This window comes from Clavelina lepadiformis, chromosome 2 (assembly GCF_947623445.1).
Source record: "Clavelina lepadiformis chromosome 2, kaClaLepa1.1, whole genome shotgun sequence".
Taxonomy (NCBI): domain Eukaryota; kingdom Metazoa; phylum Chordata; class Ascidiacea; order Aplousobranchia; family Clavelinidae; genus Clavelina; species Clavelina lepadiformis.
Genome location: NC_135241.1, coordinates 20,951,636 through 21,088,442, shown reverse-complemented (window position 1 = coordinate 21,088,442; position 136,807 = coordinate 20,951,636). Strand labels below are relative to the sequence as shown.

At 37.1% G+C, this 136,807-nt stretch overlaps 18 protein-coding genes across 33 annotated transcripts in view; 7 read left to right on the top strand and 11 right to left on the bottom strand.

Moving 5' to 3' along the window:
* The window catches only part of LOC143446890 (solute carrier family 23 member 1-like), a 5,613-nt gene extending 5,259 nt beyond the window's left edge, over window positions 1–354 (bottom strand). Inside the window, exon 1 of one of the 2 annotated variants that reach the window (XR_013113986.1) lies at window positions 82–354. Coding sequence is in view for 1 of the 2 variants with exons in the window: in XM_076946744.1 (XP_076802859.1) it covers window positions 82–282 (201 nt within the window). In the remaining variant the exon portion in view is untranslated. The remainder of the gene's footprint in view (window positions 1–81) is intronic. The other variant, XM_076946744.1, reaches the window with a different exon arrangement.
* An 8,035-nt stretch (window positions 355–8,389) lies between these two features.
* Window positions 8,390–12,844, bottom strand: LOC143446891 (solute carrier family 23 member 1-like). The gene is made up of 13 exons (XM_076946745.1): window positions 12,390–12,844; window positions 11,517–11,674; window positions 11,128–11,284; window positions 10,868–11,049; window positions 10,601–10,721; window positions 10,365–10,521; window positions 10,104–10,251; window positions 9,901–10,006; window positions 9,669–9,774; window positions 9,412–9,579; window positions 9,229–9,324; window positions 8,931–9,029; window positions 8,390–8,848 (listed from the first exon to the last, which is right to left on the bottom strand). Exons 1-13 carry the CDS (start codon window positions 12,588–12,590, stop codon window positions 8,700–8,702), a joined length of 1,848 nt encoding a protein of 615 aa, XP_076802860.1. The 5' UTR covers window positions 12,591–12,844; the 3' UTR covers window positions 8,390–8,699.
* A 3,508-nt stretch (window positions 12,845–16,352) lies between these two features.
* On the bottom strand, window positions 16,353–19,349 carry LOC143446935 (lipopolysaccharide-induced tumor necrosis factor-alpha factor homolog). Its single transcript, XM_076946802.1, has one exon. The coding sequence runs from the start codon at window positions 17,265–17,267 to the stop codon at window positions 16,782–16,784; it is 486 nt and encodes a 161-aa protein (XP_076802917.1). The 5' UTR covers window positions 17,268–19,349; the 3' UTR covers window positions 16,353–16,781.
* Window positions 19,350–21,798: 2,449 nt separating this feature from the next.
* LOC143445851 (calmodulin-binding transcription activator 2-like) lies at window positions 21,799–33,616 on the top strand. 4 transcript variants are annotated; one of them, XM_076945198.1, is made up of 29 exons: window positions 21,799–22,058; window positions 22,210–22,330; window positions 23,708–23,794; window positions 24,332–24,479; window positions 24,632–24,672; window positions 24,809–24,900; window positions 25,050–25,861; window positions 26,029–26,189; window positions 26,411–26,471; window positions 26,869–27,044; window positions 27,494–27,617; window positions 27,846–27,977; window positions 28,291–28,437; window positions 28,571–28,695; window positions 28,776–28,876; window positions 29,032–29,107; window positions 29,222–29,364; window positions 29,490–29,572; window positions 29,677–29,855; window positions 30,908–31,013; window positions 31,090–31,182; window positions 31,251–31,330; window positions 31,398–31,598; window positions 31,725–31,796; window positions 31,907–31,927; window positions 32,101–32,297; window positions 32,504–32,578; window positions 32,943–33,042; window positions 33,269–33,616. In XM_076945198.1, exons 1-28 carry the CDS (start codon window positions 21,889–21,891, stop codon window positions 33,013–33,015), a joined length of 3,897 nt encoding a protein of 1,298 aa, XP_076801313.1. In that variant the 5' UTR covers window positions 21,799–21,888; the 3' UTR covers window positions 33,016–33,042; window positions 33,269–33,616. The 4 variants fall into 4 exon arrangements, with proteins under 4 accessions (XP_076801313.1, XP_076801312.1, XP_076801314.1 ...); XM_076945197.1 differs by having other exon boundaries at window positions 28,288–28,437; XM_076945199.1 differs by lacking the exon at window positions 31,907–31,927 and having other exon boundaries at window positions 28,288–28,437.
* Window positions 33,617–35,344: 1,728 nt separating this feature from the next.
* Window positions 35,345–43,805, bottom strand: LOC143446931 (RNA polymerase-associated protein CTR9 homolog). 2 transcript variants are annotated; one of them, XM_076946798.1, is made up of 25 exons: window positions 43,457–43,805; window positions 42,802–42,900; window positions 42,589–42,690; window positions 42,372–42,509; window positions 41,940–42,147; window positions 41,437–41,585; window positions 41,207–41,314; window positions 40,972–41,079; window positions 40,719–40,847; window positions 40,515–40,646; window positions 39,944–40,180; window positions 39,479–39,662; window positions 39,281–39,369; window positions 38,903–39,088; window positions 38,514–38,657; window positions 38,204–38,413; window positions 37,969–38,114; window positions 37,707–37,778; window positions 37,428–37,563; window positions 37,192–37,332; window positions 36,816–36,875; window positions 36,500–36,658; window positions 36,255–36,424; window positions 36,050–36,183; window positions 35,345–35,753 (listed from the first exon to the last, which is right to left on the bottom strand). In XM_076946798.1, exons 1-25 carry the CDS (start codon window positions 43,496–43,498, stop codon window positions 35,602–35,604), a joined length of 3,435 nt encoding a protein of 1,144 aa, XP_076802913.1. In that variant the 5' UTR covers window positions 43,499–43,805; the 3' UTR covers window positions 35,345–35,601. The 2 variants fall into 2 exon arrangements, with proteins under 2 accessions (XP_076802913.1, XP_076802914.1); XM_076946799.1 differs by lacking the exon at window positions 36,816–36,875 and having other exon boundaries at window positions 43,457–43,803.
* Window positions 43,806–47,730: 3,925 nt separating this feature from the next.
* Window positions 47,731–55,768, top strand: LOC143446932 (inter alpha-trypsin inhibitor, heavy chain 4-like). Its single transcript, XM_076946800.1, has 18 exons — window positions 47,731–47,839; window positions 48,000–48,202; window positions 48,317–48,398; window positions 48,521–48,688; window positions 48,861–49,030; window positions 49,572–49,841; window positions 50,031–50,152; window positions 50,233–50,358; window positions 50,630–50,774; window positions 50,866–50,994; window positions 51,133–51,215; window positions 52,378–52,550; window positions 52,797–53,025; window positions 53,259–53,309; window positions 53,397–53,483; window positions 54,955–55,071; window positions 55,234–55,345; window positions 55,431–55,768. The coding sequence occupies exons 1-18, from the start codon at window positions 47,732–47,734 to the stop codon at window positions 55,639–55,641; spliced, it is 2,586 nt and encodes an 861-aa protein (XP_076802915.1). The 5' UTR covers window position 47,731; the 3' UTR covers window positions 55,642–55,768.
* Window positions 55,769–56,011: 243 nt separating this feature from the next.
* LOC143446933 (importin subunit alpha-1-like) lies at window positions 56,012–60,240 on the bottom strand. The gene is made up of 11 exons (XM_076946801.1): window positions 60,080–60,240; window positions 58,932–59,063; window positions 58,652–58,845; window positions 58,362–58,506; window positions 58,151–58,261; window positions 57,935–58,066; window positions 57,624–57,815; window positions 57,329–57,505; window positions 57,063–57,212; window positions 56,561–56,743; window positions 56,012–56,436 (listed from the first exon to the last, which is right to left on the bottom strand). The coding sequence occupies exons 1-11, from the start codon at window positions 60,140–60,142 to the stop codon at window positions 56,332–56,334; spliced, it is 1,584 nt and encodes a 527-aa protein (XP_076802916.1). The 5' UTR covers window positions 60,143–60,240; the 3' UTR covers window positions 56,012–56,331.
* A 2,167-nt stretch (window positions 60,241–62,407) lies between these two features.
* Window positions 62,408–71,523, bottom strand: LOC143447298 (uncharacterized). The gene is made up of 13 exons (XM_076947333.1): window positions 71,273–71,523; window positions 68,132–68,289; window positions 67,934–68,011; window positions 67,669–67,824; window positions 65,551–65,709; window positions 65,173–65,359; window positions 64,829–64,968; window positions 64,532–64,672; window positions 64,164–64,361; window positions 63,845–64,004; window positions 63,420–63,650; window positions 63,207–63,338; window positions 62,408–63,055 (listed from the first exon to the last, which is right to left on the bottom strand). The coding sequence occupies exons 1-13, from the start codon at window positions 71,376–71,378 to the stop codon at window positions 62,889–62,891; spliced, it is 2,013 nt and encodes a 670-aa protein (XP_076803448.1). The 5' UTR covers window positions 71,379–71,523; the 3' UTR covers window positions 62,408–62,888.
* A 3,744-nt stretch (window positions 71,524–75,267) lies between these two features.
* On the bottom strand, window positions 75,268–77,354 carry LOC143445913 (uncharacterized). Of its 3 annotated transcripts, XM_076945310.1 has the most exons (5): window positions 77,149–77,354; window positions 76,761–76,951; window positions 76,405–76,563; window positions 75,879–75,995; window positions 75,268–75,713 (listed from the first exon to the last, which is right to left on the bottom strand). In XM_076945310.1, exons 2-5 carry the CDS (start codon window positions 76,920–76,922, stop codon window positions 75,675–75,677), a joined length of 477 nt encoding a protein of 158 aa, XP_076801425.1. In that variant the 5' UTR covers window positions 76,923–76,951; window positions 77,149–77,354; the 3' UTR covers window positions 75,268–75,674. The 3 variants fall into 3 exon arrangements, with proteins under 3 accessions (XP_076801425.1, XP_076801423.1, XP_076801424.1); XM_076945308.1 differs by having other exon boundaries at window positions 75,268–75,995; XM_076945309.1 differs by lacking the exon at window positions 77,149–77,354 and having other exon boundaries at window positions 75,268–75,995; window positions 76,761–76,995.
* A 2,786-nt stretch (window positions 77,355–80,140) lies between these two features.
* LOC143446659 (uncharacterized) lies at window positions 80,141–81,788 on the bottom strand. The gene is made up of 2 exons (XM_076946403.1): window positions 81,601–81,788; window positions 80,141–80,578 (listed from the first exon to the last, which is right to left on the bottom strand). Exons 1-2 carry the CDS (start codon window positions 81,760–81,762, stop codon window positions 80,390–80,392), a joined length of 351 nt encoding a protein of 116 aa, XP_076802518.1. The 5' UTR covers window positions 81,763–81,788; the 3' UTR covers window positions 80,141–80,389.
* A 1,155-nt stretch (window positions 81,789–82,943) lies between these two features.
* Window positions 82,944–86,040, top strand: LOC143446022 (solute carrier family 35 member G1-like). Of its 4 annotated transcripts, XR_013113880.1 has the most exons (4): window positions 82,944–83,119; window positions 83,407–83,861; window positions 84,009–85,469; window positions 85,665–86,039. XR_013113880.1 is itself a non-coding variant. In XM_076945465.1 (3 exons), the coding sequence occupies exons 2-3, from the start codon at window positions 83,441–83,443 to the stop codon at window positions 84,596–84,598; spliced, it is 963 nt and encodes a 320-aa protein (XP_076801580.1). In that variant the 5' UTR covers window positions 82,944–83,119; window positions 83,407–83,440; the 3' UTR covers window positions 84,599–86,040. The 4 variants fall into 4 exon arrangements, 3 of the variants coding, with proteins under 3 accessions (XP_076801580.1, XP_076801577.1, XP_076801578.1); XM_076945465.1 differs by having other exon boundaries at window positions 84,057–86,040; XM_076945462.1 differs by having other exon boundaries at window positions 84,009–86,039.
* Window positions 86,041–87,921: 1,881 nt separating this feature from the next.
* Window positions 87,922–89,474, bottom strand: LOC143446584 (uncharacterized). Its single transcript, XM_076946286.1, has 4 exons — window positions 89,412–89,474; window positions 88,763–89,318; window positions 88,555–88,667; window positions 87,922–88,441 (listed from the first exon to the last, which is right to left on the bottom strand). The coding sequence occupies exons 2-4, from the start codon at window positions 89,310–89,312 to the stop codon at window positions 88,028–88,030; spliced, it is 1,077 nt and encodes a 358-aa protein (XP_076802401.1). The 5' UTR covers window positions 89,313–89,318; window positions 89,412–89,474; the 3' UTR covers window positions 87,922–88,027.
* A 9,929-nt stretch (window positions 89,475–99,403) lies between these two features.
* LOC143445416 (uncharacterized) lies at window positions 99,404–102,973 on the top strand. 3 transcript variants are annotated; one of them, XM_076944500.1, is made up of 5 exons: window positions 99,404–100,034; window positions 100,800–100,958; window positions 101,215–101,336; window positions 101,525–101,670; window positions 101,766–102,973. In XM_076944500.1, the coding sequence occupies exons 1-5, from the start codon at window positions 99,873–99,875 to the stop codon at window positions 101,789–101,791; spliced, it is 615 nt and encodes a 204-aa protein (XP_076800615.1). In that variant the 5' UTR covers window positions 99,404–99,872; the 3' UTR covers window positions 101,792–102,973. The 3 variants fall into 3 exon arrangements, with proteins under 3 accessions (XP_076800615.1, XP_076800614.1, XP_076800617.1); XM_076944499.1 differs by having other exon boundaries at window positions 99,404–99,607; window positions 99,821–100,034; window positions 101,525–102,970; XM_076944502.1 differs by having other exon boundaries at window positions 99,899–100,034; window positions 100,765–100,958; window positions 101,525–102,966.
* A 19-nt stretch (window positions 102,974–102,992) lies between these two features.
* Window positions 102,993–108,988, bottom strand: LOC143445415 (tuberin-like). Its single transcript, XM_076944498.1, has 3 exons — window positions 108,463–108,988; window positions 107,782–107,970; window positions 102,993–107,645 (listed from the first exon to the last, which is right to left on the bottom strand). Exons 1-3 carry the CDS (start codon window positions 108,949–108,951, stop codon window positions 103,773–103,775), a joined length of 4,551 nt encoding a protein of 1,516 aa, XP_076800613.1. The 5' UTR covers window positions 108,952–108,988; the 3' UTR covers window positions 102,993–103,772.
* Window positions 108,989–111,038: 2,050 nt separating this feature from the next.
* On the top strand, window positions 111,039–113,002 carry LOC143445939 (NF-kappa-B inhibitor-interacting Ras-like protein 2). Its single transcript, XM_076945353.1, has one exon. It carries the CDS (start codon window positions 111,727–111,729, stop codon window positions 112,294–112,296), a length of 570 nt encoding a protein of 189 aa, XP_076801468.1. The 5' UTR covers window positions 111,039–111,726; the 3' UTR covers window positions 112,297–113,002.
* A 4-nt stretch (window positions 113,003–113,006) lies between these two features.
* Window positions 113,007–116,710, top strand: LOC143445938 (ubiquitin carboxyl-terminal hydrolase MINDY-2-like). Its single transcript, XM_076945352.1, has 8 exons — window positions 113,007–113,286; window positions 113,467–113,524; window positions 113,598–113,821; window positions 114,079–114,181; window positions 114,269–114,411; window positions 114,785–114,967; window positions 115,083–115,180; window positions 115,466–116,710. Exons 1-8 carry the CDS (start codon window positions 113,065–113,067, stop codon window positions 115,611–115,613), a joined length of 1,179 nt encoding a protein of 392 aa, XP_076801467.1. The 5' UTR covers window positions 113,007–113,064; the 3' UTR covers window positions 115,614–116,710.
* Window positions 116,711–121,505: 4,795 nt separating this feature from the next.
* LOC143445937 (retinol dehydrogenase 12-like) lies at window positions 121,506–124,848 on the top strand. 4 transcript variants are annotated; one of them, XM_076945350.1, is made up of 7 exons: window positions 121,506–121,528; window positions 121,934–122,243; window positions 122,696–122,785; window positions 122,945–123,097; window positions 123,274–123,379; window positions 123,509–123,720; window positions 124,275–124,848. In XM_076945350.1, the coding sequence occupies exons 2-7, from the start codon at window positions 121,979–121,981 to the stop codon at window positions 124,565–124,567; spliced, it is 1,119 nt and encodes a 372-aa protein (XP_076801465.1). In that variant the 5' UTR covers window positions 121,506–121,528; window positions 121,934–121,978; the 3' UTR covers window positions 124,568–124,848. The 4 variants fall into 4 exon arrangements, with proteins under 4 accessions (XP_076801465.1, XP_076801464.1, XP_076801466.1 ...); XM_076945349.1 differs by lacking the exon at window positions 121,506–121,528 and adding an exon at window positions 121,645–121,696; XM_076945351.1 differs by lacking the exon at window positions 121,506–121,528 and having other exon boundaries at window positions 121,651–122,243; window positions 123,512–123,720.
* A 423-nt stretch (window positions 124,849–125,271) lies between these two features.
* On the bottom strand, window positions 125,272–136,388 carry LOC143445936 (uncharacterized). Its single transcript, XM_076945347.1, has 14 exons — window positions 134,466–136,388; window positions 134,168–134,201; window positions 133,551–133,657; window positions 132,960–133,115; window positions 132,769–132,846; window positions 132,332–132,537; window positions 131,914–132,113; window positions 131,744–131,798; window positions 131,479–131,632; window positions 131,230–131,371; window positions 130,762–130,962; window positions 130,538–130,608; window positions 129,977–130,171; window positions 125,272–129,270 (listed from the first exon to the last, which is right to left on the bottom strand). Exons 1-14 carry the CDS (start codon window positions 136,266–136,268, stop codon window positions 128,917–128,919), a joined length of 3,756 nt encoding a protein of 1,251 aa, XP_076801462.1. The 5' UTR covers window positions 136,269–136,388; the 3' UTR covers window positions 125,272–128,916.
* Window positions 136,389–136,807: the final 419 nt, after the last annotated feature.

The following is a 136,807-nucleotide window of genomic DNA, read 5'->3' as shown; positions in this document are numbered from 1 at the left end:
TGTACACAAACCGATCGTTACATACCCTGCTCAATATCGTACAAATACGATAAGTTTAAAAAAACAACGCAATGAACATACCTGGAACCCCAGCAAAATACACATGTACCATGGCGGTACATCTTCCAAGCCGTACAACAACTTTTTGTCTTCGTTGTCAAACGATGAATTTTCACTGGTGGAAATAATAACGTGATTAGTTCCAGACCCCTCCTCGGTTGAGCTTTCTCTAGCTGATTGTGGTTTTAGTGTAGCTTCTACATCAATTACATTTTCATCCATTTTTAGATAGGTTTACTTTTTACGCGTGAAATAATAAAACTGAAAAATTGAAAAAAGCTGCTTAAAATCTTTCGTTTATAGTCTTGCTCTTTCAACCTTTTGTGTTCTTTATTTTGGTTTATACAAAAATGCCAAGTACGAAAATGACATACGCCTGTCCTACGTCACAGTTCCTTGCTTATAGCCTCGCCTTATATTGATTATTATTAAAGACTTTTGCGTTAGGATCAGCAAACGCGAAAGTCTTCAAGGCTTAAAACATGTAAAACAGGAAGAAAACTCAATGCCATATGTTAACAGCTAGCGAGACCGACCAGTCGACAGGGATAAAACTAACTGTAGTTATGCGCTATTGTCCTCACCATAACGATGCTCAGCGGGTAAACAAAAAAATTTGTTCTGTGTCAATGAACGAGATTACGCACTTCTTTTGCGTACGTGCGTTTCGGTTACAGGAGACGGAAATTTACTATGGGGTCGTCTGCAAACAACTTGCTCTACATGACAAAACAAACTGCTGTAAAATTTGTTCCAGCCAACTGCATGGCACAGGTTCTAAAAGTCCGTACGTATCTTAGAGAGGTTTCCACTGCAGACATCAACGTTGCAAACGCCAAGTTTCAAGCTGCTCTCTGCCCGCTTGTGCACTTTAAAATGGGTAATGAGAATGACAGTCCTTTAGAAAGAGTTAGAGGCAAATTTCGTTTTGATATGATTTTGATCGAGCGTGATAAGGAAGTCGTTGCCAATACGTGGCAGAGGTTTTGTCGACCAAGCGGCAACTTATATTGGATGCAACGTAGGGTAAAGGTTTCAACTAAAATGTTGGCTTAACTCACAAAGCCAGCCAACAATAGCTCGTTGTCGTATGACGTCTTTCGCCAAGCGTAATACAACGTGAGACCATGCATAACGTGTTTTTTTCATCGAAGAAAAGGCAACTAGGCTATATACGCAAAAAGAAAACTTTTAGTGTATAGCAATGCGGAAATGAGGGATCAGATTAAGCTACTTCATTACTTTCTTATGCACCTGAGCTAAAAAAGAAATTTCCCTTTTTTCCGTCGAACCGTTTTATTTTGAGGACATTTGGAAAAGTAAATGTCACCATATAATTGTTGTCGTCACATGTTTTCCTGAACTAAGCAAATTGTTTTGGATTGTACAGTACTTGCAAAATTTTTAATGCGATCGTATGATAAAAATCAACGGCGTAATCAAAGCTATTTCGACCAGATCGAAAAGTGCTCAAATACGTTGTCAATTACTTGTTATTGGATCAGTTATATTGCTGCAGCCAGCAGCAAGTTCTGCCAAATTTTTAAATACGAAGTCTTGAAAAGAAACCGACCCGAAGACCTTTTTATGGCGATTGCTTCAGGAAGTCATATATATTTTGCTGTGTTCCACTTCCAAGTGTCCTTTATGTATAGTTATATAATATACAGTGGGACCTCGTTAATCCGTACCCCGATGAACCGGAATCCCCGCTATCCGACACAAAACTGCCGGGAACGGATTTCTTCCTATGCATTTTACCCCTTTAATCCGGAAACCCCGCTGTCCGACTCCGACACAAAAGTTTTGGAACAAATGTGCTAAATCAATAGCAATAAAATCCGATAAACCGGATTATTAACAGTTAAGCGAAAATGATTCACGATTGTCCTAATACAGTATGTTAGTTTGTTGACGAAACAATTGCCGATTATTATCTACGCATAATTACGTTGCGTTGCATAATGACGTTATAGCAGCGGTGACGGTCCTATTCGTTGTGGCAAGCCACTTTGTCAGTTACAGCTGCGTAAGTCGCACAGCTTTTTAGTCGTACTATGAAATACTGTACAGTATTTCAGAAACGAAAAAATAAATTGTTCATCAACACTAACAAACAACGCTTCCGCGGTCGCAAAAAAATACGTACATTACGTAGGTTGAGTGCGGCAATCTATTGAAGACATACTGCTGCGACTCAATCGTGCTATCAGCTTTTGATATCGCATTGCGCAAAAATTGGAAACAGGCCTAAGAAAGTTCTAGACTGCTGGTCCCGCCGGAATGCTTCGCCATGCAAGAGCGGTTGTCAAACCGATTTGCGGCCGCATGTTCGTCACTTCTGGCTTAGAGCATTCGTGTTTAATACGGTGGTTCTGGGGTTCGACACTGGGTCGGATCATACAAAAAATATAATTTTATTTTAGTTGCTGTCCAGCCAGAAACTCGGTACTTAGAATTGGAGTAAGGTGCATACTGCGTTTTGAACACGGTGCTGCATTTGCAAGATTGATTGATTTTTTACTTTCCAATAATCCGGATACCCCGCTAAACCGACATTTTTTGACGAAACGAAGTGGTCCGGATTAACGAGGTCTCACTGTATATCATCAAAGTGCAATCACGATCACGGTGGGTAGTTAGTAGGCTACGTGCGTAAACACTCCGGTGAAATATTGAAACAATATAGCAGTGACCGTCTGTTTCACCAAACAAAACAACAGCCAAAACATTGTGAACTTTTTTCGCTTAAACTTTATGGTAACCTGAATGTGGCCGCACACGAATGTAGCGAACCTTATATCAGCGTCTAAGATAACTCAGGCTGATATGCCAAAGATCTCGAGATTCGCAAAAACTTAGCCCAAGCGGCTGTGACAACAACGAAATTCTGACGATCTCAAAACTACTTTTGCTAATAGGCCGGAAATAATTGAAACTTAAACGAGCACGTATATACTCTCAGCGCACTTGCTGTAGTTTTGAGGAAGCGGAAATAAAAATCAGATAAAATTAAAGGTGCTTCCCTGACACGTTTTTGACAGGGATGAGCCAACTGGTAAATAATTTTAACTGCAATGAAGTGAGTGAACTATTCCTAAAGTTTGAAAAAATACAACTTTAAAATAAAATCGGCAAGAAAGTTTGAAGCATGAGTTGGATTGGACCTCACTGTGATCTGTTAAAAATCAAAAAGCAACTAAAACATTAGCATGGTCGAAAAAACAAACAATCAATAGATCGCTGGAAGATCTTTTAAAACTGTGTAAAGCCAATTCGTTCATGGCCCCTTACGTTTATCCCCAGAGAACTGATTAAGATTGCTCAAAACATACTCCAATCTCGTCATTTGTTGTCATATCATAATGATAGCGCTTGTATGGCAGTAGACCAAAACGAAACTTAATTTTGCACCAGTTGTGGCTTTAAGTGGTTATCGCGGTCTCCTGTTTGGGGCACTTCTTCCAACCAGTGAATAATACTTAACTTGTCCTAATGTTAGATAAATTTAAGCTTACTTTTAATTTTTAGGTTAATTTGTTTCTGACAACTACATCGTTTTCAATAATGAATAATTAATAATAAAATATTAATAAGCGGTTTAATGGTCTTCCAAAAAAAAAACCCGGTATAATTAAACCCCAGAACAAGCCACTCCCAGCAAATACGAACCTCCTGGCATTAACGTAAAGAGCACCATCCAGATTTTGATTAGTAATGACCTATTTTAGTCAGCAGGTATACGTATTTTATAACCTTTCAGCCTACTATTTGTTAACCTTCTAACCCATATTATTCGGAGTTTAATATATATATATATAGGTGGCTTACATTCTGCTGGCATCCTTGAAATTAAGCGACGTAATAATTTGCGTAGGTACCTACCTGTACTAACCGTAAAACTTATCTTCTTCACAGTGTTGCAATCAAAAACTATCTATAGGTTCTTGTCTATGGACGTTATGCTGTCTTATATTTCAATATAATTATTTTTATGCACATTCAACACTTTATATGTTACCGGCCTTTTTCTAGTGCTGGTTCGAAGAGACATGTAGTTAACTATAGGATTGTATTTCAAAAACGGTCAAACTAGGCACGTCTACACCGCAGTACAGGCATCGGTAGAATGTTATCATCACTCGTAACAACAAACAAAGGGCAACCGAATCGACAAGCGCTTCCGCCTGGAGGCAGACAAGACTGCGGAATTACAAGTCAAGCGTAAAACAAGATAATACATATTCTGGCTCCATTTGCTTTCTGATCGGCATTTGTAAGAGTATGTCAATTGTAACCGTTTTAAACTAAAATATATGCAAACGCAACGCGACTGGAAGCAATTAGATAGATATTTTGAAGTTTACTAAAAGGTTGACCCAATTCTTTTCCTCCCTTCTATCACTATCATTGTTTAGCCGCACACATAGCTATGCGCTAGACTGCGCATACTTTGTGCATGTGAAGTAAATAAATCTGCATCACTTGTCTTAATTATATATGTAGATAGTAGTGTAGAATACTCCCACAACATTTCTAACAATGTGAAAACAGATTGTGTTATCGCAATGTTAACATGTGTATTGTCTTGCTGTTGTACTCGCTCATATCAAGCAAATGGACTTCGACCAGGTCCATCGCCTACCGCGCCTTACGGTTCTAATGGGTTAGGCCTTTAGGGTAAAGTTTGATCATTGGCTTGTTTAGAGTTCTCAACAACTCTACATTACGCCAATTCGAAAAAGGCCACATATTTTGGCGAAGATTCATGATACTTACAGGAATGTCGTTTCACATTGTGTTTGCAGTCTTTTTTGTAAATAAATCTTAAGTGTTCAATTTAATAGAAAAGAATTTACGAATGATGTCAAAAGAAAAAATAATCTAAGTTATATTAGGCAAAGCTTTACAAATAAAACAACTAATTTCCCAGTTAAAATTTATTTTTTATTACTGTTAAAACCAACATTGTGAAAAAAAACATTTTTTCTATAAAAAACGTAGTTTGAGTTATGGATTGTGGAGTGGTCTTTCGTGTAGCATTGCGATGCAATTGCGAAAACGTCCGAAATTGCCTTTCGCCCATTGCTCAAGGTAAAAATAAAATGCTTAGGGTTTATTGCAAATAATCAAAAAAAGACGCGCACCGAAAAGTTTAGAAAATCAAAGAAACATCAAAACAACCCAGGAAGTCATATATAGATTGCTGTGTTCCACTTCCTAGTGTCCTTTATGTATAGTTATATAATAATTAATATATATCATCAAAGTGCAATCACGATCACGGTGGATAGGTAGTAGGCTACGTGCGTAAACACTCCGGTAAAATATTGAAACAATATAGCAGTGTCCGTCTGTTTCATCAATTAAAATAACAGCCAATACATTGTGAACTTTTTTTGCTTATACTTCAAGGTAACCTGAATGTGGCCGCACACTAATATAGCAAACCTTATATCAGCGTCTAAGATAACTCAGGCTGATATGCCAAAGACCTCGAGATTCGCAAAAACTTAGCCCAAGCGGCTGTGACAACAAGGAAAATCTGACGATCTCAAAACTACTTTTGCTAAAAGGCCGGAAATAATTGAAACTTAAACGAGTACGTATATACTCTCAGAGCACTTGCTGTAGTTTTGAGGAAGCGGAAATAAAAACAGATAAAATTAAAGGTGCTACCCTGACACTTTTTGACAGGGATGAGCCAACTGGTAAATAATTTTAACTGCAATGAAGTGAGTGAACTATTTCTAAAGTTTGAAAAATACAACTTTAAAATAAAATCGGCAAGAAAGTTTGAAGCATGATTTGGATTGGACCTCACTTTGATCTGTTAAAAATCAAAAAGCAACTAAAACATTAGCATGGTCGAAAAAACAAACAACAAAAGATCGCTGGAAGATCTTTTAAAACTGTGTAAAGCCAATTCGTTCATGGCCCCTTACGTTTATCCCCAAAGAACTGATTAAGATTGCTCAAAACACACTCCAATCTAGTCATTTGTTGTCATGTCATGATGATGGCGCTTATGTGGCAGAAGACCAAAAACCAAACTTAGTTTTGCGCCACTTGTGGCTCTAAGTGGTCATCGCGGTCTCCTGTTTGGGGCACTTCATATCCAACCAGTGAATAATATTTAACTTGCCCTAATGTTAGATAAATTTAAGCTTACTTTTAATTTTTAGGTTAATTTGTTTCTCACAACTATATCGTCTTCAATAATGAATAATTAATAATAAATCATTAATAAGGGGTTTAATGGTCTTCCAAAAATACAAAACCCGGTATACATAAACACCAGACCAAGCCTCTCCCAGAAAATATGAACCTTCTGGCGTTAACGTAAAGAGCACCACCCAGATTTTGATTAGTAATGAGTAATGACCTATTTTAGTCAGCAGATATTCGTATTTTATAACCTTTCAGCGTATACTTTTAGTTAACCTTCTAACCTATATCATTCGGCGATGAATATATATATAGGCGGCTTACATTCTGCTGGCATCCTTGAAATTAAGCGACATAATAATTTGCGTAGGTACCTACCTGTACTAACCGTAAAGCTTTTCTTCTTCACAGTGTTGCAAACAAAAACTATCCATAGGTTCTTGTCTATGGAAGTTATGCTGTCTTATATTTCAATATAATCATTTTATGTACTGTATTTCCAACTGTTTATATGCTGGCTCCAATTGCTTTCTGATCGGTATTTTGAAAAGAATGTCAATTGTAACCGTTTTAAACTAAAACATATGCAAACGCAACGCGACTGAAAGCAATTAGATAGATATTTTGAAGTTTACTGAAAGGTTGACCCAATTCTTTTCCTTCCTTCCAGCGCTCTCACTTTTAGGGATTTAGTTCCAAATTGGAACTTTTAGCCCCTTTTAGGGACAAGTTTAGGGATTTTGATGATTTAGGGATTTTTTGGGGATTTTTGAAATTGTTGATACGTATAAAGTACTTATTAAGACTTCAATGTTAGTCATGCTTCCGCCATGTGCTTCCTTGCCAAGGAATCCTTGGTGTGCATTCTGCATTGCGATTAGAGTGTAGAGCAATGTTCCCTCTAAGCTGCGCGCATGCGCAAATGCGCACTACTGACACGGTCTTCACGCACGGAAAATCTGTGCTGCGCCTGCGCACAAGAAAAAAATCCAACCTGAATTGAAAATAAAATAAATGCAAAATAATGGCCACAGTAAGCACATCTGATGTTGCTCACAGTGGTCCAAGGGACCGCTCAGGGAGTTAGTGTGTTTGCTCAGATTCGTAAAAAATTAGAGGGAACATAGGTGTAGACTGTAGAGTAGAGGATTACGGTTCTACGACAATTAACCGTAGTTAATTACCTACGTAGTCAATTACCTACTTGAGTTCTTCATACGTGAAAATTTGTCAAAAAAAAGTTTTTTAATGTGACAATTTGTCAAAATTTTCAATGTTTAGGTCAAAAACTTTCGTTTTTAGGTCAAAAAATAATCGCCCTAGTGATAAAATAATAGTATAACGCGCTAATTATGGTTTAAGGATTTTTCATACCATCTAGGGATTTTTTGGCATAGCTTTAGGGATTTTCTTGTTTGCATTTGTGAGAGCCCTGCAGTCCCTTCTAGCATTATCAGTGTTTAGCAGCACACAGATAGCTACGTGCTAGACTGCGCATATTTTGTGGATGCTAAGTAATTAAATCTGCATCACTTGTCTTAATTATATATGTAGATAGTTGTGTGAAATACTCCCACAACAATTTTAACAATGTGATAACAGATTGTGCTATCGCAATGTTAACATGTATATTGTCTTGCTGTTGTGCCCGCTCCTATCAAGTAAATGGACTTCGACCAGATTCGTCGCACACCGCGCCTTACAGTTCTAATGGGTTAGGATAAAGTTTTGGTCAATGGCTTGGTTAGAGTTGTCTACAACTCTATATTACGTCAATTCGAAAAACAGCACATATTTTGGCGAAGATTCATGATACTTATAGGAATGTCGTTTCATATTGTGTTTGCAGTCTTTTTTGTAAATAAGTCTTAACTGTTAAATTTAATAAAAAAGAATTTAAGAATTATGTCAGAAGAAAAAATAACCTATAGTAAGCAAAGCTTTACAAATAAAACAACTAATTTCCTCGGTTAAAATTTATTTTTTATTACCAGTAAATCCAACATTGTAAAAAAAACAATTTTTCTATAAAAAATGTAGTTTGAGTTATGGATTGTGGAGTGGTCTTCCGTGTAGCATTGCGATACAATTGCGAAAACGTTCGAAATTGTCTTTCCCGAACCCACTGCTCAAGGTCAAAATAATATGCTTAGTGTTTATTGCAAATAATCAAAAAAGACGCGCACCGAAAAGTTTAGAAAAGCATAAAAACAATCCACCGAAAAAATTAACTTGATGAATTGAAAAACGTCCGAAAGTTATATTTCCTACAGCAACAAACGTTGTCACTCTTCTAAGTTGTAACACAGGGAATTGATGGAAAGTCATGAAACATAACAAATCAGTGGCCATACAAAGAACTATAACCACGATTAAATGCGGCCCGGTTGCTCAATACCGCAAGCTAATTCTACCAGTTTCAGGTTGAATTAAAAAAAGTTGGTGTTAACATTACTCTTTGGCAGCTGTTTTTACATCGGAATGTTTTCTGACACGGTTTGTTTCTTTGCTTTGTCTCGCCCTCTCCTGACAAGTTTTCCAATATTTCGTCCATGGAAGGTTGGGCAGATAGGAATGTATTTGAAAAAGTTTACTTTGTCAATGCCATTTTGCATCGATTCTGGAAGCGTTGAACAAATTAATGTGTAAAAGAAGAGCGCTTATAATTGATAATTGTAACATTTAACAGAGAGCTTGCGTACTTGGAAACATGTAGTGTTTATTCTGCTCGTTTTCACCGTTACCATCTGAAGCAAACTTGCTCCTTCTCCATGCAATTAAACCACGTTCTTCGGGTGTGCCTGCAATTAAAAATAACCAATACTAGTAAACGTTGTCAGCTGCAAAAACGACGTGATAAAAATTACAGATTGGGCTATACTTAGGAGTTTGAAAAAGCTTTAATCATATTACTATCTATATGTAAAATATATAGTATATACAAGCTTTCATTTTTACATAAACTTCGTAAAGTTAAAAACCAGAAGTACTGTAAATTACCTGGGATTGTGTTGTCCAACATGAAGCCCAACACACCAGAAATAAACATTCCGGTTTGCAAGAGAACCAATATTATCTGATCCACTTCAACAGAACCTATGAAAATTGACAAATTGCATTTTCTAAACCAAATCAATGAAAAGTTTTCTTTAAACCTAACTGCGTTGAAATACCACCAAATACCTGTCGAAATTAAACTTTTGTTTGCGCTTATCCAATTAGGAACCGTGATTCCCATGAAGGTTGAAAATCCCATGATCAGAAGATTTCTTGATGAATTTAAATCCACAAACTGCAGACTTGAAATTCCAACAGCGGTTATCATTCCAAACATTACACAGAATAATCCACCTACATAGTATCAAAGTTTCAGCGCTAACAAACCAATTATTCTTTACGTACCGCCTTATAGTAACATAGCACACAAAAGTTTCACTCACCAACCACAGGATCAGGAATTGTAGTAAAAAGAGCACCGAATTTTCCAATAACCGCTAGAATCAACATGATGCATGCGCCTGTCTGAATTACTCGTCGACTACCAACCTATTAGATAGAAATAACTTGAATTAAAACAACTTTCCTGCGCAAATCATGCCACAATCTTGTTTATGAAAAGTTAAAATCTATAGCTATAGCCTATGCCTCCAATTGAAACATAAAAATCTGTACCTTGGTGATCCCAATGGCGCCAATATTTTCGCTGTATGAAGTTGTACCGTTTCCTGAACCTAGCGAGCCCGCTATTAGAGTACCAATGCCTTCCGTGAAAATGCCCCTGAGCAGACGCATTGTTTATGACGTAAATTAATTTAAAACAACTATAAGTACATAGCTATAAACCATGAACAGTGCTGTCAAAGATTTACACACACCTGTTCATAGCGTGGCTTGGAGGCGACGGTATATAGCACAACCTTGCGCATGCGTAGTAATCACCAACTGATTCTATGATAGAAGCCAGAACACCGCTGATCATTCCAAGAACCCCAGATAAAGTGACAACCGGCACGCCCCACTGTCCTGTAAAACAAGATTCCAAGATTTCACAACAATTTCGTTTGCATTTGGTTCACAAGGAATGAAGCCTCCGCCTATCATAGCGCACCAGATCGTGTAGCTTATACAGGTTATACCTGGATAAGGCACTCGGAACCACGGAGATTGGTTTAAAACTCCTAATCTGATGTCAGTTCTGGCCAAATAACCATAAACATTGCGGTCTGATGGGAAAACTCCGGCCGCGGTAAGAATGGCACAGAAAGACCAGGCAAGCAGCATCGCGAATATTACCTGTACGTCATTTAAAGCAACAATTATTTACGAGATAAAACACATTAACAAACAACCAGGATTTGACGACGTCACTTGCCGGGAAAAGGCTGAAGAGTTTAATTTTTAAAGCCCCTCGTTCGCCTTTCTTGCAACAGAGAGGTATGGGAATTTCCACGTTCCTCAGGTGTTGAGAAAATAAGATGATTAGGAACATTGTCCTGTGAAAACTGACGTGTTTACTGTTTGTTATACATTATTTGTTTTGAACATATCATCCAACTTAAACAGGCATAATTGAGCAGTTTGTTTTTATTTACTGATATCAGTCTTAACTCATAAATTTGATGCTTCTAGTTTTTCTTACAAGCTTGAAATTCCCCAATGACGTCCAGCAAAATCTCCAGCCACACCAAACAGACCAAATCCTACCATGGCGACTGTGGGTGCAATAGTGAGTGGTCCTATGTGTGCCATCATGATTCCAATCAAACCAGTGGCACCTAGCAGTACTTGAGTGCATGAAGCAACCATGATTGCTCCTTGCACCTAGAACGAAAATAATAACTTTATAGGTAAAAGTTTTAGGCATCATAAACGAAGCCATGAATGAAATGTCTTTCTCACCTGCAGCATTCTGACTTTCCAAAAGTCGCTTTGAACGTTGGGCGACGTAGTTCCATTCGTAGAATTTCCAACACTTATTGGAGGGTTGGGAATGGACGTCATAATAGCTATAGCTGGGGTCAGAAAAGCAGCTGCTCCACCTTGAACAATCGGAAGCCTGTTGAAACGATTTTACGTGTAAGACCGAAAGGAAAATGCTAACTTGTCACAACAATGCATAATATTTTCATAATATTCATAATATTCAGGCATCTTTGTACAGAATTCGCTCCCAAATGTTTATGGGAATTTCTAGTTTAGTGCACGAGCACGTTAGAAAGTGTTTTTGTTCTTGTGTTTTTTTCATGAATAAGTTGAACATCGTTACTTTGGCCTTCATCATAATCTACCTGTTTCCGAGCGTTGTTTGAAGGAGTGTGCAAATACCGGAAGCGAAGAAAATTGTGCTGATTATCTGGCCTTTTGCAAGATTGTCGTTTTCTATTCCGAGAGGTCCAGCTAGAATCAACGGGATTGCTACTGTCGACCCGAACATTGTCAAGTAGTGCTGTAACAGACACAAGCTCATAATCTGATATAGATGTGGGTTACGAGGCTAAGTGTTAGTGCATATGCAACTCGGTGGGCATCCAGTTCGTTTCTATAAATATATTTTAATGTTCTCGAGAGGATGTTAATTCACAGTTGAAAAAAGGATGTTACCGGATCTGTGAAGCACGCTTGCATATTGCGATAAGCCTATACTTGCTGGAAATTGCATTACCAATGTACATCTTCCGAAGTGATGATTTGTTATAATTTCATTACAAATCGTGGCATGTAACGTAGATTTAGTAAATGAATTAACAATTGGCAAAGTGGTCACTTTTCGTTTCAAGTAGTAAAGCACAGGGATCAAGAACAGGCAATCCCGCTAATATTCCATAAAATTAAGTAGGCCTACACGCTTTTTTATTTTATTGTTTTTATACGCTTTATATAAACGACTTCCTGAAAATCATTTGCCACTTTTTGAGAGGGCAGTTTTCAACGAGTAGGAAAATACACAAAACATGCTTGAAAAAAACTGTAGCGTATTTTGCGCATTTAGCTCTATCGTCTACTATTAAAATATGCATCATGCTGCCAAAACTTGTAATTCGACGCTCGCAAGACATGGATTTTCAACACAGCCTATAAATGCCACTATACTACACTACAGCTTGAAAAGTACAAATTTAAATTCATAACGTATAGGCTACATTTACATTACGGTATCATACCTGAAATCCCAGGAATATACACATGTACCAGGGCGGAATATCATCTATGCCGTAGAGCAAGTTTTTGCTGTTACGAAATGATTCTTTATTGGAGCCGGAAATTAAGTTTATTGTTCCAACCTGTTCACTTGAGCTAACTTCGGAAGAGGATGACTTTTGGGTCACGTCATTATCTTTTACATTGATGTCCATGTTTAGCATAGGCTAGGTCGTAGCTACACTGAGATAAATAAAGCACTCTCCGCCCTAAGTTTCGTGGAATTCAGGCACAAAATATTTTTAGTGCTTAAGACTACATTTAACAACATGTTTATTACTTAACCGGGACCGTACCGAACTAGACATATTTGCCTCGATTAAAATTTTACTCTGGCTACGGACTTGGTATGCGCATAAACTGTTCTGGTAATTTTAAAGAATTAAAAACCTTGGTTAAATTATCTGCTTAAGATCTTGTTTTTTACCTTAATCATTCAACTCTACTGTGGGACTGAGAAGCGGGTAAACAAGAGGTATATTTGCCTTCCAGTGAACTGTAACACCAACGCGTGAATCGTTATTGCTATAATGACTGTGTGATTCTACTGCGGACTTCAAAAGTTGATAGAGCTATATCGCTTGGCAATACATAGTACAATAATTCTTTAACATATTTTTAAAAGTTAGTGACAACACGCCGTTATATAAAACATCTCGCCATTCTAGTAACACTGACAGATGAGGTGCAGCCTATATACGATAGGTATACAGGCCTAACATATTGAACAAGGATGTTAGTTAAAACGAAAAAGAAGTCTTATCCCTTCGATCGTGACTAAAATGAAGGCTGCAATGCATAAGTACAACAAACGATGAAAGCAGGGGTTTAAAAAATTTCAAAACTTAACAACTTGAGTTTCAACAATTTCTTTAATCGCGATAGATAGGCTCCGCAGATAGACTTTCCATGCGTTCCGATTGGTTGCTACTTGTTAATCTGGTTTATAGTGTTACAGGTCACGTGCCGATGCCAATAGCCTAGGTAGCCAATAACGAGTTATATTCGTTTCTTCATTTATGCTTTGGCCAAAAACAAAAACTATAGGCTTATTGGTTTAGCCATACGGAGGCGATGCAACATAGTCTCTCCTATCCTTTTGTCCATCCTTTCGTCGCTTTGCCTCATTGAGCAATGCCCTAAACGTAGATCGTTTCGGTTTGATGCTGCCAAAGAAATGTGCTGGGTCAGAACCGTTTCAGAGTAGCGTGCAAAAGCGCTGTAACTAGATAGGGGTATAGCTCATTTCTGCGTTCACTAATAGGTTGGTTTCCAATAATAATTCCCTCTTTTATTTAACCTTCAGCAACATGTTTGGCATATTTGCGCGCGAAACCTATGTAGACATGTTGCTTGCTAAATGATTGACTTTCAAAATTGAAGTAAACGCATTCTTGCAGAAAACTTTCAAAGCAGTTTTGCCGGTTGTACACTTTAACTAAATTTCTATGTTTGCAACGAATTTGATTATTATTACAAATCAATTTACTTTACAGCACTTTGGTTTATATTGTGGCCGCTACGCTTCACGTGGCTTTTGATCTTCTTTTTGTGTAATGTCAAATATTTGACGCTACAGCGATTTCAGTGTTTTGTGTTTCGACTGCGCTTTCATGCAGCGTTCATTTGTGATTCAATCATAGCTCCGCTTGACAAGCGTACGAGCTGCTTTCATTTCAGCTTCACTTTCACTATTGCTTGTCTGACTTATAAGTTAAATTGAGTAGCCACGTCTATCGTTATAAAGGTGTTTGGTAAATACAAAATTTTATATAATTAATTAACCGCCTGTGATGCAGGGGAATAACCCTTCAAGAAGTCAGGTAAATGGAAGTAATTGAAGATACATCGTCGGGAAGTTTTTACCAAAAAAAATATCTGTAGAAATGGGCTATTGCACAAAGATTAAAGATGTTATAAATCTTATTTAGAAAACATACGGCAACAAGCATTACAACCATTAACAGTGTTACACATTCAAATAATAATCAAAAAAAATATGTCGAAAAGCCCATAAGATATTTGGTAATATAAAGCAGTCCTTCCTAACTTGACAACAAAATCATTGCATGAAATTACTTAGAAGTGTAAATGGTGCGCTTGGAAGCATCATGGTTGCACCAGCACCAACACTACCACCAGATGTGGTTCACGTATTTCCAACCATTGCTGCAGAACGGGATCAAATACAGGCAACAAATCATGCTTCCTAATAAAAATACCACTGCACAGCAAAGCCACGTCTTGACACCCGATTCATAAAAGATTTACGTCCTCACTTCCTTATGACGGTGAGGGCAAGTACAGAAAGTCGGCGATCGCTAAAACTGCATTGGTTGATAGACTGTCACTGTCGTCTGCTTTGGCATGTTAGTTGTCATTAGACTTTTCCTGTTAACTGATCAATATTTTCTATTCAGTTATGCAGACTAGGTTTGAAATATTTATCTAAGCAAGGTAAAAATGCATGGTTAGAAATGTAAGAAGATCAAGGCTAGGCACACATATAACAAGCAATTGAACCAAGTTGCTTGTCTAATTCTAGTTGATAAAACAATTTATTTCCAATCATCAGTTTTAAGTTACATCTTGCCTGTACATGCGCTGAGTAACAACATTACCGAAGTCGCGAAGGGTTAAAAAATCGGGTAAAAGAATGACGATGCAAACCTCTGGTCTCCAAGGTCAAAAATAGGTAACATAGTGACACTAACAATAATTGCATCATTGGCATTTCATCTGAGAGTTTTAATAACTGCGTGGTTCAAAACGTGGTTTCAAAACTTCAAAAACTGGATTGACAATATGATGGTGTAGCCTACGTGTGAAGACCATACGACGATGCTGATGACAGCTGCGTGGTAAAGGTAAAAGATAAAGTGGGTTTACTGTGTACATGTACAAGTCAAGTTTAGTTGATTACGGTATTATCTTGGAGTAAAGTTTTTGCTGTTTTTACTGTGTTTTGTCAAAATGTTACTTAATTTGAGACATTAAAAGGTTAAAAATTGTGCTTCAACACGCTGTTTGAGGTTTTGGTCGCGAGAGTTCACCAAAATCAAGATTTGGGTCACGTTCAAAAAAAGTATTGGAAGTAGGCTACTTCCTTAATGAGTTCTAACTACTAACAGCGACTCAGCATTTTGTATAGATTGCAGTCTTGTTCGATACTGAGTACAAGTAATATGATTGAAATATATGTCAAAGCAAGATTTTAACTTAGGCCTTAATTATCACCAATTATGCCATCACCAGTGGTATACTGTACCTGCTACTCACTTAACTTTATCACGGGCGGGATGCGTACTTCAAGCCGGTACCAGATTGGTAGATCAAATTCAGGAACTATACACATGTCATGGAATAACAAGACTTTCATTGGATGACAAAAAGTAGCTTATTTTTGTTTTGTAAAAAATTTAATTTTAATAACCGTGGAACATTTACTTTGTTTGAAAACTTTTCCAATGCTTTTGATCATATATTAAGTTGCATTGCCACCCTCCACTGTGGCAAGATTCATGCTCCTTTGATTCCAAAAAATTACAAGCGATAATATGTTTTTTACTAAAAAGGAAAAGCTTTATAGAAAGTACCGCTTAATTGCAGAAATATTGCAAAAACGCGTGAATGCTCGATACCCGTTGGCGCTACCGCGGTAATGCCCTTAGGCAGCAAGGCGTAAATGGCCTTTGCTTCTGTTCAGTGGACCTGGTAAAAACTTCCGAATTCGGGCAATGCAATATAAAACACTCACAACTCAAATCGGAACTTGCACAACGGCTAGCTCGGTAGCCGCGCCTGAAGCGATGAGATATCGTCGACAGGTAGTCGTGCAAAGACTTTTCTCAGGCCGAGAATTAAGATTACCTTTCCACACTACTCTGATAAATATATTATTGAAACGGTTACTTTGCCATTAAAACTAACCTAAATGATAATGTATTTTACTATGAAAAACTAGTAGCGTACATTCCTACAATAGAGACAAGTAATTACAATAAAACCAACACCTCAAAATATACAAAAACAAAGGGCAATGATATGCGTCGAAAAGAGAAGTATCCTTCTGCAGAGCACAAGGCAAAACAAAACAGAAATACATATTACATACCATGACTTAACAAATGTAACCTTTTGTCTCAATTAATAGCGGAGAATTTGCAAACGGATCATATGTGGAGTGTATACGCAACTAAAAAATCTACATCTATATCTAGCAAGTACAGAGCATAACAAACAATCTTCTAGCTTAAAATGTCAATCAAATCACCAAAGAAAGTTCAGTACTACAAATCTGAAGTCGCCAAATATCTTTCAATGAAGGGTGATAACTGATAACTGATAATAATTAATCAGTTGAGCGCTTTAGAGAGGTGAATGTTGTACTTGCAATTTGGACAGATATGACGTACATCTTTGAGGTCGTTGATGCAAAATGGGATCAGGCAAAGACAGAAGATCCACCCTCCGAATAATACGATCGCTCCACAAATGAGCCATGTCATGAGGCCTACGTCATACATGGTTTGCGTCACCACCGCCTGATGACAGTTGGGGCAGGTACAGGTGGCAGGGATACGTCCGAGGCGTTGCTGATGCACAATCACCGTCGTCTGTGGAGGCATAACAACGCCCACGCCAGGCGGAGGGGGCGGTGGGGCTTGCATCCCGACGGGGTACGGCTGGGCTGGAGGGGGTGGACCCTGTTGGTAATACGGGTACGGGGCGGGAGGTTGCCCATAATTTCCGGGGGCTACGCTTTCTACGTATGGCGGGGGTGCGGTAGCCAACACATCCGGGGGTGGAGCATTCCCAGAAAGCGGTTGTTTTTCTGCCATGTCGTGCGAAAGTTTAACGCAAAAAACAAATCTTTAGTAATGTTCCGTAAACAATTTACATTTCAAATTTCGATCTAAACAAAGCAAAAGAGTGATTGAAAAAACACATGTACACAGTAACAGCATAGTTTGAATATAATAAGCATTTCATCGTGTAACTAACAGGATCAGCACAAAGCGATACGACTGTAACAAGTCGATATTACTAACAGGGCGACCAAATATAAATTGTGTCAAATTAATACGTTAGGTCAGAATTTACTGAGTTATTATTAAATTCATTAACCAGAAAAACAATTTATACGATTTTATAAACTAATCTGCCTCGCAAAATGTATCCATAATTGTAAAAAGAACATTTGGTCGCAGCTTTTGCCTCCACGACGTTTGAAGAACTTTGTTATCACTGCGCTGCTGTAATATGCCAAATTGACCTTACTGGCCAGTTGTTTTGCCGTTTCCAGTAAAAACTATTTCAATCTAAAGTTATTTTGTTAACTAGCTCTTGATTATTTAATGCTTAATAGCAGTTTTTTAAAGGTTTATGTTTGGTGACCGCTGTAATAAATTTTAAGCGACCGCGGTTTTTAAAGACTAATCATATGCTTATTTCCTGTTGTGCTGCAGAAGTACTGTATAAATTTTAAGAGACCGTGTAGGTCCCAAAAAACACTGCTTAGTAACATATACTGAAACACTGACTGGCTTTTTATAAAATTTTTGCAAGTTAAAATAATTATTATAGCTTAAGGTCAAAAATAGTTGACTGACTGATCATATTTAGCACAAATACCGGTAACGAACTCAGTATGGTTGTCATTACCTTTGTCGTGCCAAATAGACTTGCCCTGCTTGGAAGCTACATATATAATAAATACGCATGAAAATGAGGAAGCGACTACAGGAAAATAACGGTTTGAAATATGAGCTCATACACGTACTGTGATGGTATAATAAAATAACGCACAACACCGTAAGCACATAATGCAATACAGTCATCCACGCAAATACGTGAACAACTGTATATGTGCGTCGTTATGTCACCTCCTACACGAAATAGAATATGCCTTGCATAAAATGAGTAGACAGCTAAGGAGAGACCACAAATGAATAAACGTGTTATACACTGTAGCAAAGTTATTGCTACATTGCTATTTTGAAAGTTATTGCTACTCACCAAGGGTGCCCGGAGTTTTAAGTGTATGGTTAACACTACACTATTCTTGTGACTTGGCTGGCCGCAAACAGTAATTCTCAATTTTTCATTTTATAATTTCTGATTAAAAACCTCTGCTTATCAAACCTGTTATATCATTTTTTTTCACTTTTCAACAGTTCAAACTGGGAAACCTGGTTGAACTAACTGCCCACCGTTTCACACAATTAAATTCCATTACATCAACTTTAATTGCAATTGACGTCTTTCCAGCTATATCCCAAAGGGCTGAAAAAAATCTATTGAGTACGCATATAATGAAACCGTTATATTCCAGCTTAAACACGGCCGCTGCTTACAACTCATGATCGTATCAATCAACTCTGGCGGTCATGCGTATCCCGCTACGACAATTACTGTGCATAATGCATTCTTTGTCTTACGTCAAGTTCTGTTGTAAAAATCACGAGCTCCCACCTTTTAGTTAGCAACTTTTTGCATTCTAAAAAGTATGACTTACAAAAAAGATCATGACATTGTAAACTTTAAACCAAACTTTAAAGTAAAGTAGTTAAACGTCATAGAATTATCTAGCACAAATTCAACCAATTCCCGACTGAACCACTACAGGTACTGGTAGTGCTAGTTGCAATATCACTACTACTACTACAAGCCGACCCTACTATCAAGCAGTCGAATCTATTTATGCTGACTGAGCTTAACATGTATCTGTAAAGCAATTTCCTAACTTGCTCGCAACAGACGAACGTGCAGCTGGTACGCCGGTGAGCGAGATGTCAACAACATATTATTTAGATAAATGGGTAATATACCGTAATTCGTAAACGAGCGTTAACATTAAAATTTTACACTGTTTTCTTTTCCGCTGTAAAATCCTCTACAGGCCCACAACATACAGAACATCATCGTCAGCAGCAGTATTGACGTTATGACAAAAACTGATGTAATTATCATATTCAATGCTGGTCTTTAACATCAGACATCACATGTTCGCACGTGATACATAACTTGTGTTCTTTCTGAAGTCACGTATAAGCCAAAACATATACGCTTTCGCAGAAGAGAATGTCCCTCGATTTAGAAAGTGCAGTCGACAGTGTCTGACAGCTAAACAGACTTACTTCGTTTCTGTCTACAATTATAGCCAGATAGTCTTTGTTTGTGCAGGGTGTAATTTTTCTCTTTATCGTAACAGAAGTTAATGATTGAAAGAACTCGGAGCGGTTGTTGCGAAAAACATCATATCAACAGCTGGCAATCCTAAACTTCCAAACGATAAACAATTTCCTATCGTTTTGAATTAAAACAACAATCTTCACGATGTCCGACTACGACACGTTATTCACCTATCGGCAATCTAACACTGAAACTATTCAACGTTAACGCCATTGGGCAAAACGTCAACAACTATGACGCAATGTACAAATTACAACTAAAAACCAGGCAACCGTATAGCCAGAAAGATGTGACCAAGTCGGTCAAGCTGAAACGTGCCGCAGCGTATAGGTAAGTGTTCGTAAGAGCTGTTGAATAACAGCAGGTTTGTAATCTTTTCAAGAAAACGATTTCAGTTGCACTGCACTGATAAATGGGCCCGTGGTGGATGACGTATGGGGGCTTCTGCATTTTTGTATTCCAAAGGGAAGGAAAAGATAATTATCCGTAGAGTACAATTATAATGGACTTGAATGGAAAATATACTATGGATATGCCTGGTTTAATTAGGACCCTTGAAGGCCTAAAGCGCTACAAAATTTGGTGCTCCTTTACAATTAGGCTATAATGGAAAAACAAACAATATTAAACCTGAAAATAACATTAATTTTATCAAATATTCAAAATTAGATGAACCTCTTTAAATGTAAGTACAAAATACTTATACCTGGTGATACTTCAGTTTTTTTCTATTTTTTTTAAGCAAAGTACTACAAAACTTAATTCTCTAGCTTCTGATAAAACTTACGGGCATATCAATTTTAATTTATACTTGCTGTTGGGTTGTTTTACAATTGCTTGCAGCCCTGAACCTTTTTTTCAGACACTTTAAAATTTAAACTAAACTAAACGTATGGAAAGGTCACCCATGATGGGACACCTTTAGGAAAACTACTATCATACAACATAGCGACAAACCAAACATCTGAGGGCTTTTGGTTAACTAGAGTCCTAGAGAGGCGTATAGTTGCCCGTCATATCAGTAGGTTATAGTAAACGACATCTGATGAAACGGTTTTGACTCTTTTTCAGAAGGAAGGTGTCTTTTCTAGGCAGCACTATTTTGTTGCCTAAATAATAGCATATAAAAATGTTGACTCAGAAATAAAAACCTGCATTTGCACGAGTTTTCTCAAAATAAACATAGTCGTCTGTGACAGTGTCACAAGTAAAATGCGCAGAACCAGAATGTGGTGACCTTCCTGTCGAACAATTTTTAGTTAAGGCAGCCAATAAAATGACGCACAATAACTATGAATTTAAAAATCGCAGTGGTGTTTTAACATTTCTGTGTGGGGTTTTGGTGTGTGGCATCCACTAACGACAGACAAGTTAAGTTAAAACAGCAATGAAGTCATCCATAGTCAACAACATCGGCTTTCTCTCCTAATTTTCTCATCAACATTTTTTTCAATCAAATTAAGTGCTATAGACAGCATAAGACAACCGGTGGTAAATAGGAACTAAAATTGTTTTTACAATGATTGTAAAACTTAGCATCATAGCAAAGCAATCATACTACACAGAAAAAGTAACCCACCGCAAGGTGGGGAAAGAGTGAGATGACATAATTTGTACACAAACATTTATGTTTTCTTACAATTAACTTGAACATTTTTGAGCGATCAGGTACAGCTTACAGCAGGCTATGGCAGTAGTCTTCGCTGCAGTTGCTCAAATTTAAGGCTACACACTCAAGTAAAGTAAAGTAAAGTAAAGCAAAGCTAGACCTAGACCTACCTACCTAAGGGTTCAATATACCTATGCTATCCAAATTAACGCGTTTACAAGCGTATAGACCTAACGGCGTCCCGGTGTACCACCGGACCATAGCCTAGCTTATACGCAGTTAATGCCCTTGATTAAGAACAAGTTGCTAACGATGCTTGCTTCTGGTCAGTGAACTTGGTAAATAATTTCAAATTTAAATATAACTTGTACCATGTATATGACTATATATAAGCTATAACCTATTGGATAAATTATAATAAACATAGGCCTAGCTTATACTACACCGATGGGAAAATTGCTCAAAGTGTTTAGCTTAGTAACCTAAGAAGCAAGTGCAGGTCTAAGAGTTACATTCGAGCACTTTAAGAATTACACAGATTTAAGTTAGCTTCTGATAACCAATTAAAGCTTGGTAAGTTGGATATTTTTTAGTGAAATGTTAGGACTTTAAAATTGCTCATGAGATTAGTTTTGTAACTTATTGAAACACATAACAAAATGGTGATGACTGGGGATGTTATGCTACCAGTCCACCTAAAGAAGATTCAACCTTGGATAGCAGACTTTCCACAAAGAAGATATACATGGCTTTCCAATGAAGAAATTGCTTCAATCCTAGTAAATTTTCCAAAGCATGCAGGGTGGATGACATCAACCAGGATGCATAGGTAAGTTAATACATGCCAATTTCTTTAAATTTTCAGTGTGCTTCCGGCATTTGGCAGTGTCTAATTAGCAAATGCCTGACGCCTATGGATACCTGATTGGCTAGTGTAAAATTTTAATGGCTAGTTGTAAGATTTTATTTTCATTTTTCAGACCAGAAAATGGCCGATTGTTGATGTTTAACAGGAAAAAGGTTAAGTATAGACAGGACATGTACATTTGGAAGACTAAAAGGAAAAGCAAATGGCCAAGGGAAGACCATGTTAAACTTAAGGTAGCCTATTAAATGTGACTAGTTGACGTTATGAAATTGAGCTAATGAATTAGTGTTAAACTGTACTGCTGTGATTTTTGGAATTCAATTAGTTTCATGTTACTGCCATAGTATGGCATTTCATTACTTTTAACTTGTTATTTAAAGAGTTATTTTGTTTTTCTGTTTATATCAGGCATGTTAATCTCGAGCTGCACTAGCTAGCATAAGCAGTGGTGGGATTCAGCCGGTTCGTGCAAATCGGTTCTTGGAAGTTTAATGATCTCCACGAACCGGTCGTTAACAAGCGTATGTATAGGCCTATGTTATATGAGCCCCGGGTCAATATGGCATGCTGCTAGTGAGAGAACCAGATGTTAAAATATTCGAATCCCACCACTAGCTGAAAGGCAAACTGCAGTGTGTTTTGATAGCAGTGCATGTGGCTTTATCTCACTTGTATAACCTTATTGAAGCTCTTTCATCATTTACTTATTTATTTCACTAAGCAACTGACACAATATTTAGAATTAGAAGACATATTCATTTACTAATAATAATGATTTGCCACACAGACCTGGACTGCTATGAGAAATCACTCAAGCGAACACCATCATTATATAATTTTTCAAAGGTTTAGTTTCAGCCTTGTTATCCAGTATAAAATAGCATTAGTTTTTATAGTCTTAAAATGTATATCCTATACGTGAATGTTATGTCTGGATATTTCACTGGTTTGTTGATCAAATGTGTCTGAAAAATGCCAAAACAACCAATACCTTGTAACAATATAACTGCACTGTAAATTATGACAAGTGATGCAACCCTTGTTTCATCAGGTTGGTGGTTAAACATGCAACCCACAGCTGCAAGTGTTGGGCACTTTTGCCTGCCTGCTTTGTATAATTTGTTTTGCATTATGGTTAGCATATATTTAATGTCTATAGGTAGTAAAATTTTCCTTTGGGAATTCGTTGAGATTAATTACAAGCTATAAATAATCACCATTAATAAAATTCTTAGGATGAGTGATTTTAATTTAGCCCTGCCAAGATTTCAGAGACAATCACAGGATAATCTGATAGGCTTACTGATACTTTAAGCAAAGTCGAGTTAGCATCATGAGCTCCATGTGAATTAGGAAATGTTTCAACAGTGTCATTCTGACATGCCGTTAGTTCGCTAAGAATATAGCTGTGTGAATAAAAAAGCAAAGAATCATACAAATTTTCAACTGTAGGGTTGGTGAATGTGAAATACCTTGTATTGTGCCTGTAGCCGTGTGAAATGGACGAGATTGCCAATCAATATTTATTGCTCTCAATCAATATTTATATGCTGGAAATTGAATGATATTTACTCAAGGTTTCCTATTCACATTTACACTTTCCTTTATAGGTTGAAAGCATCCCATGTATAGCTGCAATTTACGTTCATTCAGATGTGTTACCTACATTTCATCGTAGATGTTATTGGTTTATTCAGGTAAAAACTGTATATAGTTATCTTCTCTAACCTTCAGAACACAATATCCAATCTGAGGTTGTGAAAAAACAATAAATAAATAATTTTCATTTTTTTTCAAAATTTCAAATATATATGCCTAATTTAATAAATTAAAAACAAGTCCAGTGAAACAGTTTCATTGCAAATGTTCATATATCTTTATTGTTCCCCCAGTGTCCAATACTATAACTGACACTTACTTCACTTAATAAACAGCAATGTCCCTGCTGTGTGTAAATTATTTAAACAGCCGATTTGTTATTATGTGCAGCAATATTGTATTGCTTTCTGTACCGGAAGTGAATTGTTTCAAAAACAGCAAAATAAAAGTCTCGTAGTGCAATTTATGTTTAAAGCTGTCAGCTTTAAAACAAACCCAGTAAAACACAGTCTTGATTCCAAATCAAGTTCATTGCTAACTCGTAAATTTAAGTTCAACACAGGATGAAAGCATTTTTTGTCAAGCTTCTGAAGTCACCCATTTCTCCTTAACAATTGTAATTTGATTTTTCAAAGAATCCTGACGTAGTCCTTGTACATTATCTCAACTATCCCTACTTGGATGATGATGTCCATTTGAATAAAGACTTCTCACTCAATCAGCAATGTCAGCAATGGCAGGACTTAACCAAACAAGATATATTGCAGCAAATTCAACCAATGTGTAAGTCCAGTTTAAAAGCATTTATGTTTAAAAGTTAACACAACGGTTAGTTAGTTAAACTACTCCTACATCATGTAATCATATGCACATAGCAACATACTTCTAAAATATTCTTTAGTTTGTGACTTTAATTTGTCAATTTTTTTGAGCAGTTTCTAAAATGCCTTGGCCAAGAATCTCTGATCCCCCATTGGTAAGTTGGCAGATTTCATTTTTTGGTGGATTTGATAGTTAGCTGGTATATTGTCATTTGCGGCCTAGAGTCTACTAACTTAAATCTTTGCATTGTTTTTCTCAATTATCTAAAACAAACTTGTGGAAACTTTCAGACTGACAGATCCATGGAAATCATAACAAACAAATTGGTAGAAAAGCATTTTGAAACACTACGAAGTCAGGTTTACAAGAAATTGACCGACAGGTATCAATTACATTGAAAAGATTTTGAAATTTATGAATAAATGTCGTGAAGGGCTTTAGTTTTTTGTAGGTGTATTTGTACCAGGAACTACTGTAGTCATTATGCTTATGGTTTTGTGTATATGTAACAATAGGAGTTGTTATTTCTAGATGTAATGGACAGTTGAGAACGATTCAGCCAAAACCAACCGACATAAGCACATCAACGTTTTCCATTTATCCATCAAGACATATCAGCACTGAATCTACAGCGGATAACTATCCACAATTAAGCAATACAAACAACACCGATGCAAACTACACAGGGGTTAACTCTCCACTGCAAACTCACTTGTTACACAGCGGGAATACGTTAATCTTTTTAAGTCAGCCAACCAGGCAAAATGAGGATTTCAAACAACCCACAGTGGCTGCTGCCTGCCCTGGTAATGCACTTGTTTCAGAGCCATCAGAAGTTTCCACCCCGGTTGCAATTTCATTTCACCAGGACGTACCAGCAATACAGTTGGAGCATATGTCAAGCGGTGGAAGTGCAATGAATGAAAATGCATCCAATTTCTTTTTACCCTCTTTTACAACAGATGCTAGTTTGCAAAGCAACAGCACTTACTCAGAATCAGCAGCAAATCAAAATGCAAATGACTCCTCAATATCTAAAACTGAACCTAATGCTCACCAGTACCAGCAAATTATTGATCAAGCAAGTTTGAATCAGATACAGAGTACCAAGTGCCAGCCCAGCCAAGACATCACCTCTGGCTCATTAATCGAAAGCAAATCTCACAATGAGATGCAGAATATGTTGAAAATTTTTAACAAAAACGACAACGTTTCCAAGTTGCCGATGATGAGCTCTCTGCTGCCACATGTATCAAACGATGTAGGAAATATTAAAGGGAACACATCCGCCAATTTTCACAATGATCCTATTCTGACTCATAGCAATCTTTATTACAATTATGGTGAGTTTCATTGTATGTAATCAGTATATATACAGTTTGTAATGACTATTGGTGATTCCATTCCTGAATCATTTTGTTTACCCATCTCTGTATTTGAACATCTATTGTTATGTAATTTATGGTTATGGTATTGTCTTTTTGCTTTAAAATCATCTCTCGGAACAAAGAAATGAAAGATGTGATGGTCCCAAACTGCAGAAATTCTCTTCAGCCAGAGTTATCACCTTTTGTTGATCCAACGGCCAGTTCCCCATCAGTCTTATTTGATGATTTTGACGTTGATTGCCTTTTTAATACCAGCACATCCGTAGATTCCACATCAGATCAAGTAAGACGCACATAAATTGTTTTTGATGGATTACGATTATATTTTCGATCAAAATCTAATGAACTAATGCCACAAGTGACATTTTCGTTAAATATTGACAATGATGCTAACTGTTGGGTATGTTTTGTTAAGTTGATAATATCTTGCTTAAAGTGTCAATGTTCGCTTGGCTGTTTTGAAAACTTTGTGGTTGTTCGGCCTAACAGAATATCTATTGCTAGGCAACTTCTTCAACTGAAAGTGCTGTGGATGATTTTTTCCCTAATCAACTGTTTGAAACTGGTTAGTTCTGTGATATATGCATAACTTGCCATCGTGCATTACTGACTGTAAAGTTTGGTACTTTGAATTGTGGATAGTTTCATACATTATAGATCAGTGGAAACCATGTCTATGGTCATGGCACATAGACTATGTAATAGTTCTCTGTTAAATGTATGTAAACATAGCAGTACTGTGTAATATGGCGGTTGAAAAGCTTTAAAGTTGTGTTGTTCATCTGTTTACTGTAATCATCCGTAAATTCTACATACAATAAATAATTATGTGTTTTGAAAGTCATTATCAGCCAAGACTAAACTACTGAGTATACACAGTGTATGCTTAGTAAATAGAAAGTCTTACTTAAAAAATTTAACAAAAGCTTGGGCAATTGGCATTGTTTGGTTTTCAAACACAGGTTCTTCGGTCTTTCGAGTACCACAGCAGTTGGGACTTCAGTCTGCAAATAGTTGTCTTGACAACGATTTGACTGAGACGGCAGACGTTTGTCCTGCATTGCCATGTGCACCCTCTGACCAGATGACCCCTCTAGACTCAATAACTGACTACTCGCCAGATTGGTCATACACAGAGGTTAGCCTTACCTTGCTTTACGGTGCAGTGTACCATGAATAAGGTAGCATGGATTGCTAGGAATTTTACTGGTATTATTGGTATGACTGGTAAATGTCATCTAGAAATATTTTACTCCCAGGGGCAAAAATTGTGGTATTTGCAATTTTTGAGCTGTGAGAATCATTTTACAATAGTTACAGCTGCTTTACATAAATTGTGAAACGAAATTGTTTTTTTCTTTGAACTTTTCAAAGTAAAGATAACAAACATTAAATCTACTGAATATCAGTTTTTGCTTGAGGCAATGAATTTGCAGCGAAATCATGCATTTAATGAACTCCTTAATAGGAGATTGTTCTGTTTTACTCTAGCTTTTGTACTTGCTTCATCAAGATGAAACATTCTAGTATCAAATTGGTTCCATGTTATGTCAAAGATTAATGCCAGCTACATTTAATCATGCTTAGGGTGGTGTAAAGGTTTTGCTGACCGGAACTTGGACAGCGCATGGCGAATACACCTGTTTGTTTAATGATATCTCTGTTCCAGCCACACCCTTGCAGTCTGGTGTCCTTCGCTGTTACTGTCCAGGTAGATGGCGATATGAACTGAACATTAAAGTTTTTGTAAGGTTTCAATACAGTTTATTTTGTAACAATTGTTTTGTGGTTGTATAAACATGTAATTAAATATTAATGTTAGCAATTGAACTATTTACTTCCTGTAGGATATTATAGGCCATAACCTGCAAAGGCTGTAATCGCGTAATACCTTTCATTATTAACAACTTTTTATGATGAAATTTGTTATCTCTTGCAGCGCATAGTGCTGGGCATGTCAATTTGTTCATTAAACGAGACCGAAGAATTGTCTCTCATTCTGTGAAGTTTGAGTATAAGCCTGTGCCTGGCCCATATCATGATTTCAAGACACGTTGGCTACAGCTTAAAGGTAACTTTCCTCACTTAAATTATTTAATGGTGTCTTTCATTTATTATTAATGAATTTGTGCCAACAAAGTTTTAGAAGTATAATTTTCGGGTATTGGTTTTTTCTTTTGTAAAATATCCTGGGTAAATTCATTTTCTTGCCAGGAAATGTCATGGTTAAATGTCAGATGTCAAGTTTTAATTTTTAATGCACACTTCCTGACAGCGTGATGTTTCGTTTTCTTTTTTGTGTACCTGCATTATAGCTTATCTATATGCTTTGAAGCTTGATATACTCTTCTTTTTTAAAAACGGTCACTTATTATTGACAGAAGATGAATTTAAAATGTCGATTTTGGAACGCTTGGAACGAATGGAAGAAAGATTAAATTCAATGGGTTCGAACAGTGGAAGCACCTGCTATTCTGGTGGAAAAACTCTCTCTGGAGGGCTGCATAATGGTCACCAGGCTTTGTATCAAAGTAAACTTAATACCACTCAATATTAAAACTTCAATTTTATTGGGTAAAATCTGCTTGGTTATTATCATCATTGTTTGTTAAATCGTAACCCCATCTTGCCCCCGTAACCTTACACACAGCAAATTTTGCATAGGCGTAACTGACAAAGAAAAACCATCCACGTCGAAAGCTGGACTGGACTATGAAGAACGTGTCTCAATCTTATGTTCTCAAATAAGTTTGGCATTCAGTCAGCACACGGCAGACTGCAAAATACTTGTATGTCTTGAGAGAATTATTGTACAATGCGATCTTTATTGTCGTAGATAGATCTTAAGGTGAACTTTTTAAATATTCAGGAAAATGGCAATGAACAGGACAATTTTAACAGCTTAACAATTCTTCATTATGCGACTGCTCTCGGGTATTCTCGGCTGATTGGAAAGCTTCGCTACTTAAGGTTAGACCTCATTTACACCAAAAACCATTTATCTTTTCTCGCTGTGGCTGTATTGTAGTCAGGATTTTTAGTTTTGATCTATATTTAGATAGATTTTTATGTAGCATGCCGTAACAGGCATCACTACTGTTGTTTAACATTGTTCTATGACACAGTAATGCATCTGAGAATCAATTCCTTCTTGCCGAATGCAATCCATGTAATACTGATAGATTCGGCTGCACTCCCCTGGTGAGCATGTCCAATTGTTTGTAGTATCTTTTGTGTCACAACTCCCATGAAATGCAGTTGCTTGCATCGGGAAGCTGAGAACTACAAGTCAACAAGCAATATGTATATTTTTAGACGTGGGCCTGTGCTATAGGGCAATCGACCTGCGTAGATATTTTGGTAGAATGGAATCCACTTGTCCTCCAGTCACTAGATGTGCTTGGGCGTTCCCCTGTTGCAGTGGCGCAACTTAACGGGCATTTAGATATTTTTAACAGGTATTATCTGACAACAGGAAGTGCACTGTAACAGCATCCATGACCTGATATGACGCATGACACACTTAGTTTTGACATTTTTTAAATTATGCTGAACTATATACATGACATTACCTGTACCTCAGGCTTGAAAGATCCAGGGCAAACTCAACAAACAACGTTCAGCTACTGCAAGATGAAATTGAGGACCTTGAATCCAGTTCAATTGGTAAATATTTGTGTTAATGCCAACATTGAATATGTCATGCTTTCAAGTATGCCACTAATGCTTGTAGCACTTCCCATTTTTTTATAATAATTTTCTTCCCGAAGGAGATACGACGATATCAAGTGTGGTGGATACTGCAGACTCCGGTGAAGATTCCATGGAAACAGATGATAATTTATCATTTGAATCAGAGTTTCTGCCTTTTGCTCCAAATCGAGCTCCTAGCAGCCGCTTCTCAGTCGCTCCGAGTAACTTCGATAATGAACTGGATAACTCACAAGGGGTACGTGGAAGAGCATGTTCATTGTTTGATACAGGGTGACACAAAAAGCCTTCATCAATAAAAATCGAATAAGTTCTAAAATTTTATTTAGATTAACACAAAAATTCAGCTACATTAGGTTAAGTCTATGTAGCAGATATTTCCAAAGTTTCAAGTCTGTACCACAAAAACTCTTTGTTTAATTGGCGCCCAAAAACGTGCTCTAAATGAGCCCCCCCCGTTGCTGCAAGCACATTTGAATCCGGCGGGCAAAGTTCTCGATTGCCTTCCCACATTCTTCCCTTGGGATCGCTTTTATTGCTGCTGTGATTACTGCCTTCAGATCAGTGATAGTCTGGGGGTTGTTGCCATACACCCTGTCCTTAAGGTATCCCCACAGATAAAAATCTGGGGCGTTCAAGTCAGGTGAATGCAGTGACCATTCCGGGTCACACCTGCGGCTGATCAGTCGGTCAGAGAAACGCTGCTGTAGCCATGCCAATGATTCGTTTGAGGTGTGGGGGGTGGCACCATCCTGCTGGAATTGCTAGAAGTCCCTGACCTTCCTTTTCGTCGACCAAGTGCTGTCCAGAATTTGCCAAGCACTTGAACATATCGCTCGGTGTTGATTGTCACAGACCGCTCGTTGTCGTCCTCCAACCAGAATGGTCCAATGATGCCATGTTTGGAGATGGCGACCCATGCAGTGCACTTGACAGAGTGCAATGGCCTTTGCAGACAGTATACTCAGTGGGTGTGCTACCCCAGAAGATGTTGTTGTTAGAGTTCACATGACCTGACAGCAGAAAATGTGCCTCATCGGAAAACCAGACATGCCGCGTGGATAGAATTCAGCCGAAAATAGGCCTCAAATATAAATGTCTTTTGTTCAGTAGTCCATGGCATCTTTAAGTTGAAATTTCCTAAATTTTTAGAACATTAATTCTTCTTGGTAAATTTGAAAAATAAAAAGAATTGATTAATTATTTCAAAAGCTATTCAAGTTAGGTGATGAACGCTTTTTTGTGTCATTTAGCTAGTTTTGTTGTGCAATCTTGGCTTCGGTTTTACAGGCCGGAAGTGGCTCTTCTATTAGTCTGCCTCCATTTCGTCCAAATTGGTGCAGAAAAGAAAACTCACTCCCTCAACTGTTTATAAGTGATGGCTTTCTTCAAGGAGGTGAGGACGATTAAATCAATACTAGTCGAAAGATTTGTCTGGTTACTCGTTGTCCGAATAAGTCCCATTTTTCCAGATGAACCAGATAGCTTGGCAATGCTGGCAGAGCAGATTATAGAGGCTGTTCCGGATCACATCAAAGAGGAAGGAGAACGTCACGAAGAAGAAGGTAAAAATAGCAATCTTGCAGATAAAAGAAAGGTGCTCTGAACTTAATGAACATTTATCATTTCCTAGATCTGACTTTACGTTCTCTTCCATTTTATGTAAATTCTCGTTGTGGTGCCACCAGCTTTCAGCCGTACAGCATAGGCGAGGTAAGCTAGCCGTTCAAACCACTGTTCACAGTTTTTTCCACTTTTTGAAACCTTTTTTTATCTCCAGAATCTCTTTCATCGAGACGTCCCGGTGGTATCGAGGATGAATTGGAGGGACTTTCTTCAGCTTCCACCACGCCAGGTCACCGACGCCAGGTATCAGAGTCCGAGCGATTTTGAGTTCGACTCCCTTCGTTTGACCGAGCTTGAGCAGCGTGAGCTTTATCGAGCTGGTAGGACGATCTTGAACTCGTATTATCACCACGAGGTAATGGTCATGTATCACTGTATGTTGCTTCAGTATATCTTTCTTCTAAACTGTCTTGGCAATTATATGTTTATTTCCACTGCTTTGTCGGTACTGTAACGAAAACTAAATATCCTTTTCCGACAGGATTTACCACTTCCTGGAGATGTCGTCAAGGCGTCCATGTTCATTCAAAGATGTTACCGAAAATACAGAAAGGTATAATTTTCTATTGAAAATTTTCTTTCGTAGGAACTGTTGAAGTATTAGCTACAGTATTACGCTTTGTATGCCAGGCAAGTAACTTCAGCAATTGTGTTTATTTTAAGCGTACTATGGACTCAGACTGGGTAACGAACTCTATGTATATTTCTTGTTTACTTTAATCGACGTGTCACCTTCGATTTTAGCTGCATGGTAGTAATTTGTAATCAACAATCTGTCGACCACAGTGCACTGTCGATTCGCTATCCACCACGGGCAAAAGAGCCACAGATAATTATAAGAAATTTTTTATTGAAAGTTCGCCCTCAGTAAGAAGATGAACGAAGCGGCTGTTTTGATCCAAAGCAAGTTTCGTTCTTATCAAGAACAGAAACGTTTCCAGAAGAGTCGTCACGCGGCAATTCTCATTCAGTCGTTCTATCGGAGCTACAAGTACACTCGCGCCGGCGAACGAACGTCCAAGCGAGCAGTGAGACTCATAGAAGATGCCTTGAGGTACTAGGATATATACGCGTATGTCACTATTGTGACAGTTTGGATAACATTCAGTAACCAGGGACACAGCAATGGGTACATGTCCTCGCTCCAGGCTTTCAGGATGAGTCTAGCAATTCGTTACTTTTAAAGAATTACACGAACCTATTTGGTTGAGTGATATTCGAGTCGTTTCAATCAACTGAACTTCAAATCAACCTTTTCAGAGGTCATATGAGTAAAAAGACTCAACACCAAGCAGCAAGAAAAATTCAGCGATTCCTAAGACGTTGTCAGCACAGGTACAGCACAGGAATTGCATTTTGCTTTGGGCCATGGCCAAAATGTTTTTGCTGCTTAAAATCTAAAATCTAACCTTTGCATGTTGATATCATCTACACCAACATAGTCCCACTGACAGCTCAAATTTCAGTCACGTACGGGACTTAACCTAATAACTTAGCTGCCATCGTGCAAGCGGACTGTATGCAGAGCTGGGCAACCGCTCTTTTAAAAAGAGCGTCGATCTTACTCGTCAATAAGAAAAGAGCGTCGTTCATGTTTTCGCTCTTCTATAAAAAAGAGCCCGACCCAGCTCTGGCTGTATGACATCACACTCTTGATACATTCATTACCGCATTGTGCAAAAATTGCATGTGCATGCAGGCTACGTCGGCAAGATTTGTCACCCGGAACTGGCAAACATTTGCCCTGCATGACAGGATTCTACGCTTGCTAACTGAAGCACAGCCATTTATTTAACGAGGTGGATATTCCAATAACATAGTGGGTGTGATTAAAAAAGCTGGCTTTTTTGCTAACAGTGACCTAGTGCAGATTAACCTGGCGTCTATGGTAAGGCCAAGCCAATCAACGACGACTTTTACTCAACAATTTACCGACTTAGTCCGAAGCAGAGTACTTAATGTGATAACACTTATTCATGTGATTACTCTTACGGCTTTGTTCTTAACAATATGTTTTCTTAACAGATCAAAAGTTCCCAACCAATCTGCGTAAAAGGAACCCGGATGCGGAGATTTTTTGCGGAAGGTGTGGTAACTTTTCCCTCGACTTGCACTTGATGTAATTTCTGTAGTTGCACACTTCGTACTATAGTTTCATACGTTAAAGCAGTATTTACCCGAATAATCGTCTTCACCAGACGAACGCGAAACACTCTTTCGTCGATACAATTGGTGGTAAGACTGTATTAATTGCAAACTCGTCTTGCTACCAATCACTTCTTACGCGTACAACTGGTATTCCTGTGTTTGTTTTTTGTGTCAAAATTCTAATGCAGTTGTGAGTACAGAAAAAATAAATGTTCCTAGTTTTAAGCTGACTGCAACAGAGATCCGCTGCAATTAGAACTGAACCTTTAATTTCTGTATAATGTGTATCACTCGGATCATTCAAGGCAAATTCTTCTTTATGTCGTGTTTACAAGAAGGTATGGAATTCAGCAAGGACAGAGATCTAAAAAAGTTTGACTAGGTATTACGTTTCTCTCGCCACGTAACTTCGATTTAGATTATAGAAAAATCCAATGATATTTAAGCATGTTTCCGAAATAGGTTCGGTACAAAATCAAGTGTCCAATTTTGTTGGCAGGAAATAAACGACGAGATGAATAAGATGAAAGGGAGTAGGGGCTGTTGATGCTTGTGTACCCAACTTTGCTTAAAAAAACATTTTTGATGATATGAGATAGTTTATGGGCTCCCTTCAATTTCAAGTTAAATAGCTTCCAGTGTTCTTTGAAGCAATGAAATTCCATATTGCGATCAAAATTTAGACTCGTATTCGGGCTGGTTAAGCATTCTGTTAGATGGGAAACTTTATCTGGCTTGCCTGGTATCGAAAGACAACATGCGCCGAAGCACAGATATAACTTGATGTGGAGAGACGTCTCTGAAGAGTGTGTGCGCCTCCGAATCTACAAAGCAACTGTTGCTGAATATGATCTGGGAACAATACGTGACTATTTTCGGCAATGATCATGGCGCTCTACCGTTATTTAGCGGTTGGCAAAGACTTCACAATGTCTTTTGTGTGAAATTTCATTATTTTGTGTTTCAAGTATTTTTAAAGAATGTTTGGCGAAAATTACTACATTGAAGATGGAAATACAATCAACATTGAATTTGCTGTATTTTTGTCTAGTAGGCCTACAGTAGTTGCAATAAAAAATAAACCTATTATTGAAATAATAACAAAATATAAAATCTTAATTATGTTTCGGATCAGGTTGCGGTACAATAGCGCACTGCCTGTTAAGGGTTTAAAGCTAGAGCTGGAAAAATATATCCGGCTAGCGACTAAACGTTAGCTGGAATTGACATATAAAAACGAATTTGGAGCAAAATGTTTGGCAAACCATCGATTCTTGGAAATGCTACTTTGATTTTTTCGCCCCACCGCGCTTTTAACGAAAAATAAAATAATTGCTTAATCATTTTAGTGTTTGAACAGTTTGTTTCCTTTATAAATTTTGGAGTGTAGCATGACATACGTTGCTAACGCAACACTTTTCACCACGTTTCTTAAGAATGAACATTACTGTACTTCACTTTTGCCTGCATTTAACTATGTTACTTGTCGCTTTTCTTCAGTGGCAGCTAACGGCTAAAGAAAATCGGCCAAATTCCCATCCTAATTGATATCCCACGAAAAACGTTTGTTGAACTGCGTTAACTTTAGGTTTATGGTACACTACCATTCAGATTTGTAGTCAAATGTAATTGTTTTTCTTTTGGTGAGGTTTTACCTTTACAACCCATGAGTATATCTTCCAGGCTTCTGTACATTTTAACTGACATATTGATAGTCCCATGTGTTACCTTTTTGTGCCTATCCTCGTCTAGTTTTTGATTATATTATATTAACTTTCTAGTTCCAACATTAACGTGTTTGTAAATTTTGTGGCAATGCTAACCTTTCATCAACTTTTATATCACACCACCTTAGTTAGAATTTTGTGAGTTGTAAGCCTTCGGGGCCATACTTCTCGCTCTTCTCAGTCAATGGCAACAAAATATAGAGAACAAACAACAGAACCTCATACATTCAGATTTGCCCACTTGGTATTTATTGGTAGGAATTCACAGCTCTATCTTTACTTTCTCAGAAGTGTCCTATATATCAAACTGCAGCTTAATCATTAATCGAAGGCTATCTGTAGTCATTAACAATGGCAGAATACAAATTGTTCTTTTACTGGCACAAATAACCCCAGATGATTCCCTCAACGATAAAGGACTTTGATTGAAACTTGCAGAAGATGTGATTGAGATCAACCGTATTCGATATTTTGTGCAAATTTTCATTCCAAGTCTGAAGCAGCGTCACTGCTTGAATCCGGACGTGGTTCTTCCTTATCAGAGTGAGCATCATCAGATGCAACAGCCTCTTGCTCCTCGGATTCAGCATCTGATCCTGAATTGGATTGTGCATCACTTTCTTCTTCACTTCCACCTAAAGACATATGAATAGATTTACATCACTCCATAATGTCTACTTTAGAATTTATCTTGAGATCTTGCCAAGTAGTCTTTGCTTCAAGGGTGACAAAAACTGATTCAAATTGATACAACATAATAAAAGTCAGAAAAAAAATTGAAGATAAACTGTTGCTATGAATCATGCAAACCCCCAAAAAATAAAAAGCCTGCACCATTATTAATGATAATAATTAATTAGTTTTAATGTGACCGATTTCATCCGTGCAATTCACTTCAAGACATGCACTAAGCCATTTATCTGCACTGTACCTTGTTGGGTTTCTGGTTCTGGCTTCTCATCATCAGATGAAGCTCCTTCTGCTGCTGGTTCCTCCTCCACTCGCATATCATCTTCTGATGATGAAGATGCGATTCTGGTCTGGTTATGACTCGGGGCATCGTCACTGCAACATAAACAAAAAAATTTAGAAGCTGGTTTTGAAAATGAAAATTGTTGAGTGAAATGGTTATTTACGCTTCCGCAAGTTGTTCATTGTCTGAGGAAAGAGATGAATCGGAGTCAGAGATATATGCTCTCGATTTTATCTTCATCTTTTGCTTTGCGCTTAGATTCTCTTGCTTCTTAGCGGCTGATTTCTTTGGACGCTTTGATGAACTGGCATCATTTTCAGAATCACTTTCGTCCTGTCACGACATCAAAAATGCTTTTTGAGAATCCAGCCAATAAGGGTGAAGTTTTGAAGTTTGTAAACTACGTACGTTGGAAAGTGATCTGTCTCCGCCCCGCTCTTTCTTGCTCTTCAATTTTTTCTTCTTTTTGTTTTGGGAGCCGTCAAGCTTCTTCTTTTTGGCTGACGTTACAGCATCACTGCTGCTGCCATCGTTGACAAAACCATCGATGACTTTTGGTTGTTTCCTCTGAATAAGAGATAACATTCAGTAAAAAAATATGAATACCTGTATCTGCAAATGATGAAAGCTATAAAAACATAAATATGATAAAAATAACGTCAGACTTTAGGGCAGATGCTAGTTGACAGATGTCTATGCAACTAGAAATCTGACAGCTGCTCACTTTTCTGTTTTTGTTCTTTCCTTTCCCCTTTTTCGTTCCTTTCCTGCGTGACTGACGTTTCTGTGTTGCGTAAAATATGACAGATCAACTGCCCTTTAAAGCAAACTGTGACTAAATGCTATCTGGTTAAAACTCTGCAATTTTACTGGGTATAAATTCATGTGAAAAGTATGACTGAAAACTGACTTGGGACTAAATCTGGACAAACTGACTAAAAATAGTGAAGTCAATTCATGCTCAAAATATTTTCTCAAGGTCGACTTTTTTTGACTTTGTTTTTTTTGCGTGAGGAATACATACTCGTATTATTCATGTTTTAACATCACACTACGGAAACAATAAACATCTTATGAAGTTATTCCGTCTGTCAATTTACCTTTCCGCTTGACTTCTTCTTTGGAGTTTCCTCTTCCATTTGTTCAGCCATCTGCATGAGAGCTTTATTCTTGTCTTGGATCTGTGCTCTCTGCTCTATGAGCGCTCGCATCTTCTCTTCTTGAGCACGGATGCGATTGCGCTGAAAAAGAATTACATTTATGAAGCTCCACAATTGCGTCCTATGCGTTTAGAAAAATAAGTTTTTAACACGAGCTGTGTGCGTAATGATAATACTTCTTCCTCCAGTTGTTTTTCACGGAGCAGAGCCTTTTCTCTATCTTGCTCTTCTTTCATTTTTCTTTCCTCCTCATCTTGGCGACGGGCTCTCGACACATGATACTGAGCTTGTGACAGAAGATCCCGACACTTGCTAGATTGTAAATGCAGCTTATATAAGGCCAACATATACTTATTACTTATACACACCAACAGAGAATAAAACACATCTGGACAACAGCAATGTTGTGTTCATGTGCAAACAAAAATTCTTCCTCGTGATAAGTTTGAACTAACCTGGCTTCTTTTGCTGCTTGATTAAGATCAAATCTCATCCGGTCTCCATTCTTACTCAAGTATTGAAAATACCTTAAGAAAAAAAGGAGTTCAGCTACAGATATGCTCTTCTTGGGCAAAGCAGACTTTTGACCAAATGACATTAACATTTAAATCATTTCAACAAATATAATTATCACAGCTGATGAACCATGAATAAATATGGCAATAAAAATATTTTCATGGTTTAAATATCAACCCTCAACAAATATTCAAACATCACCCCTGAGCGAGCTCCAGCTCAGCAACTGCCCTTAGCACGGTTCTCAGATCACTCTTCTCATCCTGAAGAGCAGAAGTGGCAAGTTGTTGCAAGACAATCGACGTGTTGTAAAGAACAGCTGTATCATGAGGAGCTACGTGCCGCGCCTGTATCATATCAAGGGGTAATTTAAATGAAGGTTAGCTCTCATCAAATATGAACGTAGCTCTAATCTATAATCTCCTTCTTTATTTACCCGAAGAAGTGTTTTTCGACATTCCTGTAACTTGCCGCATTTGAAATAAGCCCGTGCGAGGTAAAGCAGGAGCTCCGGGTCACGTCTTCTTTTGAATTTTCTCGCGCAGTTCTCGTACATTTGCACAGCGCTAATGTACTGCCGTTGTTCGATGTACACATGCGCGAGGTTTAGCCAAACGTCGGAAACATCTGCCGTAGCTTCACGAACCTAAATACACAAATTAATTAATTATCAGCAGCTTTATAAGCAGACAAGAATGAGATTGATGCCATAACTGCATGAATGACGTCTACCTTTCAAATTCTACCTGGGCAAATATATCCCTAGCTTCACGAATATATCCCTTATGTGCTAGAACAGATCCTATTCCGTTAGCAGCGTAAATGTTCTTGGGGTCGTTTCTTAACACTTGCTTGTACATTGCGAGTGCCCTGTCCTGGTGTCTCTTTTCCTGTCAATGTGAATATAAAAACGACTTAAAATTAAGCGTCTACTTAACAAATATGTGCTTAATATCATCTCATTAACAAGACTTGTATAGCCAAGAAAGTCAGTTTCGTAAGATATCCCTAAAAACATTACCGATGCAAAATATTTATACTTCATAAAATTTAGCATAATTCATATTTACAAAGCTATGTCAGACTGGTGCTAGTATTTTCAGCTTGACTAAATACATTGACGTTTTAGCCAAACCTTTTCTTTGTCTCTGGTTGGGTTGTGAAGTGTTTGTAACCAGACGTTTCCCAGGGCAAGCATGGAATAAGCATCATTTTGTGTCTGCTCGTGCTTCAAAATTCGTTCGAACTTTTTCTGCCCCGGCCCCCATTCCTGTTTTGCGAGATGCAGATTTCCAATCAAGGACCAAGCGTCAGGATGTTCCTGAGGAACAAGCACGGTGGTAAGGATTTTTTTCAGTTTTGGATTTTTGAAATTTATTTTGTGGATTTTGAGTATTATGCCTTATTTCAAATGAATACTAATCTAGTTAAACGTTTTGGTCAATTATGATATAAAACCAAAGTAAGCCTACAAAATATTTCAAAAAATTTTGATAGTTTTCCAACAAGCAACCTGATTAATCTGTAACGCTTCTTTAAACCACTCCGAGGCCTCGTATATTTGGCCACGATCCCTGGCCATACACCCGAGTCTCAGATAACCTAAAGATAAGAAAAACTATGAAAACTAGAACTTTGGGTTTGCAGTGTTGCATGATACTGTGACAAAGCAAAGAAGGTCCGTGAAACATATGAAACCAAAAAGATTTACAGTCAATGTAGTTTGGATGCTGCCTGAGGATGTTTTTGTAAAAGCCAACAGCATCTTCAAACTGGTACATTTCCTCACTCAGCCTTCCCAGGTTGTACTGCATCGTGACCATGATGGATCGATAGTAAAGAGCATCGTGGTTTGACTCCTCCTCGCAACGCTTTAACGCCACTTCATAATATTTCTATGAAACAAGTTAACAGCCACTTTGTTAAAATAGTTGGTCTTTAGTTAGACATTTAGTTACTATAAAGCTAGATGATAGCTGGTATAAATTGTTAGAGATTACGATAAAAATGGATTTTCTTAATAAATTTTATTTGAATTTTGATAAATATTTTTGAAACTATTGACAAGAAATGTTGGTTTAGGGTAAAAAGTTTACTTAATAAAATAGGTTAAGAATTACATCAATAGTTAAACTACAGTACTTCAAAAAAAGAAAATAATCCAAGAAGTACAAACCTTGGCTTCATTGAGATTCCCGAGCCTAAAATGAAGAGCGGCGATGTTGTTGAGGATCTCAGGAGGAACGTCTGCTTGCACTCGATCTCGGACAAGAGATGTCGCCGTGCCGTATGCAGAGAGTGCTCCCTGAACCCCATCTGATGATGAAGTGGTTGCTGAGGAAATCTGTTGACGTTCCAGCAACTGAGCCAACTCTATCCAGGCCTCCACATCGTCTGGATACTGATCCGTAACCTGCGTAAAGAATTTTGAAAATTTTGCAATCTGGTGCAAACCACAAATGCAATTTGGTTTAAACCAGGGATGTCCAACCTTTTATTATAGTGGGCCGCATTGTCACTTGAAATAATTGAATGGGCCGCAAAACCTATTAAATTTCAAGAAAAATGGGTACATGAAGTACATACTTTTGGAGTGAAAATGACTAGCGGGCCGCACAAAAATCTCAGGCGGGCCGCAGATTGGACATCTCTGGTTTAAACCTTCCCTGATAATCATTGTTTGAAGAACTTTGTTGGTGTTCTACTAACTTTTGGATCTTATGGCAATAGAGTGACAAAAATCTTACCCTTTTTAAATGCTTTTTCGCAAGATCCTGTTTATCTGGATGATCTGACTGGGCATAAAGGGATCCCAAAATCTTCATCGTCTCGTAGTTATTAGGATAAGCTTTCAGGACCTTCTCGAAACATTCGGCAGCCTAAAGAGCAAAGTGACACAAGCTCAAACTATTGAGAAATGAATTCTGTAATGAAACCAAACGATATGATACCCGTTCTCTATCCTGTTCATCTCCTTTATAAATGTACATCTGCCCAAGTCCATAATACGGCAACACAAAGGTGGCTGAGGCAAATTGCGTTGACTGATAGTAATACTGGAATGCTTGGTCAAAATCACCCTGAAATGCATAACACTTAATGAAACACCACCGCTTTTGTTTCCTGTCACACAGGTAGTATATAAAGGAATAGAAGATTTCAACTAAACAAATGTCTGTTGATGTCAAAAAAGAGATTTCCCACCTGGATATGAAAGCTTCTTGCAAGCTGATAACAGCTCTCTGCTTGTATGGCTTCATTCTCCGTGTTGTGGAATGCATGTAATGCAAGATGTTGAACTTTTTCATAATCCTTTACAAAATACAGTTATCATGTTTTGTAACAGTAAAAAGATTCTACTTAGAGCAAATGCGAGTTACTTGGCCATGAAGTTTAAATTTATCTCAGAAACGTATGTTAAGAAAACTTCATCACAAACCTTTTTAAAGAAAAAATGATTGGCAAGGTGGTTTAAAACCATCGGATTACTTGGATCAATTTGATAACCTTTTGATAATAGTTTTATTCCGTTCCGAATGGAGTCAACCTGACAAGAAAAATAATAGCTAGAAGCTACTACATACTGAAATGTAACACGGACACAAAATTAACAACATGTCAATGATATTTAGGTTGTGTACATCAGCCAAAATGTCAACTGTATCTTACGTCCTTGTTATTCAAATCAAGCAGCGCAATTCCAACTAATGCTCCAACAGAAGATGGGTTAAGATCCAACGTTCTTTGAAAAGCTTGTCTGGCACGCTCAGGTTTGTTGAGTTTGTAAAAACAATGAGCCATTCCAAGTCTAACATCGGCTAATAAAGGGAACATAACAAGAACCAGGATTATTTAACAATGTAACAAGTTTTGAATCAGGGATTCGAAACCTTTTTCACCAGCAACATTTTTGAAATTACCTATTTTTAACAGCAACTTAATCTACACAAAAAAATATATATCATATATATATATATATGTACTATAGCCTAGTAAGTCTGCCCATTGTTTCAAGAATATCATACATAACTTCCAAGTGATAAATTCAATAAAATGCAAGCCATTTAATAAATAAAAGCTTTTAACAGGAGAGCAATAAGAAAACTGCAACTCTATATACCAATAATTGCAATGCTATAAACAAAAGTCATGCATATAGTTTTAATTAGCACCTGGGCAATTAGGATTGGTTCGCAAAGCTTTCTTGTAGTAAGCTAGGGCCCCTTTGTAATCCTTTTTGTTGAACGAAATACAAGCTTTCCCCAAAAGCGACGGAATGTTATCAGGAGACTGATTCATCACAAAATTAAACTGGGCATCTGCTTGGTCCATCTTGTCTCCTTCCAGCAAGCAAAAGCAAGCACGGCCCAATAGATGGTTCTAAAAAAGACAAAAAATTGATTACTTTTATTTACAAACCATCAGATAATATATTTCCAACCAACTTGCTGGAACAATCTTTAACCAGACAATGATTCCCAATGAAATTGCTATAAACATAAAATTGAATGAGCTAGCCAGTGACACCTCAATGACGTAGTCTGCTTTACATCTATGCATAGACAACACAGTGATGTAATGTAATGTTTTAATGTGCGATTTACCTGGTCATACATAATGATTTTATCGGCCATTGTATAAAGTTGAGTTGCTTGCATAAATAATTCCGTTCTACGATCTTTATTTTTCTCTGAGCGAGCTTGCTGCACATAGTAGGCGGCTAAAGTGTCCAAACATGTCATCTGAAAACAGCACAGAATGTCAGTTTAGCACCAACTTCAAAGCACCACCCCTTTTCAAGGTGCACTACCATTACGGTACCTGATCTTTTTCATGATTTTTGTAGTCCAAATTTGCGCCTGTTCGAGCGGCTTCAAGTATTTGGACAAAATCTGGGACTTTGCCTTGCTTGTAATATTCCAGCTGCAATTACGAAAACAAGTCAAACAAAGTATAGAAATTATGTACACTTTGTTATTCCATCTGTGCTTGTTATTTGCTAGAATGTTTTACATTAAAATCCTATTAACTTACGGCTAAAGTAAGCCAGATGTTTAAGGTTGTGTTTTCCTGCTTTAAAATTCCCAGAACTTCATCACCTTCAGGAAGTTGTGTGAGATCGAGCTCAATAACCTGTTGTAAAAGAAATAAATAAATCTCATAAAAGTAAATGATTACGGCGAATAGTTGGTGTCTCTTGAGCAAAAAACAAATGAAAAATACTGTTATGGAAACTGAATTTCGGCTTTTGGTGATACAAAATTTTCTCTTGTACTTTAAGTAAAATTTTTTCTTTTAGGTTTAATTGAGCAGAAAATGTTTGGCAAATTTGCGCTGATTACATTGGACCCGTTAAAATAATCTATGTTATTCAAGCAAGCATTCTTGCGGCAACAGTTAACAAACAGTTTTCTGTTAGGTTTGCATTTTTCTATTAAACAAAATTATATAAAGCATTATATATAGTTGAAGGCTTGGTTTAACATGTGCATAATTTCAAAAGATATTTTCAACATAAATTATGTTATTAATATAATGATATTAAGCTGTCATAATGACAACACAAGCCTCAACCTGTTTCATAAAGGAGTGGACGTAAAACAGCATCAAAAGACTACTATATTAATTATTAATTACATATATATTAATAAAATGATTTTGTACAGTAGGATGCTAAGTTAAACATCACCTCATCTGTATCCCGAAGTGGAATTTCAACAGAAGTAGCCATGATTGACCGGCACAAACACTTGTCTCAGGTTACTGAAAATATTATACTGGCTTATTGCTCCCACTTTGAAGTTTTTACTTTGTTTTTCTTCGAGGGATCATAGATATATCTTCGCTCGTTATATAAATGCAATCCGATAGTCAATACGATAAGAGTGCCTGTTAAACCATAACCAATCTTCTTAAGAGTTGGCAGTTCTTTCCACCAGTCTCTTACTTCACCCATTTCGCCATTCCAAGCTCAACACACATTGATCATGAGATTAAACTTATTTGAGAGCTTAAATAATTCAATTAAAAAAAATAGTTGATAAGGATTTATCTAAATACAGTATTATATATGCAATATACTAATATCTATTTAGCTTAGGGTAGTCAGGCAATGTTAATTGTGCAATAGAATGCCACACAACCAACTGGTAGTGCAACAGACTAAAACTATCGCTCTGGCAGTTTTCACGAGAAAAAAAGAATTCAATGCACCGAAGCGTGAATCTTGAGGGTGTTTCAGTTTTCACTATAGAATCATGACTATGAACGCTGAGGTACTGCTACCGTATTCATTGCAAGCGACTATAGTGGAAAGTGCAGCACACAAAAAATTAAAGCTTCAGTGCACATCATCACACAAAAAAATTGTATCTTTGCACACACACACACACATGAGGAGTACATCGACATCGTCGTACGTCAGTGCACACTTTTGCCTTTTGTCAGTGTAACTGTATTAAAGGCCTGTTAGCACGGAATAGCTCATATGGAAAAAAAAGCGTTGTGCACTGGAAATGTCACCGGAAATCTGGTGCACAAAATGGGTGAAAAAAGCTTCTTTGTAAGCTAAGTAATTTTCAAACAGTGATATTTGGTACATACTTTTTTGCCACTGGCAGACTGGTGTACACCCAGACTGCATTCTTTGCATACTGAGCGGCAGACATAATTTTCGCACTTCTGTAACGCATGATTGATTAATTTCCTTATCAGTGTCGGAACAAAACTGTGTGGTTACGACTTAGTCTACTTCCAACATATTTTTAATAGGCTTACTTTTATGTGGTATTTTCTCAAATTCCAGTTGAGTAACATCAGAGAAAACTAAACAGAAGCACAAAACCTCGACGGCACATACGACGTGTGAGACCAAGACGCTCATTAGTTTGACTGGCTGAGATTTCAGCGTGGTTTTGCGCGGATACGGCTGAAATCCAAACGTTTTGCGCGGGGAATATATTTCCCAATATCAACGAAATGCAATCTGGGTGCACACCAGTCTATGAAAATGACACGACAATTTTTGTCCGGTGCACAAAAATTTACATTCCATATACTGGTGGAATAGTTATCTATAATAATAACTCGCATTTTTAAGAAAAAGCAGCACACTTTTTAGGTTTTCCATAGGATATACAAGTCTACCATGCATGTGGACTGTGTGCACCGGCACAGTGATCTGGTGGTGAAACAGCGAAATTGCTTTCTTAGTGCAGTAGTAGTACAATATCGTATACAACTATCATTATCTTATTTACAATTAGTACTACAGTATTATAAAGCAAAATAAAATCTTTACTTTCGATGCCAAGCACGCTGTTTTCAAATTTATAATTGCATTTCGTTCCACAAGCTGAAACTACCAACCAAGAACCAACAACCATGACTTAATAAAAGCTTACATCTATTGTTCCTAACGTACCCTGAACATAGCGTTGTCGTTTTGCCATGAGGATGGGTTTATTAGGAAATTATTTGTTACTTAAAAGCCAAATGTTCATACAGGTGAATGATGCAGGTACTTCGAGCGGAATGGTTAGATTTAATCAATCCGATACTTTTGTGTTTTCTGCGTTGGCCTTATACTTTTAATAAGCGCTGGCCTCGCAACACATGCGACTCAGGCTCCGTGTTCGATACCCAGTAGCGCCATACCGTAGTAATATAGCGCAACAAAGAACATTACGCCATATACATGCTGTTGAGCTGTTCCTGATTCACGACTGCGTCTAACTTTATATTTTTTTATTGTATGCAAATATCATGTGTCAAAGCACAGGCATAACTTGACGCTGAGAGTCGTCTCCAAAAGCGTCTGTGTGCCTTCTTGCCTTAAAGTCAAGTTAGTCAACTGACTCGAAAAGCGAATAGTGAATAAAGAAAAAAACACAATAACTCTTTCGGTAATTTGACGTGTTGTCCTGCCGTTAGCTAGCGGACAGGGCGGCAAGCGTTACAGTAACGCCCTTGACAAAGCATTAACGACACCTGTTCTTGTTCAGTGGACCTGGTGAACAGTGCAAAATTCGGGCAATATTATAAAAAAATAAAAAAACAAAATAAAAAATGTATGGCAATCGGAACTTACACAAACGCTAGCACGATAACCGGGACTCGACCGATGAGGAACCATCGCCAGGTTTAAGTCGTGCGAAGACTTTCCTCAGTCCGAGGATAAACATAATCATATCATACCATACCATAAAGAATGAAATTAATATGGGCTGCAGTGTTTTTAAAAGAACCTACCTTTTTGGGCTAGGCTATGTAAATCGCGAACCCAGATTTTTATGGAAACTGAAGGCTACAGGAAAGTCTACAATAAGCTGGTTATAGGCTACAACGTTTTAACGTTTTACACTACACTGTGGGCTACAGTAAATTGCCGAAGCTATTGTATTGCTGCCATATTGTATAAGTATGAAAATAGGCTAAATGGAATGTGCAAGTGGAAAATCAGAAAAGTTTTTATTGATTTTACTTTGCCTATTGTCTTTCAGACTACATTTTATTACTTCTCCACAGATTTTTAACAGAGAGTGACTATTTTACCAAAAGTAGGTCACATGGTTAGGTTAGGAAAATAGATATGCAAATTCGATTTAAGCTATTTTAAGTTTTATTGGAGTGAGTTTTAGATTAGAAGATAGACTTAGGTTAGGTTTAGGTTATTATGTTATAACATTTAAGTTTGGTTAACAAGAAACTCTAAAAAAGAAAACTCTTAGGCACAGACCCCACTCGTATTCCCATATACAAACGAAGAGAAAGATAGAGCTAACAAATTTCACTGATATAAATTTGTAATTCTACAGTCAACATAAGTATTTCAGTTTGCGGACAAATTATTTAATCGATTTTTGGATATGTAATTTTGGCCTAACCCTAGTTTTGAGCCGAAAATGTTTAGTCCCTTTATATTCAAAGAACCGGTTGCTAATTTTTTTTAATCCAAACATTGCATATGAGCTTATACGCCGTATAATTTAGTTGGCAATATCAGCTGCCATACTGAAAACCTTGAAATTTAACTTCAAGGTTGTACGCTATTGGTAGCACGTATAACCATATATAGGCTAAGTAAAGCAAATGTGGTTGGTTTTGCAACGACAAACAATCCTCGGAAAACGTCGAGAGTAAAGATACGCTTGCGGCGCGTAATACTTTATCGACACAGAATTCTTACTTTTTTCTATTTTTGTTTAACTGGTAATTTAATTTTACCGCCTAATTGTTAAACTTTCCCTTTCGATGAAAGAACGTACTTAAATCTTTTTGTTTTTTTTCTGTGATTTATAGCGCAAGACCTCAAATGCTTACCCAAAGGCCGTATGGCTATATATAGTGCTACGTATACAGCATACCGTGTGGGCATGAATATGCTTGTGGTTGTTTTACCGTAAAGTTAGATCCAAATAAGTAGGCGTCCAAGTATATGGGTGCCAGAATGTATATCTGATATCAATATTAATATATCAATATCAATGTATATCTGAAAAGGCGCATGAAACTACAAAGAAGGATTGCAGATTGATTGACAGCGGCGTAGGCAATTGATGATTATGAAAGATAGTGTGCCTTCATTTCATAGGAGACAACAAAAAGATCTGCTTAAGTTTAATTCTTGCTAAAGTGGTGCTTCAGGGTATATTTGCTTGAAGACAAAATAAACCATTTCAAGAATACTTCGAATCGGCCTGGAGCGCATTTGCGAAATTAATTTAGTCCTCACTCCTGCGCGACACACAGCCAAAGGCGACATAACGCAATGTTATATATAAAAGATTAGCTGTTTGATAGAAGTTAGAGCTGAAATCAATCAAGTGACAGTTTCAGCGTAACTGCATAGGTTTATTGTTGTTCAAAACTGTTCGGTCACTGCTTTGGGTGAAGCAAAAATTTTGAAAAATCGCTTTGTTTCGCTTTTGTTATAAATTATTTTACATGTATTTTCTTAGATAAAATGGCACGACTAGGTTTTGTCTGCATTTTACTGACCCTGTTGCAAACGACAGGAATTTGTTTCGGCGATACCCGGGACATGTCGTTCGTCATGGCAAGATCAAAGCAGGTATACAAGCTATCATTATTCTCCGTTAAATAATTTCTACGGCATTTGTTGGTAAAATTGTATATAGAGCTATATAGGTCTATAATAATAGAAATCAATTCTTAACTTTCTTGTAAGAAATTACAACTTCTTAAACAACAATTTTACTTTACGTTTCCAGGGAAACGCAATGCCCTTTCGTCGTTTCCGTCGCACGACATCTTCCGAAGCAACTATCGAAAAGTTTCATGTTTTATCCTTCGTTACCTCTCGTTACAGCAAAGCCGTGGTGGTGAGCGTTGTGAGAAATAACGCTCCCATCGCTCAAGAAGTCTCTGTTGTCCTCAGGCTCCCGAAATCCGCATTTATATCCAACTTTTCTATGTAACAGTTTTGTTTAAAATGATGCATATTTGTCCATATCTTTTGATTTAGGCCGATTGTTTAATTAGGCCGAATGCATATTTTGTAGATTTCAATATTACCTTTTTCGTTTAGGGAGATTGATTTAGTCACTTACGTGGGAATCGTAGACGAAAAAAACAAAGCCAGAAAACGATACAACCAGGCGGTTGCCCAGGTGAGATAAGGAAATAAATATCATTCACATGTGAAACTTTGATTTTTTATTTTTGTAACTACCTGTGCTTTATTTATTGCATTTTGCGTCACGAATAACGTCTTTCTGCTCTTACCTTATAGGGACAATCAGCTGGTTTGGTGACGGCTGACGAAAGAGACTCACAAACGTTTGATGTTTCAGTCAACGTTGAATCGGGCGGAGTGGTGACGTTTAAACTTGATTACCAGGAACTACTCAAACGGACACTGGGTGTGTACAATCACGAGATCTACGTCAACCCGGGACAGGTATTAACTATATAATGTCAACAACAATCAAACTGATTTGAAAATAACAAATGAACAGATACTCCAATTCTATAATTCTGTTGCAGTATATATTATCTCATTGTTACAATCAATTAATCAACAGAAGATCTGCTACTGTTTGCAAACCTGTAACGTATTTTTTCCAAAAAAGATTGTTGAAGACTTGAAAATAGAAGTCCACATCAGCGAACCATCCGGTATTGAGTCAATAGAAGCTCACCCGCCAATGCCCGATGGAAAAGGCAGAGGACGCTACAAACCGCGAATTCCAGATAATGAGGGTTTGATAGTTCGGCGAAGTGGAAGTCAAGCTTACGTGATGTGGGTAATTCAGTCACAGTGATAGGTTATAGCCTATAGCCCACAGGCTTCGTTTAAGACGAACACTTTTAATGATTTATTTTTGAAATTAGTGTAACGACATATAAGAAGGTGTTTACGAAAACTTTTAACAATGTTTAAATATTGCGTTGTGTTTCTTAAAGAGGGAATTTTTACGGTCATGGGCTATTGATGAATAATGACAACAGATGATGTAATTTGTTATGCGACTACCTCCGACTCGCATTTCTCGTATTTTTTACTTAAAACGTTATAATTGTTCATTATAAATTTTTGGAAAATATGATTTAAATAAAAAACATAAAAAAATAATAAGCAGACAACTTTTTAGCTTTTAACCACGCCCTGACAAGCATTTTTGTGTGGCTTAACGTAAATTTTTTTGCACAAATATTTCCGTTTATGCCTTTCGTAGCGATATATCGGTTATGACCATTAAGTTTATGACTCCTCATAGCCAATTATATCTAATCTGTTAACGTAGTAAGCAAACAATTCTTTACAACTTACATTTTTCCAGATACGAACCATCAGTTGAAAAACAACGATCCCTTCATCGTAGTGACGTCACCTTCACTGTCACCTATGACGTCACTCGGGAAGAGTTGGGCGGAGAGATCCTTATAAAGGACGGATACTTTGTCCACTTTTTCGCTCCGACCGATCTTCCTGTCATCCCGAAGAACGTCGTTTTTGTCATCGACCAGAGCGGTTCTATGTCCGGGAGGAAGATCCGACAAACCAAAGAAGCTCTCGACGTGATCCTCGACGATCTTGCAGATCACGATAAGTAAGTAAATCGTCATAGAGCAAGGTTGGAATCGACATAGAGATCGTATAATAAGATTTTCATAGAAATCATATAGTGTCCGTGTGTTAGTGTTATTGTTATTCCGTGAGATCGTATAAAATTCCATTTGTATCGACATTACAGTAATAAATTTGGGGATTTTTCATGATTTTTATCTACCATTTTCAGGTTCAATTTAATCACGTTCAATTCTCGAGCGCACACCTGGCAAAACAATGAAATGCTTGACGTCAACCCTGACAACATACGCAATGCGAAAAATTTCGTTTCAAGGATTTATGCCAATGGCGGTAGGCCGAATAACCATAAATTTACAGCATACCAAGTTCCCATTTTTAGTTCGTAAATCTTCATGGGACTTTGTTCTTAGGGACAAACTTGTTCGATGCGACCATGCAAGCAGTATCTCTGCTGGAATTGATCACTCGCAACCAGACCAATACATTGAAGGAAGCTTCCATGATAATTTTGCTGACCGATGGCCAACCTACGTCAGGTGAAGATATTTGATTTCTATTGAAATTCATCTAAAGATTTCCGTTATTTATTGATTCTTGGCGTTTCATACAACGTAATTATAAAAGAAAGCCGTCGTTCTATGTTCTTGTTTCGTATAAAACGTATTTATTTTCTGACTTTTTAAAGATTATGTTTAGAGTTCTGATATAACTTCTATGTCATTAATGTCACGATGTTAAACGTCGTCATCTTAAAACTGTATTTTGTTTTATCGATGCTTAATCAAGTTATTTAATTGCGAACAAAAGGTCCTGTTACAAATACGGAGCAAATACGGAGCATAGTTAAGAAACGCATCGCCGGAAAATATTCGCTTTTCTGCTTGGGATTCGGAAATGACGTGGATCACACCTTTTTGGAAAAACTGGCGCTAGAAAACAAAGGTTTATCTCGGTAACCTGAACCAAGCAGTGAGATTTCGTTCTTGAAAACGTAGCACTCCCCGCGATGATTGGTTTAATTGCTTTTATTTTATCACTCGCAGCCGGATTTACGTGGACGCCGACTCCTCGTTACAACTGAAGAATTTCTATGACGAAGTTGCATCTCCTTTACTTGCACACGTCATCGTCAGATATGGAGGGGCAACGGTCGGCAACTTGACCAAGACCCAGTAAATTTTTATTTTCTTTTATTTTGCGTCGATGTGGTCACGCTTGTACTTTTTATCAAAAAAGCAAAAAGCATACCACTATGACACAAAAAGCTTGAACTGCTATAAACGTGCGTTTTCTATTCGTTATTCATTTAGGTTTGACAACTTTTTTGACGGAGCGGAGTTCTTGATTGCTGGACAGATTGACACTGTCGGGATACCGGATAGTCGGGAGCCAGGTAAAAAAGATTTTGCTCTAGATTCCATGTATTGCATATGAGTCCGTCACATACATATGAATGATATGATAACTAGGGCCATTTTTATTTTGACCTGAAAAAAAAATTTTTTGACTTTATTTTTATCAAATTTTGACTTTATTTTGACCTAACGAAATTGCTTATTTGTAGAGGCCACAGTTCTTCCTCCATTCAGTTACCCAAACATAATATTTTGTCGATTTCAGACCCAAACGTAATATTTTGTCGAAAAGTCAAGGTGTTTTATGGATTATAAAAAGTGCGTCGTGTTTTTTGGCGATAGATTTAGGTAGCTTGTGTTATTTTGTCCTTGTGAAAAGGGCACTTTGCCTCGATTTTCTCCGCATGGTAAATTCTAATAAACAGCAAATTAAACAGGGAATGCTTGTTGTTGCTCTAATCCAGCTTGATGGCGTTTACTTTTCCTGTAGCTTTCAACAAAATACTTTTTATTGCACTTCACTGTAACCTCGCAAAAATTTCACCTTAAATCACTCTCGGGAGTTGCATTAAATTCATCAGAAAAATCTCGACAAATCTGTCTAACTTTTGCTGAAGACGATTTAGCTTGCTTAGGCATTTTTGTATTACAGAATGTCAGTAGGCTATTCCTAAAATCCAAACTGTTGATCTTCGAAAATACCACGTTTATGAAGAGGAACTGTTTTATAAGAATTATTTAAATACGTAACTATGAATAAACAATGGACAATTTGCGATAAAAGTTACTGCTGATCCAAGTGGGCATTGTGACTTATTTCCTGCTTTTATGGGTTAATATGGTTTAATTGTGTCGCAGTTCCTGATTTACAATGCTTCCACGAGGATTTTTACAAGAATTACTCTCAAGAAACACAAAAACTTTGTAAAAAGCCATATTTTGACAAATTTTGACTTTATTGAAAATTTTGACTTTATTGTAAATTTTGACTTTATTTTGACCTATAAACTTCTTAGAAACAATCCCCTAGGTGCTGAAAACAACTTTATTCTTTGATTCGTGGTCAGACGAGGTCCTTAAAAATTTTTGACTTTATTGACTTTTGCGGGCCCTAAATTGATAACTAACGGACTTGTATTTCTTGGATTCGAGCATACAATGTTATGATAAGTTATGTTAAATATAATTTCATTGTTTTAGGATTAATCGGTGTGGTGGAAGGAGAATCTGTCGGAGGAAAATTGATGCTCACATCCAGGGGCAAGAAGTTTGAGAGAACATTTTCCAAAGATGGATTTGACATGGAGAAACTGTGGGCTTACCTGACCATCAAAGATTTGCTTAAGAATAAGACAGAAACAGCTGGTAATAAGGTAACAATTGGCTTTGATGCAAACTTTACATCATTTACACTGTAAAGCACCCACTTCATGGAGCGCAAAAGTCTTCTTTTTATAATTCTATTTTTCTTTTCTTTTAACGTATTTTGTCCCAAACGATAGATTTTGTCTTATTAAAAGATTGTACCAGATATGGTAACGAGTGCTGGAAAGTGTAACGCAAAAAAATCTTGTAATTAAATCCTCTTTCCCTTGACGTACGGTAAAATTTTTTCGTAGGATGTTGTTTCTGAAATTGATTCCAAAGTACTTCAGCTGTCGCTAAAATACAACTTCGTCACTCCGCTAACGTCATTGGTAGTTACGAAACCGGATGGTGACGCAATACCACCACCACCAAAACCGACACCGACATATCCTATTCCGTTCCCTCGGCCTCCGTTACCCTATGGAACTTATGGTAACGTTCAAGCACGTAGATTATTACAACCACAGTCACCTGGAAGAAGTAAGTAAAAACATCTCAATATATTTTTTCAAGTTACCATTATTTTCATCACTTTTCTAACATCAAATAAACCAAGTTGAACGTTTGCACAGAACCGCTTCATATTATACAAATTGCATACCTACAATACGTTATAATTCATTTTTTTAAAGTAACTTGTAGGCTACTTGTTGCGATTATATGCAACAGACATGGAAGCATCTATATTCTATACTATATGTTTTATTTCGCAGGTCTCTCGCTGCAGTCTTTACCGGCTTCTAGTTACTTCGGTTATGGCGGGGGTACGGTAATTGTTTGCTAACAATGAAAACGCATTTAGAATATTTTGCGAACAAAATATTGTTGTAAACTTTGGATTTTCATTCCAGGAAGAATCGTGGGTGGCAGAGCAATAGCAGCGGCCACAACGCCACCAGTTTATACAACGACCACCAGGTGGCAGCCGCCACCAACAGGTTGGTTACAAAAACCATTGTGTATAAATATAAAGGAAGATTTAATACACTAAATAATGAGCTGCATGCAACCTATTTATATGAAAGGTGTTTAAGCTATAAATCTAAGACGTCTAAAGCTTACATTTCGCATATGGTTGATGATTTTGTGAACGAATGATAGTTGTCTGCAGCTCAGCCACAACTACCCCATGTGTAGCTTATTTTCTTGAAAATTACTAAATTCGAGAAGTTGATGGTGGCAGAATCGTGTTAACCCAGTATATAAAAATAATAATTCTTAGTACGCCTGAGGAAGCAAGATTATGTTTGTAAAAGTTCGTGCAGAAAAATCAAAAATAAAGTTAACCTTCAGAGTGCCAACCTATATCTCGTTTTTATTCTATACTAAATTAGAGAAGTAATTTTTGTTTTTCAAAGATTGTTATGTTAAAGTGAAGGGCAAGCAGTGGTGAGATTCAAATATTTTAACATCCTGTTCTCTCACGACCTATGCATATGCTTGTTAACAACCGGTTCGCGAAAGTCATTAAAATTCCAAGAACCGGTGCGAACCGGCTGAATCCCTCCACTGGGGGGAAGTTCAAAAACAGGTTGGCCTGAACTCAAAGAGTAGTGGTGAATAAATATACTGAAGAATATTCTAACATGTAGTTTATAGTGGTCAAGCAGTTATTGCCATAGATACGTGGTAAAAAACGTAAATTCATGGCTTATTTATGACGTAAATTACCGCTCTTTTTACGTCACCATAGAAGAAACAATAAGGATGACTCAGGTACAGTATTTGGATCAAGTATGAATAGAACGTTTTGTGTGGCCGAAAAATAACTATTAATAGGTATAATAAAAGCGTACTTAAGTGTACAACAACATTTTGCGTTAAATAAGCAGAATCTTGTTTACCGTTTGTGTATTTATACTGGTCAACGTATACGCTAACCTACTGTACAGTCTCGGCTGCTGGCTGCAGCCAGCATCTGGTAGGCCTACTGGAAAATGTGGGAAAAACAAGAATACTTTACCACTTCATGTGTTGATATTTGTGACATTCCTATGTGGAAAACAAACGTCATCTGCCACTATTCACCTGCCTGTGGAGACGTATTCCATCAAAACGCGTTAGCTAGCCTGCCACTACTATCATATCTCATACATACCCCAGTCAACAAGCTTATTGTTTTTACATGGTGACGTCTTTGTAACCGCCCTCTTCGTCCTATTAGGATAACTGTGGCAATAATTGCTTAACCACTGCATATTATTAAAAATCCTTTCACCAGTATGTTTACTGGAAACTGTTATTTTGTTGAAGGCCACCTTGTTTTTGGAATTGACTTTCAATTTAAACAGTAGGCCTATGTCCTCGGAATTATAATCTGTACACATTCAAATCAGTCGGCTACAGTAGTACGTATGAATGCGGCAATAAAAATCGTAAACATACAAAGTTAACTCTGCCATTGTATAGAAACTGCGGCACCTAGCAAAAAACCAATACCAGCTGATCCATTTGAACTTAAAACATCTTGTGGTGAAAATATAATTTTGCAGTCCGCAAAAAACATCTCGTCGCCAAGATTTCCAGGTTAGTTTGTCTGACAACGTTTTTAATGGTTATTCTTGCATAGACATTCATTCAACTAAGAATTTGCAATTATTTTCGGTCATACATTTGCAACTTAATGGCAACTATTTTAAATCCTACGCTATTGTTTTTATTCATGGCATTTATGTTCTATGGTCATAGGTTTATATCCAGAAAACAGTCAATGCATATGGCAAATTACATTGTTGGATGAATTTGGAAGCGGTGGCGAAATCGAGAGAACCGATCCGAAAATGAGAATGACATTTTCCAAGTAATGTACAACGGAAGTTGTATAGAGCCTATACATAATACTTATGATTCGGCTGGTCTTAAAATCGTTTTTCTTCGCTATAAAGGTTGGATTTAGAGGACGCATGCTTCCGAGACCGAATCCTGATTTACAGCGATTTCGACAAAAAGAACATGACGTCAAGTGACGTGGTAGAGTTGTGCGGTTACGAAACGCTCACGTCATCGTTTGAGGCAAAGAAGAATTTTGTGCTGCTCTTCCAATCGGATGACGTGGTGCAAGGACGCGGGTTTTTGGCTCATCTTCAAGTTGTCTGATTTGTAATGGTAAAAAGCTTCGAGAAATTATCTCGTAAACCTTTCCAACGGAGTTTGCTGATTTAAGTTACAGTAACATTTATCTGTCTGTATTAAATTACTCAAAATAAAACCGATGTTTGAAACACGGGCTGGTCCAAAAATGTCTCGACTCAGATCGTAAGGCAACTAGTAGAAAATCTAAATGCGATTCTGCTTTTCCAAGGCTCGCTGTTTATCATACATTCTAAGTAATCTTGAAGAAATAGGGTTCGATCAATTTTGTCTTCAAGTAAATGCACAGAACACGACTGTTGGACAGGAATAACGCAGCGCTGTTTTGTCCATCTAGGGTTTAATAAGCTGAAGTACAGTACCATTGAAACGAAGATCTTATCACAAGCCACTATACTGTATTGCGTTTCAAACCGATTTTTAGAGCAACAATGGAAGTAAACTATTCAAGTAAAGCAAGTCACTTCCTTACCAGGCAGTCAGCATGGAAAGCGACAGAAGCAAAGCAAAAACTTTTGGCAGAGGAAGTGATCTTACAAAAATCGAATTCATTTACCACAGAAAGTCATACAGACAGTCAAATGGAAGAAACATAATTCAGCAAAAACAAGTAATTGCCAAAATAACCGACGCAGCTGAAAAAACATCGTAATAACGAAAAATATTATTTGTGGTTCAAGGCAGTGCGTAACATGTTCAAAGGTGAAAACCTCCGTCTGGTGCTTTGCTCTTGGATTGGTTGAACTGGAAGTAATCTCCATCCTCGGTTGTCTCCGGAGCAACATTCTCAATATCATCATCCTAAAAAGTCAACCAATGCAATCGATGAGCATATTCACAGTGAGCGGAGATGTACAATTATTTAGAGCAATGCTGCGTCCGAGATAAGTAAATGATTTGCATGCTTCTTTATATTAAGTTATACCTCATCGTTGAAGAAATTATCAATGATGTGCAAAGACATGTTGTAGACGGTTTCATTGTCATGCTTCTGAAGGTCCTCAAGGGCATCAACACCTCCACAAGCCTCGACGACACAACACATCGCATTTAGTTGTCCGAGTTTCTTAGCAGTGACCAGCATATTGGATAGCCCGTCCATACAAACCTGTGCAGTTTCATGAAATTAATCAAACCGGATAACATAACTTTAACGTTATATTGGTGCAACCACAACTTCAGATAACATTCAGCAATATTCAATATGCTGCAGCTTTGAGCTAATGAGCATCCACTGTATATCTAGTTACACCTGAAGTATTACTCATGGCCTGGTATCCACAAAATAGAACCAGCACTTACAAATTTAAGTTTCAGTTTGAACAAACAACTAAACTCTGCAAAGTTAAAGCTTAGACTGCATTTTATGTGGTGAGGGTCTGGTAGTGCAAGATCTTGTTTGCGCAACTGAAGATCTTAACACCGACCTGTAAAATCTTTGGATCCTTAATAGTAAGCATTTTGCACAAGCCCTCGATCACTCTATTCTGAGCCAAGAAAACCATCTGTTCCAAAGAAGCGCCGGAAGTGAAGTTGGTGACAGCCCAACAAGCTTCTTTTTGTGTTTTGAAGTCTCCCTGCAAGAAAAATTATTTCATTCAACTCCTATTCTTCTAACCTCTATTCAATCACTACACATTTACTTGTAATTATGTGCACACAAATATTTCTAAAGAAAATTTTGATAGTCTACATTTGTAAGAAGGTGAATGAGAATCGGGACAATGTCGGCGTCAATGACGGCCTGAATCTGGCTTTGTGTGCCTGCCGTGATGTTGCTGATTGTCCAGGCCGCTTCTTTTTGAATGGTAGCTTTATCGTTTATTAGCAACTTCTTGAAAGCGACCAGAGCACCAAGATCAATTACCCTCTGAAAGATTAATACAACTAATATGAAACCTTACATGTTCATTCCACAAATAACAAAATAAACTGTTAGTTATCTAGAGTTTCATGAGAGGACTGCGTAGGACTTTAAATGGTTATACCTGTGTTTGAAGGTCAGTGCCAGTTACTACATTCCCAATAACTCGCAACACTGGTGTGAGCAACATGCCTTCAGATTCTGTGCTTAGAAGTCGAACAAGTGTTTCTAGAACACCTGTATTTAAAACGAGTTCAATGCGATCATTAGGACCATCTGTGATGTAACTCAGGGCCCAGCAAACATCAGTTTTCACCTGTATACCAACAGCAACAATCTTTAACAATGTTATTCTAGATGTATAATGTGATGAAAATTCGCACTATAAAATAGGTTGAAAAGCTAAAACACATAAATGCCGGTATTAATTTTCACCTGAGTGTCATCCACGTTGACCAACTTGACAATGGTGGGGAGCAGTTGCACAATGTATGGAAGAGAAGTGTGTGGGTTCTTATTTCGACACAGATTAGAGATTGTCCAGGTAAGATTTTGCAAAAACGAGCCCTAAAACAGGAGATACCAAAACAATTCTATTAAGAATCAATTTGTGAGTAAAACAAGGAAAACTGTATTTATGCCAACACTTACACCAGCTTGGTCAGTAGTGAGCGCCACAAGTGGTTTTACAATGCCCTTTTCTAGGACATAGTCTCTCATTGATGCCCCATCACCTGCAATGTTTCCCAGTGCCCACATTGCCTAAAAACAGGACAGATCTTAAGTGTACATACTATATAATATGGACAAACCCAAGTCGGACATTTTGAAGCACCCGTCTTCATCATACACCCCATTTTACCTGTTCAACAACGTTTTTGTTGGCATTAGATAGAAGCTTGATGAGGCTGGGCACAGCACCAGCATGAACAACAGCCAAAGTTTGTTCGTTGGTGCCGGAAGCAATGTTGGTTAAAGCCCAAGCAGCTTCAAATTGCATTAATGAACTGAAAATAACATTAATTTTATAGCAACTGCCCAAATGTACATATTTCAAACTAATAGCATTATTTATGAAGCATATACGGCTTGAAAAAAAAATATAACTTCAAATAACAGTAATCATACGAGTCGTGCGACAAACCAACTTACTTATGGTCCCAGCTTAGAAATTCAACAAGTTTACAGACAATTCCGGCTTCCACCATTTTCCCAATAGGTGGATGTCTTTCCCTAGAGAGGATTTTTCTGGCACTTTGTGTGCAATCAAATTGCTTTTGTGGGTCAGAATTGTCGACAATGCCAACGATTATGTCCTCAAACTTCATCATTACACCACCAACATCCTTTATGGGAAACAGATGTTTTAAATTCAAGCTAGTTTTACAATTAATGTATGTGGTGGACAGCTTGTTATAATTAAATGCAATACCTGAAAATTCATTTCTTTTAATGGACTGGTGTTCAAGTCCTCCATGGTAATATTTCTTCGCTTGAGCATTTGCTCCTCTCTTTTTCCTTTGCGAAGCTGTACATTGCTCTCCTGTCTCTTTTTCCTCAAGTGCTACAATACGAATTTAAGAATTTATTGACATGCAACCAACATATTATGATTTTAAGATTAAATTAGAACAACCAATATGTGTTGGCAAAAGCATAACCTATGGCGTATTTGTCAGAAACTTGGGCATAAAACTGGTACAAGTGTAGTAATTGTAAAAAATATAAATATAATGTTACTCAACGAAGTTAAATAGTATTAACATGGTAAGGGGGCAAGCACATGAAAATAATCAATATACACACCGTTAATTCCACGTTTAAACAATTATATACTCAATTTCAAATAGGCTAAACCATAACTATATATTGTAACAGCAGCAATGTATGTGGTCTTACACCAACAGTAGTTTTTAGTCTTTTTAACAAAATGTTGGATCAAATCAGCGGCTGTACAGTTAATAAGCAGGAAAAAGTGGCTACGGCAAGGACTAAAAACAGATGTGGTGCTTTAGCAAGATTGCCAGAGATATCGATCGCTTTTTCAACAGTGGTTTCAGTAATCAGTTTAGGAGACTTCTCCTTTTCCCTAAGTCTCTCTCATTTTGTTTTTATTTTCACGCAAAGAAATTTTCTTTTTGTTTCACTTATATCAAACTCAATTTTTTTTTTGAGAAGACATGTCCACTCCAATTATGTTAACAATAAAAGAAATAGCATATGTCCTTATTGTGTAACTTTAGTTTATTTTGTGGGCATGGGGTTAAATTTAAGGTATTAATTTGACCCCAAAAATAGGCAATTGGAGTTTGAGACTTCTGCTAAAAAACTGGTAATAAAACACTTGAATCTTGTAAAAATGTACATGAAAACTGCATCCAATTGATTCTATGAATGCAAAATTTAATTAAACCCACATTTAAGTTACTGGTATTTGAGGGCATTAATGCACCTAAAGTGTGCTAATGCTTCTTTTGAAAATCACGCTTTAGTCATTTAGTGCATCCTTGTCCAAGTCTGCAGACCAGGTCACACAATGTTAATTTTCATGATCTACAGTTAAAGCTGAAAAAACTGTACCTCATTTGTGTTGTGTCGGTTTTTGTAATAGGATTGTCTAGGTTGTGGATTTGCCGCAGACATTTCTTCAGATCTAGTTATCAACAATATCACCACAGATATCAACTACAGAGAATGAAAAACAAAAATAACTTGGGAACGTTTTTCTAAAAAAAAATTAACAAAGTAGCTTGAATGTATATAAGATCAACCTTGCCAAACTGTACAATAGAGCAGCTACATGCCCAATTGAAATACATTAGTGAGTAAAAATAACGTCACTAGTTTTATTCCGGCCGCACATTGCCACGATGAATAACTTACAATACTAACCACACCAACACAGCACTAGCCTAGATATCGCTGCAGTAGTAACAACGCGCACAATAATGGATGTTATGAGTTATGACACTCAAGCAATCTGTACATGAATAAAATAATAATCAATTGCACACTTTCACAGCTTACACTTTACATATAAAGCACCGATAACAACATCAGGGCCACGGGTTGGACATAGCTGCCATAGAGTATAGACCAAACCTATAAGCAGCAAATCTTATCTACCAAATAGGCTAACTAAACTAATGCAAACGTCACCTTTGTCTTTAAGTTTTGGGAAATTTAAAGCGCGTGGCAAATTTAGGACGCAACCTGATTGGTTGAAACAAAAAATGTGGTACCCGATACAAACTAAAAATCAATTCGACCGTGACTACAACGAAATCAGTTGGTCACGTTAGTGAATGCTTTTTAATAAGCATTACATTAGCCATTCTTTTATTTTGTATTTCGTAATGCCATTGGTCAACGAAACGTTTGTTGAAGCACATGGTCGTCATCCACGAACGTATTCCCAGCAACGTGTTTGTTCACCACAATTAAAGAAATGTGGTATCTAGGTTTGATACCCGGAACACACTACAGACTACACTACTGATCGGAAAATTTACAGTTTTGGGGAAGAACATTAAAGACTGTTCAATAGTACCGGTAAACGATACCAAATTCTGACAACACAACGAAAAACAAATAAAAACTGCGTCCGTGGTCAAATGAACAGAGATAAGCTCAGCAACCGGGCTCAAACAGAGAAAAATAGTCGCCCAGGTGAGCTGTGCAAAGAGTGAAGCTTCTTCAATCAGAGGATATATATGTATTGTATATATGAGATGGTGATGATGATGCTGATCACGGATCACACGTAACCTACTGTCGTTGTAGGCCTGCCATATTTATTATTTCAGGGAAACTAAACAACACCTGAAACGAATTGGAATTTGATTTGAAGAAGATCTGTCGGTTTTATTATGGTTTAGATTCTTTAAAACATACGTGTCAAACTCCCGGCCCGCGCGCCACATCCGGCCCGCTTTACAATAAAACTTGGCCCACATAGTTATTTTATACATTGAACTATTTCCGGCCCGCGAGATCATTGTACAGTAGCCTATAACTTACTTTTTTCACGCAAGAAACAAGATTATAGCAAGTCGCGCAATACAGCAATACAGCAGCACAGCAGTTGCCCCAGGCGGCCCGCGGCGCTAAATAAGTTTTTAGTTTTGGCCTCCGGTGCGATTGAGTTTGACACCCCTGGTTTAGAACATTGTAAATTTGGAAGACATTTTACATGGCTATGCAGTAGGCCCGAGACTACTAATCGAACTAACATTCTGAAAGATTTGTAAGAATCGAATCAACTGCCTCCAAGCCGAGTCCAACTTAATAAGCTACATTTCATAAAAACTTTAACTCAACGACAGCTGGTATCAAAACGTTATCGTTTCTTACGTGATCTTTGGCGAAGCATTTTGAAAACTTTGTTTAAAACATTAACTCAGCGCTTTGAAACACCGAACAATACAGACTTTCATCAAATGGACAAACAATTTCAACAACGGCACGCATATGTGAGCTCGTGTGGTACAGCCTAAGTTATGATATGATAACAAGATGTTTATGAAGATTGGAAATAATTTGTGCAATAATCCATTGATTGATTGAGTTTTGATTTGGTTAAAAAAAAATTTTTTGCTGCTGTTTCTGTCGTGTGTCTCTGCTTTGTTTTTGCAGTGTTGTTTTAATTAATTGAGCTTCAGTTTTCTATCCGTTTCTTTCTTTTTTGCAATAGAATCTGGGGCAGCTGACCTTAATGACCGTGAAGTCTTTTCGCTGCCCCACACCAATTAACTTGTGTTATGATACTTTTTGGTTTGTTATGTTATGGTGAAATAAACTCTCTCTCTCATTCCTACAGTCATCAAAACAGCTTTGTTATCAAGGCAGACAGCATAGGATGCACAGGTGAAAATTTATCATTCTATTCCAATGTGACAAACAAACTTATAACTTACCAGAAAAATAAGTGCGGTTACAACAAAATTACATCAATCTTTGCTATCAATCAATCCTATTTGCTATGCTACGCTACAGTGATGGACGGTAATTAGGCCTACGGATGTTACGATAGAAAAAAAACGAATAAGTTGCGAAAAGCTTTGAAGAACCATGACAAAAAGACTAAAGTGAAAACTTTAAAATGCTGCATAAAAAACTGCTTCTCTTGTATAGGTAAATCTTACAGACATAAAAGTTCCCCATGCTTTTTTTTAAGCAAGGTGAGACTTCAAAACATGCATATCACATACAAAAAGTTAAGGCAAAAATAAACGTTAAAGCCATGTTCATCTATTATGCAAAAATGAATAATTTTTACAAGACACCGGTTTCAAAATGTTACAAACTGTAATTACAAAAAATTTCTTACAAATTACGATTTTCGTTAAAGGAATTTATTCCACTTTCTAGAACAACTTGTAAAAAACTTCTAAGGTAAATGTTCCAAAGCATTGGTCAGGTGAAAGATCTGCAACCACTCCATTTTGAAATCGTTTTTAAGCGCACTATAGTAAACATCCGGACTTCGCTTGAGCAGTTGTACCAGCTGCATGAGTCCGATTCCATCAAAATCACAAAGAGTAGTTACGGCACTGACTGGAAAACATATTTCTTTGTAAAGTCGAATGCATGGCACATTTTCTGTCTAAATACTTTTACTTTTAAAGATGCCTTAATTAAAAAAGCTTTGATTGCAATGGTAAGCATCTGATTAGTTGTGATAATAACTCCGTAACTTCAAACTTACCAATGTCATTTTTCTCTCCCCACTCCAAGACATCATCGCGTGACCACTTGGTACAGATACCGGCAACTGCATGAGTGGAAGTATTTGCACTTACTTGACGTGGCAATGCGTGAAGAGGTCGTGCATCAACAACTAAAACATTAAAATATAGAGATGGAAGGGGGTTTATGGACAATACAGACTCTAAGTAGTCTTGCCCTGAATAGTTTCTACCTGTTTCTGATATAGGAGCAACAAATGATTCTTGATTGAGAGCTTGGGTTTTTGTTTTGGAGGCAATCAATCTATCTACATCAGCAAACTTTTGCTCCACTATCTCGCTATTGCTCAAATCTACATAAAGCTGCATGCCAAGCAATGCACCAAGCCATCCATCTGGTTTGTAATGCGGTTGGAGTAGCAGTGGTACAATAGGTTTGGACAGCTTATAAGCATATTCAGCTTCTGCAAAAAACGAAAGATTTTCTTTGTTCGAATTCATGTACTAACAAAAAATTATCTTTGTAACAGCTCATTGTAATGTTACATTGCTTGAGCAATGAAATTATTCAGGATCTCAGCCACAAATTATATCATACACGCGCCATTGCACCGGTTGAACTCTGTCATGCCACAGGCTATTTCTGTACTTTAACTACCTGTTCGGCAGGGATTGCTGTTCTTGTAGTTTTCAGTCATGGCCACTATAACAACAATCGCATTCTCTACTGCGGATGCCATCTCTGTGAGGATTGATCCTTGCAACTGGTCAACATCTATCCAGATCTTATATCCTCTTTCTCGCAAATTGTCTCGTAACTAAAGGAAGAGTTGATAAATACATAATGAAATGTCAATTCACAGCAGAATAACAAAGTAAAATCTTATAAACAAATGTCGCTGGTTACATGAGAAATTCAAACACAAACAAAGCTTTAACATACCACCATTAACAGTAAATATCAAAGTCTTCCTCACTTGCAAAATAGTGGCCTGCATATCCCATTGATAACTGATCATGATGTGCATATCATGTTTTTGTTCAACCTCCGCATCTCCCAGTTTTGGTTCGACTCCTTCAATGAGGAAAACAATCCCATCACAGGAACACTTTGTGCCTGGCTCACTGTCTTTATTTTGAAGGATACGGTGAACAGCTTCGAGAAGTCCTGGTTCCTGTAAACATTGCAATGTGAAACATATCACAAAAAAATTATAGATTTTAGTGACAAAATGCAAAGTGTAGTTAACTAAAATAAATACGATAAATGTTGAAAATTCCAGCAACAAAACCATGCAGCCAAAGGACTGTAAATGGAAAAATAAAAGCTGTGCTATACAAAAACCTCTCGGATATTTTCTCTGTTGCTTGGATGGAAAGATAATGTCCATATGCAGTGTGTAGCAACGTTATGTTCCTCAGCCCTACATTTTTCATTCAACATGCTCACCAATAACGGTAGAACCCCAGCTTCAACTATTTGTTTCTGAGAAGAAATAGATTAACATAATATACACTGCATAACGGACTGGAAAAAGGTATTTGTACGACATTTTCACATTGTTTTAATTATAATATTTTTTTAAGTAGTTTTAATAACACCAACTTCGAATAACCAATAAATATAAATCTTAAATTCTACCTTATTGTTATCATTGGCGGCCAACTTGTCTAATCCCATTACAGTTTCAGCTGCAGAGAATGCATAGGTTTTGCCAATATGGTTGGCAGAATCCAAGGCATTTTTCAGCAGTTTGACGATAAAATTTATAACACCAGTTCCTGTCAAATACAACATATTGTCAGATAGTGTCAGGTTTATAAGCGCATTTTGTACAAAATATCATACCTTAAAAAAACTTTTTATGCAAAGCACATTAAACAAACTAATTTCATTAACCAAACATTTTAACAAGATATAAAGCTGAAGAAGGTTTGAACTATGGTGCACCAAAGATATGCCCAAGTCATTTAAGGCTATTTCACCTGCCATTATCTTTTCATTTTCTTCCTCATTAATACAAAATGACAGAAGCATCATGACCTTTGCTTTAATAATGAGATATGTTGATTCATAGAATTTGAAAATCGTTTGGATGCCGTCATTTGCTCTTATGAGTTCAACGTTTGGACTATACAAACGAACTATATTCATGAGGAATCCCAACGAGGCCTTAAAATATTTGTAAAAGAAAACATTAGAGTCATGTTTCAATTTGTGATTGTTGAGCATATTTGTAATAACAATGAATTACATAATTATATTTACCTTTTTTAACAAAATAAAACTATGATACAGTCCACAATTAAACAAGAAAAATATCTAATCATTTATCATATTCGCTTACAATCACAACCACTTACTTTCAAAGCATAACGCTTTCTGTTATTTTTTAAACTAGCAATGTCTCGATCGGGTAGTGTAAATTCCCTCATACAGCGTTTCACAAGCTCTTTGTGCTCATAACAAGCTTGGGCCAAATTACGACATTTGTCCGAATAATTCCACAGATTAATTTTCATCTATACATACCGTAACAAAGATTTGTTCATTTGTATATAATTTAATCAATTAACCTTTATTTATATTTTGTAAGTAAGTATTCCTACATACATGTTAATGATACTCCTGCATTTAAATCATTTATTAGAAATCAGATTCAAATCATTCAGAAGTGTAGTTGATATAAAATGTAATGCAATTATATAGAATAGTATATGACCTCTAGTTAAGTGACTCAACAAGAACACAAATGATGTCATGAATAGTTCATACATGCACGAAAATTACAAATCATTTTACCACTTACCAGCAAAGCTCCCACCAAGCTGCACTCAGGTTTTACCATATACACCTTGGTTTATTTTATTAATGCCACCAGCCTTATTTTAACGCGCATTCTGAACACCATAAATCAATTTGCAAAATTTGATTTTTTGGCAAATAATTGACTGATATCATCTTACAATTGTAATATATGTATATGAATCTCACTACACTGTGTAGTGGCCGCATGATTGAACTTTGAATACAACATTGCTTGTGTCATATAAATATGTCATCGATTGTTTTCATTCAAACATGATTACCCGCATAACTTAGTAACAGAAAATGTTTTCTTCAATCAATGTAGGCTGACGTGTGGCACGCACTTCACTTTTGTGGCTGTACTTATAAGAAACTGAATAATGCATGAGCACATCAATGAGACAGGTCAAGCACAATGGGTTTTACTTTTTTGTTTGAGGAACATACAAATATATGCATACAAAAATAAGAAGCAAAGTCCAAATAAAATTTAGCTTAGTATATCATTTTTGACAAAATGTAATTAGACCTATACACTGTGTAGTTAGACAACCTAGGCGCAAACTTTTGCAAATCGTGGGGGTGCGGCAAGGTATGATGTCATGAGGTTAGTGATATCATTGCGATAACCTCTATTGTTCTTGCCACATCTTGTTTATTTTCTTATGTTAATATTTTATACAGGAAGATTTAAACAACTATTTTGATGTTTTAAACAGCAAACCCTGATTTTATAGCCGAGCCCAGGTATTCATCTATTTTGTTGAGGATTTTTGTTTTTTGTTTATTCAACACAGCAATTTTCGAAAAAATTTGAGGTCATGCATACAAAGAAAAGAGACGTTATAGGTGTGATAACAAGCAACTGCTCAGTGATGTGCGCCTTACTTTCCTTTTATCTTTAGGCACTTCTTTCATTTTGGCAAAGGGTGCCGCATCTTTCACTCTTAAAGTTATGGGTTCGGCGCCTCCACACCCCCATTTTTGTTGCCAGTGTTAGACAATTAGACATCATGTACAGTGCTAACATGCAACTATAAATTATACCCATTATATAATTTTTATGCTTTGCAACGATCAAAACTGTGTAACTAAATTTTTAGCAATTTATACCAGAAATCTTTCAATTGTAAAACGCTATCAATCAGAAATCAAATGGCCAATTTATCTAGCCCTATATCTTAATGTATGTGAAGTAATCTGTTTTCTTGTCTAAACCGGCTATAATGCCACTTTCAAGTTAATTTATCCTCTCCATTCTGACATAACAAAAAGTTTATAAAAGTTTATTTTATAAAGCCTTTGAGACAAATGGTAAGATCAGGATGGCGTGTCCCGTATAACAGTTATGTTGGTTGGTGTGCCTAGACCAAAAACATCTGGACCAAAAACGTCATGGATTGTAAAATCGGCTTTGCATAGTTTGATAAAAGCCTTAACATTGCAAACCTGTTTCAATGCACAACACGCCTGGGCAAAAAAAATATTTGCCATTAAAACTAAGCTCAATAACAAATGCTGTGTTCTTACAGTTGAATTTTAAAAATACTTTTGTGAAATTAAAAATCAAATTGTTAGAAGCATAGTTCAGAGATTTTTATAGCTTTGCAGAAATTAGAGGGAGCATTGCCTACTTGTATATCTAAAATCAGAATCCTTACGTTAAGACTTACGACATAATATGATTTGCTATGATTATAAGATAGCTCTTCGTCTTCAGTAGTATGACAAAAATCCCAAATCTTTACACAGACATCAAGATAACCGTTTTCAATCATGAGATCTGCGATTGAACGGACAATTTTCTTCCTCCTTTTCCTTAAAAATTTCTAAAATCAAAGAATATTTTAAAACACTCTCACAGTAGGCAATGAGAATATTGAATACAGGAGGTTACAACAAAGAAGAATCACAAATTAAGCGCTGCACAAGTTATACCTTGAAAAGGTAATCCTGCACAGCTTTTCCTTCATCATTCCATGGCCACTCGAGAGACCTCAGTATTTCCAGCTTTGACTGCAATATTTACATTTTCCTTTATTTTGTGTGCAACGCTGCCCAGCCAAATTTTCATTCAACAAGTTTCGTCGACAAATACAATATTTTCCCTTTAGCTAAGCACAGGAAATCAAATACCTTAACTCTTAGTAAAATTTCTTCATCAGTTAATTTTTTTGGATTTACAATTGTCCCGTCATTTTTCTCATTTTCTGCTGCAGAATTATCTTCTGAAGATGCGTGTTCATTTTCAACTTCTTCAACGGTTTCTTTTATTGTTGTTACATTGTCGTTTCCTTTATTTCCATTTAAATTGCCAGGGATTTTTATGTTAGAAAGATGTATTTATGAATGGCTTTTAATGCAATCTTATTATCAGTTCCTGTATTCTACACAGAAACACCTAGTTAAAGTGAGGGACAATTCCAACAACAAGTTGGCTTTAAATCAAAGTGTAGTTGCCAGTAAATATACTGGATAGTGCTGAATGGATTTTTATAACATGCAATGGTTAAGCCGTTATTGCCAAAATTGCATCACAAATTTGGTCTCCTATTATGACAGAGATGGCGGGCATTATGACGTCACAATGTAAAAACAACTTGTTCGATAATTCTGGCTGTACGAGTAGGCTTGTAGTAATAGTGGGTTAGCTAACGCATTTTGGATGGAACACGTCTCTACAGATAAGTGTGATTAGTAGCAGCAGGTAATGCTTAATTTCAGCATAGGAATGTCACAGATGACATAAACTAGTAAAACACTCTTGTTTTTACCACAGTTATCGGACTAGGCTAGAGCCAGTAGCCCTGACTGCACTCAGGGGTCAACAAACTATGGCCTGCGGGCCAAATCCGGCCAGCAACATTAATTTGTTAATTTGGCCTCACTGAATCACAAATGAGCTTATTATATGGTAGCCTATTGAACAATCTGATAATTTATAACAATAACTGCTTAAGTAACCACTACATATTAGTACAAATCCTTTTTCTAATATATTTACTGGCAACAACTCTTTGACTTTAGGCTCACTTGTTTTTAAAATTTCCCTCACTTTAGTTATATTTAGCTCAAATTTTAAATTAACATAAAACAACATAAATATCCAGTAGATATTACTCAGTTTACTTTGCCTCAAGGCATAAGAAAAACTGGATAATTCTGTGGCCTAATTCAATTCGGGTGAATACTGACATCAGTTTTTTTACAAATGTTTATGACACCATAAAAATCTATAATTTCTAGATTTTATATTGTAGCATACAACTTTCACATCGCTTTCATTTAAACAAAAACAAACTTCACTCTTCCCATGTTACTAATTTTCCCAAACAAAAACAAATACAAAGTTGAAAAATCTGTCATCATTATTGTGTTAAGAGTCCAGATTTGGGCAAGAGTGCCTTATGTATTTAATTTAAATGGTTGTGGTAGTGGGTCTAGTTTAGTAAATAAAGAACAAGGCCTATTTTTGCACAAGTGCAAAACCTATATTTGCGCTACTTGTTCTTTTTTACAGACATATAAAAAAGATATCGCAAGCAGTATTGAAAAATAGGTTTATGTATATATGATATCTTACTCGGTTAATGAGTTAATACGACATAGTACTGAGGGCACCACGCAGTATTTTTCAAATAAATTTTTGGCATAACATTTAAATTTATTTTAAACTTTTGCAGTTCCACAACAAAATAAAGTTTTAGAAGAACCATAAAACAAGAACAACAAAAAAATTATTTAGATCAATATTTTGGATGTTCCAAATAAAAATCGATTTGAAATTTTTTTAAACTATAAAGCTGTGGATAAATTTTGATATTTGGATAATCCAAATTGCCTAATAAGGTAAAAGTAATGTAACTATCAGGCAAGCAAATTATGCTGAAACTTATTTCATCTAAAACTAAAAATAGCAAACAACCTATTCTTCGGCTGTAGGAAATAACAAAATCTTCTTGCATTTATCTACCATTTTATGGGTTTCAAAAGAACTGAAGAATTAAACATTTGGTGTAGATTTCCTCATTCCCAATTAACCTAAAATTTAATTGGATGTGGTGTGTGTAAAACTTTATGCTAAGTCACCGATTCTCAAGCAGTGCGCCAAGCTGCCAAGGGCATGATGATTGACGAGGCTTTTTTTAAATAAAACCTTTATTATTGAAGTTTGTAAACGAAAAAGAATTACAAACTTATCAAATCTTCTGAGAGAAATAAAAATAAATGACATATTTTTTGAACCATGGTTTTTTACACAATGCATTCATTATCATTTTATTGGTAAAGTAAGGAAGCTTTGTAATTGTACCTTTTCACTCTGCCTTCTGGACCTCAATGAGAAGGTGTTATGAGGCCAGGGTACATTTCACATTAGTTATACCAAACAGATCTTCAGCATATCCATCACACAAAATGCACACTGGTTATGAGGTAATAAATAAGAAATTGTGACGTAATAATTTCCCAGTGTTCTCTTCTGATATGGGAGTGCAAAGTAAAGGATACCTTGATAAGTGGTATCATACCAGAAATCTTATTCCCAGACTGAGAAAAGATTTTCGCAACGTAAACTAAGCAATAATTTTTCATGACTCAAGTCCCATTTATTATATAAACAAATCGACCTACACTTGAGGAGAGAGAAAGAAACAAAAAAAATGGAGAAGGATAGAAAAAAAATCTTTAAAAAAGGATTCTTCATTGCTCAGGGCTCAAGCAACGTGAAATCCTCGCCGGATTTAAGTCGTGCAAAGACTTGTCTCAGTTCGAGGATAAAGATTATAGTATCATAGCCTAGGAAAGCAGGAAAACCTCTGTTAAAAAGTGTGTGGTACGATGATTTTTAGCCTCGGACTGAGAAAGTTTTTGCGCAACTCAAACCCAGCGATGATCCCTAATAGCTCAAGCCCCAGTTACCGAGGTAGTCTTTATGTAAGTTCAGTTTGTGAAACATTTTTATTTTGATTTTTATAGTATTGTCCTAATTTAAAACAGTCCACCAGCCACCAGGTCCACTGAACAGGTCAAGAGCAAGTGTCGTTAATGCCTTGCCCAAGGGCATTACAACGGTATGGCGTCACTAGGTATCAAACATGGAGCCTGGACCGCATTTATTTCGAGGCCAGTGCTCGAACCACTCGGCTACCGAGCAGGAAACTCGGCAACTAGTAACCAACCAGCTAGGCCTATCCATGTATCATTTTGTATTGAAATCACTAATAATTTAAAATAATCGAAGTGATATAATTAGCCCAACAAGGTAGCTTAACTCACCGTTCGTGGGATGCACGCTTTCGACTTCTGGCTGCCCTGCTGAAGGTTCTACAAATGCATCATCTGGTGAAGAAATATCCATGTGCGCGCTGGCGCCACAGCCCATTATTTCGCTAAGCACACAGCGTTGTTGCACTGTTACCAGTTCATACGCTACCAACGCCGACGTCCAGGTAATATACGAAGGTGCATATAACCAGACAAGTGGATTAACAAGTAGGCCTACATATACCTATAAACTACAGTTTGCTACCAATACAACCTTATGAATTTGGGAGCATTTGGCAAGGAGTTGTTTTGGGGGAATCACCTAATTGTCAAAGCAACAAATTTTAACAAAGATCATATAAATTTTTCTTTGAAGAAATAAAGAGAAATATAAACCTTTTATTAAGTGTATATTTTAAATTGTAGCGTATTAACTTATACTTTTCATCATAGCCGTTTCCTATAGAGATGTAAAACTGCCTCCAAGCAATTTGTAGGTTATCACATAGGCGATGCATAAATGTTGCAGAGTTGATGAAACACACTCGTACAAACCAATCAATAAATCAATCATTTTATTTCTTGTCAAAAGCGCGGTGAAGACGAAAAATGAAGCAAGTTGCTAGTAGTACGCGCCAATAAACAGAAAAAAGTGACAAAGCCGAAAAGGCTTAAAACGTGCTAAATATAATCAAGATAATAATTAATCGCTGGTAACAACTAGCACGGCAACTAAACCCATAATTAGTTAAATCCTAAAACAAAATGTTGTAAAAAACGAAATTAATGCAGACAGCAAGCTGTCCAACAGGTAGTAGTGCTAAAAGAAAACCTTTCTTATTCCGAAGCTGAAGACTCTAATGGCGCTGGTGGTAACTTCTTAATCCAGTAACTAGTTCCTGTTTACATCTCGAAAATATGTAAAAGTAGTCTGCAGTAAATTTTCCAAAATAGTTATGACATGAGTGTAGAAAAGTGAAAATCTATTTAATAATGGAACAGAATCACGTATAATTTTCTAAGTCTGATTCAAATTTTTCTTGCACCATCATCTTATCAAAGTGCTTTATCAAATCTAGTCATGCGCATGCTGGATGCTTACTACCTGTAACAGACGTATTAAGAAGCTTATTGTTAGATTGTTGCTAACTGTAACTAGCGCCAATTGTGGTTAATCTCTACCCATAATTCCTCAGGTTGCTTGCCAACGTGCCAACATGCCGGTACGTATTTATTCCACATTATCTGTTTTACACGTTTGTTCACTATTCGCTTTCGTATGTTGTTAATGGCCTCAAAGCCTGAGTCATTTTAATCAGAACATTACACTACCTATGTCTAAAGTTCGACAACAACAAATTTGGTGACAGGTGGTTGAGAAAAGCATTAACTATTTTAAAGTTGAAAGACAGATCCAGCAAATGAATGTGTATTAAAAATTCTATGAAACCTACACATCGACTTAATTACTGTTACAGTATTACTAAATGTTGCCTACACTCAATAACACGGAATGTGACTCAAAGCCAGCAAACAGCCAGTAGTAAAATACAAACGAAAATATATACATAATATAAAGAAAAACAAGCGTTTGGTGCAATAAAGTATATGAAAGTGCTTGGTGCTGGAGTGCTGATTTACACAGTGCGTATTCACACAATAAAAAAAAAAATAGTGCAAAACATTGTGACATAGTGTGAAACCACTAATCAACAGCTTGAAATATTAAACGGGACCCAACGAAGCGCTTTTGTAATGGTCCCAATAGCTTCATGGCATCTATTTCAGTTGCGTCGCTACTATACAAAACGATAAAAAGCCACGGTCCAATTTATTTCGTATTTGTGAGGATTGGTTACACTCTGTCTTTCACGTAAACCCATACAGGGTCGGATTAACATAGTGGCAAGTGTGGCAGTTGCCACGGACCCCCGCGCAAGCTAATATCAGCTGAACAAATTTTCATGATACGATGTGGATTCTCCGAGATAAGATTTTTGTAACACTTGGGCAATTTTTTAGGCAAACATTTTGCAAGTACACATTTGCAAAAAGATAATAGTTAAACTCCTGGTGTACTTGTCAATTTAAAAAAAAATGCTTACCACGGGCCACGCAGTTGGTTAGTCCTGCTCTGGGCCTATACACAATGGAGTAACTGAGTCAGTAGTTAGACCTACTCAAAGTCAGGCATCGTGGTATAAATTTAAATTACATCAATCAGCAATAGCCTACGACTGAACCTTATTTCAAACACAATTACTCAGATAATTCATCTAAAACTTTGACTTTCTAAAAATTCATCAATGCTGTTTCAATTACGCTTCGAAAACACAAAAAAAATAAGCTCGTACGTTTAAATTATTAAAATAAAATCTTATCTTGAATTTAGGTATACCATTTATTCATTTAAATATTCTCATTACGAAAACGTTTACGTCCGAAGCATGTGACAATAATCGATAAGTAAATATCTGAAATTTGCTGCATTAATTGCAATCATACGGTATCTACTTATATCTTCACAATCTTTGACATTACATAAAAGAACTGCAACGTTTCAACTGTTTTGTATTCAGCCACTCCAAATGGCAGGTTACAAATGTGTTACGTAAGAAATTATACGTAGGCTAATACGTAACTAACACGTAATAAATTGATAATGTGCTTTCCAGGGACAGGTTTTCAAGAACTATTGCTAATAACAGACCAGATAATGATCCAGTAGCACCAAGTGGTACTGAGATGCACACGGTTTTTAGATCTGGACCGAATACGTTAACTTTCTTGTATTGCAAAAGCGGAACAAGAAACAAACATTGCATGATGTAGCGCAAAACAAGCATTTGCGCTTTTTCCGCGCCGTAAGCAAATTATTATAGGCAAATGCCCGACATAGCATAAGCTAAGGCTTGAAGCGCTATAAAAAAATAGCCAAGCAGTTGCGATCTGGTAACTATTTGTTTTGGCTTGATGTTGTCATCCTAAGTTGTGTTGGAAGACGGTGATCTTCTTCTTACCCTCATTGTAGACTAACCATCTTCACGATTTTGGCACAATCTACCCAAGTAGGCTATACTCCAAAAACAAGTTCAAGTCCAAGAACATCACATTTTCGGTAACTATTTTTATAGATGCCTACAGGCGATAGCATATAGCCATATACTATACAAACACAACACAACAAGTTATTAAGGATTTGTTGAGACAGCAGAATTGTTCACGACAACGTTCAAATCGTTATGCAGTCAATATGGTTGGTGACTTTGGACCTGTTGGGTCAATGCGATAGGCATGTGCGTACATAAAAACATTTCATGAACTTTATTGTACGTTATTGCTAATAGGCCTTTCTACTGTATAAATGTCTTACATGAAGAGAGTAACTTGGGATTATTAACCACTCAAACCATCACGTTGCTAATAGGTTTGGTAGTAACTTGACCATCTCCACTTCCAAATTAACCTAAATAATAAACTGTTAGCCTGCAACTTGTTAACCTACACACTATTTTGCTAATGATTAACAAAAGTTTTGATCATTAGGGTTTCTACAAATGTTGCAATATTTCTACAGTGCGTTCACAATATCCAGCAAGAATACATTCCTCTACCCAGTGTTTTTTTAAGGTGTTTTGGGGGACCGAAACGGTCCCCCAAATTTCTCCAGCGGTTTCCCAAAATTTGGACTTGCAAGACTGGACAAGCAAATATGGCTATTTTTTGGTATTTAAATGAAACACTTGCGGTCTCTTAAAACTACTTAGCGGTCACCCAAACCAAACCTTAAAAAAAAACCTGCCTGTACCTCAGCTGCAGCGACTCCTGACTGGGAATTACCTAAAATTCCCAGGCAAGAAAACAACCCCAACCATACTGCTTTCTGATTGGTCTAAACAGGTTTTTTATAGCTCTACGTAAGACGTCCAACAAAATCTTAGAGACCTTAGTTTTAAGTATTTGACGCCTCCTTAATGCAAACACGCATTGGAGTTACAAAACTTCAATTGAATTTGAGGATTGGTTTATTGTCTATATGCCGGATGACATACCATGGTGTTCGTCATAAACTGCTTAATTATACTCAATCTCATATCAGGCCTAAGCGGCAAATAGCGTATATGCAAAACAGTGTCATTTTACATATGACCTCGTAACATAACGTTGTATTCATTTCTTTTAAACGAACCGCAACACAGAAGATATCTCAGGGATGAAATTCTACAGGTTTGATTTGGTTACGTTCCGCAGTTTAACCATGAGATACACGAAAGGAACTCCTGCATTGGCAAATATTCTTTCACCAGTTTTCTCATCTTTGTACTCAGACATCTTCATTTCATAGGTTGACTTGAAGCCAATTTTTTCAGTAATGTGTTTCGACTCCGGTGCCGTAGTGACCGCCACCAATGAATCAAAGTCTCTGAAATTGGTAGTGAGCCACTTCATACACCTGTTAATAAAAATAAAATTTAGTTTGCTTGGTCGGTGTGTTATGGTGATTTTATTATTGTTTAAGTGTTATGACGCAAATATACACTATATCAAAGATAATAATTTTACATCAATGAAAATAACTTTTCAACACTTTATACAAAACTGTTTTTTTCCTTATCACCAATTGATGACCGACACCTCTTCCAGAATAACCTGCATTCACAGATATCCAATATCCTCCTATGTAATTGTTGCCGCAAAATTTGTTCATCATTTCTTTTTGTAAAAAGTGGTCGAACTGAAAAACAACGCAAATGACGTTGCCCAATAACATGGAACTACATTTTGCTTTTACAATACAAGTTTTTTGGAAAAGAATTTAATAATTTACGAAAATGCGATTCATGATAAAAAAAAATTCAGGCAATTTCAACTTTGATTGAAAGAATGTAAAAATTCTTGATATTCTTCTTAGTTTGTGCAATGGTTTCTCAATTTCTGGGATAAATGTTTTAGTTATAGTCTTCAATTTATTGGCGTCGTTAATTGTTTATTCATCTGGGTTAACTTTATGATTCAAGCATCTTTAAGATTTCTATTATGAATTGTTAGTAGTATAAAGTCTAATTTTAGTAAATTTATTAAAATAAAGTTCATAAACACATAAAGCAAACAGCTCAATAAAGATGCATCACAAATGTTATTACCCTTATGAGATTTTGGGTCTTTTGTGAAACAGACTGTAAATATTTTTCCAAATCTATGTCAGGTACGAAATAACTGGAGGAGTTGATTTGAACTCCGCAGAGTTGGTCATCATTGTCACCATCGAAAGCTCCCAAGCTTTTGTTGTCGGTTAAAAACATCTGCGGAATAAGAGCGTTGAAAACTTATCTTTTGGTAATTGTACTGGCTTTGAGTATAAGTAACCCGGTATCTGTTTGTTTTTTTATGAAATAATTATTAACGTGAAATTGTTTGTGTAATGTCACATGTAGCTAACTTAACGCAGGTTAAAAGTTAGAGTATGTAGCGATTTCCCTCCTCATTGTGCTGTACTTACAGCAGCGTAGGTCGCATACTCGTATCTGTCTTTCTCCGAAAGTATCAAACTTTTGCAAAGGGGATCTCTTATGCAGAAATTATTTGCTATAGATTTTATGACATCATTTTTGTCATTAATAGTGAGAAGGCGATAGTAAATACCGGATTTGTCAGTAGGCATCTTGCAAATCTTATCCAAACAACAGGTGGCTGTATGAAATCACAAAGGATATCTATAAATATACTTTTAATTTAAAGGATTTACGTTTTTAATGCAAAGGGATACGAAAAATATATTTATGTTCATATAAATTTAATAAGCATTCATTTAAATTGTGTTTAATGTAGCAATGAAATTCCTGTAGCCTATACAAGTAGTCAAGTTTAACTCTATAAGCTTGGCATACCTCAAACTTTACATGTAGACTGCACCTACTGCATAGCACTAAGCTTACATTAGCGCTAATTTTACCTTGTCCTACAAGCAGCTAAAACAAAATCCTTTTATTTGACTGTATTTAGTTACTAAATAAAACGCTATTTTGCCATACAGCAGCTTGAGTGCCTTCGTTCTGCACAGTTCTTCTTTGCAGGCAGAATCACTATCTATTAATAATTATAATTAATTATTAACTAATCAACACAGACTCTATTGTATCACAGGCAGGCTGAAAACATAAAAGAAAAAAGGAGTTTTCCATTAAAATCAATGGCAATTATTCAGTTGTAACGAAGGTAGCCTGCACGCATGACTGGCTCTAACTAATTTCTTGCAAGCGTAAAGCTTGAGTAAATGCTTGAAATAATAAATAAATAAATAAATACTTTTAACCTTGCAAAGGAATAATGCATTCACAATATCCAGGAAGAATACATTCCTATACCTCAGCTGCAGCGTTGCTTATTATTGACTGCAGTTCTACAGTTACACAAAATACTTGCAACTGGTTGATTGTGTTGAGATCACACCTGTATTGAACCACTTTGTCACGGCCACCAGGTATAAAGTTACAGCACTTGACTGATAGTCAGCTCCGGGCAATATCAATGAGATCCAATAGTAAATGCTTTTCACAACTAAGACCCAGAAAGCCTTATAAATAGTAGTGCGGTAGCCTACGCAGTCAACTGGACGCAGTCGACTGGAAATTACATAAAACACTAGGTTTGACTGAGACAATGTTTCAAGTTATTTGACTCGAATTGGTTCCTTTTCGTAACGTTCCAACATTATAAAGATAGGCCTATAATGAATATCTTAAAATTTTTGTCAGAAGTTCTGACATTAAAGTGTGGCTTAAAATGAGTTTATTTATCTACAAACGATTATGTTGCAGCAAAACCACACGAATTTTGTAAAATTTCTAAGCTTTTCTTGTTGACCGAAATGGTGTTTTACATTTAGCTATCCACTGACTTGACTTAACTTGAAACTTATTTATCAAAAAGCTTCAACTGGCCCGAGTCATTCAATAAATTATCGACTTTACTTGACTTGTGACCCAAATATGATGACGTGGTTACAACTCAAGTTATCAGAGAATTATAATAATTAATGTTGTGCAATTTAGTTTGGCATTAATGTAGCGCTGTAGCCAATCATAAAGCAGACGACCGTCGACAGCACATTAGGTCTACAACGTGGTGATTTATTCTTAGCGAGGATAGCCTACAGCAAATGCAAATTTAAATAACATGGATGAATTTGTTTGCAACCAGTTAATGGAATGGGGCTTTGAGGATTTCATTGGTACATTTAAAGGTAGGTAAATCATAAAATAAATTTAGAAAAAGATGGAATGGTTTTGTGTAGTCTTATGATTTCCCATCTGTAAGCAGGGCGGTGGTGCTCTGCTTTAAATCATTTATTGTGTTTAATGCAGCGTTCCCGGCATGTGCCGAAAATGTATGGTATTGCTTCCAAAAATACCTTTATGGAATTAATAGTTGTTATAATGGTAAAGTAAGGCGCCAAACCAAGGTGCACTATCTGATAAGCAAATTGACTAAGCCATAAACTTGTTTAGTGTTGCATCATCACATGTGGCATGTCAAATACAAACTTTCGTATAATCACTGAACAGTGTGCTTTTTGCAAAAAGTATATCATAGACTACCAGAAAAATGCCAGTGAAGCTTACATTTACTCAGGCAGTTGCGACCATGGCGATTGGTTAAAACGATCAATGATGAGCGTACAATGTACAATCTAAATTCTAAAGAGTATTTTTGGTCGATTTTGTAGGTTCAAACAACCATGGTGGTTGGTAAAATTGAATGTTAAAATTGACATTAATGCAACCAATTATGTTGGTAAATTTTATTGATTCCTACCAATTTTCTCGTCTGGACATAGTTGGTAATCAAAAATTGGTAAATAAAATCAAAATTTTGTTTACTTGCAGCAATTATACTCAATCTCACATCTAGCCTAAACGTGAAGGAAAATGGGGTTACATTTGGTTACAAGAAAATGCAAACAAAGCAAATTTAACTTGAAACTTTCCAACTTCTACTTCAGAAACAAATTTTTCTTAAACACAAAATTCCAGCTTGTAAAAACAGCAACAGGAAATACGAAAGTCTTCAAACACGGTTTGGGAAATTTTTTTTAGAATTGACAGGAACCAGTTTTACAATTCGTCCCAAGCGGCAAACGTAGCCTATATGCAATACAGTGTCACTTTACTTACTAGTACACATAGCGTTGTATTCATTTCTTTAAAATAAACTGCAACACATATTATGGAATTCAGGGATGAAATTTTACAGGTTTGATTTGGCAACATTCAGCGGTTTAAAGAAGAAGTACATGAAAGGAACTCCTGCATTGGCAAATATTCTTTCACCAGTTTTCTCATCTTTGTACTCAGACATCTTCATTTCATACGTTGCTTTGAAGCCAATTTTTTCAGCAATGTGTTTCGACTCCGGTGCCGTTGTTACCGCCACCAATGAATCAAACTCACTGGCATTGGTAGTCAGTGATTTCATATCTCTGTTGATAAAACACAAAATTTAGTTTGCTTGGCTTGTGTGTGCCATCATAGTAATTTTATTATTACTTAAGTGTTATGACGCAAATATACACTATACCAAAGATAATAATTTTGCAAACACTTTATACAAAACCGTTTTATGCCTTGTCATCAATTGATGAGCAACTCCTCTTCCAGAATAACCTGCATTCACAGATAACCAATTGGCTTCCATAAAATTGTTGCCGCAAAATTTGTTCATCATTTCTTTTTGTAAAAAGAGGTCGAACTGAAAAACAACGCAATTGACGTTGCCCAATTACAGGGAACTAAATTTTGCTTTTTCAAGAGAAGCTTTTTGGAAAAGATTTTAATAATTTACGGAAATGCGATTCATGATAAAAAAAAACTTCAGGCATTTTGAACTTTGATTGAAAGAATGTAAAAATTCTTGACATTCTTCTTGGTTTGTGCAATGGTTTCTCAATTTCTGGGATAAATGTTGTAGTTATAGTCTTCAATTTATTGGCGTCGTTAATTGTTTATTCATCTGGGATAACTTTAGGATTCAAGCATACTTTAAGATTTCTATTATGAATTGTTAGTAGTATAAAGTCTAATTTTAGTAAATCTGTTAAAATAAAGTTCATAAACACATAAAGCAAACAGCTCAATAAAGATGCATCACAAATGTCATTACCCTTATGAGATATTGGGTCTTTTGTGAAAGAGACAGTAAATATTTTTCCAAATCTATGTCAGGTACGAAATAACTGGAGCAGTTGATTTGAACTCCGCAGAGTTGGTCATCATTGTCATCATCGAAAGCTCCCAAGCTTTTGTTGTCGGCTAAAAACATCTGCGAAATATGAGCGTTGAAAACTCACCTTTCGGTAATTCTACTGGCTTTAAGTATAGGTTACCTGGTTTGTTTGTTTTTTTATGAAATAATTAATTATTAACATGAAGTTGTTTGTGTAATATCTCATATAACTAACTTAACGCAGATTAACGGTTCCAGGTCGATTCAACCCACGGACGATTGAAATCCAGACGATTCAACCTGCGGGCGATTCAACCCAGGACCTTTCAACCCAGGACGATTCAACCCGCGGACGATTCCACCCATGGACCTTCCAATCCACGGACCTTTTAAACCACGGACTATTCAACCAACGGATGATTCAACCCACGGACGATTCAACCCAGGACCTTTCAACCCAGGACCTTCCAACCTACGGACCTTTCAAACCACGGACTATTCAACCCACGGACGAATCAACTGACTGACGAACAGAGTATTCTTGTGGCAGTGTGGACTTGTAAACAGTGGTATAGGTGTATTATATTGCTGTACTGGCATTGCATAATCTAGTATGGCTAGGCTATCCAAGATGTAATGGGTGGTCATTGTATTCTATCACAGTAGGCTAGCTTGTATGAGCTCATGAAAGCATTTCAATTGTGCTATAGAGTACGATAACAAACGCCTGGTAAAAAACTGCGTAGACGTTTTTGTAAACGGGTTAAATCGTCAGTGGGTTTAAAGGTCCGTAGGTTGAATCGTCCGTGGGTTGAAAGGTCCGTGGGTTGGAAGGTCCGTGGGTTGAATCGTCCGCGGGTTTAAAGGTCCGTAGGTTGAATCGTCCGTGGGTTGAAAGGTCCGTGGGTTGGAAGGTCCGTGGGTTGAATCGTTAGCGGGTTGAATCGTCCGTGAGTTGAATCGTCCGTGGGTTGAATCGTCCGTGGGTTGAATCGTTGTAGGTTGAAAGGTCCTGGGTTGATTCGCCCGCGGTTAAATCGTCCGACCACCCAGATTAACAGTTACAGTACGTAGCGATTTCTCTTCTTATTGCCAGACATCGATTGTAATGTACTTACAGCAGCGTAGGTCGCATACTCGTATCTCTCTTTCTTTGACAATTTCAGACTTTTCAAAAGGGGATTCCTCATGCAGAAACTGTTTGCTATAGATTCTATGACGTCATTTTTGTCTTTAACAGTGAGAGGTCGACAGTAAATACCCGATGTTTCAGTTGGCATTCTGTAAAACTCATTCAAATAACACTTGACTTAATGAAATCACGAAGAATATCTGTAAACATATATATAATTCAAAGGGTTAAAGGTTTTAATAACAAGAGCTAAGAAAACTATATTTACGTTCATATAATAAGCATTCATGAAATTGTGGCTGGTGTGGCAATGAAAGTTTTAAAACTAATTCTTGTAGCTTATACAAGTAGTCAAGTACAACTCTATAAGCTTAGCATACCACAAACTTTTTACGTGGACTGCACCTACTGCATAGCCGTAACCTTAGATAGGCGCTCTTGTTACCTCATTGTACATCCAACTAAAACAAAACATTTTTTTTCGACTGTATTTAGTTACTAAATGAAACGCTATTTTGCCATACAAGAGGTTCAGCGGATTCGCTCTGCGCAGTTCCTGATTGTGCACAGGACCACTACCTATTAATTATTATCTAATGAGCACAGACTCTCTCGTATGATAGGTAGATTGAAAACTTCAATGATAAAAGAGTATTCCATTAAGAACCACTTGAAGAAGAACCATTTGAACAACACTTTTATGATATAATTTCAGTCATGGATTTATCATGGAAATTGAGTAGTTCATGTGGAAATTTCTAGTCTTTACCAACCTCCTGTTTTCATAATACCGAAGTTTTATCGAGAGTAGGTATGCTGAATATTGTATCAAATTTAATCTCAGATTGCGGATCAACTGATCCAGAATCATATTAGTTTATGTTGAGTTTATTTTCACAAAAACAACCATCCAACGTACTCTTGTCCTAATAAGTAGAAATGAAAGAAATAGCATTAGAAAAGTTTATTTGATCTCTTAAATGTTTAAAGTGATAAAGGTTTTGTATTTTCAGTCAAAAGAAAAACGCAGGGAAAAATAATACCTTTTGTTAAAAATGTTTCCATTCCCCACTTCAACTGTTGCTTCAAACAACTTGGGGGTATGCGTTCCCCAGGTTGGGAACCATCGTTGTAAAGTTTTACTCTTACATGAACTTCAGCAAGTTGTAAAATAATTCATAGAGTTATAACACACGCTAAACCTGCTTCTATAATTCCCTTTATGGCAGTCTAAAGTAAACACAGACAGAATGCTTTGTTTGCATTTCCTACACTCACTCGGTAGCTCTTTTTCACATCATATTGGGTAGTCGTCAACAAGCTGTTTTGAGCAGCCAGGGTTCAGAACTTTCTGGAGCTTAGGTAGGCTATTCTAAATGAATATTGTGAATGCATTTTTGCTTAGCAACGGTGAGATGCTTTACTCAGCAAGATTTTCTAGGAATTTATTGCCACTTTTATCAACGTCAATGACAAGAATTTATCTTTATCTCAAGGCATTATAGGTATGTATTAGTCACAAATTCAAATACTGTATAATAGCCTAGCATAGGCTACAACTTGGTCTTATATAGACATGCATGGCGCAATTAAATAAGCCAAAAGTCGTCAATGGTATTGGTTATTGAGCATTAGTTCTAAAGCATCCTTTAGAAATAGCGCTGTCCCAAGACCCTTATCTTTGATTCATTCTGTGATCATTAAAGTATTCTTTAAGCATCTAACTGAATGAGTGACGGGTATTAGGTGATCTGGCAATTGTACTCATCTTGTCATCGATTGGTTAACTTAGACAGAGAGGCTTCCAAACTCGAAGCCATCCAACAATGAGGGAAAGAAACACGTCGCAATCTTCGATCAAACTTCAGGATGGCAACATCAAACCAAAACAAAAAGTTACCAGATCGCAACTGCTTGGCTATTTCTTAGCAGCACTTTCTGCTTTAGCCAATGCTTCGTCGGGAATTTGCCTAAAACTTGCTTTCGGCGCGGAAAAAACACAAATGCTTGTTTTGCGCTACATCATGCAATGCTTATTTCTTGTTCCGCTCTTGCAATACAAGAAAATTAACTTATTCGGTCCAGATCTAAAAACCGTGAGCATCTTAGTGGCACGTGGTGCTACTGGATCATTATCTGGTCTGCTTTTTGCAATGGCTCTTGAAAACCTGTCCCTGGGAAGCACATTATCAATTTATTACGTGCACCCTGCGTTGGTGGGCTTTCTTGCGTGCATCTGCTTAAAAGGTATGGAATTTTCATTAATTTAATTGACAAATTAAACTTACCATATCACATAATTATTAATAGTGTCACTATCTGTAGCCTAAATCTTTTATGGTAGGCCTACTTACAATTATTACAACCACGTAAACATCCTTTCTATATTTTTAGAAAAGTACAGTAAAGTGAGAGGAATTCTGACACTGCTGACATTTGTAGGACTCGTTTTCGTGTCTCAACCTTCGTTTATATTTGGAGGATCTTATGAAGACGACAGAGAAAGCTCTGGAACACGTTTTCTTGGGATCGTTTATTCCCTCTCCTCCGCCGTATTTGCAGCAGTCTGCACAGTGATGATCAGATATCTTGGGCCGGGAATCCATTTCAGCCATTCTCTCATTTATACATCACTCGAGGGATTACTAATTGTCCTGCTACAGCTTAGTCTGTCCGGTAAACCTATCATTCCCTGTAGGCAACACTTGCTAATATTGTTTCTATCTGCCAGTCTCATGTACCTTGGACAAATTCTATTTACGTTGGCCTTGCAGCGAGAGCGCGCAGGACCAATTGCGTCCATTGGTACTTCGCAACTCGTCTTTGGTTTTTTACTGGAATACCTCATACTGGGAGTTGGACCGACCATTTACGGATTTGTGGGTGCAAGTCTCATTCTTGTATGTGCCGTTTCACAATCTCTTGAAAGTACGGTTAAAACCAAGATGAAAAGTTGTAAAGCTCAAAGAAAATTAAAAATGTAATTGCTTTTTGCTGTCTCTTCAAACGATTTCAAAGATTGGTCAAAGGACTGAATTCAAACATCTTGATAAAAGATGTTCTTCCTATATCAATTCTCCCTTTCGTTTCGGTATTGTTATATAAATTATTATAAATTTTGGCACAAATCGCCGTTTGTTCCAAACGCGGAACTACCATTTACATTAATCGAAACTAAAGGTTTGTGGTAACACAATGTTCCATATCTCACAACACCACGATGTGGGCGGGTTGAGTTGCTTTGGCGAAAGTTAATATTACAAGTTAATAATACGAGCATTATGAAACACCTGAAGTAAGTTTGGCAATTTGGTTGCTGTCGTCGTTTGAATCTAATAATAGTTCGTTAAAAAAAGTGCTGTAATTCTCAAGCCCAGCTATAGAGTAGACTTGAGTTGAGCATAAAATATAGCCTTGAAATGCCAATTAATCTGGAAAATGCTTGGAAAGTTGGTGAAACAGCTTGCTCTTTTGTTATACGCTTGAACCATTATTACGAGTCGGCGCAAGATTTTTTTGTGTATGCAACTGGTTTATGCTTGGTGTAAAAATTTTTGATCACTGCCAAAGGCTAAGAGTTACCAATCGTAATGTATTTCATATGACCGTCAGATATTTAAAGGTATCAAATATATGTCATATTTTTGACATATGTTGGCATAACATGTCATATATTCTAGAATCTAGAATATTTAAAGAGGCCTAATCAATTCGTGCAAAACAAATGTTGCGAACTTTAGTAAATCAATCTCGAGGAAATCTCTTTTCTGGAAAGAAAAGCAAAATTTTATGCATTCTACTGTACACCTTCTAAATCCAAAATATTGCCTGGAAACATGTCCCCTGACCGCTAAGGTAGACTATATTATACTACATTATATATATCTTTTGTACTTTCAATTGGCTGCAATTATTTTCACACCGTGATCATTGTCAATGACAGTTTTTCACACAGAAGTGTTTTATCAATTCTGAATTATTATGCGACTTGTCAAAAATGTCATATATTTCTTCGCAGTGAAGTTACTCACCCTGCATTTATACTTGCAGGCAGTACCGAAGCGTCGCCAACCAAGAAATAGCAAAAACGTTAATTTGAAGATAGTCCGCTACGCCCAAATGATGGAAAAATTAAAATGACCTTGAGAAAATGGGCCTAGGGCTCCTGTAACTGCTGACCTTGTGCTTCAGTATAAGTTGTAAATATTATACGGTTCTCCAGATTAACCAGAGCAATTGGCGAAGTTTAACACTTTTGACAGAACTGTTAGATTTTGAATACCGAGCAGATTTCTTCTAGATCAAATTAGTCAATAGCAAGTTTCCATTGTCGCATATTTTTTATTTCGTTTCTTGATTTTCCATATACAGTAGTATAGCCAGGGTTGCCATACCGTCCTTTTTTCTGAGAAATGTCCTTATTTTCACTTGCGTCCTTATTTTCGTCTTATTTTTAGGTCAAAGTTTCGTAATTTGGGGATTTTGACACCTTTAGTATATTATTTTGTACCAAAGAGATACCAAAATTAAGAACATGCAGATAGTGTCTCGTTTTTTTAGCAACATTGGTTGCTTTCTCCTGTTGTGCACTGTTTAAGGTGGTATTTGTCTTTCGTTTCCTAGTCGTGCTTATTTTTGAGTTGAGACTGATGGCAACCCTGAGTATAGATCAGTGGAGCAAGCGTGGTTATTGCCTTGTCCAAGGGCATTACAACGATCGCACTGCCGAAAATGATTACTTCAATGAACGTAATGGGTGGGTAAATATTCGTAAAGAACTTTTCGAAGATCCACGCTATACAAATCGGGTTTACCAATCTCATTCGATCATTTTCATAAATTAAACCTTGAAATATATATATATTCAATTTTAACATAAAAATACACCTGTTCAAGCTTTAATCTAAATCCTTCGTATTAACTAATTTACATTTCAAAGTTAGATACAGTTAACAACTGACCTCCTGTCGTAACGTTAGGGATTCGGCGAAACTGTACATCAGTTCACGATTTGATTCAGAAAACTTTTCAAGTTCATCGAGATCAGCGCGTTGACAGAAAACGATGACATTTAGGATTGAAACTTTGTCCGCTAAATGATAGAAGTGACATCCAATCAACGAATATGATTTTCGTTTCTGTATAAAAAACAAAAACAATCGACTAAGCTTGTTATTAAGGCATCTATTAACACAAAACTTGTTTTATTGGATAAACAATCCTATCTGCTTTATGTGAGAAATAGTAGCCGATATAGAGTCAGCTAATGCAAGCATACAAAATAGTTGCTGCATTTACACCTGAGATATCACTTGATAATCCGTTAAAAAAATCCTGTTTGCCAAAGTAAAAGATGCTGTCCACCGAGTTCGATTGCTTCACGCAGGGTAACGCAGTCTCAGCACGAAATCGCAAGACTGTGTATACGGTATTTAACCTGACTCGATACGGACAAGTATTCGCACCTGTCTGTACATTGAACACGTCAGCCATAGGTGATAAACTTTGTCATATAACAATACGGCTTGTAGCGTTGGTGGTACAAGCGAAATATTGAAGCCTATCCGTAGCATACAAGTCTGTTAGTAAGCGACTTGTTACACTTTTCACTTCAGTTAAGTTCAAGCTCTGGGCTATGGTACAAGTTTTACCATAATGTAGAAGATACCTGAATGTAATGGCTTTTTGACCATTTACTTACCAATAAAAATTGCCAATACGCCATATTTCAACGTAATATGCTTGGGTTTAGCTCTTTAGTTCTTTGTTGTCGACAAAGTCAGTATATTTTCAAAGGTCTCACTTTGCCGACTGCTGAAAAGTCTTCAAAGCCTTTTTTAAGACTAATTGCTAATTCTTTTGCTTTGGTGGCAGACGTATAACCAGACCACTGGAAAATCGGTAAAATACAATAAAAGCATTGTTTGGAACCACAATTCAAATGTAATCGTAGACATTGTGTGACGTAGCGTAGCCTATACCTAGACCAACCTGCCGCACGCAATGCCCAGCAGGCCGAATCACATGACGTGTGAGAAAAAATTTAATCTTGTGTGAATGCGTTAACGTGTGGAATCGCTTTTAGAGTGCAGAAAAAGTACCACGGCCTTAGCACATCTCCGCATAGTGACACGAGTGAGTCGTTTCGTGCGAATCAGAATCGATTCGAATCCAGTTACCTAATAGGGATTAGAACTCGAAAAATGTTGTGTCTTTTTGAAAAGGAAAAGTTATTGAAAGAGTTTGATAACTTAAAGTCTTAAACACTCATTCTCTTGAAAAATTCAATCACAGAAATGGCAGCAAATGCCTGTCAAAGTGATCTTTATTTTGACATAACACGCGTGATATTTACACGTATGTAGAAAAGGCACCAGGTTTAACATATCCAAGTTAATTCAAATTTCAAAAAATTAAATGCCGAATATGGGGTCAAATGAGGAAAATGACTGGTTGGGTGGCTGAATGCAGTCGGAAGAATAATCCTGGGAGAAATCTGCCTGTTGAGTGAAGCCCTCCTCCAGGGGCCATAGAGGATCCACCTCGCCGGACAGCATTTCGCTCAACCCAAATTCTTGACCGACGTCATTTGACACGTAGTCGATGCCTGATTGCGCCGGTTCCGGAGAAGACATGAGCAATTGGAGGATCGATGTGACGTCAGGATCTTCAACAGCAGTTGAGTGACTTGCGCTTTCTGTCGACAGGGGTCGATAAAAGATGATTGGCGAGTTATCGCCACTCATGACGTCACCGTTTGCTTTGTGCATACGTATGTGCTTACGTAACGAACTGGGGTGGGTGTAGCTGCGATCACATCCTTTGTACTTCAACGTAAAAGGCAATGATCAAATTTTAGAATTAAAATTTTACCTGACTTTGTTTACAAAAAAATCTTTAAATGAAAACATATGAAAGGGAAACTGGGAATGTTGCTTACCTTGCAAACATATAACTTTCCTTCATTGTGCATGTAGCTGTGCTTTTTCCGATCAGAACTGTTGGCAAATAGTCGATTACACCCAGGATATTTGCATGGAAATGGTTTTTCGCCTAAAATAGAACAATGCAAACTTGAAAGCTAGTATTTCGTTAATGAAAGTGCAGAGAATGGCAGAAATGCCCCTTTGACTAAAGTATTTTCTTACCTGTGTGAGTTCTTTTATGGATTTTGAGATTTTCCCTACGACCAAAGCGCTTTCCGCAGTAGGAGCATTTGGACGGTTTCTCTCCAGTGTGAACTCGGATGTGGTTAACCAGCTTGTACTTGGCCTTGAAAGCTTTCAAATGACGTTTGCATTTACGCCAGTAGCAAGTGTGGTCGCTTTGCTCCGGTCCTCCGACGTGATGACAAGTGATGTGGTGGACAAACGCTTGCATGTCTTCGAAGATTAATCCGCACACTCTGCTGCCCTCCTGGCTCGGGATCATCCATTCGCACTGAGTCGGTTTCGAAAGTTGGTTGGAAAAAGCTTCTTCTAGAAAGACTGACGATTGTTGTAGGGCGATTGATTGCTGTTGTGGTATGGTTGACTGTTGTTGTACAAAGAATGTCGGGTAAGGACGGACCTGATAGTTGAACGATTGTTGGTGAGCAGACGAGAATGAATTATGAGAGTTCGGGTTAACACTTTGGTCATAAAGATCACACGGACGGTTGGTAAAGGCTGTTGAATGCATTGGCTTGATTCTTTTCATAAAAATCTGAAAACATAAAAACAGATAAAAAATTTCGAGATTATCTAATCATATAAATGCCGAAAGATACATATCTCTGACAGACTTTTCAACCCATACCAGGTTGTAAAAACTTTTCCGATTACTTCTGCTTCAAGTGTTACCTGTCGAACATTGATCAGCTACTGGACAAATGTAGCTGGGTCCTGGTCATTTATACCTGGCCTGATCTGGCTTTGCTTTTTTCTTATCACAACGTCACAATCAATCTTTGTTTGTTTAACTTCCGATCGTTGGAGATCGCTTTCCCACCAGGTCACGTGCTGCGATCCCAAACTCATTATTTACCTTCAGTCGCTAGTTATCGAGTCTACAACGAAGATAATGCCAGGACGCAGCACGCGTCCATCGATGACGTTGCATGATGTCACAACGGACGTCAAAGTTGAAAATATTTGCACTTGCAGGATTAACCGAAGGAAGGCAATGTTTTGAGCAGTTTTTGAGATAAACTTAAAAATTTTAATTCTCATTTGTTTCTTTCAAACCAGGTGAAAGATGAACGAAACTGAAAAATGAGACGCAACTAACGCAAAAGTACATTTCGGTATCAGCTATGTTATTTTACCCATTACCAGCTAAATGAAGCCCAATTTTTATTCTTGTGTCTTGTGATTAAAATGTTAAAATATACACTTGTATGCGGTATTTTTGTTTGGAAATAACAGACAAAACAGTTTACAAAATTTCAATTAAACTTACAATTCAACTTGCAAAAAATATAAAATACTTTTTACACAATTTTCACTTTTATCTTTGCTCTGTTTCTTTTGGTCGGTGCGTAGAAAATATTTTATTTCAAATTCCATTGAACGTCGTTAAACTCATTCAATGGTAGTTGATGTCGATGGAAATGTTTAATTATCTTCATTAATGGTGTAATTATTCGCTTTTCTTTGTCTCACACCTTCCGAAATTTGGCTTCACGGAAGACAGTTATCGCTACATGGGCAATTAGCCTATTGTCACGTCACAATCAATGTTATCCGGGCATCGAGATAACGGTTGTTTATTTGATTGCGGGGTGGTCACTAAACAATAAATTTGACTTTTACTTGATTTTTTGTTTAGAAAGTTTACGCACGAAAAGCTTTTCAAAATATTTCGGTACACTCTAGTTTTCGTTGCAAATGTAACCGGAAATGTTTTCAGCTTTTTCTATGTACTTTTAAAATATGCTTTTAAAATAAATATACTTTTTAGTTTAAAATATTTCCACGTTTATCAAAACAAAAATTGTTCACGTTGAAATGTTCTCAAGAATGGAAAATATATGAAAAGAAATGTAAAAACAATAGGAGTTTAGATATTAGCTTACTTTGTTGGTTTTGCTGCATTGTAAAGTCCACCTCGACTTTTGCTTCAAACAAACCAGTTTTTCAATTTACAGTTTAAATTTTTTTTTATACAAGATTCTGCATTGTGTCGTCATCACAATGACGTCCCGCAATCGTTTCTTAAACTTCCGACCAACGATCGCTTTCCCACGAGCTCATGTGCGCCGCGATTTCCACAACTCATTATTTGTCTTCAACCGCTCTTTATCTAGTCTGCAATGGCACTCAGCACGCGTCATGGATGACGTTGCGTGATATCACAATGGGCGCGAAATTTCAAAATGTTTGGGCTTGTAAATATATATTTTTACACTGGATTATTTTCACTGTACAAAATATCACGAAGCAGATTTTAAAACTTTTTGTTTCTTTAATTTGAACGATTTTGGATATTTTTGAAAATTTCAGTCAGTTTAAACAACAATACTAATCGAAATTAAAAATTTTGTCTTAGATCTTTTATTAAGATTTCTGAAACAAACTTTAAAATATTCAGGTCCAGTTGGGAATCAATTGAGAAAGTGTTTTGGATAATTGTACGATTTTCACAACATACTATATTTAAGAAAACGCTTCAGACAAACAACCCGTTTTCGTGTTCAAGCTAATTCATTGTTTTGTTAAAAAGAATTTATTTGAATGAAACTGATGGTGCTCATCAATGCTCAATTTGAAATATGTTCTTGTTGTAATACTGTATATATGATCTGCAAGTTGAATTTTTGTTTTTATTGTAGTTATATTTCAGAACGTGTAGTGATCGCTTCTTTGTTACCGGCTGTTGCGAATTTGATTCAATTTATTAATTAATTAATTGATTTAACGAAGAAAAATGTTAAAGGGAATTAAAAAAATATTTTTTATTTATGTTCAAAAAAGATAATCTTTCAAAGTGTGCAGCAATGTGTTTGATTATATTTTTAATAAGACGTTTGTTCAAATAATGGAAAAACTTTTGTCGATTATTAATTAACGTTAAAAAAAAATCTCATGCCCCATTCCATAATTGCTTCCTAAAATTTCCCAAACAGAAACGACGCCATAAATACCGTAATTATTCGCTTCCTTGTTGTCTTACAACTTCGTCCATTCAAACTCTATTATCGCTTTTGGTGATTACCCTATTGTTACATCGTAATGACCAGAGCCGAGTAAAGCCTGGTTTTTGGAAGGTCTGACAATATTACCTAAATGAAACATTTGTAAAACAATTTTGAAATCGACTTAGAATTATGAAATCGTCTAATGACCCTGCAATGGTTGGAAAAATTTTATACTTTGTAGAAATTCATTTCTTTAAAGTTTCTTTATCCAGAAGGGCTTGTATGAGACTTTATCAGCTAGGACTTGAAATATTCTAGTTTAATCATTTTATGGACAATGTTTTTACGGTGAGCATTAACGGGTCTTTCACAGTCACAGTTTCGAAAAAAATTGTTGAACGAAAATTTAAACTTCGTACCTTACTTAGGGCAGCACGTCTCGTACACAATCCAGTCCCGCATGTGCAAATATTTTCGACTTCCGATGGTGATATCACGCAACGTCGTCGTGGACGCGTGCCAACCGCAGGTGTAAATGACTCTGCAGGCCCGATAACGAGGTAAATAATGAATTAAATGAATCTCAGCAAGTGACCTGGTGGGAAGGCGATCGACGAATGGAAGTTAAAAAAAATGTAAAAAATGTGGTCCGTGCGACTTTGTTATGACGAAAAATCTGAGAATGTACTGGAGACTAATTGGTACCGCAACACCATTAATGAACATCTTCATAACATTTGGCAAAATAACATTATAATATTTGTATTCTGAAAACTGAATTCTGAAAAATGTGAGTATTTCAAGCAAAATCGGCCAAGAAATTTTACTCTGTATGACTAATAAGCAATTCCTTGGCTTTCAAATGTTTTATCACAACAACGGCTTTATTTTCCAGAAGTTAGAAGAATCTTTTCGCTCTTCGTCTTTTGTTTGTCAATAACAAACGTGTAGAGTTCTTTACCCGACCAAACTATTTAAACTAAAGATTGTTATTGTTATGGATTTACCGCAAAATTGGAAATGTACTTTGAATAATTTTTATATAAAAACGTTTTTACGTTAAAAGCATAAACAAAAGAGGCAAAGCCAGATTTACACGGGGCACATTGGGTCGCACGAGCAGACAAAAGCTCACTCCACCAGCTGCAAAATACCGGTTGTGACTTAGAAATAGAGCAGCCACCAGCAGTGATAATCCTCTATACTGTCAAGCCAAGTTCTGTAAGATGTGGGAAGCAAGTAATCATGCCAATTATGACGATAAATGAAAACTTCTGAACCCGGTAATTACGTCATGTATATCAAGTTGAGCTGATTGCTGAAGTTATAGAAATTATTTATAGCAGCCTTCAGTTCTTGGAATGATTTAAAGCGTTTTATTTTCATATGATTTGAAAATCAAATTTACGGAATACAAATCTGCTTGGCTTCAAATTTTTCTTTTCAAAAAGCGTAATATCACCCATAAGCAAACAGCGACCAATTCTTTAGAAATTCAGTTATCGAAATATTCCATCCCACACATTAAATATTAAACTGCCAAAATTTCACCAGGTAAATTGCGTTGAAGTATGAAGTTTCTTGTTGTGTTATTTTTCTTTTAATTCTCTCCTAGTTTTAATATTGCTATGTTTTAACAGTGTGATTTTTTTATTTCAATATTTTTTCGCATCTAATTTCAGGAAATAACCGTACAATTAATTAATACTTGAGTAAAAATTCAAATTTAAAAATTGAATCTGATGACGTTGTAACCTGTTTTCAAACATGGACGCGTTTCTGTATGAAGAAAAGGACGCATTCATCACCCGAAAAATTTCAAAATGACCTAAAATGTTGCACCAAGCAACGAGTCCTTAATACCTTGTCAATGCATAAATAAACACAATTACAGTCTTATTTAATCTTTCGAAGAACTTATTCCAATATATTGGATATATATATACTCAAGTATACTTCTCATTATTTCCCACGTGGTTGAAATATTGTTTTTGTGAAATTGATATGAACGCGTGATTACAATATTACGTGTTGCTTGATTTGAACGTGCATGTTCATGAGCAAATAATTTGTACTTTCGCGCCCATTGTGACATCACGCAGCGTCATCGATGGACGCGTGCCAAGCGCAGGTGTAGGTGACTTAAGTCTGAAGATAAATAATGAGCTGAGGAAATCGCGACAGGTGAGCTGGTGGGAGATCGAACGACTTATGAAAGCTATGCACACAAAAAGAGACGGCATTGTGATGTTATTGTGACGACGTACCTCACTCACGTCACTGAAAATTTGCATCGAAACCCTTGCATTTTAAAAGGTGAACTATGTAAGACAACTTTTCCCAACAATGATTTAATTAAAACTCAATATTCTTCTCTATGAATTTTTAATAATTTTTTGTCACGCTTTAACAAATTATTAAATTCCAAAAAATATCAAACATTACACAATTAGAGCCACAAAGACTTGTTTTTGCTAACCTCCCCAAAAATGTAACTTTTTAATCTTATCCGCGATAACACATTTGGGAGGTCATTGTAAATACTTTGTGGTGTTTTAGGTCTTTGCACGTGCCTGTACACTGCGCTAATTTTTAATTTTAAATCGTAAAAATTTTGAAATAGTTGGTTTCTTGTTGTTTGTTGTTGTTTTCTTACAGTGTTTCTTAATTTTCAAGAAAGTTAACTTGGCTTTAAATGGACCTTCTTTGAGTGGAGGTCGAATTGGCCGTTTTCACTTATAAGTTATAACAAACCAACACAATAAAAATTCGTCTGAAGACATTCATTCAGTTTTATACCTTTAGCAACGACCACTGAGAAAAAAAAACAACTGACTGTTTACGCAATAAACGGACAAATTCTTAACTTTAATATTGCCCCATGTTAGAGCCTGCAAGATTTTCAAAAAGAGTATCCTGTAGGTTCATATTCTCTAAATCATAAACATGGACAACTATAAAACAATAAAGGGCATAATGACGTCATAATGATTGTGACCATATGACGGGCATACAGTAACAATTACGGGCGTGCAAGTTAAGGGTGTCCGTCACAGAATATCGGATCGATTATAAAAATCTATGAGTAGTGAAAATATTTTTTTATTTGTTAAATACACCTAATCAAAAGTTCTTGTTGTAATAGAGCAAAATGCAGAAGTCAAGTTACAAAGCGGTTAACATTTCGATTTGGAATGGAGATAAGTTCACAAAACGCAGCGTTGTTTGTATTGCAATTGTTGTAATACACCATTAATGTCATACAATAGGGATAATTGGAAAAGATAAAAATAGACACTTGTTTATAACTTTTTCATTATTACTACGTTATAGCATTGGACGTCAACACAGCATTTGGTTACGTTTTATACATATAGGTTATGTGCTCGTTGATGTGCTGTTTCTCCTCGGTTAAAGACTCATTGATCTGATTTACAACATCCTGTACCGTGTCCAGGGCTTCACCGTGCTCATGGGTAACTTCTTTGACCTGGAAGAGAAAGAGAAGAGGGTGAGAAAAACGGGCAATGACGACTCTGGCGGCTGCCAACTGTAGGACGTACAGCATAGAACCCCGGTTAACGACCGACCCGATGACACGACCGCTCCAGTATCACGACTACTTAAACATCGTATGTAGCAGTGTATAGCAGTCTGTTTAACTAACGCGACAACCTCGCCACCATGACCATCTAACAACGGTCTTGTGGAAAATCAGCTTGCCGAGGTTCTACTGTAGTCCAGTTACAAAGTCTACTGGTCGCAATCAATTAATAGCTGATGATTAATTAACGTGCATGTAATATGTAATACGCTACCAGTTGATATAAAAATTGCAACTATAATTACCTTGTAGAATATGTTGTAAGTTTAATTGTATTAAAATCAAATTTTACACTGTCGGAAATAACGGTGAGATTTCTATGGAGTTTCCTGTACTCAGTCAGCGCCTTCTCATGAAGTTCGATCGAATCAGAGAGAGCGACGTCGGTCTGACGTAAATTTTCAATCCAACCTGAGACAAAAACACAAAAAAATAATGAAATGAATACAACGCTATGTACTGTAAGTAACGCTATCGTAAGTATTTTGTCTAACTGTAGAACTGCAGTCTATACTCTTACTCTCTTGTCTAACGCTATCGCTATCGCAAGAAAAGTGACACTGTATTGCATATAGGCCTACGCTGTTTGAGAAAGCAAAAATATCTTGACTATAGGAAAACTACAAGGTGGCAACACCCACCACAATTTAAATGAGAGTTCAAATCAACTGCTCCAGTTATTTCTTACCTGATATAGATTTGGAAAAATATTTACTGTCTCTTTCACAAAAGACCCAATGTCTTATAAGGGTAATGACTAATGAGTAATGACATTTGTGACGCATCTTTATTGAGCTTTTTGCTTAATGTGTTTATGAACTTTTATTTTAACGGATTTATTAAAATTAGACTTTATGCTACTAAGAATTCATAATAAAAATTTTAAAGTATGCTTGAATCATAAAGTTAACCCAGATGAATAAAAAATTAACGACGCCAATAAATTGAAGACTATAACTACAACATTTATCCTAGAAACTGAAAAATCATTGCACATACCAAGAAGAATGCCAAAGATTCTTACATTCTTTCAATCAAAGTTGAAATTGCCTGAAGTCTTTTTTTATCATGAATCGCATTACCGTAAATTTTTAAATTCTTTTCCAAAAAGCTTCTCTTGAAAAAACAAATAGTAGTTCCCTGTTATTGGGCAACGTCATTTGCATTGTTTTTCAGTTTAACCTCTTTTTACAAAAAGAAATGATGAACAAATTTTGCGGCAACAATTTTATGGAAGCCAATTAGTTATCTGTAAATGCAGCTTATTCTGGAAGAGGTGTTGCTCATCAATTGATGACAAGGCATAAAACAGTTTTGTATAAAGTGTTTGCAAAATTATTATCTATGATATAGTACATACTTGCGTCATAACACTTGAACAATATTAGAATTACTATGATGGCACACACAAGGCAAGCAAACTAAATTTTGTGTTTTATCAACAGGGATATGAAATCACTGAATTCCAATGTCAAAGACTTTGATTCATTGGTGGCGGTAACTACGGCACTGGAGTCGAAACACATTACTGAAAAAATTGGCTTCAAGTCAACTTATGAAATGAAGTTATCGGAGTACAAAGATGAGAAAAACTGGTGAAAGAATATTTGCCAATGCAGGAGTTACTTTCATATACCTCATGTTAAAACCGCTGAATGTTGCCAAATCAAACCTGTAAAATTCCATCCCTGAATTCCATAATATGTGTTGCAGTTTATTTTAAAGAAATGAATAAAACGCTATGTACTGGTTCGTAAGTAAAATGACACTGTATTACATATACTTTGTTTGCCGCTTGGGACGGATCTTCTGCCGCCCGTTAATTCTAAAAGTATTTTCCAAAACCGTGTTTGAAGACTTTCGTATATCCTGTTGCTGTTTTTACAAGCTGGAAGTCTGTGTTTAAGAAATTTTTTTTCTTAAGTAGAAATTGGAAAAATTTAAGTTAAGTTTGCTCTGTTTGCATTTTCTTGTGACCGCATTTTCCTTGACGTTTAGGCCTGATGTGAGGTTGAGTATAATAACTAAACAGTTTATGACGAACACAATGGTATGGAATCCGGCATATAGACAATAAACCAACCCTCAAATTCAATTGAAGTTTTATAACTCCAATGCGTGCTTGCATTAACTACAGGGCACAAGCAGTTTTAGACGTCGCGAGACGACGTATTCTAAGTAATTTCACACGACTTCCTGACTTGTATTTATGCCGTGCCCTCTACACCACCCTTGTCTTTAATTTATTATCATATTTCTCCTCTTCTGGTAGGTATAAAAGCTCTTAATTTTCCCACACAGCTGTATACTGCGTTCGATCACACTCCAAATTTTATCTAGAAAACTTGCTCCAACGAACGGTGTATTTTGTAGCCTTACTGCGATATAGTCTGTTAACAGGTTTAGTCTGTAGCGGCCTGGGTGGTACTTTTTAATACCATTATATCATTTCTTGCAAAAGTGTTTTCTGGTTATTGACTGAAGTTTATGAAATTTTTTTTGATAAATACTTCAACTGTCGTTTTATATTTGGAAACTTGTTCTGAATAACTTCGTGTAAACATTCCTTTTACTTTGTTCCCAGGTTGTTTTCCAGCATCCATGCTGATAAAAAGTCTTTATTGGAAAAGCTCGTTTCTTAACCTTAACACTGATTAATAATTATCAATCTATCTTTTAATGTGTTAGCTTTAGCTATATGTATCTCACATTGTGTAAACATTGTTTAACCCTTTGCACCTGCAACGACTCGCAGCGTTTTCTTTGTTGATCATTTTCACTCCCATCGCTTTCACGATTGGAGTTATAAGCTCGCACTTCTACCAGCGAGAAGAGATCGAGAGTAAGTCGAGTGAATCGTCGAGATAGAAAGTGTTAATTGGTTTAATCAACGAAATAAACAGACCAATTGTCTGAGCAACGATATAAAGAACTTATATCTTCTTTATATCGTTGGTCTGAGCTAGTCAAGGTGCTTGCAACTCATGCCATGGACATCTTAAAAACAGCAGTATTACTTATCTTTTTGGTTATTTGTAATATTGAGAAAGTGTACAGCACTTATAATAAAACCATTTTCTTGTAAACTATTTCTGTAGTAATATTAAAACTTTTCAGTTGAAAAAAGTTAGAGTATTCTAACCGTACGCAACAATAGAGTCAAATAATTCAACAGGTAAATTAAGATAAGATAAGTCAAAGAGTTCTTCAATGGTAAAAGTAACTCGAGTCATTGCGACTCTGTTGACTGCGTAGGCTATTACAGTACTACTCATAAGGTTTTCTGGGTCTTAGATGTGAAAAGCATTTACGATTGGATTTCATTGATATTGTCCGGGGCTGACTATCAGTCAAGTGCTGTAACTTTATACCTGGTGGCCGTGACAAAGTGGTTCAATACAGGTTTGATCTCAACACAACCAACCAGCTGCAAGTATTTTGTCTAACTGTAAAACTGCAGCCAATAATAAGCAACGCTGCAGCTGAGGTATAGTATTGTATTCTTCCTGGATATTGTGAATGCATTATTCCTTTGCAAGGTCAAGATTTATACATAATTCAGGCATTTATTGAAACTTTACGCTTGGAAGAAATTAGTTAAAACTGTAGCGGCCGTTGGATGTTTCTTTAGTTTGTCGCTTGTTGGCGCCCCCGGAATGCTCCCAGCACGTGTTCATTTCGGCACTGCTCGTTCGTTTTACCGTCCCATTCCGTTTTGCACTGCTTGAGCACAGGACGCAAGATTGAATAAAGGTTGAATTAAGAAGGCCCTGTGCATTTACTTTAATATATGAGCGAAGTTGGCATACAACTTAAACAGCAACCTTCTGAGACAAGGAGTCAACAACGCAGCAACGTAACAACTCAACAACAATTTACCTTCGCCATATATTCTGGTGACTCCGACGTGCTGGGAGCATCCCGAGGGCGCCAACAAGCGACAAACAAAAAGAAACATCCAACGACCGCTACAGAACCATTCATGCGTACAGGCTACCAACGTTACGGTTTAATGCTTTTCATTCATTTTATTGGAAAACTCTTTTTTTCTTTTCTGTTTTCAGCCAGCCTATGATACGAGAGAGAGTGCGCTTTGATAATACCCTGTATAATATTTAATGGATAGTGGTTCTGTCGGCAAAGAAGAACTGTGCAGAACGAAAGCACTCAAGCTGCTGTATGGCGAAATAGTGTTTCATTTAGTAACTAAATACAGTCAAATAAAAGGATTTTGTTTTAGCTGCCTGTATGATGAGGTAAAAAGAGTCCAAGGTTAGAGCTATGCTATATGTGTTGTCCAACTGAAAAGTTAGAGGTATGCCAAGGTGGTAGAGTTGTGTAAGCTACAAGAATAGGTTTTAAAACTTAGATTACAACACCAAGTACAATTTAAATGAATGCTTATTAATATATGAACCTAAATATATTTTTCGTAGCCCTTCGCATTAAAACCGTAAATCCTTTGAATTAAATGTAACTTTTCAGATATTCTTTGTGATTTCAATGAGCCACCTGTTGTTTGGATAAGATTTACAAAATGCCAATTGAAACATCCGGTATTTACTATCGACTTCTCACTGTTAATGACAAAAATGACGTCATAGAATCTGTAGCAAACCATTTCTGCATGATGGATCCCCTTTGCATAAGTCTGAAATTTTCGGAGAAAGAAAGATATGAGTATGCAACCTACGCTGCTGTAAGTACAGTGCAATCAATGTCTGACAATGAAGGAAATCGCTGCATACTGTAACTTTTAACCTGCGTTAAGTTAGTTATACGAAGTCTGGCCAACAAGTATCCTACTTTAAAGCATAAAAACACAACACAAGAAATTTAAAACATTTTTATTAATCTTCATCAAAATACTCTTTTTGCAAGTACAAACACTTTTCCCAGCGCCACTTCCACTTTTGAAAACATCTCTTGAGCTCCTCCTCTGGAATGCTCATGCTCCTAAATCCGGATGCTTCCATTCTCAATATTGAATTGGTTTGATTTATTTGAGTTTAGCTTAACGCCTCTTCTCTCTCCAAAAGCTTGTTGAATCTTTTGAATTGTTTCAGTTTGATTTTTATACCAAGCGTTTGGCAAAACTTGATGCAATACCTTGTTCGAGACGCCTTGTCATTTTGCTTGTGATTAACAAATGAAAATCGTGCAGTATAAGACTGTACTGAATGCTTCATAAAAAGAAGAGACACCACTTCTTGGCTTGAAACATTCTAGAATGGATATTGATAGTTATATCACAATATGCCGAAACAATCTCCCTGGCATAGTATTGTCTTTAAGGGGAGGAAATAAGACCGGGTACTTTTTGGCCAAACCTCGTATGTTACGTAACATAAACAACTTCAAGTTGATAATTAATTCATAAAAATTATACTGAATACCGGGTAACCTGCTTAAAGATAATAAAATTACAGAAAGATGAGTTTTCAACGCTGATATCTGATATCAGATGTTTTTAGCCGACAACACGAGTATGGGAGCTTTTGACGGTGACAATGATGACCAACTTTGCGGAGTTCAAATCAACTGCTCCAGTCATTACGCCTCTGTTGTAAATGTGGAAAAATATTTGCAATCTGTGTCACCAAAGACCAAGTACTTTATCAGGGTAATGACATTTGTTTATTGTCAAGCATCGTAATTGCATTTTTCCATGACATGCTTGTGAATTTTATTAAAATCGCATTACTAAACTTACACCTATAATGATCGTTTTACATTCTCTTAAATAAATCGGATATAGATCTAAGCATTTTTATGAACTCAATTTAAATCATAAAAGTGTTCTTCAAATGAATCCCCTTACAATAGTCATTCATAATAGTTTCTTCTGATTGTGCAATAACGATTGCATTACTTTTCAGTTTGACGACTTTTTGCAAAAAGTGATTGACAAATTTTGTGGCAAAAATTACATTGCAGGCTATTGGGTGTCTGTGGATGCAGCTTACTCTGGTAGAGGAGTAGCTCAACAGTTGGTGGTGAGGTGAGAACAGAAATTTGCATAAATTGTATGTAAATTATTTCATTCTGTCATTTGTGTTATCAATATAACTTGGTCACTTGTGACACTTTTTCTATTATTAAAATATTAGAAGTGCTATGATAGTACGCATATATACATAGAATCATTGTGATGGTACAGTATACAAATTGTGTTTTTTTCATCAAAAGATCTATTAAACGGAACACCATCAGTGGACAGTTTAATTCCGTAGTGGGAATTGCTACTGCTCCAGAATCAAAACACATTGCCGAAAAATATGGCTTCAACTTAGTACATGAAATGAAGATGTCGGATTATGAAGATGAGAGTACCGGTGAAAGAATATTTGCCGATGCAAGCATTGCATCTATGCATCTCGTGTTTAAGCCGCTGACACCCAAAGCTAATTTGTAAAATCTCAACGTATAGGTTTCAATCTGAATTATGACGTATGAACGAAATGCAATGTGCACGCAGACTCCACGGTAATTGGTTGAGAATGTTTTGGATCACGTGGCTTAGTAGAGTGGAAGAGCGTAGGTGGGGGGGACGAGAGGCGCCTTTGCCCTCAGATTTTTGCCAGCGGAAAGGATTTTTGGAAGAGTTTGGTTTAATAATTCGTGTTATTAGACTTCAGCTAATAGCAAATCTTTAAAAAATACTTAAAATCGGTTTCCTTTTTTTTATTATCATATCAGGATCGAGAAATTCTTACGTCATAATTGTTTTTGTTTTACATTTTCACTCCTTATCATTCAGGCCTTCAAGTTGGAGGGCAAAAGACCCCTTAAAAGATTATTTCTAACCGTTTATGTTGACATTGTAGCGCCTGCTTCTGAAACTGTTTGTAAAACCATTGTTGCACCATAGTAGTTGATCTGACATGGTCGATGCAAGTTCGTTCATCTGAGTCCCAACTGAGATGTACCTTACTTAACATGTATACGAATCTCAGTGGATATCATTAGTCATAAATTTACAGTGCTTGCCGGCATTTTTAGTCGTTGTGTGTTGTTTTACTTCATCATGGAATCTACGTTATCTTAATTGGCGGAAATTTCGGTTAAATCCATATTAGTCTTATTTGTTAGTTTGAAGGCAATTAGGCTACATCGTAATTAACGTTTTAAAGAAATGGCCATACTTGAACAACTGTGACCACGGGTGGTCGCAACGACGTTTTGTTCAACTTGTTGATACCATCTGTCATAATAAACCATTATACTGTACAGTAATGGTATTTGCATAAATTTCTTTGCTTCGTCAATCTATTAATGTTAAAATTTGTCATCATTTTTTGAAAAAATATTTCTTGAAGTTCTTTATGAAGAAATGATGGTCTTAAAGCGCGATCTCCCGCATGATTCAGCAAGTTTATGACGTTATTTATGACACCAAAAAATCTTGCTCTCTCCAAATATATACTTTCTGGCTACGTCCCTGATAGTGTTATTCATTTGGATTGATTGTAAATTTGGCGTCTATCAACGCTGTAAAACAACAATTCTCTTCAAATCGTGTTTAAAAACTATCTTTTTGATTGTGATTCTAAACCATATATTTACATGCTGTTTGTTGTTGAAGCAGAAATTGGCAGTCAGGTTTTCACGCCATTATACTCTCGTTTGCAATAAACGTTGCAATTAATTTCTTTCATTTCTTTAGCATACAAGTAAGCAAATCTACAAGACATCACTTGCAGCAAGTACGCGTCCCTGTTGGTAATTTTTACATCCATGTAAATCTTACACTAAAATATAGCCTAACTGGGATTTCTCCGAACCATACCCCTTTGTTTCGCTGTATCCCTATATTAATCAGCTGAAATGCCAATGCAAACGAGTCAAGAAAAAGTGAACTCTGTATAGGGTTCATTGAAATCCTATCCGGTAGCGCCGATTTGAAAATGATTTCAGTATTACATTGTGGTATGGTAATAGCACTCACTGCTCGTTTGTTGTTTGCATGCACGATTATAGCACAAGAAAGAAAGAATCTTATGGTGAACCGTACCCACATACAAGACACTTTATGACCATGATATGCCAAACTGCAATGAGAAGCACTGGATAGCAATTTAAAGCGGACACAAAGTTTGTTTTAAAACGTTAGCACTGTTCACAAGTTCAATTCGTTTTGCATGTAGAGGTCTACGACATGTATCGATAACAGTTTATTCTGGGAACGTCAATCATTATTATCAATCACTTCAAGTTTGATGTCAAAGGCAATTTTTAAAACAGAACCGCTTCCCCATAACAAATGAATTGAACATGATGACATAAACACGACAGTCGCAAATACAGTATCAACCAGGCAGTAGAGAAAATACCGATAAATTTACAGAACAAAAGCAATGGGTAAGGTAGAGTGTAACAGGCACAACTAAAACTTCGCATGTCTTAAGGGAAATATAATCCTACAACATCGCCGGTATTAAACGTAATCTGAAAACTCTTCAAGCGGATACGCAGAGGATTCATCTAGAGAGCTATAACGTGCCGCACTGGATTCATTCTTACAAGCCAGTTCCTGTATTGCTCTTGATCGAATGCGTTTGATTTGCTTCAAGCGTGACAGCGGTTTCGATATAAAATATTCGGGTTTTTTCTGGTGCAGATAGGCGGAAGCCGCCATGTTGGCGTGCAGTGATAATTGTCTAACTAACAAGCCAAGTCTTTCATCAGAAACTGTTCTCTTTTCACGTATCTGCATCATATCTTTGATCTCTTCCTTATGATAAACGACACGAACCGAGTTGAAGCCGAGGTCTAGAGGGGTGATAATAATCTCAACTGACAAAAATTGCCCTTGATAAATGGAACCGGGAACGTATTGCGGCGAGTCATTGTCATCATAAACCACTGTGACATAGTCGTTTCCAATGTGGCGTACTTTCGATGAATCCTCATTTTCATGGTTTGGCATCAGGGTGGCAATGTGGAAGACCATCTGCATGATATTTTCCTGCCACACGTAAGTAAACTGGCCATCGTCACCGCCTTGGTCCAAGCCGCCCAAGTATGTGTGCGACATGTCACAATCAGGAAGCGAAACAAGACAACCCAAAGAGTCCAGGAATTGCTGATACCTTTTCGAACCGTGTTGATTGCACAAAATGTCCCGGCCAACCTCGCCTTGTCCAGGACGTACGTACACCACTCCAGTGCCCCAAGTGTCATACGGTGGGATCATGTCAAGGACGTGCACAGCGCGATCTATCGTAGCAGTATTAGGCAGGAGTAGTGGTCGTTGCAAGCTCTCTGGCACCATGGCAGTTTGAAACATTTGCAGAAATACAAACCCTGGAGTGAGGTTAGCATCGTTTCGGTTACTCTGATCATTCATCGGAGATGCAACCGGGCCTGACAACCTTCCCCGGCTTTTAGGTGAGGCCACGCCACGGCTCTTCGCTCTGGCTCGTGCAGCTGCTCCCTGGACATAATCCTGTGATGACGACACTGTATGGCTGCGATTACGAGTGAGAGGAGAACCTTGTTTTGTACTGTCATCGCTGTCTCCATCCTTTGCTAGACTTTTGGAAAGAGCTGGGAGTCCGTTTATCTTCTCCTGTTGAGAAACTTGAAGGTCCGATGCTGATGCAGGAAAAGTGGATACTGCAGCAACATCGCTAATATCACTTTCAGCAAGCGAAGAGACCAAATTCAACTGATGGCCAAACAACAAAAATGATGTATTTCCAGATGGTCTCCTAATATTGATCTCAGCCCAGCTTGTTCCTACCTTTGTTGGGGTTAAAGCACTTTCCCTGTCTGCCGTGATGTTTTGTTCTGGTATGGAATCAACAATAGGTTCTTTCACACTTACTGGAAACTCAATACCACTGCTGCGCTTCAACACTGCGCCACTCGACCTATGACGGTGTCTCATGGACACAACATTACTATTCATGGTAGTCTGCAACTTGGCAGGTGCTTCAATGGACATTTTTCGATCATTTGCATCGTTAGATGCTGGGTCAGAAGCAATACTACTGTTGTTTGTTAAAGGGGGAAAATCTCCAATCTGAGGAAGTTGGTTTGGGATAGTTGAATGATCGTTGCATCTACCGGTCTTGATGGTGATAATGCGATTGCCAAATAGCCAAGTGGCACTCTGACCATTCACAGCAAAACACTTCATTTGTGTGGGTTGTTTGGCCACAGGCATACTATCAGAAAAAGCATAACGTGCCATCACATCAATGCAGGATTCAATGAGACTGTGCTGAAGGGAGTCACTGGATTTCGTACGATTGACATTTTGTAAATTTCGAGCAATATATTGAATGAAGTCTGGCCGAAAGCTAAGCCTGCATTTCACGAACCACATACTGATAACATGGTGCGCGAGTGACACAATGTAAAGTGAATATTTGGCAGGATTTGCATGTTGCAAGGCAATGGCAAATACACTCATGTATTGGTCTTCCACGAAATTCGCATACAAAGTTGGCAGTTGTGACAATGAGGAGAGTAATTCCAGGACAGCTGGTGCCAAGTGAGTAGTGGCCGACATCTGTGATAGATGCAGCAAAATAGAGGGAAGAACACGGACCAATGCATCAGAAGTCATTCCAATCATACACAAGGATATAGCACATATACACTGCTTAGCACATCTTGTGGTAAAGCCCGACTCCAAGCAACGTAGTATCTGACGCTGTCTTGAAATGTGCAGGTATTCATGAAACGAAGTTAAAACAGTGAGAGGATAAAGAGTACTTGCTTGTAAATCGGATCTTTTGAAACCTTTAGGGGCACAAATAAGCGTTGACATCCTGGTAGCATTTGATATGAGACCAGTTAATGCTTCAGCTAAATGGTCCAGTGCATCTGCTCCAACACTTAAAATGAGAATTCTGTTATCAAGCAGGGTGAACAGGCCATTTAAGGTCACTTCCAGAACAGGCCAGTATCTTTCTTTCTCAAGACATTGCACAAAGCACGAAAACGCATCACAAAACGGGAGATAAACTGACATAAGGTTGCCAGAACTTGGCCTAACTTGAGGTAATTTGCTCAGAAAATCGTTCTCAAGACTGGCTTCAGCGTTAAAACAAGTAACAGAGCTCATCACACTTGAATTACTGAGTCTGACCAGCAGCTTTGAATTTGCACGAATTTGAAACAGTGCTGCCAAGACTTCCTTGCGTACACTCCACAGTGTCGCTGGTTGTTTCAGCAAGTTATCATTTTCGTAATAATGGTCAAGAAAATCAATTAACCAGTGATAAGCCTCTATAGCATGAGATGAGTGCGGACTGTGTAGCTTCACTAAAAACACTTTCACAATGCCCTGGAGTGCACATTCTACCGCAGAGAAGGCATTTAAACTGTCAAAATTGAAACGCAATTGCACAAATGACTTCAGCAGTTGAAGTAAATGAATACAACGACTTGTTTTGCATTTTAAACTAACTTGTAACAAAAATTCAATGGCATTGTCAAGGACAGCACTTTCACTTTCTAATGAAACATTCTGTAGCAATGGCAGAACAATAACGTCCAGTAGGTCTTTTTCATAAACATCCATGTTGTTCAGTACAATGGTGGATAAAATCTCAAGCGTGTTCAGTCTTATGGCTGTGTCCATACTTGCTTTGTAGTATTTTTCCATCAAAGAATTTAATCCTGTGATCCAATTCTCTCTACCAGGCCTTATAGACTGGGACTGGTGGGTGAGCAGTAACAGAATTGATTCGGTTGGTCTGTCTTTGAGACAACTGCTGGTGATTTCAAAAAGTTTTTCAACAGAACCATTAAATGCCTGCGTTTCGTAGAGTTGTTCAATTAATGTCAGAAGATCATGAGTCGTTTTACTGACTAACTTTTGCAATTTATGGGTTCCATCGACACAAATTTCTAAAAGCATTGGAATAATTATTAAAATATTGTCCCAGGCAGACACGTGGAGATCATGACCAAACTTTTTCACAAGCCTTTGACAGGTCAAAGCAATTTCAAATCCTACGACTGCATTTCTGCTTTTAAGAGAATACTGAAACGATGGTAAAATTGACTGTGGTTTGTACATCAGTGACGTAACGCATTTGGAACCCCAAAGACCCATCCCGATGAAAAACACTGCACTACGTGACACGGAAAAATCTTCATACGGTTCACTTTCCAGGATTTGACACATAATACCGATGCAGCTGTGGCCCAAGTGAGTTCCTAAAAGGTTCCTCATAAGCTTCCAGCTTTGGTCACACATCTCTTTGAGACTGACAGCTCTGCACATAGTGAATATAACACCTTGCAGACATTCTTGCGGTAGGGAATTATAGCAGATAATTGCATCAAGCACCTAAAAATGTCACTTATAAAAAAGAGCAAACTTACTAAAGTCTTTTAAAGTCAATTATTAACTTTAACAATTAATATATATACTAAATCAAAGTTATTTGTGTACTCTATCAGTTATATATATTCCAACACAGCACCTTCAAAAGGGACTGCAATTCCTTGATTGATGAAGGCGAATTGGCATGGTCACAAAGATGCTGCACAATACCTTTAACTATCTCACGACCAAGATGGCTTGAATTAAACTTAATTATGTTTAACAGAAGAGACAAATATACTTCGTCGCCACCCAATTGGTCCATCCACTGAACTAAATGTGGTCCAATCTGAGGTATTAAAACAGCCATAGTCATGAAAAATTCAACAAATAAAAATCATCATATTTTCAAAAACATCATTATACATAATACTTAAAAAGTTGAACGAATGCAGTTGGCAAAAGCTTGATTAATACATGCACACATATTCAAAAATCAAATATTACATATATTTTATACTGTGTTCAAAAATACATTTCAGCCTAACTAATTTTCGTTAAATTGTGTGTATATTAACTGTATACATATTATAGACCAGTCAGTATATATATATTTATATATATACATAACTTTATGTCTTTACATTAACCGTGAAGGCTGTTCAATACAAAAGCCAAACCTATTTATAAATGAGTCATCAACTGTAATGAGATTTCCCTATAAAACAACCTACTGGAAACAAATGAGGCACCGTGATCTGTGCCACTTAAAATGCTCTTCAATCATATACAGGACATCTACAATTTAATTTACAAAATTCAAAAGATAAAAAGCACCCACCTCTTGCTCCAACATGTAGATATTTTTGCCGTGATCGGTAAGAGCGTTAACTATCAACATGTGGTTTGCAATGTCTTCTTCTGCCATGTACGAATGCATTTTCAATTCATGATAAAACATTGGAACAAGCATTCCTAATTGCCGGTATTGGCAGGTTATTAGGCGCCTTAAGAATTCAAAGTATGTTTTCCGAACATTTGGTGGAATGCTTGCTTTTAATAAGTCCTTAGTTTCCACCCAAATTTTTTCGATGTCTCTACGTTCCAGTTGCTTTGTTTCAAGTAGATTTCCAAACTGATGAAGCTTGTTTACCCTCGATTCTAGCGAAGAGCTGGTAGAAAGAGCTACCCAAAAATCCTCAGTAAGGATGTTAGTGGTCTGTGATTCGCTGACATTAGGGCTTTGATTTTTGCTTGATCCTAGTCCTAGTATTTTAAACCAACTTTTACGATTTGAATGAGAGTCTTTACTTTCAGCCATAGTTGACATAAAAGTACTATATTTAGATAGCTATGCTTTGCCACCTTCTAGATATCACCCAGTTCACCGCTCAGTTTTTTAGAGATGCTTTCCGCAAACAGGAATCTGTATTGTGGGCTCACTTGGTCCAAAAAAGAGTAAATGGTTTCAAAGATTTGACCAATCACACAATCATTTAATGATTCATCGAGACAATTTTTAACAGACAACACATGCAATCCTCTGTTACTTAGCTGCAGCTGATAAGTGAAAGTTTCATGAGTTGTAACATGGAAGGTAAGTGGGTCCTCCTTTGCAACTTCAACGTCTTTCACAGCAAATCTTATTTCACTGACAATGTGAACAACCTCTAAAACTGCTTGTTCATCATCCATCAGGTTACATTCAAAAGTTGTAACAAATATACTGCAACCGAACTTTCTAGAAATTTTAGATAATACAGCAGAGTATTATTTAAAAGGCAAGGTATTTTCCATAAACAAAAATGTGTTTGTGTGTGTCCCACATACAGCAATCACAGTTATTTCTGCTTAAATAGTGAGCCACACTGGGAAGTATGCACATAACTTGCCAAAATAAATATCAATTCTTTCAATGCACGGGCTAAATAAAATAAATATTAAGAACCAAGTACGATTGTTTGCTGGTCTTGGCAGTTGCATACCTAAAATAAATTTTATCTTAACTTTTAGCAAACTATGTATGCCCTGATGTAGAAGCCACGTAAACAGATGTTTAATAGTCTAAATTTACCTTCACAATAAGATTGCATATAATTCTACGCTGGGACTCTGCGATTGTGTTAACTATCAAAACGAAATGCTACCCAGAACGCTGTAATAAGTAGTAACAGCATACCGCTACTGCTTGAAGAAGGGAACACAAACGAAAAGCCTACACAGCTTATTAAAATATATTGGATTTATTTTGAGGTGTGGGTCGGCAACAACTCAACAAGTGGCAAGCGTGCCCAATCGTTTGCACAAAACACCAAAAAGAACATAGTCATACCAGGGAAAAGGTCACAAGCAACACTATGAAAAATGTTTGTAATCATCTAAGCGTAACTAATGAACACCGATGGCTTCAACCATTTAGCTGTAAGGATTGGCCAAATTTCGATAAGAATCGATGAAAATTATCTGGCCCACAGTATCAGCTACTAGGTGTTAGCTAAATCTATAATTACAAGTGTTCTATATAGTAAGTTACAGAACAGATCTGCGTTGGAAAAAGATTAAACAGGTGCATACTTCGCTAGCCGCCTGCTTGTATTTCATAGCAGGATTCGCCTAGATCGCAGATGTGCAGATACGGTGACTCAAGTGTGTAATTGAAAATCAAATGTGCATCTATTTAATCTTTTTTTAGTTCAAATTAAATTCATTACAAGCCTAATGCTTGTAATTGTAAATACATTTATCGGGTTTAGAATGTAAGTCAGTGCACAACCACAGGTTGCCTTTGTATACTAGACCCAAACTACTCAAATTGTGACGTCATCTGGTTGTGCGCTGGTTTACTAAACGGCACCCCGACTTAAGTCCACGCAATATGCTACTTAGCACAACGATTTCGAAATTGAGTGAATCATCATTTACTTTACGAGTGTAACTCAAAGTCTCTCTATAAACTCTAAGATGTGAGAGTTCTATATTCTTTGGTTGTACTGGTGGCAATCTGCGTCATTTTAAGAATACTACTAAAACATACAGGTTCGAGTGGTGGAATGGTAAAATATAGTGTATAAAACATAGTGAAAAAAAACAGTTTAAGTGCTAAAATATATAGGTTGGAGTATATTTTAGTACTGTCCTCTTTTTAGTGCTGTGTTGTTATATGGTTATCTTGGCCTAGCGGAAAGAAATCATATCGTATTAACCGTTTTACCAAATTGCCTTAGCCCATCTTGAAAAAAAAGCAGAGAAAGTAGTTTTGCAAAATGGTTTAGATTTTCAACAATAACATTTCAAATTCATTTACATATTTTTTGTAATTCTTGATTTTGTCGGTACTTGGTAGACGTGTTGCAGCTCAAGCGGAAAGTATGCTAGATTTCTCCGGCTCAAAAAGCTGGCCTTTATGTGCGCCAAACTTTCAACGCAACAGTTTTGTTATGATACAGCGACAGCGTCAGTGATAGCCTTGATAGGCCTTGGTAACCTTGATACCTATAGGGCTATTCTATTTATAGTGTAAATGTAAATTATATGTAAGCCTAGCCTGTGAGGCTATTGCATTTGCGTGGCGCAATTTGTGGTGTTGCATGCCTGCTAATGTGGAAGTCGTCGTCGTCAAAAAAGATTTGATTTTAATTAATTCTTGTCTTTTTTCTTCACTTATTAACATGGGCCTATAGTCCTATACAATACACACATAACATCAAAGTGAGGCAGCATTATACGCCCTTCAAAAGACTTAGTTTTTGTAGAATAATTTCTTCTCACACTGTAAAATCTTAGGCTGAAAACAACAAAATTCCCAGTTGCTAAAGATTGGAGATTTTGCAAGCCACTTAGGTTTAAAACTGCAAATTACATTTTTGTAGCTTTTAGCGTTTCTTACAATGACCGACCTACTTTTAATATAGAAATAAGTTGCTTAACTATATTTTCTGTTTCTCTCTGGCATTTGCGTCTGGCCTTCGTCTATGTCATTTTTTTATACATTAAACAAGAGGTGGTTACCAAAGCGTAAGGTTTAAAGAAAGGACATTGAATTGCCTTTGCATCAACTGGATCGTTTTAAAGCCTGAAAATTGTCTTCTCAGTTTCCTTTGTTACAATGGGTAAAATAACCAAGCTTGTCATATGCGGAGCAAGTAGCACTGGAAAAACTTCAATATTGGAAAACTTGTTATATGGTGAGCATGCCTGTGATACGTTATTCAAAACCATTGAAGATACTTACCTGGCGCAGATTGACACTGATCGAGGTGTAAAGGAGACTGTCAGGATCCAGGACACACCTGGGATCGAGGCAAATGCCGCGAATACGATAAAACATTACTTCCATTTTGGAGATGGGTTTATTCTGGTGTATAGTGTCACAAGTAAAGAATCGTTTAAATGTATGGAAAGTATTAAAAAGGAAATTGAGAAGACGAGAGAAAAGAAGGACATTACAATTGTTGTTGTCGGCAACAAGTGCGACTTGCAATCGGAGAGACAAGTGGAGACATCGAACGCGCTTAGTTGGGCATCAAAAGAGAAAGTAAAACTTTTTGAAACTTCGACATCGAACAGAAAATTGTTGGCAGAACCTTTTATAAGCATCTGCAGCAAAATGACTCAACCGCCTGTAAAATCAACACCATTCGGAAGCAGAAGATTAAAACAACAAAGCGTTGACTAAATGTTAGTAACTGGTGTGTTGTGATTTGTGAATATCAGTTTTATATGCAATGGGTTTACCCCAACAGGTTTTTTTCCAAAACGTATTAATAACTGGATGGATATACTGACACTGTGCCATTGCATTAAAATGCAGCCTATTGGCTTGCATTTGATTGTCATTGGTGCAATATATCAATACTTAAGATACAAGATAATGCATTTTCCTGTTTGTGAATTATGTATAAAAACTACTGTTGCTATTGTCCTCAAGAGCAGTAAATGGGAACTACTTTGGTCACCAAGGGAATAATTTTAATATTTGTTGGGGGAAATTTAGCCAAGGGAGGAAATAGGGAATAGTTAAAAGTTTTAGGTTTATTGTTTCTTTGCCGATATGATATTAGGCTAACTCGTAAATGTTATTTACCAATTAAAAATTTTATTCTGTAGGCTATAATTCATTTTAAATTTTTTTTGCATTTTTATTCTTTCAAGTTTTAATACAGTTATGTGTTTACTGTTTACATGGTCTTGCGCACACTTTAGTTATGACCTCGGTCGCTCTTTGGTCTTTACTTCCTTGCAGTAACATCAGCTAACTTGAGTGATATTATATTATTTATTCTTTCTATTCATTCCTAAGCACATGTTTTACATCGTTTGTCTTCTTTTCAATTGTTATTACTCACCCATAAACCTGTCTCATGCCTTGTTAATCTCTGCAGGTTGTGTGTGCTATATAACCATATAATAGTGGGCAGTGTTTGACTACCTTTAAAGTGAAGCCATGCCAAACCAGGAAGGTTCTAGTGATACGGTTGATGCAGTTCCAATCACAACTCCTGTTAGCAACAACCAAACAGTAGTAGATGAACCGGCTGAAGATCCCTGTGTTTATCACATAAAGTGGATTAACTGGATGAATGAAAAGGCTCCAGTGATTACACAGAATAGAAATGGACCCTGTCCACTCTTGGCAATATTCAATGTACTTCTGCTTTCAAAAAGAGTGAGTGAACCTATTTATTTATTTCTCACAAGAAGTCACTTTCTGTCTTACTGTAGTTTCTAACAATGTATTTTAAAGTGCTTTTAATTTTATTTTTGCCCAGAAAAACACATTTTGTGAAACCCACACATTATTTTTTTCTTTAACTCGTATTTTATCAATAAGATTTTTTATGTGCAGGTGACTTTATCCAGCGTGCTTGAAATGATTTCTTCAAGACAAATTATGGATTACGTAGGTCAGTTAATATAAACAGTTTGAGGAGAAACTTTATATTGTCCAATTTCGTTGACAAACTGTAAGTTTTGCAGGAACTTTAATGTTTGAGGACATGCCCAGTGATTTACCAGAGCCAGATAGACTTAATTATGAACAAAATATGTCTGATGCTATTGCCGTGTTTGCCAAGCTTCAAACTGGAATCGATGTGAATGTGCAGTTCAAAGATGTTACGAGTTTCGAATGCACTTCAGAGCTTGCTGTGTTCGATATTCTACGTATTCCCTTGTATCATGGCTGGTTACCGGATCCACAGGTATATTTACGTCTGATTAACCTCACGAAAGATTTGCTTATTTAGTTTTCTTGTGTTGACATTATGATGACAACGCCAGTGTACTGCTAGGCATCTATTGTTTTATTGATTGGTATCAAACTGTTGGTTTTTGACTATACATTATATAGGTTCTGACCCCACCATACACATTCCCTTTTCTGCATATGTGCTTTTTATGATGAAAACCTTTTTGTTTTGTCATGCGAGCTACTTACATTAAAAACGTTTTATACTAGGACAAAGATACTTGTTCCATTACGAAAAACTGCAGTTACAATCAGTTGGTTGACAGAATCATCTCCAGCAAAGAATCAAACGACGAGACAGTAATAAGAGCTGGTAGTTGGCTACAATATGGTTTGCTGTTTTGTCAAGTATGAAACATTAAAGTATTATTAACGCAATTGTTCCCATCACTTACTGCAGGTTTGGTGGCAGAACAGTATCTCACTGCTACCGCATCTCAACTCACATGCCATGGGGTGGTTAAAATTTTGGAGACAATGAAAGACAGTCAGTTGGCCGTCTTTTTTCGAAACAATCATTTTGCTACACTTTATAAGAAGCAGGTAACCTTGTAGATGAGTCTTGATTTCAGACGTACTTTTACTGCTAAATGTAATGGTTGAAAACCAATTTATTTGGGCAGTCTCCGACTTACAAACACTCGCAATAACAAACGTCATTTGCAAACTACTTTGCATTTTTATAATCATTATGAAAGTTTTTTTTAACCAAGGACCCTTCAAAAACACAGTTTTTTGACAGTGGTATTGATTTAGTTCATTTAAAAATCGGGGTGATCCTTAACGTAGCTCTTTGTTGTATTACAAGAAAACAAATGTTGTTTTAAACGATTTTCATATTTGCGTGTTAAGATTTAATTTTGTTTTTACCAGCTTGTTTCAAAGACATCATATTATGACTACTGTTTGGTTTCAGAATGAATTATTTACCTTGGTCACTGACCAGGGGTTTCTAACAAAGCACAACATTGTATGGGAGACCTTATCAAGCGTGCAGGGAGACACTGAATTCACGGACGGCAATTTCCTCAGCACTCCTCTGGAAACTCCAATAAGTTCTCCTGATCAGAATTTAAGTCCTGAACAACAAATGGAACATGTGAGTAGAGCGCAAAAAAGTTTTGATTAAGTGAAAGATACTATGTAATGAAAGCAGGAAATTATAGAGTGCCATTTCTATCTGATCAATTTTGCAGTCTTTCCACCTCTTACAGGACCTCCAGGTGGCGCTGTCCTTGCAGGATGAGGGATCGAGTTCAACTTCGCCGGCCCACACGAGCAGTTGCATGAGTGAAAGTACAGAGGAAGCTGAGTACGTGTCAAGCAGTACACTCTACAAATACATGGCGCCCCACCTAAAATCCTTAATTGGTTTTATATGTTTACCTCATATATTGTTAGTTGTTATTGAAACCAAATTTAGGAAATTTTATGTCGGGCACCATGCACTACAAAACGTTTGATGATGATTTGAAGCTTGCTGGTTCTTTGTGAAATTAGTTTTTTTTCATTGTTGTTATTTTTGGGATGTTTTTGCAGTTAACCGCGAACAGCGTTAACTTCACGAATTTAACTTCACATCTTGACTTCTTTACAGTCGCAAGTTAGCCCAGCGATTACAAGAGCAATACGATCAGCAAGCTGCTGCAGCTGTGCACTCGCAAGGAGAACGTGTCGATCACGTGCATCTACGCAATCCCAGATCCGAACAAAGACAGAGTGACAGTAAATGCGTCATTCTGTGACCATTAAACCGACTCACACTGGTCGCTTTGTCATATTCCGCCGCTGTAGAGCTGGCACGTCGAGATTTTCCAAGAAGAATTTATGTTAGAAAGCAATTGTGTCTTTGCTGAAGGTGTTTCTTGGCACTCTGCCAACGTTTCAGTATTATCGATTGTCTGGAGACGGTGTTTTTTCTCATTCACTTGATCTATGTGTCCTTAACTAGCAGTGTTATTAATTTGAGAATTTCACTCCAAAAAATTCCGTTTTTCTAATTTATTAACTGCTATATGACTGAAAATTTAGCGCAACTTACCACGAATAGAGCATGAGGTTTTGTCGATCAATTTTACCTAAAATTTTCACAACTGTTCTGTTATTGGTTAAATGTCGTGATGTCTTTATCCTTAAATTTACATTTCGTTACCAGTATAGGTTTCATGTTCCGTTACAAATCTCAATTGTTGAGATTTTACGATTGTAGGCATTGCATGTTGTAATGGTTGGTGTTTTCTTCTACATTGATGAGTGTTGTTGGCGCGATCATGCTAGCAACGAAAATTCATCACAACACTTGAAAAAGACAAAGAAATTTTAGAGTGTGAAATCTTAAAACTGTAACCATCGCAGATATTCGAATAGAAGGCGCGGCTGGCTTCTAGCTTTCTTCAAAAGCGTTTTAAATCAAACCAAGGCTGCTTATTTTTGCCACAATACGAGCAAATTTGTTTGGACCGTGCCCTGTGCATTCAAGTTGCTGTGTCGCTTATCTTGTTAATAATTATTGCAATTCTTATCTTGTTAATAATTACTCCAATTTCTTAAAATCATTTCTTGTGCCTAGTATTGAAGGTAAATACTCTACTAAATCTGGCAAATACGATATTTACGGTACCGTGTTCATGAAAAAGTTTTCCGTTTTTGTTGTGGTTTTATACTTTTCATTCGACTTCCGTTTTTTTGCACAATTTGAACAAATTTAATTGGACTGTACCGCACGCACTAAAATTACTGTGCTGCTTATCTTGTTCCTCCTTACTTGATAAGAAAACGTTTACAAACTTTCAAGTCATCCGCGGCAAATTTTTTTGAATGGTAAATTTTTAGCAACATCTTGTACGCCCTCCAATTTTTTAAAAGTGTTTCGTGCGTCTTCAATTCCAGAGCGTCTAGAACAGCGGTTCCCAAACTGGGGTCCGTAAAGCAGTTTCAGAGGGTCCGCAATAAGAATTAGTCCTTAAAGCTTTAAAGCAGTTTCAGAGGGTGGATGTAGTACACGACATGAGAGTTGCGCTATCCAAAACCAAACATTGATGAGTTAATTGCAGCAAAACAAGTGCACCCATCCCATTAAACGCTTACCGTATTTGTTAGTTTTTTCTTTCATTGGTGTGGTTTTTGCATTTTTTCCTATAGCATTCTTTGATTTTTATAGAACCGCGAAATATCAAAATAATTGCAAAGGGTCCGCCGGGCAAAATTTTTAGAAAAGTTTGGGAACCGCTGGTCTAGAATCAAGGTGAATGCGGTACTGTATTGATAAAAAAATCTTTTCGTCACCACAAGGATTGAATCGTCTTAATTTTCTACCGCTAAGCGGTGTTAAGAAACAACTCACTTAGTGTTGTTAACTTTTCGTCAAGGTTAAACCAAAAATTTCAAAGTTATCACCATCAACTTATTTATTAATGAAATGCACCAAATTCGTGTACCTAACTTTGAACTTAAAAACAGAGGAAGCTCAGTGCTTATATGATATTTTACAAGCATATGAAATTAGGCGATAGAGACTGGGTTATGGTTACCATTCTGCAATTTTAAAGCTCAAGTTATCCTTAAAACATACTTATCTTAACATGCTCAAATTGTCAGTTGTTAACAACATTAATACTTACTTAAAAAGATGTGAAAATAAGTATGTGCATTTGCATAAATGATGATATGTAATAGCATGCATCTGAATAAACATTATTAGTTATCATGCTTAGCATATGTTGATCATTGCAAGAAAAATCTGGCTGAGTATGCTAATAAAAAGAGCAGCGTGTAGAAGTTTAAAGGAAAGACTATTATTTTTTGCGGTCAATTGAGGCGTTGGTTTTGACATGAAAACCAACTACAGCGTTTCGAATGCCGATTTGGTAAACACAGACATAGTCCGTCTTTTCTTTTCTAGCATTAAAAAAAAATTTAATGAAATTAACTTCCAAATAAAGTGTTCGATGAATAAAATTGCCATAGTTGAACTTTACGGTAATTCATTTCAAGAAATTTGATATTTGGATCAATTCTACATGACCGTTGAAAGTTCTTAACTGACATTTACTATATTTCCTTCAGCCGTGTTTCTTGATCTAATTTCTCAAATTTCAAACGACTCACGCCTTTATCTCGCTTCACGCTCCGTTGAACATCGTGACTGTCAGCTGATCACGACGACAATTCATACGTCACGGGCGTGTCTAAAAATCTGCGCTTGAGAGCATGTAAGTACAACATCTGAATCTCTTCCACTTAAAACCTTTCGCAGAATCCACAAAGGAAACCTTGCAGATTCGTGAAGGGCGATAAATTGGTCAAAGTGGCGTCATTTCGCGTAAATTTAAATCTAAAGTTATTATTTGTGCGATCTTGTCAAAAACTTTAATTTTAAAATTTTACCATCAGGTTATTATTAGCTGCAGCGTATAATTAGCACCGAACATTTTGAGCACTACAGGTCAAACATTTTCTCACCAATTTAAACTGTACAAATCACTTTATTAAAAGCTATATTTGCTATTCTTACTGTCAGTCGATGGGCTTAACCGCGAACCAATATAAGATGGGTTTTATGAATTTTCCAAGACGTTTTTCACCGTCCCTCAGGTGAAGTTGACGAAATGTAATGAAATAGTTCAAAATACGTTTTAGAGCTCGTAAGAATTCACACTTGCGGAAGTATTCTGACAGATTAACAAGGTCATTATCCGAAGTTGAACTTTATCGACTATACTTTAGCAAAAACATTTTTAAATGCCACACACGTTATTATATGTTTTATTTTATTACTTTTAAGTGTTTTTAATGTCGGTTTATCAATTAAATGAAAAAAACGTGAAAGGCGTGGTATTTTGGATCTCTGATTCATGAAGAGCTTTAAAAATCATCCGCATTTGTTTTGATGTCTACGATGGCAACATACAATGTCTCATTCATTTAATATATCATTCGTGCTCATAAACAGTTTACTTCTTGTTTGTTTGGAAATTTTATTTTTACATAGACAGTTTTTTGATTCACTCTATTTTTTACAGACCCATTTTCAAAAAGACGACAAACATGTTACGTCATCGCACGAGTGGACTAGCTATTGTTGACAGCTTTTACTTTTCAAAGCTGCCTCATTAACGCCGAGAGTCGTCAAAGTTGTCTTTGAGTCAAAGAGACCAGGCGACCCCGTTTTGTCGGGCACCGTCACGCCCCCCCAACTACTACTACGTTCCCGCAACAAATACAAAGGTCTTTCATCTTATCTTATCTAGCCAAACACGCATGTAGTGTTACAGGATTGCGTGCTCCGACAGGTCAGCGTGTACGGCGTTGTGGTGTCGTAGTAGCGTAAAATGTATGAATGGTCGGTCGGCCATCGACCGTCGCGTGCCACAAGAGAAGAATCGCGTGCGATAGGAAAGCGCCAGACCATCCATTGCGTGAGAAACTGTTAAAGCTATTTTGCGATTTGAAATACAGCGGCAATGCGGTTGGCGCTCGATTTTGTGGCCAAAAATTATTCAATTATCAATAATTCTTTTTATGCAATTTTCGACGGATCTCCTAAGACAGTTAATGCCAAATTTTACAGTGTTTTAATGACAAAATCATCACATAGTTTAAAGATGATAAAGATAAAGATTTTCGAACTGGTATCGAGGCTTATTCACGATGTTTTCAAACTTAGTGAGCAAAATTAATTGAACAAAATTCATTCCAAAAACTAATCTGAATAGTTTTTTATTATAAAACGCAAATAGAGATCGAATAAGATTTACTTATTTTCCATTATCCGGGATCCATTTAACGGTGATTTACAAACTTGCACGAATTTAACACAACATGATGATTTCAATCTATACTTTCATACTTACTTGAGTATATACTTACAAATGAGTCCCTTTCACCGATAGAATTTTGAACGAAGACCTTGACAAGTCAGAATAAACATCACTGAAAAAGTGCCAAGACATTCCTTTTCAAAATTGTTCAGGGCAATTTTCATGCGTTTACGCGTTTAGAAGTATTTTGGTCTTTTCAATCAATCTTTAAGCTTTCGCTTAGCCCCTTTCAAAGCCGATATAAGCGTATCAGATTCCTGGCCAGTCGCACGCGAGTGGTTCATGTTTGACGGCAATGGAGTCCCAACCACACGCGATGAAACAATTATTTTTCAAACGCTCGTTGTCGCGTCATTGACGCTTGTCAAAAGAAGTCGGCTTAGTAAAAGGTCGGCCGCCATAAAGTTCCCAGAAGTTTGCTTGATTTTTCACGCCGTGGAAATAATTTTTGTGCGAAAGATATTACTAGCAACACGATATTTTTCGTCAAGTCTGCTAGAAAAATCACCTTCGTGGAAAATGTTTACGAGTCACTTAAATTGGTCTTAGCACGGACATCTCAACTAATCCCGACATAAATTGAAAGATAATCAAGGAATTCCCGAAGTTTCATCATAATAGCTTTAAATGTCAAAAAGAATAAAGAAAAAATCAAAATAGTTGAAAGGCTTAAATTCCTTATGAAACGCCGTAATTATTGTCAAGACTTCAGCAGTTTTCCATCCGCCTACAGCGATGCAGATTTATAACCTCTCGCGTGCGAGTAGAGTGTTGTTTATAGTCCGAAGTTCGCGTGACTGCATGGAGAGTAATTTACTCAAGAGCGGGGCTAGATTGCCCGCGGTGTGTGACTCATTTCTCGGCCTGCGAAAGGCACGTGGTGGCGCTTTTCGATTTTAGGTTAAAACAAAACCTAGCTGGTAGCGTTGGAATGATAAGTTTGTTTACCGACAACGGCTTCTGACGACGATAACAACAATACAATACCGTGTGCAGGAGCCTGTCTCTAATGAACCTATAGCTCTCACACGCTACCCATTACGCCTGCAGTGCATCAAACGCACCGCCTTGATTGAATTTCTAACCTACAGCTTTTTCTTTTAACTTGATACTCACCCAAAATGAATTGCTGCCGAATTAACAAGAAAACCGCAAGATAAAGAGACTTGACAAAGTTGAAATTGCGTACACTGATGACAAGCATGGGGAAAACGAAACCCGACCCCGCGTGCATCCGTTGACGTTCTAGAGCGGATAATCTGATAAAACTTAATTTAATGAATCTCGAAGTTGAAACAAGGACAAGTTTAGATGCAACTGACCCTGCGTAAAACGATAATAACAATGGCTTATTTTAGAGTGAATATGCGCACGAAGTTAGACTTAACATTCCCAGCAATGATGTATAATAAACTTTATAAATATGTGATACTTTCCTTTTTGTTGAACTGGTCCGACAGAGATAAAATCCTACTTTGCTTTTGTTGTATGAAGAATGCAAATATTCAATTATGGTCAATCGAACTGTAGTAAAGGATTTTTCAACCCATTAATCGTGCGCTCGAATAAAAGACACCGTGTTATAACGATAATACGACCAGAACGAGAGAGTAGTATTTCGTGAGAAAAAAATTGCATGCACTTTACGACCGACTCTCTCACGCTACGGAATGAGTGGACGAATTCTGTTTTTGTGATTCGTTAAAAGACCGGGAGATTTTTTTGCATTTTACGATAGAAAATCGTAAAACATTAGAGTGCACGCAAATACAGAAAAAAGAAATTGTTTGTTAAAACGCACGCCCACTATAGGGCTACATATGTCGGATAAGAGCCATCAGGTACACGTCATTTATAACTTTGATGAGAACGGAACGTATCGCTGCATATAATTTTTAAGATATGAAATCGTTTGAAATATTTGTAAATGCGTAGGATTTTTGCCAGTCTTGTTTGTGATTTTTGGTGCAGCTGATCTTGCTTGCTTCTTTATATAGGCCATTTATATGGTATATAGGCCTATATATGTATATATATATATAGATGTATTGACGGAAAAACGTTTAATTTTATAACATTTTTGGTTAACTGGTTGTGAAAGGTTTTTGAAACTTGACGCAGTAATAAACGTTTTATGCGGTCATAAAGCTTTTATAAGCAAACTATTACAATGAAGAAAATTAAAAGAGAAAGAACATATATAGCCTATGACGTTCTGTTAATAATAATACACTTCCAAATTTTAGATCTCGATCGTTTGTTTGGCCATCTGCTGACAACAGTTTGCTAATATGATGACGAACCTGTCGAAAGGCTTCGAAATGAGCAATATTTCAGACATGGACTCATTTTCTCTGCTTCACCACAATTCTGGGACCATGAATTTCGGAGCGGAGGAAGCTGTGATGGACAGCTTCTCCGTTATACTCATGAATAGCTCCACCATATTCTGGACTGGAATTTGCCTTTGGGCTTATATATTTCTTGTCGTCCTGGCACCGAAACCTTACTGCAAATGCCAGACAAGACTGGATGAAAAAGTAGTTGTTATTACAGGTAACAGAGTACGGCAGTATACCACAGAAAAAGTGAAAGTAATCGCTTTATAAATGGAGAACTTTGTCGGATATAAATGTACGTAATGAAAAATACATTTCGTTTTGTAGGTGGTATTTTTGTTCTTAGAATGTTTTTAGAGGTCCTGTTGATTATAATACACTAATACTAAAATTGAATATTTATTTTAGCGATTGGCTAAATTGTTACGTTGCTAGCAAGGTATGTTTCACTTGCAAAGTTTTTCCTTGTACGCTTTTTTAATCATAAAGCGGTTAAAACATTTTACAAGATCAAATTCAAAAACTGAAATAAAATGATCTGAGTATTGAACGGAATTAAAATATTAGCCGAAATGAATATGTTTTGATTATCTTATTTGATTTTATTTACAATAAATTAACGGTTTGTTGAACTCGTATGTTTTGATGTCACTTCTTATTCACCTTTAGGTGGCAGTGACGGAGTTGGAAAAGTAACAGCGATTAAGCTCGCAAACCTGGGTGCAGAAATAATTCTTCCTTGCAGGGATCTTAAAAAAGGTAATACATTTATAATTTAAAAGTTAAAGTTAACCCGCCGCAAATTAATTTGCGTAAATCAACTCCTTTTTAACCAGGTTAATTATGTCATGCTTCACTGCTTATCAGTCACTGAATTGTGTATAGCTTCAAGTAAGCAATTATATATGTTGAATTTAGGCGAAAAAGTTGCAAACGAAATTTTCAAGAAAACCGGGAATAAAAAGGTGAAAATTTTGTATCTCGACTTCAGAAATCTAAGATCGGTCAAACGGTGTTCGGACGAAATTAAAAAGATTACAACTAAAATAGATATTCTTGTCAATAATGCAGGTAAAGCCTATATTAGTCAATATTTGTAAATTGTGTTATTTTTTCACAAAGAAGTGTTTAACATTAGACATTCAGTCTTTAACTTTTTTCTTTTCGTTATAAGTTTATTTATAATTTCTGAAAATAATGATTTAAACTATTGGTTTTTGTAACTTCCAAAATGCCACTCCTTCAAGGCGTAGGACACGGAGTCGGCGCAACAAAGGACGGTTTACCCAATATATTCGGAGTTAATCATTTAGGACCTTTTCTTTTTACTACCCAGCTACTCGACTTACTCAGGTACGAACAAAATGTCGGCCAAACCCCGTGGGTATGCAAAATGGTAGAGAGCCGAGTATGTATAACCCGTTTTTTGTATTTATTTTTGCTTTGTGGGTTATAGATAAAATAAATTGAAACACTTTTTAGAAGGTCGGGGTCAGCGCGGGTCGTTTTTGTGTCTTCGGTCGCACATTTGTGGGGTAACATAGACTTCGGCACCCTGCACGAGTTGGATGGGTGCTCGGTGAGATCTCAATTTCAAGCTTACTCTAGAAGCAAGCTGGCCAACGTCTTGTTTGCCAAGGAATTGCATAGACGGGAGAAAAATAACAGGATTACGACATACGTCGCCCATCCAGGCAAGAATAATTTTGTAACTTACTCTCGTGGTGTAACGAATGTTCTCATTGATATAAAATCTTTAACCTACTTTACAAAACTCATGAGTGGCAATATGCTTGCCTGTGCCTGTGGTTTCTAAATGGTTTAACGCGGTGAAGTCCTTCAAGATTGCTTAAACTTTAAAAAGAAACTGCGAAACATAACGTAAATTTTTCAGTAAATAAATTGTAGTAACTTACTGCAATAATTTTCGCTTATCACAACTTGGCCAACTATACACATGTTGTAACTTAGCAATAGGTGATTGAATCATTGTAAATATAGGTGATTGAATTATTGTAAATTTTTATGCTATACTAATACATGATTGCAGTAATATTTTTAATTTTCTTGCTGAATCTTTGGCAAACCTTCACCGAACCAACTTGGAGAACCACAGGATTGCGTCTTTATACGTATAACTTATTCTTTGTATTTAAACTTACTTCTATTATAACATAAGCGGTTCAAAACCGTGAAGAATATCTTATGTATTATGGGACCTACAGTATAGCACTTTTCTTTTGTTTAGGTTGGACATTTACCGCGCTTTTCCGTGATTTTCCGTTCTTTTTAAAACTGGTTGCCTTTCCCTTCTTTTATCTGTTCCTCTACCTCCCAGAAGAGGGCGCTCAAACTCAGATACATTTGGCGATTGCGCGGGGATTGGAAAAGCAAAGTGGCGGATATTTTGTATCTTGTCGTCCGAGCAAATCCTGCCCGAACGCGTTTGATCGCAAACTTGCGACCGATTTGTGGTCGTATAGCGAGAATGTAATCGCCGTTGCTCTAGAAAAGAGTCTCCAGACTTGTACATCAATTTAAGACAGATCATAAAGCCATCTCGAAGAAAGAAAATGGACTATTCTGTAATACGTGCATAAGTTTAGCGACCAGAATGCTAACTTATATTGAAAATTGTGTCGTGCTTTGCCATACGCAACAATTATAACCTCAGGATATTTGTTGTGTAAGAATTTTTACTTTAACCAGCGCATCTTAGTCGTAACGTTACTTTTCCTTAAAGTAATACTTGTACGAAAAAGCTTTTTTGGGATTACTGCTGGTCAAAGTGTGCCAAATAAACCGTAATTAAATTGCTGTTATATTTTTGGCATAACCTATAGTCTAAAACATTCTTCGTAAAGGACAAAATTATTAAATAGAAGAAATAGCCTATGTTAAGCACCTATAAGTGGCAGCACTAATTATTCGGGTCACTCTTGAAAATCGAACAAGTGGCCGACATTTCCGAAGGCTCTCCGACTGTGACTGTTTCGCAAAGTCAAGAGCTGCAAGCTAGTATACAGTATTGCAGCGATCATTCCGAGCCCGGACTTTTCTTTAACAACTGGTTTTATGGCGTCGTTTGTCGTTTCAAGATATCTGCTTTCCTTCCTTTGAATAAAGAAATTTCGAATGCAATAAAAACACATTGTGTTCTTAGATTAAGTTCCTTACAGTCTGGTTTTCTGTGAGACCGGCAACCAACCGCTGGACCTCGTATTTCACAACTAGGACATGGTTGATCGGGTGAATGCAACGCAGACGACTTGTAATAATCGTGATAATAAGAATAATAAGATTGGCGATAAAAGGAAACCGCGTTAAAAGCACTTGAAAAATACAAAGTCGTGGAGAGCAGAATCAAAATTTTCGATGCACAGCAAGCACGAGGGGGAGTCACGCACGCAAAATTCTACACTCGCACGTTGGCGCTAGAGAAAATAGTAGTAAAACGGGTACAACGTACACTTGCCAAACGGAAACAAAATAATGGTAATAACAACATCAACAATGACGACAAAACACGAAAATCGTTTGAAAAACTTTAGGTTGTTGGGCTCTTTTCTTTGCGACTGTTTGCTTTGCGCACTCTAGCGGTAAGTGATTGGAGGCAAAAACGCTACAGGCATAAAATCAAAAACGGAAAAACACAAACTGGGTGTGGTCGTCACAGGAAAACAAAAAAGACAGGTCATCTAAATCTAATACAGTAACAACTATTAAGAAGGGGTCCATTACTTGACGGCATAGCACAGCAACATAAGAAATTGACGTTTCAGAAATTTACAAAGTTCATTGTCATTCCAAAAACAATTACATATCAGCCAAATTGCAAAGGAGAAGTAGGCAATCATTTTGGCCGCAAAGGAGAAGCTTGTAGCACTGGTACCAGCAAAAGGATAAATAAAATTAATAGCAAATCTCACATTATAGGATAACGCTCTGCTTTTAAATATAAAAATTATCACAGAAAACAAAAGGAACTCATTTAATTTAAAAATTAATTTAGAGTTCTATCTCACATTAAAAAACAGAAAGGTTTAGAAATGCAAACAGCTGCCGAGGTTAGAGTGAAGAGCCCTCGTCAAAAGCGATTGAGCTAATCACTGGCCAAAAGGTAAATTGGCATGAACACCACAAAGCTAAAACGTTACAAGTTGTGTTGTGAGGGAACACATTAGAATTGCAAAGTGGTAATCAACAGCGCGATCTAGCGGTTGGTAATGTAGAAAAAAATTCTTTGCGTTGAGATGATTTCGAAGAAGGCAATAGACAAGTTAAATGGTCCTTTAAATGCTGTTTCAAGCAACGTGAAGACTGACTTAAAGATTTAGAAATTAAAGGGAAAATATGTGCAAATTAAGTACAGGTCAAATGGTTTGCGTTCTATTGATTTTACTACTGTATAGCAATAATCGTAGTAACAATAGTGATGTACGTGTGTTTGTGTGCGTAGCAACAGTAAAGACAAATCTCTCTAGCACGGCCTACTTATATATCAAAGCCAAGAAACACTTCGTCACTTTTGCGGTTAAAAGTGGCCATAAATTGCAATTACTCGGCGGCGAAAAACACATTACGTGGCCATTCATTTAAAGACACCAACGAGAAAGCAGTGCACTCAACTTCCCAAAAACAAACAAAACCGAACCTGAAACACCGACGTTTCCACAAAACTAACATTGAGCGCACCTATAAAACGTAATTAATAAGGTAGTAGTAGCAATAATGTTTTCACGACATAAAACAAAGACAACTGTACTATAAGCGAACAATGGGCAAAATTGCATTTGATGATTTTGTGGGATTGTCAGCCTGACTCTATCTTTGTCATTTGGTCGCAAACGAAATTCGAAAATGCCACATTGTATTTTTTTCGCAAGACTTTACGCAAATGTTCATCTTGCGATCCATTTTGCCGGCGTCATCATCGGTTGCGTAATAAAATGACGTCACTATCAATAAAGGCCGTTAAAACGGGGAAACGCTCAAACTCTTGAGCAAAAGCGAACCATACATTGCACAGGCTTGTGGTATGGACCAAGGTAGAAGCATATATCGGCAATATGGACATCACTACACAACTCCCACCGACTTGCTGACACTGGTGACGTATACGTGACGTCATATGGAGAGCACGTAATGAACGGGCACCGAGATAAACGGATGCAGCTTTAACAGCACTAGTGGTTACTGAAGGAACGATAACTTAATGAATGGAATTAATTTACAAGAACCAGAGAATTTTGGCGTTTGTTCTCCATTTGACATCACGTGCAATAAAAACAACGGTAAAATTCAAAAAATCAATTTTGACAAAGGCGACGATTGACATGGTCGATAGTCGTGCACTGACAATTTTGAGACACAAGAGGGGTCTCGACAGATTAAGCACTGTAGATTGAAGACAGGAATACAGATAATGGTATCTATATATATTGTGATAAGACATAATGATGAACCGATAATGATATTAAACAATAATGCTTTGAATTTTTTTCTATTTCAGCCTTTTAACAAATAAACCGCCACCTCAGTGCTTAAGGAATAACTTGAGCTTAGCGGAGAAAGTATTACAGAATTTTAAATGTGCAAAGGCGGCAGCGGATTTAAATCATTTTGAATTTTATAACCCCGAGTAAAATCAACGCACAGAATACATGAACAAAATGCGATTCAGACTCGCTTTTATACACCTTCTACAACTATAAATTTCGTCGGTATTTTAAAGAAAAATGAACAAGTTTTACACGATGCTGCATGCCAGTCGTTAGTGAGAGGTTACACTTAAACTGCTCAGCAGCGGCGAATGCTTAGAATAAAGATAAAGGAGTTTTAAAAACGTCCTTGACGCGGCAGTAAGGCGAAGTTAATGACGTAGACTGCAGACTTTTTCTTTCAAGGTTATATCGCGATTTGAACAAGCGAGTGAGTTTAAAAGATATCTCTGTGCGCGTTATTTAAGATGTCAATGTGCGTTTGACGTAGAAATACTGTTAATAACACAAAAGGGTGCGCGTACAAAGTAATAGGTACTACAGTATCTTATCAAGCAAAAGATGCAACGACTTCAACGTTTTCTATCGTATATAGGTAAGTGTCGATGATACCGTAGCTGGTTAAAAACGTTGACGCGCAAAAAGTTAATAAATAAAAAAATGAACCAACCGAAAGAAATACTTTGCAACGTGTTAATCAGTGGCGAACAACAAATAGTGTCAAAGTTAAAACGCTGATTTAAAAGATAACCACAGTACAGCAGTCTAAAGGGTAGAAAGGACGATTTAAAATGGCGGCACTTCAGCAAGCCGGTGAAGAGCTACAAAGTTCAGCATAGGCGAGAGTCAAGATGGGCATAAAAATGACACAACGATACATAGGCTGTTCGTTCATTGATGGTGTGGCGCTTGAGCTATAAGCAAGTCGGTGTGGGTAGCCTCAGTGAAAAAAATACGTTAGCATAAAAGCACCCACTTCGTACGTAACTGGAAGAAACAAACGACACAGTACGAGTTTCAAACTAACATGCTTAAAAAAATTGCTTACGCGACCTGGCTTGTGTGTTAGTAGGCATGGTGACAACGTGGCGTGAAGCCACAAGTAGGATATAACTTCCAAAAACATAAAACAGTATTTTCACAAATCATAAAGTAAACGGCGGAGGAGCAAAGAACACACAATCAATTGTGGAGTCACAGAACGCCCGTAAATGCGCAACGTAACAATCTAAAACATATACATTATACAATATACGCAAAAGACCAAACAGCACGTTAGGGTCAAATATGTTAACAGAGGACGACTAGCATCGTATTGTGAAACACAACCGAGCGCTAAGAATATAACAAGTAAGTCTACAAGCGGCTTGTTGAGCGACCATCCGCTTATTACATTGTCTCTCCTCCCAGAAGATTCTCTGGAAGGAGGTTGTAGATTGGACTCATGATGCGAGACATGTCTTCACCAGTGGCTCCGGACCAGGCCACATTGGGCGAGCCATTGTTTGCCCAAGAGGTGCCGACAGGAACATTGCTAGAGGATGCATTACTCCATTGTTGGCCAGTAGCTCCGGATGATGTCATCCTGTTCATATTTGGCATCCCTCCCATGTTCGGGCGCTGGGAAGGATGTGACATGAATCCTCCAGTGGAGCCGGCTCCACTTGACATGAATCGATTGCTGCCTCCACTTGATGACGATCCCCAGGAGCCACCAGCCGTGGCAGTCACGAAGTTATTCACCTGCATTATAATACAACTGAATGAAACCGAGCTTCTGGAAAGTTAAAAATTTAAAACCACGAGATGTTATTACTCTTGAATGACAACTTTTTGGTAGATGGGCAAAAATTTTGGCAATCATTTACGGCAAGATTAATCATTTAGGTTACTTTGTGGAAAAACTACGACCATTTGTTCAAGGATGTTTTGCTGCTGCTATCTGGCTTCTATACACCAGTTATCTGGTAATGGACGGTACTATCCACTCCAGCTATACTACATGCAACTAAAAATCCAAGGACTTCAATAGACACGAAAAGAAAATACAATGCTCTGAAAAATTCAGACCTAATGAACTAGATCAGGGGTTCCCAACCTTTTTATGTTCTCGTACCACTTAGCCACCACGGATTGTCAACACGTACCACTATTTTAAAAACAACTAATTTGATCCAATATTCGCACAGCAGCATTGTATTAATAACAATGACAGCAGGGAGCAAGATCGACAAAAGTAGCTTACTGAGTGCAGAGAATTTAGTACGGAAAGAAATAAAAGTGTTGTTCGCATATTTTAGCAACTCAAAATTAAATTGTTATACTACTATACTGTATATCGCATGCAACGGAGAGCTGCTCGCGTACCACCTGAAAGCTCCCGCGTACCACCGGTTGGGAACCCCTGAACTAGATGAAAAAGCAGTAATTGTGCTGCCGATTCTCCTACCTCTTGATCTGTTGCCACGGTTGCGACAAGCATAGTAGAACCAGCCATGCACATGTTGAGCGCCTTTTTGGCGTTAGCAGCATCATCGGGTGATGAGTAACGGACAAGAGCCATCCCCTCCATTGGATAGTGAGGTTGAAACGAGATCATTGCTCCTTGTTGCATACACAGCTGCCTCACACTTCCAACATCCACCTTAGAAAATAAAAGGATCCTTAGCACACAACCAAGCAACAGATAATTTCCAAAATACCATATTTCTGGCCACGCTGAGATTTATTATTGTCAAAAAATACAGTAAAAGCTCATTAAATATAGGATAAAGAGAGCCATCTATTCATTGAGACTCATACATTGCGAAGCTTTTACAAGCATATAGAAGCATCTTGCTCAAACTTGTTAAACCGAATTGAGTCAAACGAAGTTAAAAGTCAATGAAAATTAAGTTAGCGATTTCAGCTTTCACAGCAGTTGAAAGCCAGTTGTCAGGCATTTGAAGCACTAAACCTCTATTAATGAGTTGACAAATGACTAAGCACAACTTTTTTGGGGGAAATTTACTTGGTTATTAAAGTTTGTCAATACTATCCAAGATCCCCGATTGTCTGGGTTGGGGCTACTCCATGAAGCACCTGGTAAAAGAAAAGGGATTGTTACATCACAACAGGAACGGCGTGAAAATTGAGCTTCAGTTACAATATCTCATGAGAAGTACGTCGTACATTACATTCAAAGTCAGTTAAAGAGGAGTTTTTCCGTAACCGTTATTTTATCTTTCATTAAACCTTGTTGAGAGCGAGAAGACTGAGATTGATCCCATGGAGAGTTCGCGGGGGGTTGATCCCAGCCTTGAGGAATTTGCTCTTTCCCGGAGCGAAATGCAGAGCGTTGATTCGCAGTTGAGGATGGGGGCGTTCTCCATAGATCTTGAGGCAATGAAGACGGCATGTTGCTGACAGTGCTTGGGATGGCAGTGTTGTTTGAGCCTGAAAGAGTGGAAAAAGTCCAATTAGTGCATTAAGTATTAAGTTAACGAAAACCACTGCATGAAAGGCATCGTTAAGCAACAATGGAAGGGCGGAACAATTATGATGATCACTAATCAATAGATTTCTTAATCATTATAGCGGTAACACACAAACCACCAAAATATAATATACATATTAAATTTGACGTGCCATTTTATTACTATTAACGAGTTAAGATTGAGTAGTACTACAATTGCTCAAAATGCCATGAAATTGACAACTTACTAGAAGACCAGGCAGAAGGTGGACCTGAATCGGTTGGAGTGTTGGTATCAGTGCTAATAGCATTTATTGTTGTGTCATCTGCACTTGTTGTTTGGGCACCAGTAGACGACTCTGAATGTGCATTACGTTCCCTCTTGAGGACCTTTTATCAACAAATAAAACATTATTGACTTAACACTGCAATAAGATAATAGTAGTGGAAAATTAGCAAAAGCACAGGATTTATGCTTTGGTTTTTCAGTTTCTCACCTGGTCTGCGTCCTTCACAGTGTTTAGGGACATAGCTTTGGCCATTGCAACGCTTCCGGGTGTTATGTCTGGATCAGTTTCAGGATCGATGTGCTGTAATCCCTTCCATGGCACACCGGGAGTGAACTCAGGAGGACCAATGTCAGCCAGTGCACTGTAACAACATGGGTTAGGTATGCTACAGTAAAAAAGACAAGATATTTTCTTAGAAGTAAGGGATAATTTTACAAAGACAAGGTTGTAAAAAACAATCAAGACATCTCACAGGTTTGGATCAGCAGCGGCGGATCCAGGAGCAGATTGTGAAGCAGACTGAACAACTGCAATAAATACAAATGTGAATTTTTAGAAACTCTATAAGCAATACTATAGCTAGGGATGGATTTCAACAACCCCATAAGATGTTTGTGCAGTGGACGGTAAATGATTTCATACTTGCTGCAGCTTTCATAGGACCCAGGTTTACCCCAGGACCATCCTCCTGAGGATGCCTAAATCCTACCCCATTGTACATGGCATCACCACCAGGACCCACATTATTGAAGACGGATGGGTTAGGCGGTTGCAAGTTATCTCCGATACCACCAAATTGATTGGGCTGTTTCCAGCTGTTTAAAAGTCGTGACTGGGGTTCACTGTAAAAGATTTATCAGTTAAATTCTGTAATTGTCGAAACAAACTAACAGTTATAGAATTCTGCATCAACATCCACAACACAGTTGCCTCAATCATGACATAGACTAAACTTATCAAGGAAGTTCAATAATCGCCTAAATTCTTACTAAACACACTAAAAATCGCCGACTTTTAAAATAACAACTAAAACTATACCAGCAGCTTCATAATAAATTACCGCATGGTAGGTGATGATAAATTTGGTGTAGGCGTTGGCATGGAAGAAGGTAAGCCTTGAGCAAGGGAGCCCATATTGTTTAAAGGTGACATCATAGATTGACCTCCACTTCTCATTCCTAAATCCATGCCTCCCACTGGACCATTGCTTTTGCCTATGTTTGGGGCTTTTTGAAGCACGTTTTGCATAATAGCAGCCCGTTGAGCCTGAATGCAAGGAAAAATGGATAGACATTGGCAAGTTGTTATCAGCAATAAACGTCAACGTCTGTAACTGCCAGCTGTTTCCTCACGTGATAAATTGCAATTGATATCGTCACAAATTAATGAACTATTTTGCCAATACATGTGCACTACAGTCAACAAACTAGTCAAACTAAAATATAACAAATTGTCTGCCTAGACAGCAATATAGTAAGTATTACACACCAAGCATACCTCTATTTGCTGCTGGACCTGTCTTATAACTCTGTTATATTGTTCAATTTGCTGCTGTCTGACAATTGGTGCAATATTCTGAACATGAAATAATGAAGCGTCAAAGAACAAGTTAAACATAAGACTGCTGTGACATAGAGCTATAATTTTTTTTAAATAAATAGTATAAGAAAACAAATGTAGAGTAACACCTTATTTTGCATGGTAAGGTTCATTTGCATTTGCAACCGTTGATATTCTGCTGCTTTGTTCACAAGCTGAAGAAGGGTGTGCATATGCTGTGGCGTCATTAGTTGAGGATTAAGGACATGTGGAGGAATAACACCGTTCATAACAGCATGGCGTATCTGAATAATGGATTTACAATTTACGTTCAATCTTAATCTTATCTGCATAATAACAGGGTTAAAATCATAGTAATAAAGCATACATATTACGTCACAGTCTGTCAGCACACAAATTATGTCTACACATTTTATAGAAAGTTTTGAAACTTTATTTATGGTAACCATTCATTAATGGTAGTCGTTGATTTCCTAGAACAAGACCACATAAGTATGTTATACGACTTCCCATATTTCTAAGTGGCTTTGCCTGAAATACTGTGACATTGTGGTATCTGAACTAACATACAATACTCTCAAACAGATTATAAAACCACATAAATCACATTAAACTAATAGTGAGTTGCAGTACGTGGACAAGGCAAAACTTAATAACTACTACAAATTAGAAGCATTTTTAGGCCTACTTATGTCCAACACATTTGCAGCTCCACACACCTGGTTGAACTGATTCTGAAGCTGGGGTGGCAAGACATTTGGCATTTGATTGCGAGGCATTGATTGCTGATTGATATTTGGTTGTGGCTGTATCATACCCCTTGGACCTAAACGTATAAAAACAAACATGTACTGTATATACAAATTTAACACTAGAAATACACAAAAATTCAAAAATTGATTTTCAGTATAGCATGACAAGCTTGAAACTTTAACGTTAACTTTATTTTAAATAGTATCCCTGAAGTTTTCGCAGTACACCTAAAGAAGCAAGCATAAGCTTGCTGAAAGCTCGTGTAGAAAAATATAAAGTTAACCTTCAGATTGCCAAACTATATCCGGATTTTTATTTCACTTTATTTTAATTGATTGTACTCTACAAATTTTTAAGAAAAAAATGTGACTTATGGTATTAGTCTTTATGACAAAGGAATTTACTCAATGAAACTTCATTTGGTGTTTGTATGAATGTCATCAAATAGCAAATACTACAAAGGCAGTTTAAAAAATATATGAAGCATATACATGATGTTTAAGATTGGTTTCACTACTGACAAAATCTTACTAACAGAATTAACATGTTCTGAAAGTGCCACAAAACAAAACTTTCCACTCACCAAAGTCCATGTTGCTTTTCAGCATATTATCATTCTGAAATACAAAAGATATAAATCATCCTGTACGAAGCCTTGATCTAGTTTAAAACTATCTTACAACACTTAAAAATTCTAAATTCCTTAAGTGTTATATGGTTTAAATACTTAAAAACAACATTAAATCAACATGAAAAATATTCCACTTCACTCTTAAGTCTTGATATTTCACATCACTATTTTTTATAACTTCTTCTTTAAAAACAACTAGAGATTGATAAAACTTGTTGACAAATATGCATACACAATATCATTTTTTCACCTTTCCAATGGGTTGGCCCCAACCTGAACCACTGTCAGATTGACTCCATTGCTGGTCATTAGACTGTCCCCAACCAGCTGCAGATGGTTTCGGTTGGTTCCAGTTACCGCTGAGTCCGTTTCCTGATTTATCCCACTTTTCGCCCTGAACAGATTTTGAACCCCAACCTGACGTTCCATTATCCGCAACAGGACGAGAGGACTGTGATAATTCACCCCAACTTTTCGGAGATGGGGGACGGTTTGTGGGTTGATTTGGTTGTGTAGGAACGCCCCAACCCTTCGCCTCTGCACTCGGGTTGGGGTTTGGCATCTGTCCCGCAACACCTTCGTTTCCCCCTTTTCCGCGCTTGTCCCACATGTTAACCTTCGAATAGGTTCCTGGATCTCCCCAAGCTGCAGTCCCGTCATCCACTGTGCTGTGACGCCGTGCTTGATTTGCAGTGCCCCATGGTGCTTGGTCATTCATTGGTGACTGTGGTACCATATTTGAACTCCAACTTGAGCCAGATTGACCTGCCCTTGAAGGTGGGGCAGTACCCCAACCAGGGTTGGGATTGCTGTCACCTGTTGGCTGCATGCCTCCCCAACCTGCGCCACCTGGAGGATGTTGCGGAACTGGAGGGGCTCCCCAACCTCCTGCCTGTGCAACTGGGGCTTGACTTGGCATGTCACCCCATCTTCCATTGTTCACAGATGACTGTTGTGATGGGGGGTCACCCCAAGCAGGTGTACTAGATGGGTTATTTGACATAAAGGGACGCGGAGGTTGTTTCTGTGATGGTGTGCCCCAACTTTGACTTTGGGCAGTGGGTTGATTGTAATTACCACCCCAACCACCAGCAGCTGGCTTTTGAGCTGGAGCCGCATCAGTCCACCCTCCTGCGGGTGGCATCTGACCACCAGTCGGCTTGCCCCATGCCTCAGTGCCATTGCTTACTTGATTTGACGATCTGCCAATACCAACATCACTGACATTCCAGCTTGTACCTTGTTGAATTGGCTTTTTACCCCAACCTTCATGAGAATTAACTAACTTCTGCACCGGGTCAGGCTCAGTAGTAGGTGGTGGCACTGGAGTGGAAGGTGGTTCGGGGATTTCTGGCTCTTTTTCTGTTGTTGAAGCTTCATTTCCGTTATTATTTGTGGGCAAACCAGCCGAAGCAGCTTTTGCCCATGACACAGGTTGATTTGAACTGTTCGATTGGCTAGAGTTTGGCAATGGGGTCTGCTGACTGTTTGACAGCGGAGGTGATACTTCTTGGCCATGGCTGTTTGTGGGAGGGGGAGGAGGAGTAGGCTCACTCACTCCCCATCCAGATGAACTTGACTCGTTTCCTTGCATCACCTGGCCACCCCAGTTCCCTTGGGGCTGTTGACTTGCACTTGATTTTCCCCAAACTGCCGTACCATCATCAACTGTTGATTGATGCTGACCCCAAGAATTGCTAGGGACCCCCCAACCTGTTGCCGAAGCACCATTTTTGTTATTGTTATCTGGCATTCGACCCCAAACGTTTGTCCCGTTTGAATCAGTTTCGGAATTGGTGGTAGCACTGTTTTGTGGACCAGCATTCCACGTGGAGGTATCATCTTGAGATGAAAGGTTCTGCATCGGTGTTTGTGACATGGACTGAGGAGGCTGTTCAGGTTCTGCAGGCGCCGAGCCTAACTGTGGCCAACTAGCCGGATTGGTCTGCGGAGTGTTTACAGCGGGCCTATTCCAGGATCCTTCTGATTGGCTCAAAGCAGTGCCAGAGTATAACCCTTCAAATTGATTATTCCAAGGAACATTCGAACTCATATTAAAAACTATCCATAAGAAACACACATAGCATATAACTCAGATTAATCATATATATCCTTATACCTTCTGCATAGATGAAGTTAAAGTAAATGCCAGTGATATCTTTCGAATAGCATATATGATATATATACACACATGTCTCAATATCTCAGTACAAAATTTGTTATCTATCGATACTCATATTGCAAAAGGTTATCTAATGATACTCATATTGCATATTATGCCAGTAGATGCATATTATGTCAGTATAGTATATATATGTATATAGTAGTCTATGCCATATTACAAGAAAAAGTAAAACACTGCCTATTGTCAATATTATATACTATACATAGTGGGTCTACCATATCTTGAAAGATGTAAAACATAAAAAAATATATATATTAGTGTAAGGATCATCCATTACATCACATTTAAAGATTAATTAACAAAATACGCGCTAAAATGCCGAGCTATAAATAGAATATCTGCAACGAAAGATTACAAAGAAGTCTGTCAAGCAAATATGACAAAAATTCAATGCACAAGATACATTC

What these genes read in the sequence shown, in the direction of transcription:
- LOC143446891 (XM_076946745.1), bottom strand. Translation starts at nt 12,590, where the DNA reads ATGCTAAACATGGACATCAATGTAAAAGATAATGACGTGACCCAAAAG. An exon ending in GTATATTCCTGGGATTTCAG is followed by an intron (nt 11,675 to 12,389) that starts GTATGATACCGT and finishes TGTCTGTTACAG; the next exon opens with CACTACTTGACAATGTTCGG. An exon ending in CAAACAACGCTCGGAAACAG is followed by an intron (nt 11,285 to 11,516) that starts GTAGATTATGAT and finishes TCGTTTCAACAG; the next exon opens with GCTTCCGATTGTTCAAGGTG.
- LOC143446935 (XM_076946802.1), bottom strand. Translation starts at nt 17,267, where the DNA reads ATGGCAGAAAAACAACCGCTTTCTGGGAATGCTCCACCCCCGGATGTG.
- LOC143445851 (XM_076945197.1), top strand. Translation starts at nt 21,889, where the DNA reads ATGGTGATGACTGGGGATGTTATGCTACCAGTCCACCTAAAGAAGATT. An exon ending in TAGATTCCACATCAGATCAA is followed by an intron (nt 26,190 to 26,410) that starts GTAAGACGCACA and finishes ATCTATTGCTAG; the next exon opens with GCAACTTCTTCAACTGAAAG. An exon ending in GGAAAGCTTCGCTACTTAAG is followed by an intron (nt 28,877 to 29,031) that starts GTTAGACCTCAT and finishes TCTATGACACAG; the next exon opens with TAATGCATCTGAGAATCAAT.
- LOC143446931 (XM_076946798.1), bottom strand. Translation starts at nt 43,498, where the DNA reads ATGGCTACTTCTGTTGAAATTCCACTTCGGGATACAGATGAG. An exon ending in TTGATTTGAATAACAAGGAC is followed by an intron (nt 41,315 to 41,436) that starts GTAAGATACAGT and finishes TTTTCTTGTCAG; the next exon opens with GTTGACTCCATTCGGAACGG. An exon ending in GAGCTGGAGCTCGCTCAGGG is followed by an intron (nt 37,779 to 37,968) that starts GTGATGTTTGAA and finishes TTTTTTCTTAAG; the next exon opens with GTATTTTCAATACTTGAGTA.
- LOC143446932 (XM_076946800.1), top strand. Translation starts at nt 47,732, where the DNA reads ATGGCACGACTAGGTTTTGTCTGCATTTTACTGACCCTGTTGCAAACG. An exon ending in ACCGGATAGTCGGGAGCCAG is followed by an intron (nt 51,216 to 52,377) that starts GTAAAAAAGATT and finishes TCATTGTTTTAG; the next exon opens with GATTAATCGGTGTGGTGGAA. An exon ending in ATGAGAATGACATTTTCCAA is followed by an intron (nt 55,346 to 55,430) that starts GTAATGTACAAC and finishes TTCGCTATAAAG; the next exon opens with GTTGGATTTAGAGGACGCAT.
- LOC143446933 (XM_076946801.1), bottom strand. Translation starts at nt 60,142, where the DNA reads ATGTCTGCGGCAAATCCACAACCTAGACAATCCTATTACAAAAACCGA. An exon ending in AGGATCCAAAGATTTTACAG is followed by an intron (nt 56,744 to 57,062) that starts GTCGGTGTTAAG and finishes GAAACTGCACAG; the next exon opens with GTTTGTATGGACGGGCTATC. An exon ending in ATAATTTCTTCAACGATGAG is followed by an intron (nt 56,437 to 56,560) that starts GTATAACTTAAT and finishes TTGACTTTTTAG; the next exon opens with GATGATGATATTGAGAATGT.
- LOC143447298 (XM_076947333.1), bottom strand. Translation starts at nt 71,378, where the DNA reads ATGGGCTGTGGCGCCAGCGCGCACATGGATATTTCTTCACCAGATGAT. An exon ending in ATAGCAAATCATATTATGTC is followed by an intron (nt 65,710 to 67,668) that starts GTAAGTCTTAAC and finishes CGGTATGTATAG; the next exon opens with ATGAAAATTAATCTGTGGAA. An exon ending in CAGCAATCCCTGCCGAACAG is followed by an intron (nt 63,651 to 63,844) that starts GTAGTTAAAGTA and finishes CGTTTTTTGCAG; the next exon opens with AAGCTGAATATGCTTATAAG.
- LOC143445913 (XM_076945308.1), bottom strand. Translation starts at nt 76,922, where the DNA reads ATGCCTACTGACAAATCCGGTATTTACTATCGCCTTCTCACTATTAAT. An exon ending in AGTATGCGACCTACGCTGCT is followed by an intron (nt 76,564 to 76,760) that starts GTAAGTACAGCA and finishes CTTATTCCGCAG; the next exon opens with ATGTTTTTAACCGACAACAA. An exon ending in AGACCCAAAATCTCATAAGG is followed by an intron (nt 75,996 to 76,404) that starts GTAATAACATTT and finishes GTTGTTTTTCAG; the next exon opens with TTCGACCACTTTTTACAAAA.
- LOC143446659 (XM_076946403.1), bottom strand. Translation starts at nt 81,762, where the DNA reads ATGCCAACTGAAACATCGGGTATTTACTGTCGACCTCTCACTGTTAAA. An exon ending in AGTATGCGACCTACGCTGCT is followed by an intron (nt 80,579 to 81,600) that starts GTAAGTACATTA and finishes CATATTTCGCAG; the next exon opens with ATGTTTTTAGCCGACAACAA.
- LOC143446022 (XM_076945462.1), top strand. Translation starts at nt 83,441, where the DNA reads ATGAGGGAAAGAAACACGTCGCAATCTTCGATCAAACTTCAGGATGGC. An exon ending in TGCGTGCATCTGCTTAAAAG is followed by an intron (nt 83,862 to 84,008) that starts GTATGGAATTTT and finishes CTATATTTTTAG; the next exon opens with AAAAGTACAGTAAAGTGAGA.
- LOC143446584 (XM_076946286.1), bottom strand. Translation starts at nt 89,312, where the DNA reads ATGAAAAGAATCAAGCCAATGCATTCAACAGCCTTTACCAACCGTCCG. An exon ending in CCATAAAAGAACTCACACAG is followed by an intron (nt 88,668 to 88,762) that starts GTAAGAAAATAC and finishes GTTCTATTTTAG; the next exon opens with GCGAAAAACCATTTCCATGC. An exon ending in GAAAGTTATATGTTTGCAAG is followed by an intron (nt 88,442 to 88,554) that starts GTAAGCAACATT and finishes TTTACGTTGAAG; the next exon opens with TACAAAGGATGTGATCGCAG.
- LOC143445416 (XM_076944499.1), top strand. Translation starts at nt 99,873, where the DNA reads ATGCCAATTGAAACATCCGGTATTTACTATCGACTTCTCACTGTTAAT. An exon ending in AGTATGCAACCTACGCTGCT is followed by an intron (nt 100,035 to 100,799) that starts GTAAGTACAGTG and finishes ATCTGATATCAG; the next exon opens with ATGTTTTTAGCCGACAACAC. An exon ending in GCTCAACAGTTGGTGGTGAG is followed by an intron (nt 101,337 to 101,524) that starts GTGAGAACAGAA and finishes TTTCATCAAAAG; the next exon opens with ATCTATTAAACGGAACACCA.
- LOC143445415 (XM_076944498.1), bottom strand. Translation starts at nt 108,951, where the DNA reads ATGTCAACTATGGCTGAAAGTAAAGACTCTCATTCAAATCGTAAAAGT. An exon ending in TCTACATGTTGGAGCAAGAG is followed by an intron (nt 107,971 to 108,462) that starts GTGGGTGCTTTT and finishes TTAATACCTCAG; the next exon opens with ATTGGACCACATTTAGTTCA. An exon ending in AATTGCAGTCCCTTTTGAAG is followed by an intron (nt 107,646 to 107,781) that starts GTGCTGTGTTGG and finishes TGACATTTTTAG; the next exon opens with GTGCTTGATGCAATTATCTG.
- LOC143445939 (XM_076945353.1), top strand. Translation starts at nt 111,727, where the DNA reads ATGGGTAAAATAACCAAGCTTGTCATATGCGGAGCAAGTAGCACTGGA.
- LOC143445938 (XM_076945352.1), top strand. Translation starts at nt 113,065, where the DNA reads ATGCCAAACCAGGAAGGTTCTAGTGATACGGTTGATGCAGTTCCAATC. An exon ending in ACAAATTATGGATTACGTAG is followed by an intron (nt 113,525 to 113,597) that starts GTCAGTTAATAT and finishes TAAGTTTTGCAG; the next exon opens with GAACTTTAATGTTTGAGGAC. An exon ending in CTGAACAACAAATGGAACAT is followed by an intron (nt 114,968 to 115,082) that starts GTGAGTAGAGCG and finishes CACCTCTTACAG; the next exon opens with GACCTCCAGGTGGCGCTGTC.
- LOC143445937 (XM_076945350.1), top strand. Translation starts at nt 121,979, where the DNA reads ATGATGACGAACCTGTCGAAAGGCTTCGAAATGAGCAATATTTCAGAC. An exon ending in TTGCAGGGATCTTAAAAAAG is followed by an intron (nt 122,786 to 122,944) that starts GTAATACATTTA and finishes TGTTGAATTTAG; the next exon opens with GCGAAAAAGTTGCAAACGAA. An exon ending in TATTCTTGTCAATAATGCAG is followed by an intron (nt 123,098 to 123,273) that starts GTAAAGCCTATA and finishes CACTCCTTCAAG; the next exon opens with GCGTAGGACACGGAGTCGGC.
- LOC143445936 (XM_076945347.1), bottom strand. Translation starts at nt 136,268, where the DNA reads ATGAGTTCGAATGTTCCTTGGAATAATCAATTTGAAGGGTTATACTCT. An exon ending in TCCTATGAAAGCTGCAGCAA is followed by an intron (nt 131,799 to 131,913) that starts GTATGAAATCAT and finishes TATTTATTGCAG; the next exon opens with TTGTTCAGTCTGCTTCACAA. An exon ending in TGACAAACTTTAATAACCAA is followed by an intron (nt 130,172 to 130,537) that starts GTAAATTTCCCC and finishes TTATTTTCTAAG; the next exon opens with GTGGATGTTGGAAGTGTGAG.